Consider the following 144179-nt stretch of genomic DNA (forward strand, 5'->3'; position numbering starts at 1 on the left):
TAGACTATGGATGGTAAGGGGACTCTGTATTGAACAAAATAAGTATAACATGTCCAAATAACCTTAATAGCAAATACGATTATCTTCATAGATTGAAATTCCAGACGGAGAACAAATTGCAGAAGTACCCAAATGACACGCATAAACCCCATTCATGTCATTCTCTTTTTGTTGTAGGACTGACCCTTCATCTATTTAGCCATTCTTTTTTAATAAAACGGAGAAAAAAATACAAAACACACTTGTTCCGGATGAATAACAACAATGAAACACACTTGTACCGCATGAATAACAACAATGAAACACACTTGTACCGCATGAATAACAACAATGAAACACACTTGTACCGCATGAATAACAACAATGAAACACACTTGTACCGCATGAATAACATGATAAGATGGCTGCGTGTTTCTATGCTCGTCAAAAATTGGACAATTTATATTAATTTAAGTGCGAAAATAACAATGGGGATTAGCATTGACCAGTGGAGGGTCAAAATAGGATGTTTTTCACAATCGAAGAAGTCTGTTTTTAAGCATGACGTGTTGTGTGTGCACGTTGGGAGTAATTTTAAACTCGCCTTTCGGTTAACCACGTGCTTTATGGCGTTGCTGCCTTATTTGCGGAGATGTCGAGAGCAAACCCGGGACCTCCAAAATCTGACAGTTCACGTAAAACACATCATCGCAAAACGGGGTTTTCGATCGCGGAGAGGCCAACATGAGAATCCAACAACGACCCCTCAGCCCACCAGGCCGGGGACGGGCGCCGCCCAATGGAACCAGGGTGTCGTGACACGCCAGATGTCGATATCTACATATACCACGCCGCAAAACCAACATAGACAGCCAACCAGCATGCTTCTCCTGTCCATGGTCATCATCAGACCCAGAATTTGGACCCCCAAGGTCAACGTGACCCTCCAGCTCGAGCGGCATGGGCACATGATCATGTTACATCTAATGCAGCTACTACCACATTTGATCACAATCAGAGTACGGAAGGTATGTTTGACTTTTTAAGAATTATGAAGCACGACTTGACTCAACAAAATATTACAGTTTCGACGGAAATCGGCAATATTAACTCGAAACTAGACTCAGTTTTATCAACTGTGAATGAGTTGAAGTCTGACAATGAAAAACTAAAACAAGACAATATGTCTCTTCATCATGAATATCTCAAATGAAAAGCAAACTAGACCAGTATGAAAGTCAGTCGCGTAGAAACAATTTGAGATTTAATGGTATCAGTGGCAATATTAACGAGCAATGGAGTGTAACTGAAGAAAAACTTCGAAATTTTTAAAAACAACATTGAACTTTGGAGACGAAGCGGACCAAATTGATATTGACCGTGCTCACCGGATTAAATCGAATGACAGCAATGCATGTACAATTATAGCCCGTTTGTGCGCTTCAAAGACTGTCAATTAATTATGATTAAAGCCTCGAGTGTACTAAAATCGGGCACAAACCCTAAGAACTCTGTACAACAAGACTACACAGACCGTGTAAAACGACACAGAAGAATACTCGGGGAACGCATGGTACGTGAACGCAACAATGGGCATTACGCATCTATTCGATACGACAAGTTGTTTGTAAATGACACTATCTATAGATACGATGATAACACAGACCAAATTGTTTACGTTGGGAAGCGCTCTAGACCTCGTGCATTCCATCATCAAGGGGGTGAGAAAAACCGCACCGATGATGAGCAGCGATTGGTCGGATCTCAACGCGTGAACAGTGAACACGATGACGACCGGTCACATGGTAACGCTCAGTCAATCAATGGAGCTACGCCAAATCACGAAGCGAACAGGCATGACTCTCTCTCCGAATAGGGACTAGGTCAAGGTCCTAATACGAACATTGTTTATAAACATGCTAGCGTTAAGGTTATTTCATGGAACATATGTGGATTAAACAAATATTTTGAAAATGCCGAGGTCACTAAGTTTTTAAGTTCATTTGATATAATACATATTTGTGAAACTTGGGCTATATATGTTGGGGATTTTAATGACTTTATAAAATCGTATGTTCATTACGACTCTGTGAGAAAGATGAAAAATAATGCTATTAGAAATAGTGGGGGGAATTAGTGTCTATATAAGTAGTAAACTACATAAGCAAGTACCTATTCGACGAATTTATGAACAATTTGAAAACTGTGTTATTTTGTACTGTGAATACTCTACCTTGTATGATTGTGAGGACATTATAATGTACTTTACGTATGTATCTCCTGAAGGATCATGCTACTATAATGATCAAGATGAGAAGAATGGCATATCTCAAATGTATGATAATTTAGAAACTATAACTTATGATTATCCACAAGCATTGTTGTACATTGCAGGTGATTTGAATTCCAGATGTAAAGATTTTTTGGATTATGTTCCGTTCGATGATCTCTTTTACATTTTTGGTAATATAGACTATGATGGAAGCACATTTGATATCCCACGCAACAATAAGGATAATATACGTGGTAATAATTATGGTAAATCCCTGGTAAATCTATGTTACATATTTGACATACACATTCTCAATGGCCGCTTCCCTGGTGATAGATGTGGTGAATTTACATGTTTTTCAAATGATGGCGCAAGTGTCATTGACTATATGATTGCTTCATCGTTACTTTTTCAATACATTAAAGACTTCAAAGTTATAAACAGGGACGATTCGGATCATTTTCCGATTTCTTGTGTATTTGAGCTTCCAAATACTACAGGTCAAATACTATTGTAAATAATATTAATGATTATCCACTTAACACATGTAAGAAATTTCGATGGCGTAATTCGTTATGTGACGAGTTTGTACTAACGTTAAGGGAATTATTACAGAATCGGTATAACACTTTGCTTGATACCATAGATTCTAATGTTAATTCTGCGGTAGATCTGATTACAGCTATATATCAGGATGCCGGTAAATGTATGCTGGTTAATTTTTGGTATTTTTCATCACAACCACCTTGGTGGGATGACGAGTGCGACTATTTAAAGTCGGTAAAATATATCGCTCTTCGTAAATTTCGTAGCTCCAATTTAGAGTCAGATCTCAGATTGTTTAAAGATAAACGAAATAATTTTAAGAATCACTGTAGGTCAAAAGTATACGAATATCAAAGGTTAAACCGCCAAAAACTAGTTAATTGTAGTAATAATCATACAATGTTTTGGAAACTTTTAAAGAAAAGTAAACCAGCCAAACCAATTGACTCTAGTATCTCAAAAATAGAATGGTTACAATATTTCAGTGGCCTTTTATTCGATGAACTCTATTGTTATTGATTCCACTGTTGGAAATGACCATGCTTATTCTGATGATACGGCGAATTCACTTAATGATCCTTTCACTTTGCAAGAAATTGAATGGTCAATATCCAAATTAATAAATGGTAAAAGTTGTGGTCTGGACGGAATTCCATCTGAATTTTACAAGTGTTCAAAAACGGATATTTCTCCAATAATGTTGTTGTTGTTTAATAAAATATTAGACACTGGTAACTTTCCCGAGTCGTGGGGTCAAAGTATCATTTCACCGATTCATAAGTCAGGTCCAAGTAATAACCTTGGTAACTATCGTGGTATATCTATTACGAATATTCTATATAAAATATTCTCTGGAATAATTAATAAGAGATTGTATGACTGGGCAGAAGAAAATAATAAGATAGATGAATCTCAAGCAGGTTTCCGTATAGGATATTCGGCAGTTGATAATGTCTTTTGTTTACAGGCGATGGTCCAAAAATATCTTTCAAAACGGGGTGGTCGATTCTATTGTTTGTATGTTGACTTCCGTAAAGCCTTTGATAAAGTTAACCATGTCAAACTATTTTCATCGTTAGAGAAGAAAGGAGTTTTTGGAAAGTTCCTTAGAGTTCTTAAATCTATGTATTCATGCTTGACTTCTCGTGTAAAAGTCTCAAAAGATGTTACAGATGCGTTTCCCTGTAATATTGGAACCAGGCAGGGAAACAAATCGAGTTCGACTATTTTTGCGCTATTTATAGATGAGTTATCGTCACTTTTAAGGATTAAATGTGAAACTGGTATTTTCATAACTAATGATATCCCAGATATTTTATGTCTAATGTTTGCAGACGATGTCGCCAACTGTGCCGAGACCGCCATTAAGTTACAACAACAAATTAACATTGTTGATCAGTTTTGTACTGATATGGAAATTAATCTGGATAAGACCGAAATTACTGTATTTCGCAATGGTAGTCCCCTCCGGAGATATGAATCTTGGTTCTTCCGCGGACAACAACTTAACGTTACTCCTGTATACAAGTACATGGGGTTATTGTTGACTCCAAAGTTAAGCTGGAGCTCAGCCCATGATAAACTAGCTTCCCAAGCGCAAAAGGCACTATTTGCTAAACGAAATTATCAGAAACCATTTGGGTTTTTCCTGCAAGGGATTTATTTAAAATATTTGACACTATGGTAAAGCCAATATTATGTTACGGTTCCCAGATATGGGGTTACGAGTACAGCCCAGCTATTGAATTTGTCCATAATATGTTTTGTAAAAAAATATTACATGTTCGTAAAACTACCAATACTTGCATGGTTTTGGGGGAATGTGGAAGACTCCCATTATGTATTACTTATTTTACCAATTGTATCAGGTACTGGTGTAAAATATTGACTATGACATCTGATAGATACCCTAGGCAATGTTATATTATGCTTAAATCAATAGATGATGCTGGAAGAATTTGTTGGGCGACCAAAGTAAAATCTATACTTTTCACATACGGTTTTGGATATGTGTGGATATCACAAGAAATTGGTGATTGTGATATGTTTATCAATGTTTATAGAAATAGATTGATTGACTGTTTTACTCAAAACTGGCATGATACTGTGAGTAACTCAAGTCGTTGTCACCATTATAGTCATTTTAAAACCCTACTTAATATTGAGCGATATTTGATAATAGAAATGCCAGCCAAACACAAAATAGCCTATGTTAAATTTAGATGTTCAAACCATAAACTACAAGTTGAAACTGGCAGACATCTGAATATTACTTTCCAGAATCGCGTGTGTAATGTTTGTTCACAAATTAATATTAATATGACATTTGTGGATTGTGAATATCATGCATTTTTCCATTGTACTAAATATACAAGTATTAGAAATCAGTTTCTGTTCAACTGGTATAACTCTGGTACTGACTTGTATAACTTCTATGACTTATTGTCAACGAATGATTTTGAAACTATAAGAAAATTAGCAGTGTATATTTTCTATCTTATGAATTCTATAAAAGACTAGATACATGTATCAACATTTACTTCAGTACAATAATAGTGTGACACAATTTTGCAGTCTCTGTATATTACATGATATGTATGTAAAAAATACGCAGTGTATGTTTTCTATCTTATGAATTCTAGAAAAGACTAGATACATGTATTAACATGTACATCTGTACAATATTGCAATGACACAGCGTGATAATTTCTGTATATTACATGGTATGTTTGTGGAAAATTTGCAATGTATGTTCTCTATCTTGTAAATTCTAGAAAATACTAGATATACATACGTGTATTAACTTTTGCATCTGAACAATATTGCTGTGGCATAGCTTTGCAATTTCTTTATGTTACATGGTGTGTATGTAGAAACTCTGTGGTGTATTTTTCCTGTCTTACGAGTTCTGGAAAAGATTAGAGACTTATTGTCTGTATACTATCACTATGACGTAACTTTGTAATTTCTATATATTACAGGATATGTATGTAGAAAATCTGCAGTGTATGTTTTCGTTCCTATGAATTTTGGAAAAGGGACTAGATACATGTGCTAACATTTACATCTGAATAATACCACTAACACACAACTTCCTGTACATTGCATGATATGTATTTTGGGCCGGAGGCCTCTGTTTCTTTAATAAAATGTTGACTTGACTTGACTTGTCAGGCAACTAAAGTACAAAACACACATGAATGCGTCATCTTGAACATACACATATATGAAACCGAATTTTCTATCATACATGGTAAAATAATCAAGCGTTACAAAATCTTTAAATTTAATAATGTATTTCATGACTGTATCAATTCATAACTACATTTGAAAATAGCCGACGGATTTTATGCATAAATTAGGTGTAATTTTCCCGACAGTTCATACACCGATGAAATGCAGAAAAATGCTATTCAATTCTTATAATTACAACACAAACTGATTTTAAAGCTGAAATTCTATCGTGGTAAGGGTCATAAAAGCCCTTTTTAATTTAGGTATGAATCTATTTTCAGTTTCGGTTTCATCTCCATTAAATGGGAATATCGCTGAAGTTCGCGCAAAAAAAAATAACGTCATTTCGCTATTGACCAATAAAAAACAACGTCATTAAGTTTCTCGCAAAACATTACGTCATTTTGGCAACTTGTTTATGACCAGAAAGTGGTGTCATGAATATTAATGTTTGAATTTGCATACGAAGTGGGTTCATCGGAAAATGAAAAACAGGTCACGTGAACAAATTATCCAATCAGAATGCAGCATTCATATGAAAGTGACAGAAGTTGTAATTATTTTCAAATAACGTTGAATTCGGATTATCGGTGTTCGCAATAACGGTGTTGAAGTGTACATATTTATTTTTCACGTAATTACATGTATTTTCATGAATGTGTTCAACAACAAATTGCTACCAATAAATGACTTTAAGTGAACGTTAGTATATTCAAAACAAGTACGAAGTCTCCATGGTATAAGTTTCCCCATAATTCCGAATTTGAATTTAAATTAGTGCATAATCATCAATTTTGATATTACAAAAAGTGGTAGTGATAATGGGGGCGGTGGTTTTTGTTGATAGCGGTGGACGTTGTTGTGGTGGCTGTTGAGATGCGGTGGTGGTTGTGGGAGTGTGGTAGTTGTTGTGGGGATATCAGTAGCGGGGGAGGTAATTGAGTTTGTGGCGGTTCTAGCTGTGGGTAGGTGGTGATGGTGTAGATGATGGTTGCTGTGGTTATAGTGGTGATGCTATAGTGGTGGTGGCCGTGGTGGTTAAGTTGCGGTGTGTTGGTGGTGTTTGAGCCGGTGGACGTGAAGGGGCGGTTGTGGTTATGGTGGCAACTGGTGTTTGAGTCGGAGGTAGCGGTGCTGTTTTAGTGATGGTGATTGAGTCAAGGCCGCATAAATGTGTTCAATTCACGGTGTTTAAGGGCTTAAGACGAGTTAGGGTCGAGTTTTCAGTGTGTGTTATTGATGTTTTATCTGGTTGTTTATTTGTTTTTGTTCGAAACATTTTGGTAAAAAATAACATTTAACAATATACTAGTATATAATCTGAATAAGTTAAAACGATATTTTGCAAAAATTGACCTCTGTCAGGTTTTTCGTGAGAAATTAATGTTTGTAAAAAGCGAACATTTGATATAAGGGAGGCTATCGTGGTGCGCTTACGAAGTCATTATAGCGAAGTTCTTTCCCTTGTTAATATGTATATTGAAATCTGCATAATTGCGCGCAACACAGGAGAACGAGACATTTGTGTACAAGCATGCACTATATATTTTTATTTTTGCAAATTATTATTTTGATCAATTATATTACGCTTTAATAGAACTATGTACGCAAAAGTGAAAGTTTGTGTCGGAACCTCAAAACCAAATTACGAAGGCAATGGCGAACAAGCGTTGAGCGTCGAGTAAAAAAAACAGCAAAAAACTCCGTATACAATCACGCAGAGTACAAAAGAAAGTGTACTTCTGGTACGCCATGCTAATTATAACAGGCCATTAATTCAAACCACCGAACCAAACATAACGACTCAGTGATAATTTTATATGTCTTCTATTGTTTGTCAAAACAAAAAGACGATCTTTGATTTCACAAAAATTATAACAAATATAAGAGATAATATGTTTTCACTGAGCATGGGCTAACAAATGCAAAACCATTAATGTGTAACGTGAATTAATTTATATAATTCGTATCGGAAACTTCATTTCCCAATGTTGGACAGAATTGACCGGCAATGCGCCGGGAGAAACGGTCCAAAATTGGAAAATGTATTGCTTGTCAAATGACGCTCTGGGAAACGGCGTTTAACGCATGTGCGTAAATTGTTGCCCAAGATAACTCTTTGCAGTCTGCTCAGTTTGACCACAGACGGATTGTCTGAATTTTCGTTAATAAGATAGTTCCTTTAAAGGAAAACATCCATAAAGGCGGAGTTAACGGACATTTGAAAAAAAAGTCTGAATAATGAAATACCGGACAGACGGATGGTCCAACTGTCATATGCCACCCTACCAGGGGTTTAATAATTAGCTTAATATCTAAAAGAGTTGAGAAAATAACCCTCAGGAAAACGGTTATTATAATGAACATTTAGGTTTAAGGCCTATAACATCGCCAAATATCAATGGGCCGGAACGAATTACACAATTTATCTTTCAGTCATGTAGGTAGACTCGCATACCAAAAAAGCTCAACATCTGATATAGTTCCGTTAAAAACCTACGCAAAACAGAAACATAAAAATAATTAAAAGTTTCATGGTCCAATCTAATATAAAGTATAAAGAAGGGAAACTCCAGCTGCTGGAGCAGTATTGCATTCTCATTATATACAATTAGTTGGTCCTTTATTCAAGGCAGATGACCCATTGCCAAAGCAGCACAAAACAGCACAATACAAAACAACATAAACCCATATACGAATAAAGCTAGGGTCACCGCCTTGGAATGATCAATGCAAAGCATTGGGGGTTGAAACCGGTTTAGTGCACTCAATCTCACACTTGGCCCAGCAATATTCATGATATATATAGGTGTAAATAAAATTTAACTGCATAGCATTGCAACTCAAATTAAACAATAATAAAAAGGAATTAAAACGCATTCAATGTAATTACCATTAAATTACTCAATGGTAGGAAAGAGACCAGAGCAACACAGTTGTTGACAATTGCGATGGTTCATCTGTGTTGATGGTTGTGAAAGTAAAACTGTCTAGTAATAGATGTAAACATTTAATAAGGAGTTTTCTTTGAAACTTTAGAGAAGGCTTGAATTTAAAGAGAAAATAGTATTATGGTTATATGTCAGTCATACTTTATCATACATTTCTTTATAAAGGTTTTTGATTTTCAAAGTTTGATTTCCGTCTTCATACATTTCTGAAATACTGTTCACACCAACATTTCAAGCTTTAGACGTCAAAACGGTGCTGGTTTACTTGTTATATTCTATAATTTTATATAACAAAACAAGTTTAGTTAAGCATTAAAATTCACATGGAAAAGTGCAAAATTAAAAAAAATAGGGAGGGAAGACTCCTCCCGCACCCTCCCTGGTTGTCTCCCCCCCCCTGTCAAAAATTCCTGCGTACGGTCCTGGAGAACTTAAAGAGATATTTCCAAACCTCTATGTCTTGTATAAGGCAAGCAGAGTGTATAGAGTAACAGAGTCTACCCGTAGGGACAGAACTTGGCACAATATTCCCTCGACTGTAGGTCAGGACTTGTTCGTCTCCTCACTGATGATAAAGAGGCACTTTAAGCTGACCATATCATTCAGATGGCCAAAATTGGATGTGGCTACACAATGATTTACAGTTTTTTACACATTATGATTATGCACATTCCTTTTTTTGTAGTAGTTGGGAACAACCTAAAGTTGTAGCCCCACAGAAACTTGGAGCGGTCCGTACCGCATCCAAAGAAAACATAAACAATTACTTTACTGAACTGTAATTTTGTTCTGAATGATACAAGCTACCTTAATGCTCCGGAGCTTATCTTTCATGTGGACGAATCTGTTTTATCAACAGAGCATAGCCCTCCCGCGATTGTATTAGGAAAATATACTGTATTATAAGCTGTTACGTCACAAGTTGACAATGATTGGGGCAGCAAACGCCGTGACGTCGGAAACTATGTATCACCATTCTGTATTTTTAACGGCACAAGATGGTCAGATGATTCTTGGGTGGTTTTGAAGCGCTGTCTTCCGTTCGTATGTCAGAGGGTGGATGGATCAATAGAGGCTTTTTTGAGCGTTGTCTGAACACTTCACAGAACATCGAATCAGGACAAAACTCGCCCTCCGACTCTTTTATTTACCCAAATCACAGATATGTAACTAAAATAAAATATAAAGACGGAAAGTGTCGTCCCTAATAAATATGAGCAGATTTCACTGTCTAATCTTGGACGACACTTTGCGCACATGCATTAAGTCATGTTTTCCTGCCAAATTTTGACAAAAACACTCAAGGACCTATATTACCAACTTACATAAAAAATACTAACCCGCCCTAAAGAAGAGAAACATATTTATAAAACATTAATTAAAAACAATGACATTCCAGCTTGTAATACTAAATGGAATTCAGAATTATTAAATATTGAATGGAAAAAATTGCATGCACTTGTATTCAATATAACTAAAGAATCTTATATCAGATGGCTCCAGTTCAGAATAGTCCACAGAATATTGGGGACAAAATCCCTAATGTTCAAAATGAAAATTGTCGCTAATAATGTATGTACATTCTGTAATTTGAAAGTTGAAAATATAATGCACTTGTTCGTGTACTGTCCACATACCCAGGAAATTATTAAATTTGCTGTTGATATTGTTCGTAGAAGTAGACCAAGCATACATATTCACATTACATGTCAGGATCTTGTACTTGGAATTATTAATCCAAAATGAATGATTTAAATATAGTATGCCTAGAGCTTAAACGGTATATCTTTTATTGTCAAAGAAAAAAACAGAATTCCTTCAAAATATGGACTTGTAATCAGTATGAAACAAACTTTTGAAATTTACAGAAATACAATTAAATCAGAAGAACAATTTACAATATGGTCTCTGGTTAAAATATTTACTGACATCTCATATAATGACATAACCAATCATAACACATAATATAAATAATGCTTATAACATATTTATTTGTTGTCGTTGTTGTAAACTCTGCACTATCAGTATTTCGTATACAATGCAATTCAGCACTTTATATTTAATTCTCTTATGTGCAATATTTTATGTTAAATGATATACATCCTTATATTCAACATTAATTTAGTTTGTATTGTACAAACTTGTGTTGTTGTTTTTTCTGTTGTTGTAAAATACTTGAACTATAACACAATTATAATGTGATATGAATGTATGTTGAATGTACTACAGTTATATTTATTATATTATATTTATGAACCCATCTAAAAAGCTATACATGAAATACTTTGTTTTATGAAATTTATAATACTTTTTATGAATTTATACAATATTATACGTATGTATGCATGTAATATTATAATATTATAAGGAGTGAATAAAATTATGCACGAAAAAAATTAAAAAAAATCGTGTTTTCCGAGAACGAGGTATATATTAAAGCTCCAGTAAATCAAAACTTCAAATAATTTTTGCAGACATCAATAGCAAAGCACAACGGAATCGATTAAACATCAAGGAATCAATGTAATAGTTTTAATTGAAAAGTTCTATTTGAAATCCCTAAATACGCATTTTGCATCATGCTTATTGATAAATCATGTTTCTATTCGTGCGATATGTGACGATGCGATGGAGTTGATAGAGTAAGTACAAAACCTCCGTACCCAGCATTGAAGAGAATTGATTTGTTTCTTAACAAGCTTTCCTTTAGAAAGGAACATAATTCAACGTCTTTCTTTTAAACAAAATAATTTTCATTGAAATAAATGTCATCAGTCGTGAAACGTTGGCTATCTTCGGAATCCTCCGTAAGATGTACTGTAAATGGTCTGCTAATCCTGAATTAAGTGTCATTTCCTTATATTAGAAAGTATGGATTTTAAGCATGCGTTTATATTTTTCAGAAGGAATGGGTTTAAATATAACTTTGTCGCAAGAGTTATGGACAAATTTACTTCCGCTTTTGTCACAGGACTTCCAAAACTATACTTATGGAAGTCACTCTGATAAAGCAGAAGATTAATTTTATTAATCAATCTTATGGAGGATTCAGGAGATAGTCCATGTATCACAATTGAATAAGCGAACTAATGTTAAATACCAGGTTTCGTATTGTATATTGAAAACACTGCACAACGGTAAACCAGGTCCCTGTTTGTTTGTATAGGTCCCTGTGAAAACTAAAACGCAATTCATTCGGAAAATTCGTGGCAATCGGAAATAATTAATCATCTTTCGCTAAAACTCAACATAAAGCAACACAACTGTTTGGGTTGATCATTGTCGATGTTATTGTTTGTACCATATATGTTTAAATAGTACTTTGCATTTTGGCACGGTACTCAATCGTCCGGGTACTGCAGTAGACACAATTGACTATCGAGAACACGGTATTATTTCAATATGAGGAACAAAAACTACCGACAAATTTAGTGTCATGATTAGGCGTAAATAGTTTTTATTATTTAATCACAAATATGTGCAGTATTATTCAGTTGGTATGGAAGTCATTCGTGAAAGACTTAAATGCCACCGAACTGCTAGCTTGTTATAAATAACACAGTTTGACTTCGATTGCCTATTGAAAAGTATTGTGCTAAGAATCTAAGATGTTCCATTTATAAGAAACAAAGATATTTTTATTGATCCGCGTCAGTTAAAAATGGGTCTTATGCCATGTGCGACTAGCGCAGCTATGGTCCAGCCTGCGCATCTCGCAGTAGGTCAGGAGATACATAATAAGACCACGAAACCTTGAGAAACTGCGCAGACAGCGCTTTATCTACCCTAGCCAACGCGCCAAAAGACCTATTTTCGCATGACGCGACTAGAAAAGTATGATTTGAATGCGTGGAAAGAAAACTGCATGTCTAAAGAAAACTACATGCTTATCAACTATTTGAATACCATATACTTCGTTGGTGAAAAATAGACTAATAGTTAAAAAATGAGGACACAAAGGATGTGATCTCCCATATTATAATTTTTATTTACGTGTGGTTTGAATACACACACAAGTCACAAAAACCAACAGCAACAATCTAAATAGTTTTGTTCCATTAACTTATTTAAAGCGTATTTCTCCAACTGTTTTCCAAATCACGATATTATATGTTAGCTATTATATGTTAGCGTTTCCGATCGACAAAATCTGTCAGCTCGCGACTAAAGTTGATAATGTAAAAAAAAATGGCGACCATCAATTCTAAACTATAACTGCGAGTTTTGAGGATTTATGAAAGCGGAGAACATTGAGCGCGACCATCGCACATTTTGTAAACGAATATTTAATGTTAAGATGTCAACAAACTTATTATCGCTATATGCCAAAATTGGTCCATTCCCCTTTGTATATGTACAGATATGTCAAAATCGTTAAATTCTTTTTGAAATAATATACTGTAAAGCAGGGTAATTGTATTATAAAACAAATTGGTCCATCAAAGAGATAAGAAATTGAACACAAACATAACGCAAATAATAGGTCATCAAAAGTACGGGACATTCTTAACCAAACTGGTTTTAACGATGTATGGCAATTCCACATATATACGGAATTAAATCAGTATTCGAAAGATCGTCTTATCTTGATATTGTTGAAAATAAAATAAAAAACATTGGAATATTATTGCTAAATTAAGTTTGTCGTCTCACAAATTATTTATTGAAACGGGTAGACACCGAACATTGTTATAGATGAATGTAAATGTGTTAAACGTTAATGATATCGAGGGTGAATATCACTTTGTTCTTAAATGTCCTTACCATGTCGATGTAAGGAAAGCTTTTAAGGGGCCTTTTCACAGAGTTTTGCATGTTTTGAAGTTTGTCATTCAAATGCTTTATATTGATAGATGTAAATATTGGATATAAAATGATCCAGTAAAAAATCAAGAATAAAATATAAAAACAAGAAGGAAAAAAGGTAACCTTCAGCAGGGCTCGAACCACTGACCCCTGGACTCCTGGAGTAAAAGTTATACCACTTAGACTACTCGGCTATCCTTCCGGATACAATATATGATGTATTTTATACTATATTTAAGCAATCCTTGTAGTTTCACAAAAAATAACGACAACAACAGAACTCTCCAAATTATTATTTCGTTTCGCGTTGCAACGCTTTATAACTTTCGAGATTTTAAGCAGTCAAAAGATGCATATAATGGCTATTTTAGAGCACGGTACATGTCCAGTATTACTGTTTCCTCACAAATATCATAACTAAAACGAAAATTTGCGATTCTGTAACAACTTTGTTCAATTTTGTCAATTTACTCAAACGTGAAAAGGCCCCTTTAATTCGAAAGTATAATAAATCTCGCCTAAATATGATCAAGTTTATCGAACTAATTAATAGTTCAAAGAAAAAGGTGTTAAGAAAACTAGCCATGTTTTGTTTAAAGCCAATACGCTTAGAATAATGTAATACTTGTTGCCATCATTAAACAACGTTTTTTTACATTGTGTGGTCATCAAGTATTTACCTTTTCCATGTGACATTGTCACTTAAACATGTTGTATTTCGTTGCTTTTTAAATCGATCTTTCTCTGATATGATGTATGTTTTGTATTTAATTTAAAAGCATGCTGTTATTGTTTATGCATGTGTATGACGATGAGCTGTTATGTTCGGTTAACTTGCGACTATTATTTTTGATTGATGTAGGTCAATGAAGTAAGCGTTTACCGCAGATTGTTTAACACATAATTACAGGTTTACCAAAACTTAATAAAAACGGTAATTTATACAGTACATTAAAGACACTATCGGGCATCATCCTCACTCTAAACAATAGTTACTTATAGCAATTTGTTAATATTTGCTGATTCAAGTTCCTTCGTACGCATCTTGTGTTTTATAAGAGTTCGAAATAGTTGCTGTCGTTTGTAAAGTTCCATGCACGAAAAGCGTGAGCGTTGCAACAGACCAGGTGTTGTTACTACATATTGACGTGCAATTCAGTACATTAAGTATTTTCATTAGGATGAAATGTTAAAATCGGAATAAATGCACACGATGAGAAAGTATTGACCCATTGAAACTATAAAAAAATACGTTAATTCTCGAATTAAACATGACAGTAGATGGTACGTTCATATCAGTATTGGTGACGGGTGGAGTAGAGGAGTTACGATTTGATGTCAGTACATGAAAATGAATAAAAATGAAATTGGAAATACATTAAATGAAGCATTTTTTTCAGTCTAAAATATGTAATATGTTAAATGTCGTTTGATCGACATTAAATACAATTCTCGTTGATACCAATACATTTATTATTAGAATTATGGTGTGGTTCATTCTTTGTAAGACTCACATACTTTTCCTTAGCACCGACTTAAATGTACGTTGAATTTCTTTTTTCATTTGTGTACTCATAAGTGGATTTTGTGTGAATCCTTTTTAAAATTATTAGAGATTGTATTTAAATAAATGAAATTTTCCTATTTTTATCAAAATCTCACCACTGTAGACAATTAAAAGTTAATTACATTGGTGTTCATAAGTCACACTTCATGTCCTGTGACTGTAAGTAATATAAAATACGTTCAAGGAGTGAACAACTGCAGTGCATTCAGCGCTTTGATTGTATAATATTCAAACGCTAAGACGGAAACGCAAACCGCAACGGAAAGCGGGTTGTCTGTACACTCGTGAACCACATTTATAGAACGTAAAACCTATTAACAAATCGTTAATCAAATACTTTTATTTTTAAGCGACTGAAAATAAATAAGTTAAATGCATATTTAATACTGAAATAAAGTGTACCATGCGTCCAACTAGACCTACGAACTGTTATACATGCCGCAACAAATGTTACACTGATCTTTTTTTAAACACCTACTATTATAGCATTATATATTACATATGAAATATATACCACCGAAAATTGCTTGTAGGCCTAGTTATTTATACTTTCAATACTTTCATCAAATGTTATTAATGATAAACAGGAAGGCCAGAAAACTGCACTGCTACATCCACTGTACTACGGGCGGGACCATACATTAATATTCTTTGAAGTCCGTATGGAAAAACCAAGCCTGAGATTTTTTTTCGATAATAATGCCAATTCAAAAAGGATTTTATCAACTCTACAAATAACTTTCTGAACATAAATGATAAATGTACATGTTTTATCTTTATTTAAAGATTTCTGTAATCATATTAAAAACTGAAAACGAAAACAGTTTGGCCAACCCACCAGCACTATGCATTTGAAATCTAAGTGAAAACTAACAATACATATAAGCATATAAGGAATGGTGTATGTTCTAGTGTTATACAAGTTAGACCTCCGTAAACAAAAAACGATTCCTGCCCATAAGGCATAAGCACGCCACAGGCGGGACAGTTTATTACTGGACCCCAATGGACAGAATACAGTAAGATTGTCGCGGAGTCTCTAACGATCAAACAACAATTTCTTTGCCTTTCCGCGGAAACCCAGTGTCTGCGTCTCATCTGTGTATCGTTACGTTTTACCGAGATGCTGTTGCAAAGACAACACCAGTAAGATAAACTTCGGGTTTTACTTAGGAATATTTCACGCGACATGGGGCGCTATTGGTCTCCACCAAGAAAGATGCCCGTTTAACGCAGTGGTTCGTACACGAGCTTCTTACGTAGGCGACCCGGGTTCGATCTCCGCTAAATGCCAATGTCGTTTGTTTGTCACCATTGAATGTATTTCAGCAAACTCTTTAATACCAAGTGGCTGGAAATTGCAACTGTAGTTAAAAGTTAACTATAACTTTTGCGAGTCTAGTCAGTAAATTCACCATTAGTGCTGTGAAATACTCCGGGTACACACAGAATGCAGCCTTCGGCGCGGAAGAACCTCATCAACTTCGATATGCGCATACACGTTCGTTGTTCCCATGGCGTCTTAATGCTTTCTGGACACGTTTCAACGGCACTATATTACCATTAAAATCCTGTAGCGTTATATGCACAACTAACATATGTCTGTTAGCAATAAATATACACTGAGTATAAAGTAATAATCAAGTAGGTGTTTATACGTAAGGCTTTTTGCTTTGGTCAGGTCTGTATCCATTTCAAGAAGGCAACTCGTTCAGTTATGATACAACACAAATTAAAATCAGCACTATCTATTTTCGTACAGTCTATTTGTCTGGACGTCCTTTTTGTGCATATGCATATGCCGCGGGATAAAAATATGCTGTAAACGGGTATTTTAAGCAGTTTATGCCAACGTCCAATCAAGGTACGGTAAATATATGGTCTTCAAAAACCTTATTTTAAAAGTTTTGTTCAAATATTGTTTGAACATATTCCTTAATACATGTATACATGTATAAAACAGTATCAGATACCGGGCCATATGAAAAGTTTGGTATAGGGACGAGGGCATATGTTCATTAAAATAAAAACATATTTTCCATAAAATTACAGAAAATAATGGGATTTTCAAAATTTAAGTCAATTCAGTAAAACAAGTATAAAATGCCATTATCCACTTCTTCTCATGTTTTTAAAAACAGATTTCAAATTACAATAAAAAGATATTTCTTCATTATAAATTTACTAAAACTTATATTTTCTCCTTGGCATATTACTTTAAAATCCCTCAATGGAAGTGCATTGGTCCATTTTAACTGGAGTAAGAATATATCCTGTTATAGTTTAGCTGCGCTGTGGGATAACTGGGCTTAATACATGTAAATGTCTTCCCAGATTAGCCTGTGCAGTCTGGATGTTAATTCTTAAAGGAAAACTTTCATAAATTGGAAAGGTGTCGTCCTTGATAAGCCGGTGCGGACTGCACAGGCTTATATAGGATGACACTTTACGCATTCAATCCATTTTCCCCAGAACTCATCTCATCTCGTGTATGGTATTCAAATCATTTGACTTTTTTATATACCGGCATTTAAAATTATTATATTTAATTTATAATTTTTATTAATATTTTTAGTTTCTTTTTTTCAGGGCCACTCATTCCACAAATCAAATTTTGTAAACATATTTAAGATTAAGGTTCTGCTTTGGAAGATTGTTGACCGTATTGCTTAATTTGGCCAGCACACAACTCATGATTATGAAATTATAGGACTTAGGCAAAAATAAGGTGTCGTTTAAAGATTGCTCATAAGACGTTAAGTTGCGTAACATTTTCCCTTATTGTCTATGTTCTTTGGAAAGTGCGTTAGCCATATTTGGTATTATTCCTAGACCGAAACAAGTGTAATTAAGGGAAATTGAGGATGATTTATCGTTGATCATTATACACGCGATTATATTAATAGACTATATGCATGTATGCCATAGATAACTCCCACGTGCATGTTATTTATACGTTGTGTTCCGTGAAAAAAATACTGAATGGAGCCTCGTTCTGGGAAACCTGGGATTGATGCGTGTGGATAAATTGTCGTCCCAGATTACACTGTGAAATCCGCACCTTCTAGTCATGGACGACACTTTCCATCTACACAAGATTGTCTTTTAGAATCGACTTCCTGTAAACGCAGAATTCCATAAAAGCGGCGTCTCTGATAAGCCTGTGCAGACTACACAGACTACTTTACGCACATGCATTGAACCCAAGCTCAATTGTTCCACGTACTTTTTGTCACAACTGAATCTGACAAAGTGATGATAAACTATATACGCAGTTTTTGATGTTACATAGTGTTCCACCAAGGTTTTTCTCACAGACCATAGCTATCCCTTCTGATCGTATTCTCCCAAAATGTGTATCATGTAGTCGCTGTTGAAATAAAAGATAATCGTTCAGGAGAACTGTTATATCAATATGTTTTGAGAATTCTGCGTTATTAAACTCGTGATTTATTGACAGCAGATTGAAAATGATTAAATTGATATGCTTAGTACTACGTATTTATTTAAGCATCGTTCTGTGACAACTGAGCTAAATGCTTATTTGTGTGCACAGGCAAATATGACACGACATTGTCCGCCTAAACCGGATAAATTTAAGAAGAGACTTAATTTAAACAAACAAATACATTACGGCGGAAAGTTTCTTTCATGATTAGCCTGTGAACACTGCACAGGCTAATCCGTGACGACACTTTACGCGAATGCATTGAACATAGTTTTCCCAGATCTAGGCTAATGTCATGTTTTTTTTTAATTTAAATTTTAAATTATACAAAATTAACAGTGGCAACAGGAATATGAACTTATTAATCCACGGGTATGTGTTGATGCCTTTAATGTGATATATTATATCAGTCAGAAAACGTGTTCATTAATAATGTTGACACTAACCATACAGTTTATTTAATCTCGTTTGAAAAGCAAATATATACCCTGAATGTTAACCAAATTATATACCCACAGAGATGAATTCGTGTATACTTATTGTTGATCTCAGTTGTTGTTTATCTGACCCCGATCTATTTAAGTAGTACATGATCCGATAACGACCAATTGAGCTTAAAAGGGGACCTTTCACAAATTTTGGCATGTATTGAAGTTTGTCATTAAATGTTTAACATAAATAAATGTAAACATTTGATCTAAAAAGCTCCATTAAAAAAAAAACAAATATATTAAATAAAGAAAAAAAGTAACCCTCAACTTGGCTGGAACCATTGACCCCTGGAGTAAAACACTAACGCTTACACCACTAGCCAATCAGTGCTCATACAATTATTGATGTATTTTATATTTTATATAAGCAATCCTCGTAGTGTCACAAAATATAACGACAACAACAGCACTCTCCAAATTAAACAATCGTTTCGCATTGCAATGCTTAATAATTTTAAGGTTATTTAATCGTCAAAAATCCTATAATGGATATAATTGAGCATGGCAAGTGTTCAGTATTATTGTTTCAACACAAATATCATAACTACAACGAAAATGTGCGAATCTGAATATTTTTTTAATTGTGTCAATTAATCAAAACGTGAAAAGACCCCTTTAATATTTTGGATTAGTGAAATAAAATACGTTTGCTGTCCTGTATCACATCGTGCGGGGTTAGTAAGAAGCCGTGTAACGAAGTTCTTTTACCGAGCACCGTTCATTTTCCAGAAAGACCGTAATCATAGGACAGAATATACTGTATCTAATGACGTCATTTGGACGTTTTCATTACCTTCTGTCGTATAATATTTTATAAACAAAAGCTCTCAGAAAAGTTCTTAGTTCTTTATTTAGTTGTTAACACGAGGCTTCCTAGTCAATAAAATATGTAATCAATTCGCTCTGGCAGTCGGCACAGCCTAATAAAGGACGACACTTTCCGCCAAGACTGTATTTGCGTTCAGAAGAGAAATCCTTTAAACGAAATCTTCCGAAAAAGCGGAAGGTGTCGTCCCTGATAAGCCTGTGCGGACAGCACAAGCTAATCTGGTAAGACACTCTATGCACTTGCATTAAGCATAATATCACCAGAACGTCCTTTAAGGCAATAGGTTTAAATTCAACTGTAATATTTGAGAATATTGGGAAGAGTTCTAGATAAGGACAATTTGTGTTAAGGTTTTAATTCTACCCAAAGGGGAAATTGTTTTAAAACCGTTATAATGAATATGTTGCTCATCGTTAGAAATTACGATTTTATTGTGTTATTGAAACATAATAAATCACACTGGGGCATGAAGGGAAAATCGTCTAACTGAAACAACGCTGCAGTTAATAATGTATGTTAGTAAAATGAATACAAATACCCTACAATTATCGATTGCTAATTTTAAGGACCGACCGTCCGACCGACCGGCAGGCAGGCAGGGTGGCAGGAAGGCAGGGCAGTAAGGCAGGCAGGCATACAGTCAGGCAGGCATGAAGGCAGGCACGCAGTCAGGCACGCAGGCAGACAGACAGACAGACAGACAGACAGACAGACAGACAGACAGACAGACAGACAGACAGACATCGTGATCCCGTTTTCTCTCATTATGATTTTGTTGCTTCATATCAAGTTCTCGCGTTCTCGGCCTTGTAATCAATATAACATTTCATGTCATAACTTTGACATGTAAGTAATTGAAGTTATATCTGTCATAATACGAGTACTTATATCTTACTTTCGAGCCTGAACACCGATTATTTTTTCCAAAGATATTATCTCTTTATCGATAGTAAATGTTTAAAAACAACCATCTACTACATCTATATTTATAGCTCATATTTCAAGTAAAATGTTCAATGGTTTCCCCCAATAATCTCGACCAACCATACCAGGCCGCGAGATAAGACAAGTGGAATGCAGCCAACAAAGAATGCCAATTTAAATGATCTGTTGTCAAAAACAGTCTTTTTATCTGAAATCCTATTTGAAAAAAGACTTCGATACATTTTGCGCACTGGATATTTCAGCGAGCGACATCGCTTTCATTCAAGATAGTACCGTTCTATTTGAAATACTGTAACATCATTTGTATTGATCGGCTATAAAAATTTTTTATTTCAAAACATGTATTGTTCGTTGTCACGTAAAGTAATTTTCCTCGGTCATTTTCCGATATGTTTCTGTTAAATTTTTATTTCGGTCAACCCATGAAATCAACGAAAATGTCCCACAAATAAATTGCTTACGGTACTCAATCACTTACACAAGAGAACACAATTTTTCAGAAATGTTGGCTGAAGGGGACGAACAGTCTTTGATCACTTACACTGAATTAATATTTCCTTGTGATATCCTTCATCGAAATACAAAGCCCTACATGCAATAATAAAACGGACTTCTTGGTAAGCATTTTAATCAGACCGTTTCTTTAATCAGAAGCTGCTGATAATTCTGGAGTTCAATTAATGTGCATACATTATACTGTTTCTCTAATCAGAAGCTGTTGTTAATTCTGGAGTTGATATAGGATCATGGATAACGGCTCACCTGGTCAGGTGGATATAGACGGGATCTCACGAAGCGGTGATCCTTATGGCGACTAAGGGACGCTAAACATTGACGATCTCGAAGCTGACGACATCCGGGCATATGAGGAGTTTCTGAAACTTTCACAGTTTTTTCACGAGCTCCCTAGAGATATGTGTGTTTTGCAAATTGTAAGAGAATTTTCTTCTTATGAAATTGACCTTGAGCGGATACGCAATACATACTTTGAACACTTAAAGCAAACGTGTGAGGACTTCCCGTTTAACGATGATGTTGTGCTCAAGAAAAGAATGTTTACACGGAGCGGCGAGCCACTTCCGGTTCGGCTCGCATAGGACATTTACGCTATAATTGAGGTTGCTGAAGATGGAGACCCGTACATGCTGAAGTCGATGATCAGCCCTGCAAAGGCTAGGAAATCAACAGTAGCGCGGGCGATTCCGCATACAGATGTTGAAAATCAGGTTGGTAATGGTCGACAACCTGGGAAGTGTATGTGTTCTAGTGGTATCTGCATACTGAAAGACCAGATTTCTACCCTTCAGGCGGATCACCTGATCCTAAAACAGGCTGTGTATGCAAGTAACGAGATGCGCATGAAGGAAACGGAAGCTACAAAAAACTTCGGTCAATTAAGGTACAAATTTTGATGTGTAATGAGGCTATAAAAGACTGTTCTGACAGCACTTTATCGACCATTAGAAACTTAGTCAGTGCATCTGTGGCGAGGATCACTGAGCTAGAGGACAGACTTAGGGTTCTTGAGGTGCACCCTTTGTTAGATGATGCCAATAATCAGGATTTAAACACGGAATATACTGGAAACTGTGTGTTAGATAGCAGCGTTACATTCACCGCGGTTCCTATCTGCGTATCGGTCATAGGTTCGCCTGACATAAGGGGCGACGTTAGTTCTGTGCCGGAAGTGATTGACAATCAGTGCGATAAACCTCGAGTCTCCGATAAAACTCACAAGGTTGAAAAGCTGAGCAATCGTGCCTGCTCGCTTCGTGTTCCTACAACGACAAAACACTCGTCGCAGCAACTCCCGATACCGGTACGTGTCACAGAGCGGTCAGATGACATACCTGCAGGCGAATGGCAGGAGGGGGGGTGACTTTGAAGTGAAACGACGCATGCGGACGCGTCGTTTTTGTCTACTTGGCCTTAGTGAAAAGGTTAACACAGACATTCTTACACAAGTTATAGAACGAAAAGGCCCAACTGTGTCAATGCTGCGTGTTTTCACCTCTAAGTCAAGTCCAGGAAAGGTTGTGATTCGTCTAAACGTTTACGATAATGACATGGCCGACCGCTTGTTAGAATATGACTTTTGGCCGAGATATATTTTTTGCAGGCCATGGCGTACACGGGCGGCAAGACAGCAATCGCCGAGACTTCGAGAGCGACGTAAACGTTCGGACATTCGGGTGTACTCTCCTCACTTCGACTCCTACGATAACGACCCTTGGGCAAATCGATTTAGCAATCTGGATATGGTGGTGGACTAACCCGAGTGTGGGTGTGATAATGGCTTTATTTAATGTGTGGAAAATGGAAGACTATAAGTTAAAACTATTGACATGGAATGCAACTGGTATTATGTCCAGCGCATCATACTTGTGCAAAACATTGACTAACCTTCACATAAATATTTGTGGTATTTCAGAACATTGGTTGCTTAATAACAGTGTACATTTTCTCGACTCTGCTTTTAAAAACTATAGATATATTTTCAAGTGTCAAAAAGATCTATTATTGCCTAGCAAACGAAAATTGGTAAAGGGGGAGTAGCCCTACTTTGGCGACATGAACTTAATGACAGAGTTTCGCCCCTTGAAATTGATGATGATAGGATTATTGGTTTACAGTTACAAATATCACCAAGTAATTATGTATTTATTTTTCAAGTGTATCTGCCCTGTACGAATCATTCTTATGTGATATACAGGGATTACGTGCAAAAACTGTATGAACTTTGGTGTGCCTATTGTGAGTTAGGTATGGTAATTTTTATGGGTGATTTTAATTGTTCTGTACTTGATGACAAACCAAGAAGTTTTCTTCTTAGGCAGTTCTTTTCAGATTCGCAGAATATACCTGTAAATCGTTTGCCAGTTTGTAATGGTATGAAATCTACATTTGTATCATATGATAATGTATATGAATCAGTGATTGATTTTATCTGTTTACCCAGTGAGTGTATTGATCTCGTTATGCATTGTGAAATTTTAGATGATGATTGTCTTAAAGGGGCCTTTTCACAGATTTTGGCATTTTTTTAACTTATTCATTAAATGCTTTATATTGATAAATGTAAACATTGGATCGTAAAAGCTCCAGTAAAAAATCAAGAAAAAAATTAAAAAAAGGATAAGAACATTGCCCGGAGCAGGTTTCGAACCAGTGACCCCTGGAGTCCTACCAGAGTCCTGAAGTAAAAACGCTCTAGCCTACTGAGCTATTCCGCCGACTACACATACTTGACTTATTTTATACCTTATATAAGCAATCTTCGTAGTATCACAAAATTTAACGACAAAAACAGAACTCTCCAAATTATTCAATCGTTTCGCGTTGCAACGCTTTATAATTTTTAGGTTTTAAAATCGTCAAAAGATGCATATAATGGCTATATTAGAGCATGGTTAATGTTCAGTATTACTGTTTCCTCACAAATATCATAACTAAAACGAAAAATTACGAATCTGAGACAACTTTTTTCAATTTTGTCAATTTACAAAAGCGTGAAAAGATCCCTTTAATGTATCTAGACATAGGCCGGTCGCAGTTAGCATAAACTTTCCTGTGTTAGACGGGAAATTCAACGCCAGTGAAGAATCTTTTAAACGTATTAGCTGGAAAAGAGCCACGGATGCACAAATAAGTGACTATGTGGGAAATGTTACAAACTCTTTGAATCAATGTACATATACGTGCGATAGTAAAGAAAGTATTGACTCAACATATACTATGTTATGTGACGTGCTGACATGGGCGGCAGGAACTTGTATCGGTCATAGATCATTTCAGTCTCATTTAAAGCCGTACTGGGATAGTGGTTTACGTGAATACCATAAACAGATGCGTCAAAATAGTTCCCAGTTGTGTCGTGCTGGACGTCCGAGGAACAAAACTAACACAGAGTATATGTCCTATAAGGCGGCAAAGAGGGACTTCCGGCGAGCTCACAGAAAGGCTGCAAGTGAGCATATGAGGCAGCTGAACCGGGAAATTGACGAATCTGCAGAAATGAATACGAATGATTTCTGGAAACAGGTTAACACACGTCGTACGACCTATAACTGTAATAAGTCCACATCTGGTATCAAGTTCGGTGAAATGGTATATCGTGACCAGAAAGCAATTACGGAACAATGGGGATTTTATTTTGAAAGACTATATTCGCCATCTAACTCTGAACATTTTGATGGCAAATGGCGTGAGCATGTGTCACAAAACGTCGGACAATTGCGTGAGGCACTGATACCTGACAGCAACGCCACAGTAATGCCCGAAGACATTGAGAGGTGTATACGTTCTTGTCCAAATGGAAAGGCTCCTGGATATGATGGTATAACATACGAGCATCTCAAGCCAGTAGCGAGTGCTATTTCGCCATTATTAGCTAATCTCTTCACTGCAATTCTTCGTACAGTGTACATTCCTGACACTCTCAAGCGTGGTGTAATAATAACCCTAAATAAAGGAGGATCGAAACTGAAGGACAATCCGGATAGCTACAGAGCTATAACCCTTACCTCTATTGTGTTAAAGCTCTTTGAATCTGTACTGCTACAGCGATGTAGCACAAATATGATGACCGACCTTAACATTCACCAGTGTGGTTTCCAAGAGGGCCTTGGTTGTCTGATGACGTCATTCACGTTAGGCGAAAGTGTTTATTTTGCACGTGAACATGGATCAAAGCTATACGTGTGCTACCTGGATGGATGACAAGCGTTCGATAAAGTGTGGCATGACGGCCTCTTTTACAAGCTCCGAACAAAAATAGACAACACTTCACTGCTCGCATTCATTGAATTATACTCGAACATGAGTAGTTGTGTGAAAAATCGTGGCCATACATCGAAATGGTTCCCTATTCGTCAGGGAACCCGCCAAGGTGGGAACAGTTCACCGATCTGCTATCTTGTATATATTAATGGTTTAATCAATGCTCTTGAACATTCTGGCCTAGGTTTCTGTATGTACGGATTGAATGTGAACAGTCCTACAGTTGCAGACGACATGATTCTTATTGCATTTTCAAATCACGATGGCATGATGAAAATATGCTATGACTATTCGTGCAAATGGCGCTTTGAATACAATCCATCAAAATGTGCAGTTAAAGTATTCAACGAACAGCGATGCAGTCGACCGGAACGTATTTGGACACTCGGTCGCGAAACTATACAGGAAGCAGAATCGTACACACATCTTGGACTTAAATGTGACCGTAACATGTCGAGCGGTGCACTGATGTGTGAAGCGTCGTCGAAGATGAGAGGTACTCTCAATTCATCCTGCCGAACTTAATCCTATAACACTTCGAAAAATATATGTTAATGTGGTTTTGCCCAAAGCTTTATACGGCTCGCCGCTATGGTGCAATTATTCTAATAGTGACATAATGCAACTTGAAGTATCCCATAGACGATGTGTTAAACAAATTCTTAACGTCGGTAGGAACACAAACACCGATGTTGCTTTGTCATGTTTAAACATTGAATCCGCGGAAGAACTGATAGCCTTTGAGAAACTTGAGTTTTTTGGGCAACTGTGCCGGCTTCCAGTGAGATTTTTGGCCAAGAAAGTGTTCATCCATAGACTAGTACGATATTGTTTAGGGTGCGTGAATATGCAAGGGCTGATTCCTGACATCTACAGACTTTTACAAAAGTACAGTCTGATGCCTACCCTAGAAACGTACCTGGAACGTGGTGTATTCCCCGGAAAGATGTCATGGAAACGGACAATCAAAAAAAGTGTTAGAATGGCAAACAGACAAAGACGCTCACAAAATGCAAATGAAATTACATGTCTCGGGGACTCAAAGCTATTTAAAGCTGATAGACCGCTTACCGCCATCGTCATTTGTAAGACTTCACCTTCACTCTCTGTGATAATCCATAAGTCAACGAAGATTCTAAGTATGGCGATGTCGATGCAGTTTGCAAGTAAATGTGCAATTTGTAATAAGTTCACCGACAGTATTGTGAACCATACTCTCTGGTTTTGTGATAAAACGGAATCCAAAAGGAATAATCTTATTGTTGAATTGTACAAAGTGACTGGGCACTGCAAATTTATGCAAATTATGATTCTTCCAGTAATGGCAATGAGTAGACATCTAGTGTGTCTTGCACTAACAGTAAATGAAGATGACCTCTTTAGAAATGTCGTTTAACTCGAACTCATATGTGATTTGTTTTAACTTGATTATGATACATTCGCTTGAAATCGACTTTAATGTTTCTTTGTAATGGCATGAAATTGACAGGATAAAATTGTCAATATATTATTGATAACCTAATTTTAGCTTAAATTTTCGTTTTCGTTTAAGGTAAAGTATATTATGTTATCAAGAACAGTAAAATAGTGGGGTAATCGAATACTTGATGTTTATTTACCTACTATTTGGTATTAGATAAATAACTTCTTATGAGAAAATAGCTTTATAAGTTAACAAATAATACACCAACTTTCGCTTTCGACTTTGGTATGTGATATTGTAAACTTAACAACAGGTGAAATGATATCATTAAGTTTTTATTCTTTATATTTATTCATGATTACATGTTTTGTAGATCACGCCACCCTTGCTTTGTTAAACATGCCTAGTGATTATTTGTGATTATTGTATAACTATGTTGTTCGAATCTTCGATATCGGAGGAAATAAAGAATATATTTACATGTATATAATTAATGTGCATACATTATACTGTTTCTCTAATCAGAAGCTGTTGAAAATTCTGGAGTTCAATTTATGTGCATACATTATATATTGTAGCCTCGCTCTGGGACAATGCGGCTCAATGCATGTGCGCAGCCCGCACAGGCTAATCTGGGAAAACACTTGCCGCTTGTATGGTATATTTAATTTAAATGGCGTATTTCCTCGTGAAAGATCACAACAGGCGGAGCATGTTGTTACGGATTAGCCCGTACAAATTAAATGCATTAAGACTTCATTATCAACATGTTGTTCCGTTGTAGCTAAGGCTTCAGCGAAAGTTCACTTCAGGCGGATTATGTTGTTCCGGACAGTTCCGTACGTATTTAATGCATAAAGACTTCATGATCAGCATGTTATTCCGGACAGTTCCGTACGTATTTAATGCATAAAGACTTCATGATCAGCATGTTGTTCCGGACAGTTCCGTACGTATTTAATGCATTAAGAATTCATGATCAGCATGTTGTTCCGGACAGTTCCGTACGTATTTAATGCATTAAGACTTCATGATCAGCATGTTATTCCGGACAGTTCCGTACGTATTTAATGCATTAAGACTTCATGATCAACATGTTGTTCCGGATTAGCCCGTACGTATTTAATGCATTAAGACTTCATGATCAACATGTTGTTCCGGACAGTTCTGTACGTATTTAAGGCATTAAGACTTCATGATCAACATGTTGTACCGGACAGTTCTGTACGTATTTAATGCATTAAGACTTCATGATCAACATGTTGTACCGGACAGTTCTGTAAGTATTTAATGCATTAAGACTTCATGATCAACATGTTGTTCCGGATTAGCCCGTACGTATTTAATGCATTAAGACTTCATGATCAACATGTTGTACCGGACAGTTCTGTACGTATTTAATGCATTAAGACTTCATGATCAACATGTTGTACCGGACAGTTCTGTACGTATTTAATGCATTAAGCCCCGTTTTCCCAGAGCGAGACTCATATATTTTGTCCCTTATCGAAGTTTTAACGAAAAAAAATTCTTTAAAACAGGAACAAACTTTTGTTTAAAACTTAAACTGGTTTTAATTACATTGAATTAAAACACCGCCTTTGAAGCCCAAATACATTGTAAAATTGTACAAAATGTTACAGATTGTCTTATGATTGTAAATGAAGTCTTAAGTAATTACATTCGGCAATCATATGGAATCCAACGCAATTAGATAACGTACGATTACTATATTATAAAACTCTTTAAATTAAATTTATATATAATCAGGTTGATTTTTGTTTACGCGTTTGCGTTTAGTGATAATTCTGGGCCAAGTATGGCGTGAAGTCATCAATCGGTTTAAACCATAAATGTATGTAGTGATTGCTCAAAAGCAGTCACATCCACTGTATTAATTCGTTTATGTTAAATGTATTGTATGCATTTTTCCATTTGTAAATGAGTAACACTTTTGAAAAAAAAACGCGTCTGAATGCACGTGTGGAAAACGGGGCTTAATGAACGTGTGTAAATTGATGTCCAGAATAGCAGTCCGCACAGGCTAATGTATGACGGCACTTACCGCTGAGTCTTGAGTAGCAGTCCACACAGGCTAATAGAGGACGGCACTTACCACTGAGACTTGAGTAGCAGTCCGCACAGGCTAATGTAGGACGGCACATACCGCTGAGACTTGATTAGCAGTCCGCACAGGCTAATATAGGACGGCACTTACCGCTGAGTCTTGAGTAGCAGTCCACACAGGCTAATGTAGGACGGCACTTACCGCTGAGACTTGATTAGCAGTCCGTACAGGCTAATATAGGACGGCACTTACCGCTGAGACTTGATTAGCAGTCCGCACAGGCTAATGTAGGACGGCACTAACCGCTGAGTAGCAGTCCGCACATGCTTATGTAGGACGGCACTAACCGCTGAGTAGCAGTCCGCACAGGCTAATGTAGGACGGCACTTACCGCTGAGAAGCAGTCCGCACAGACTAATGTAAGACGGCACTTACCGCTGAGACGTGATTGCAGTCTGCGCAGGCTAATGTAGGACGGCACGTACCGCTGAGTAGCAGTCCGCACAGCTAATTTAGGACGGCACGTACCGCTGAGTAGTAGTCCGCACATGCTAATTTAGGACGGCACGTACCGCTGAGTAGCAGTACGCACATGCTAATTTAGGACGGCACTTACCGCTGAGAAGCAGTCCGCACAGGCTAATGTAGGACGGCACGTACCGCTGAGTAGCAGTCCGCACATGCTAATTTAGGACGGCACTTACCGCTGAGTAGCAGTCCCGCACATGCTAATTTAGGACGGTTCTTACCACTGAGTAGCAGTCCGCACATGCTAATGTAGGACGGCACGTACCGCTGAGTAGCAGTCCGCACAGGCTAATGTAGGAGAGCACGTACCGCTGAGTAGCAGTCCGCACATGCTAATTTAGGACGGCACTTACCGCTGAGTAGCAGTCCGCACATGCTAATTTAGGACGGCACGTACCGCTGAGTAGCAGTCCGCACAGGCTAATGTAGGACGGCACTTACCGCTGAGTAGCAGTCCGCACAGGCTAATGTAGGACGGCACTTACCGCTGAGTAGCAGTCCGCACAGGCTAATGTAGGACGGCACTTACCGCTGAGTAGCAGTCCGCACAGGCTAACGTAGGATGGCACTTACCGCTAAGACTTGATAAGCAGTCCGCACAGGCTAACGTAGGATGGCACTTACCGCTGAGACTTGATCAGTCCGCACAGGCTAATGTAGGACGGCACTTACCGCTGAGACTAGATTGCAGTCCGCACAGGCTAATGTAGGACGGCATCTACCGCTGAGACTTGATAGCAGTCCGCACAGGCTAACGTAGGATGGCACTTACCGCTGAGACTTGATCAGTCCGCACAGGCCAATGTAGGACGGCACTTTCCGCTGAGACTTGATTAGCAGTCCGCACAGGCTAACGTAGGATGGCACTTACCGCTGAGACTTGATCAGTCCGCACAGGCTAATGTAGGACGGCACTTACCGCTGAGACTAGATTGCAGTCCGCACAGGCTAATGTAGGACGGCACTTACCGCTGAGACTAGATTGCAGTCCGCGCAGGCTAATGTAGGACGGCACTTACCGCTGAGACTAGATTGCAGTCCGCACAGGCTAATGTAGGACGGCACTTACCGCTGAGACTAGATTGCAGTCCGCACAGGCTAATATAGGACGGCACTTACCGCTGAGACTTGATTAGCAGTCCGCGCAGGCTAATATAGGACGGCATTTACCGCTGAGTAGCAGTCCGCACAGGCTAATGTAAGACGGTTTTTTCCGCTGATACTTGATGTTTGTTTAGAAGAGACTTCCTTTAAATCGAACAATTCCATAGAAAAGGAAAGTGCCGTCCCTGATTAGCCTGTACATATGCATTAATCCCCTTTTTGCAATAGTTTGGATCATATTAATAGGTCATTTGCATTAAATAAATGAATTGCGCACAATTATATACTCATTATGATACTGGAGTTTCATTTCCCATATATATCTAATGGATGTTGCATTATATTGAGAACCTACGTCTCATAGATTTAAAGCCATACAACATATTATTACTTTGATATATTCCATTTATGGTTTCAAAATTAATTGGCAATCCGGCATTCTGCATTCAAAAGATATATGACCGATACAGGGAATCTAGATGAACAAATATTACTATCAAGAAACGTTTGAATAATAACATATAGTATGCAAGATTATATAGTGCAGGAGTGCGTTTTAAAATCCATTTCTACAACAGCTAGACGATTTACATTCTCACATCTACCAGAAATTTTGCACTGAGTTTTAAGCTTTAGAACGTGTGAACGGCATTATTAATATTACTTAAAGCAACATTAACAAATTAAATCGCAAAGTAACAGCTATGATTTGACATTTGGATTAACATTACCGTTTGAGTTTATGAGATTGACACATGGGAAAATGCTAATATTTAAAATCATCAGATTTAAAGTATTACAAACACTGACAAATAACAAATTCAGTTACAAGTCATGTACATGACTCTTCAAAGCGTTAAAATAACGGACACATAACATTTTAAATGAGCTTTAACTGTTTAGTAATGAATCAAACACGCCTTCTCATTACGTTAAACGATTGTTAACAAATCGTAAATATGTAATATATTATGACATTGTGAAGTATAATATTAGACGCAACTCAATTTTCAAAATAATGTTATATATCCGAGATGTTTTCGGATTTAAAATTAAAGCCTGAAACATTAGCCAAGAGTGCGACTGAGGTGTTTGACTATCAGGACGTAGCGGTTTTCGTCAGGGTCTAAACGAAACAGAGACTTCAGCGATATTCCCGGGGATCCGATTTCTAATGTCCAAATGGATTCCACAGGGATTCACTTGTCATTTCCAACTGATTGTATTTGCGCTGAATTTAGCTGCTGACCACTACGTTGTGATCGTTTTTTATTTGCAGAGTCGCTTCCCGTATCAATGGCGGTGTAGACGTTTAGGATCCGATTGAGCCTCGTTCTGGGAAAACTGGATTGTATACATGTACATAAAGTGGCGTCCCAGATTAGCGTTAGCAGTCCGAATTTGGTAAACAGAAGGTTTTATACATGTACGTTAAGTGTCGTCCCATATTAGCGTTGGAATTCCGCAAAGGGTAAACAGAAAGTTGTATACATGTACGTAAAGTGTCGTACCAGATTAGTGTTAGCAGTCCGCATTGGGTAAACAGACGGTGTTACACATGTACGTTAAGTGTCGTACCAGATTAGCGTTAGCAGTTCGCATAGGTCTAACAAAAGGTTTTATACATGTATGTAAAGAGCCCGCAAAGGGTAAACAGAAGATTTTATACATGTACGTAAAGTGTCGTACCAGATTAGCGTAAGCAGTTCGCTTATGGTAAAAATAAGGTTTTTATGCGTGACGTAAAGTGTCGTCCCAGATTAGCGTAAGCAGTCCGCGTAGGGTAAACAGAAACGCCACTTTCCGCCTAAGTTGGATTCTTCTTTAAAGGAGACTTCCCTCAAACTAAATATTTCATAAAAACGAAAAGTGTCGTCCCTAATTATTAGGCTATTCGGACATGCCTTAGCCCCGTTTCACCGAACGCGGCACAAGTGAATACAAATATGTGGTCCGTGCAAGCAGTCAATTGTACACGTTGAATCATTTCAACGATTTGTGTTCTACTCCAAAGTAATGGTAACATTGCTGCAATCATAAAGAAAAACAACTATAATCAATTCAGGGCCACTTCGCGTTCAATTTACCGTTGGTTTTCTATCAACAAATAACTCGTATCGCTTTATCTCAACATCATGCAAACTTCGATTGTGTTTTCATGTAAACTGTTTAACAGTTTATCAGTTTATTTAAGTCTCATCCACAATACATTATAACAATTATAACAATAAATGATTTCATAGCATGTATGAATGTAATGTAAATGATCTATGTGCATCAACCAAATAAATGCTCTTCCAAGTGGTGGGGGAACTATTGAGACGGCACTAATACACAGCCTGACTCCTACAAACATATACGTGTTCGTATAAATCGTAGGTAAATTTAAGGTAAATTTAACTAGTTCTATCAAAACATCTTTGGGACTAATAATCTTTGGGAATATCGAATACCTATCTCACTAAGAATATGATTTCATAATGAAAATTCCCTGCACACAACTTTTAATTTTTGACACAATATACACATTCAAAACATACAATAAGATAATTGATGAAAATAAATATGCGAGCAATACTTTTTACTCACGAATTAGGTAGTCATAAAGACAGCCCTTTTTGCCCGTACTTTGTTGTTTATGCATTACTCGTATCCTAGCAGTTCACACGGTGTCAACAACTCTGGCCTAAACATAGGTATAGAGCACTAATGCGCTTTTTCGGCACAGCTGTTTGCCCAGCTTTTCACATTAAATGACTTTTACATAACGCCAGCAGACACGCATATATATTTTCGAATATTTCATAGGCTGATTCGAGATAAAACCCCTGAACTTTTGCTACATTACTATGTCTGTGCTCAGCGCAAAGGATGTATCCCTGTTCAGTGTAAGGAATTCCGGACTTCTGTATGTTCAAACGACACAAATTGTGGCCCAGTTACGCGTTAACATCTATCTCCAAGAATTTCAGTGTCAGTACTCGTTCACTAAATCGTCCGGTGAATATATAATTGACTATCGTTAAACACAGTTTTGCTTTCAAGATGAGAAAGCATACATTACCGAAATAGTAAAGTGTCACGATAAGAGAAAAATCGTTTAATTATCCAACCACAACATTTGCCGTACTTGGTCAGCACGTGTGGAAATTGTTCCTGAACGCCTGGATAGGCCGCCATTATTTATTAAGTTTGCTATTTTGAATTCAATTTTGTATCGAAAAGCATTGTGCTAAAATGTGCCATTTCCAATTCGCAATGAGATTTTTAAGGACCCTCGTCATGCAAAAATGGATCTTTATTTCGTATGCGCCAATCCTATATATAGCCCATTGAGTGAATTTATAGCCAATAGCATCGCCTCTGACCAGACTGCGAAAAACGCACATGTTGGGTTTAACCCTTTGCATGCTGGGAAATTTGTCGTCTGCTAAAATGTCGTCTGCTGAATTTCTAAAATTAGCCTTTTCTTAGATTTTTTTCCAAAGAATACTATCAGAATAGCAAACAGTTTGGATCCAGATGAGACGCCACGTTCTGTGGCGTCTCATCTGGATCCAAACTGTTTGCAAAGGCCTTCAAAATTCGGTTCCAGCACGGAAAGAGTTAAGATACCCTGAACGAAACGCATAAGACCCATTTTTGCATGACGCGGCTATTCAAGTGTGGTTTAAATGTGTCAAAGAAAACTGCGTTTAAATAAAATATTAACATACGATTTATATTTTGATAGTGAAGAAATATACTCATAATAAGGCATGTGAGGACACATATGATGTGCGCTCCCGTAGTATAATTTTATCTACTGACACTAATGTGTGGTTTGACAATGATATCACACATTTCATGCGACAATTATGCGTCTTTCAAGTGAAAAAAAAAGTATGGTAATATACATATGCATGCATTTTAGTGTTCTTTAGTGTAATTTTGTAATAATATTTTGGTTGCTTGTTAGATAAGAAGTAGTGCAACAACAACAGTAATATTGTTCACATGTGAATACGCATTTAAGAGTACGTTTGTAGTCGTGCTCAGAAGGACTTCATGTCATCGATCACGCCTCACTAACTTTTTCTAGCAAATTATTTTAAAACAGATGCGACTACGTCTCTCATGTTCGCTCTAGCCTGTTACGAAACATTTATGCCGGTTTGTACTTTGTAGCCATATACTTACAGTTACTGGTCACGCGATTTTCCAATATTTTGCTATCAAAGGGTCAGCATTCTTTTCACAAAACATTGTTTTCGATTGTTTAGAGATTAAGAAATTCTTATGGCGTATAATGTACATCTCTTTTTGACCAACGTAAATACAGTGATTCGTATTGTTTAACCATTTAACGACCTTGGACTAAAATATAATTTAACTTATTAAAACAACATAATAAATACATGTTTGATATAAGTTTGTATTCTGTTGAATACATATGTGTGCCATTTCATCACTTCAGCAATTATACTTTACATTTGAACAGAATGACAGACAAGACCAAATCACTATAATCCCCTGACTTGGAAGATATGACATGTAAATATGTTTGATACGAAAAATAAAATTTCATATAAATGTGTATTAGATGTTAGCTTTAAGAACGAAAACAAATTTTCAGAACGAACACATGTTTCTCCCATTCATTTAGCCTGATGTCAGATAGTGGTCAACATTTGTCTTAAATAATTCTTAAGTGCCACATTGAATCAAGTACATAAAAAAATCGCATATTTTATAAAACGTTCTGCCTGACATACTTAACCTACTCTCAATAGGAGTGGGCTTTGTCTACTGAAAATAACAATCATGGCGTGAAATGTACGTGTACAGATTAATGTGTAAGTTTTTAAGTTTGTCATTCCCATGAATTAGTGACTTGTTCCTATGATTAAGTACGTCATTGAATTGACTTACTTTCTCATTCCCACAGGTAAGCTTTTTCATTCTCATTACAAAGTTATCTCGTTCCCACTACCTTATTACTCGTGAGAACAACATGACAAGTCTTTGGAACGACATACATAATATCTGCATGAAGAACAATCCCCAAGTGAAGATCTGTCAGAATAGTTATTAAGGTTCTGAAAGGTATCCGAGTCTGACCAATGTATGACGGACCAAATTACAATATGCCATCGTAAAAAGGGAAATTTATATAGAAGTGAGGAAACAATTAACATACATTTTTTTATTTGCTATAACAACATTTTTTCACAGTACAACAATATTCCTGCTCTATGCATGGCTATATACATTAAATGGAGTGAAACAACAAGAAATGGATCAGCAAATCACATACATTAACATGATTATATCACTAAAAATACCAAAACTATACTATATTATATGACAAGTGCTATGTCTAAAAAAACAACAACAACAATAAATATGCACCAAACTACAGAAATGATTCAATTCAATAACACAAACATTATAACCGTGCACAGGCAATTATTAATCCCTGATTAAGTCCTGATCATTAGTGATACACAAATCAATGGTTAACAGACCTGGTGGTACGTTGCATAAAGTTTTCTTTATTTAACAAGTTTATCTTTTGCAAAATTTTAATTTGGAATAATCGAAAAAATTAAGACATGATTTTGAACCTTAAATCTACTTTTACCAATATAGTTTATTGCTTATAAGTAGGTTTTTATATATTATAGAAACAATTTTATTATAGCTAAATATACATACAAATAAACAAAATATATTTTTGTTGGAAATAAAAAATTGAAAGCAAAAATTTGAAATATTACAAATTTTGTCTAATAAAAAGCTGTGTATAATTGTTCAACAACAAAGCAGAAATGTTTAATGCAAAGCAATTAACAGCTATAATTCAAAATTAGACACCTTAACAAGCAACAACAATTCAATAAATAAAAATTAATATATTAACACATATTGCTTTTGTGTTAAAATAAACAATGTGATATTGTATGAGAATATGCACTAACAAGAGACAAAATTGTCACAAAACCAGGTTTTCATTGTGAAAAAAAAATCTGATAAAGGGAGAAAACTCAAACTGAACTTTTGAAATGACCAAAAAAATTAACCCCCTTTGTAATTTTTTTTTTTAAATCTATTTTTAGTCGTGGCGACCTTGACATTGGAGATATTGACGTGATTCTTTCGTGGGACACACCGTCCCATGATGGTGAACAAATGTGCCAAATGATTTTAAAATCTCACAATGAATGACATAGTTATGGCCAGGACAAGCTCATTTATGGCCATTTTTGACCTTTGAACTCAAAGTGTGACCTTGACCTTGGAGATATCGACGTAATTATTTCGCGCGACACACCGTCCAATGATGGTGAACAAATGTGCCAAATGATTTTAAAATCTGACGATGAACGACATAGTTATGGCTCGGACAAGCTCATTTATGGCCATTTTTGACCTTTGAACTCAAAGTGTGACCTTGACCTCGGAGATATCGACGTAATTATTTCGCGCGACACACCGTCCAATGATGGTGAACAAATGTGCCAAATGATTTTAAAATCTGACAATGAACGACATAGTTATGGCCCGGACAAGCTTATTCCGCCAGCCCGCCAGCCAGCCAGCCAGCCCGCCAGCCCGCCCGCATTCGCCAATCGAATAACCAGTTTTTTTCCTTCGGAAAACCTGGTTAATAATAGTCAGAATACCAAACTTTTAGCACTGTAAGGCCAATTTTTGCAATTAAAATCTGATGACCTTAAATCGATGCCATACTGGTGAATTTGGTATAACGCATAGAAATAAACAATTATGCAAACCATATTTCTTTAGTGATTATTGAATTAATGTAATATATAGTTTATAGTGTGGAATAATTATCAAGAAATATCTTTAAAAAAGATATACGGCGTTGATTGTGGTTGCAGTTAATGAAAGGTAAAGACTTCAATGAATAAGATCAAAGATAGCGAATGTCTTTTTCTGTGCAGTTCTTAGCTGCAGCAACCGCAGTACGGGATGATACGCGGAGTTTTCGCGGCTTATTTTACATTATTACATATTTCTGGTCATAAACTTATAGATACAAAACAGAAAACCAAAAGAAGAATGGAAGTGAAATTAAAACATACGAGTCAATCGGCCACACGCGAAGTATCCGTACATATTTTAAATATTTATTCGCGCGTTCTTCGAACAAAACTGTTTTAGTGGTTTGTCTGGGGTTGCTATTTGATTCGATTATTAACAGTATTGAGAATCATTGCGCTCATGCTTAATGCATTAGTCAATATGATGGCATAATTCTTGTTAAATAAATTAAAAATAATATTTATCATGGTATTATTGTAAAACACATTAAGAATCTATTATTGACATACCATATGATATCGCTGGATATCTTCATTTAACATCTGTCTGGTCTAAAGAAAATTCCAGTTCACCTAGTTCACGCTATAGCGTCTTTATTATGTAACGATTATTTTCCTGGCCGCGAACTCTGATCAGCACATAGGGTAGAGACGCAGCGATGACCTGTATGTAAACTCTGACATTCACACACATTGGCCGCAAATTGACCCGATATACCTCGCGAGTTGAAATGCAATGCATTAAAGTGAGTCTTCCCTTCCACTGCTCTCTATACTTTAACATGTTAACATGTTGACAGGAATATGGAAGTTAGTACAAAATATGAGAACATAGCCTTTAAGTGCAAAAGTTCTCGCGCTGAAAATCTTCTGAAAATAAAAGGTGGACGCACAAACTGTATTGATGTCGAGATTGAGTGTAAAACTGTTCTATCTATTAAACCTTTTTCATTAGATATAAAATTGTTTCATGCTGAACACGCAGTAAAACAGTGTTACAAAGACGCGGACATGTTTCCAATGTTCTGGTCGTATTCTCAAATCAGCCAATGCAGTCAATGAAGTGTATTCATCTGTACTTGGCTGCGGGAAGTTTTATTTGAATTCTATTGGACGCTAACAAAGGTCAGGCTAAGGTGAAAAGCTGGCGTATGCAGCTAACACCGAAAAAAAAAAAGATTCAATGTTCTTGTTACGTTGAGAGGTAAAATTATACTCTAACAAGGGAGACGACTTTTATTTAGTATATCACAGTTGCTCTCCCTTGATTCATTCTTCACTGTTTTTCAAATTTCCAGATAGTAGTTGCTTAATTATATTAACTGAAAAGCTTGACATAAAACAAGGTGTTTCTAATGCTTAAAGTATATTATTATGTTAATAATCTGATATTCTGCATGTCTTAATTTACTATACAGGTTAATGTGCACATTCATCCAAAGTTATTCTTTTTCTCTATTGCCTGATATGTAAATGATGTTTAATATGAAACAATTGTGTACAAATGAATTCAAACAGTGAATGTATCTGTTTGAAATGGCAACATTTTATGAATAATGTACAAACAAAAACATTAGCTTTGCAGTTGATCTATTTACAAATGACAAAATAAACGTATATACAGTGACACATAAATCTGTGTTACGTTATTCACTTATTACATTAGAAAAGCTGGTCGCAAATGTGTACATACAAATATTTAAAGCATAATGAACTTTTAATGCTAGAATGCAAATGTCAACACAAATGATTAGCCTGTCAGTATATGATACAACAAGAACAATCTACAACCAATGTCCATATCTAGGATCATTATTCATGAAAATACTCACTTTGGAACAAAATTACTTGTGGAGGAATTACTATCATATTTTCAACAATGAAAGCATACTTTTTTAATGATTAAACAAACTCCATTACAATTAAGATGCACTTCTAAATTCCACTTTATTTAAATAGTTTTTCCATTAATGTGTGCATTAATTTTAGCAATATTATGCATGTACATTCACACAATTTTTATAACGCGCTTAACTATTGTTAATATTAAACAAAGTATCTGTTGTCAATAAATAAATTTATAATTAACAGAAGGTTAATATAGTTTGAATAAATCAAATTATTATTTGATATTTTACTATTACATCACTACATGAAATTCTTGACAAAATACTGCCTCAAAAGAGCAAACTGATGAGAAATGTACACAGACAGAATGACAGACATATCAAAATAGAAGCATCACAATTATGAACCGTTCTGATAAATTATTTCACCTAGCACATATTGCCATTTTATAGGTAAAAACTAAAAATAAGCATGTCTTGTTTATACAATAAATAAGTTAAATATTGTCAGGTGTTTTCCTGCCTTCCCAATATTTCAAGATGAGGAATTCCATCGTAAATGCTCAGGACTGCAAGTCTTTTAAGAAGCCAACTCAGGCACTTATTGACTATCATGCTTAAATTGTATGAATAAATGATCTTCAAAGGCACGCATGGCGTCAATTCAATGACAAGTGCTGTACCAGGTTATCTTTTTGATTGGCCGGTTTAATAACATCGATTGGGATCTGAAATAAAGACAGGTATGTTAATGTTAATTTCAGTTCATTTTTCTGATTGTGTTACTTAGGAAAGCAATGAAAAAGAACAAAACTGACATATGGTGCTAAAGCTTCTTTGATTTGAATATATAGATAAGTGGTCCGAGATATATTTCTTAATTATTAAATATTTACTGCAAAATAATATGAACATGTAATGAAAAAAGTTAGTTTTTTATCTCTAATTCCACTAATGCAAAAGGAAGCTGATATACAATACGCAACAGTACACGTCCACATGATGATTAACATGTTTGGAGAGTTGCATAACAAAATAAGAAATATGTTTTGAGGTTATATTTGCCACACAACCTGACATGCGGACAAACGTTTAGACGGACTAGTGTTCCCTTAAACTGTCTCTGAAGGTAGGTATTTACAAAAAGCCTACGCACGTCTCACAAACTCACAAAGGTTCTATGTGCAGGATGTTCACAGGCAGCAGGTCAGATAACATGGAGAGGAGAGAATCTCAATACATCGACAGCTGCTGGCTTGAAAGCTGTGACTGTAACTGCATCCAGAAGAAACTTAACGCCTTGATATTCGAGTTGTCTGGAAAAAGTAGATTGTGTGTCAAACTTGACAGATAATTGAGAAAATATGTCAAGCATTTTTTTGCATTATAGAAATTGTCTTTGTCAACCATAAGCTTCCATATTGCTTAGCCAACATAAACAGATTTGAACAGAACTAATTTTGTGGCAACAACGTTTCAGAGATGGAAAGCTTCTGAAAATAATATAGACATGCAATGCAATCATTTTAAACCAACAGAGAATATGTGTTGAGTCAATTTCAGAATATTATTAAACTTTATTTCACAGGTGATTATAGAGAAACAAATATGTTCACCAGGTGCATAGCAATGGGGGAAAGGGACTTTCTCTTAATCCCCAAGTGTAATAAATATTCTTATATTTCATCACTTTACATTGGCAATACTTAAAAATACATGAAAATAGCTCAGATATCATGTCTTTGCGTAATACTCTATTAATGTGGGACCTTAGTCAAGTGGTGGGATGCTGGTCTAGGAATCGAAAGGTTCCAAGGTAGAATTCTGCTCAGACCACAGAACTGTGCATATCAAACAATTAATCCCATTCTTGTTCTATTGGGTACCTGTGAGGGAAATAAGCAAATCTGCTGTGGTTGCATACTGTGCAGAATGTAAACAGACGACTTATATCCCAGTGATCTGCTGCCACAGTGTACGTTTTGCAATGGTTAGGGGACTTACCTATTGAGATGTAGTGGCTGAGTTGGAGTTGTTAGAATATTTCTCTGTGAACAGCTCATTGCGCATCACTGATATATGTCCCTGTAAACCAAATAATCAATGCATTCTGAAATAGCATCAGTTATATTGGAGGTCAATCAATGTTGTTTGATTACATAATATAAGAAATACATTATGTTTGAAGGCTCTTGATACAAATGAGGTATACAATTAACACTTCACACACACACAGCCTACTATATACTGTTCACTTGATACAATCATTTGTCATCCATATCTAACCAATCTGCATTAAGTTACGTGTAACTCCAAAAGAGTTGGACGGGCATAAGGAAGAATGGAAGGACAGAGAGAATTCTACAATTCTATACGACCTCCCCCCTGCACCCTTTCAAGGCAATACAAAATGGCAACTATTATGAATATTTACAATTACGTAATGAATTAAGTTTAAGTTAGCAGCAAGGATAGAGTATTACCCATGTATAACACGCACACACTATTGAAATAAAATTATGAGTAGTAACACACTGAACATTATACACAGTAAATTACAGGACCAATGTACCTTGTAGAAGAGGTAATATCAGCCCACTTGGCAGGCAAGTTTGGCGCCCCAGCTTTAGACTGGCTGCACCTATCCGGGCCCAGCTTACCAGACAGCCTGTTGTTCAGCTGGGTACCGATCTATGACTGCATGGGATCCTGTAGGAACCGGCTCTTAAAACAAAATTCAGGAACTTAAATAAATATTAAAGGGAATAATTGTATAATGTGCTGAAGTAATTTAAATAATTGTTTTGCTAAAATTAAATAACATTTAACAAGTCTATTACAGCGGATTTTATATGCAAGGATAAATGCTTCGTTCAAGGGCTGAATTTCAACCGAAACGTAGACAAAACTATGCCTTGACCTTCTATGATTAAAACTGATCGATTGCTATTTGCTATTTATTTATCAAGTTGATTAATTTTAAAAACACCTACTTACCATTTGATGCTTGGACCTTTTTCTTAATCAGGCACATAAAAGGACTGATGTTAAGTGAACTATATGAGCTTCATTCTGGAAAATAGGGCTTAATGTATGTGCAGTCTGCACAGGCTAATCTGGGATGACACTTTGATAGGACTTAATGTATGTGAAATCTGCACATGCTAATCTGGGATGACACTTTGATAGGACTTAATGTATGTGCAGTCTTCACAGGCTAATCTGAGATGACACTTTGATAGGACTTAATGTATGTGCAGTCTGCACAGGCTAGGAATTAATGTATGTGCAGTCTGCACAGGCTAATATGGGATGACACTTTAATAGGACTTAATGTATGTGCAGTCTGCACAGGCTAATCTGGGATGACAATTTAATAGGACTTAATGTAGGTGCAGTCTGCACAGGCTAATCTGGGATGACAATTTAAGCACATACATGAAGCCCCATATCCCAGAACACAGCTAAGATACTACTTATTGTTATTGTTGCTGCTGCTGCTGCTGCTGCGACTTGGCCATAGACAGAGATGGAGCGAGTCCCGACGCCGAAGTTGCCACCCCAAACCGAAGAACTGCCGACAATAACTGTTGTTGAATGGCATCAAACACATACTGCTCTCCAGGCCTAAGGTTCACATTATTCGAGAACAACATATCGAGGTCAGTCACATTAACGGACGTGTCACGCAACGCCTGCTCTACCTGTTGGATCAGATCGTTTCAGTTAGAGCGACTTATCCGGCCTAATTTGTCGACGCCCACCATCCAATTGTTGCTAAGCAACATCGATGCTGAGACGGAAGTCAAACTCACCAAGGCTCTGCTGTTGGAAGTATTGATGTACTCAATATGGGAGGAGATATTGATAGGAACCAAGTCTTTACTGCCTTTCTGTGTCAGCATGGATGTATTGTGCTCTGGGTGTTTACATCCAAGTCATTACTGCCTTTCTGTGTCAGCATGGATGTATTGTGCTCTGGGTGTTTACATCCAAGTCATTACTGCCTTTCTGTGTCAGCATGGATGTATCGTGCTCTGAGTTCACAGCAAAGCCATTACTGCCTTTCTGTGTCAGCATGGATGTATTGTGCTCTGTGTTCACTGCCAAGTCTTTACTGCCTTTCTGTGTCAGCATTAATGTATTGTGCTCCGGGTGTTCACAACCAAGTCATTACTGTCTTTCTGTGTCAGCATGGATGTATTGTTCTCTGTGTTCACAGCCAAGTCATTACTGCCTTTCTGTGTCAGCATGGGTGCATCGTGTTCTGTGTTCACAGCCAAGTCATTACTGCCTGTCTGTGTCAGCATGGATTTATTGTGCTCTGGGTGTTCCAAACCAAGTCATTACTGCCTCACTGTGTCAGCATGGATGTATTGTGCTCTGGGTGTTCACAGAATAGTCATTACTGCCTTTCTGTGTCAGCATGGATGTATCATGCTCTGGGTGTTCACAGCATAGTAATTCAACCTTTTCTGTGTCAGCAAGGATATATCGTGCTCTGGGTGTTCACTGCATAGTCATGACTGCCTTTCTGTTTCAGCATGGATTCATTGTGCTCTGGGTGTTCACAGCATAGTCATTTCTGCCTTTCTGTGTCAGCATTGATGTATTGTGCTCTGGGTGTTTACAGCCAAGTCATTACTGCCTTTCTGTGTCAGCATGGATGTATCGTGCTCTGGATGTTCACAACCAAGTCATTACTGCCTTTATGTGTCAGCATGGATGTATCGTGCTTGAGGTGTTTACAACCAAGTCATTACTGCCTTTATGTGTCAGCATGGATGTATTGTGCTCTGGGTGTTTACAGCCAAGTCATTACTGCCTTTCTGTGTCAGCATGGGTGTATCGTGCTCTGGGTGTTCACTGCATAGTCATTACTTCCTTTCTGTGTCAGCATGGATGTATTGTGCTCTGGGTGTTTACAGCCAAGTCATTACTTCCTTTCTGTGTCAGCATGGATGTATCGTGCTCTGGATGTTCACAACCAAGTCATTACTGCCTTTCTGTGTCAGCATGGATGTATCGTGCTCTGGATGTTCACAACCAAGTCATTACTGCCTTTATGTGTCAGCATGGATGTATCGTGCTTGAGGTGTTCACAACCAAGTCATTACTGCCTTTATGTGTCAGCATGGATGTATTGTGCTCTGGGTGTTTACAGCCAAGTCATTACTGCCTTTCTGTGTCAGCATGGGTGTATCGTGCTCTGGATGTTCACAACCAAGTCATTACTGCCTTTATGTGTCAGCATGGATGTATCGTGCTTGAGGTGTTCACAACCAAGTCATTACTGCCTTTATGTGTCAGCATGGATGTATTGTGCTCTGGGTGTTTACAGCCAAGTCATTACTGCCTTTCTGTGTCAGCATGGATGTATCGTGCTCTGGATGTTCACAACCAAGTCATTACTGCCTTTATGTGTCAGCATGGATGTATTTTGCTCTGGGTGTTCACAACCAAGTCATTACTGCCTTTATGTGTCAGCATGGATGTATTTTGCTCTGGGTGTTCACAACCAAGTCATTACTGCCTTTCTGTGTCAGCATGGATGTATTTTGCTCTGGGTGTTCACAACCAAGTCATTACTGCCTTTATGTGTCAGCATGGATGTATTGTGCTCTGGGTGTTCACAACCAAGTCATTATTGCCTTTTGTTTGTCAGTAACATTGCCAAAGTCCGTTCTATTATGATATTGTGGCCGCTGAGAGGACAATATGGGGCAGTCCGTAACCCTACTGTTGTCCAATCTATCAACAGCAGAAGTATTCCACTAGGAAAGCTTACGCTTTTATTATTCCTTGATTTTCTCCTGATCAATTTCTGTTTGTCCCATAGAGATTGGAACAAGTTATTGAACTTTTTATTCTTCATGATTTTTGTTGTGATGTCCAACAGCAACAACTGACTGTTAGCGTTACCATAACTACTGCTTTAACTTTTCGTGTCTGTAACACTCGTCCCTTTCAGGCCCACGCGGAACTCTAGCTTAACAAAACTACCCAGGCTTATGTTTGGAAAACATGACGTGGACATTGCGTTTGTCAGAACAGAATCATGCTCAGAATTTCCTGCAGAACAGAGTTGTTCAACGATGCTGACTTTTTGAGGCAGAAGGTCAAGGGGGAGGAGCTAGAAGTCAAGGGAGGGGAAGTGTCATTCTGGACTGGGGCTCCTGCAGGCGGGACTGGTGCGGTTGCTGGGCCAACTCGATATCAATGCTGGGGCTCTGCTGAAAACAACAACAACACAGTGGGTTATAGGAACTTGTAACAAATTATATTACAATCTATAACAAACTATGCCCCTTTACTGGCTGTGAAGGTTTTCAACAACATGAATTTCTAATCTGGCATTTCATTGGTCCTTGTCCTTAATAGCATTAAAATAAATACAATAGCTAATAAGGGAGGGTACTTTCTGACTAGACTGGATTTTCATAAAGAGGATTATTTGTTCAATGAAAAATACCTTTAAGAGGAAAGTGTTGTCCATGATTAGCCTGTGTGGGCTGCACAGGCTAATCTGTGACAACAATTTAAGCACATGCATTAGGCCCCATTTTTCCACATCACAGCTTATTTATCTATTAGCCAATTTTTTGCTGCATAACAAAAAGAAGGAAAACCATCTGGTTAAACATTTAATATTTTTTTATTGTACTTATTCTATTAATCAGGTCTACGCTGCTGACCAAGGCCTTTTTTCCAGACGCTAGGCATAAATGGGTTAATAGTCCTTCTAAATTTAACTTAAATGGGAAATTTGTTAGCTTTTGGGGTAATACCTTGAATTCTTTTTCTCAGCAAAGTAAAAAAATAGATATGTTTACGAGCACCTGCGGAAACATGTAAACTTCCTCACTCCACTGAAAACAATAATTGACTGTCTTACCCCAAAAGCAAACAAATGTTCCTTTTTGAATATTCGCAATACTGGCATCAGTTATATCAGAAGTCAATCAATGTTGTTTGATTAAAAATATATTTAAGAAATAAAGTATGTTTGATGGATCTTCATACAAATGAGATATAAACTAAACACTTGATACAAACATTATATGTCCCTTTGGGACTTAAATAAGGATGAAAGGAAGGACAGGGAAAATTACAGACAAGGACAAATTTGTATGCTTCCACTCCCATCCAGCCCTTTCAAGGCAATACAAATGGCAGCTATTATAAATAGTTTACAATTACATAAATGATTTGTTTTAGTTAGCAGTACGAATAGAGTTTTATTAATATTAAACACACACAAACTATTTTTATTGACATTTGGAGTAAAACACTACAAATTATACATGGTAAATTAAATTACCAACGCACCTTATTGACGAGGTAGTCTTGGCCCCTGGCCAAGAAAGTATGGAGCCCCGGATTCAGAGTGGCTTCATCCTGTGGGTAGTACTATTTGAACATTTGTCCAAAGGTCCTGGACCAGGAGGAACAGGCTCTTAAAACAAAATGCAGGAATTAAATTAAATATTGAAAATAAATGAAGAAAACAATTTTTAAATGTGCTGAATGCATTTAAATATTTTTTTACTCAAATTAAAGAGAATTCAACAATTCGATTTAAGCAGATATTTTAATTATGCAAGGAGAAACTTTTGGTTCAGGGTTTGAATTTTGGCCCAAAAATAGACAAAACTATGTTCTGACCTTCTATGACTAAAATTGATATCAGATCAACTTTTATTTATTATTTATTTTCCAAGTTTGATCAATTTAAAAACGAATAATTCACATTTGATGTTAGGAGCTTATCTTCAATCAGGCAGAAAAAGGACTGATGTTAAGTGAACTATATGAGCCTCATTCTTGGAAAATAGGACATGATGTATGTGCAGCCTGCACAGGCTAACCTGGGATGACACTTTAATAGGACTTGATGTATGTGCAATCTGCACAGGATATTCTGGGATGACACTTTAATAGGACTTGATGTATGTGCAGTCTGCACAGGATATTCTGGGATGACACTTTAATAGGACTTAATGTATGTGCAGTTTGCACAGGATATTCTAAGATGACACTTTAATAGGACTTGATGTATGTGCAATCTGCACAGGCTAATCTGGGATGACACTTTAATAGGACTTGATGTATGTGCAATCTGCACAGGATATTCTGGGATGACACCTTAATAGGACTTAATATATGAGCAATCTGCACAGGATATTCTGGGATGACACTTTAAGCACATACATGAAGCCCCGTATCCCAGAGCACCGCTCAGATACTACTTGTTGTTCTTATTGCTGCTGCTGCTGCTTTGACTGGGCCATAGACAGAGATGGAGCGAGTCCCGACGCCAAAGTTGCCACCTCAAACCCGGGAATTCTCAACAACAACTGTTGTTAAATGGCGTCAATCCCATACTGGCATAAGGTTAACATTATTCGAGAGCAACTTATCGAGGTCAGTCGCAATAAGGGACAAGTCACGCAACACCTGCTCTATCTGTTGGATCAGATTGTTTCTGTGTAAGCGACTCGTCTAGAACAATTTGTCAATACCCAGCATTGAATTGTTGCTAAGCAACATCGATGCTGGGATGGAAGTCAAACTCCCAAGGCTCCGCTGTAAGAAGTGTTGATGAAGCCAACATGGGAGAAGATGTTTGGGGACTTGCTACTCTGACGCAAGACGTTTTTGTGCTGAATTACTTAAGCGAAGGGGTCAGGATTGTCATCGACTTTCACTTCAACGATGTTTTTATCTTGGCGGCTTATAGTGTTTGCTGAAAAGAAAATAGAAAGTAAACTAAAACCCGATTGGTTTAGACTTAGTGACAAATAAATTTGCCCTGCAACAAAATACTTAACACACCTGCTCTTCAATGCCAAACGTTGCGTCTATAATTGATATTTAGAATATTGCAATTATTGTTTTACCAATAAGAACTCAGAATAGCGTTGTATCAATATGTTATGCCCAAAAAACTTAATATTAAAATTTTTGGGTTTAAAACCACGAAAAATACATAGTAAAGTACAGTTCATAGCAATGTGTAATTCTTTTTTTAACAAGAGATGTGTTTGTCAGAAACACAATGCCACTACTGCGCTGCTTTGATTATATATTTTTGTTTTTGATTATAACCCTTTACAAATACTACTTCCCTTGTAAAAATGATCTGTACCTGCCAAATGCTAAATATAAATTATCTCCCTTTTAAGCGTGTTACTTCAATTGGATTTGTTTTTACCTTTAATCTTGAAGGATGACTTTGACCTTTCACCACTTAAATTTTGCAACTCCATAAGATACACTTGCATGCCAAATATCAAATTGTGATTTTTAATATTGCAAAAGTTATGGCCTATGTTAAAGTTTTCAGACGGACGGACTGCCATACAGTTTAACTGCTATTTTGCCACCCTACTGGGGGCATAAAAATAAATAAAAAAAACAGGCGTGACTTCAGTAATTTTAAGTGCGAGACTGTCCCCCTTAATAGTTTTGACTAAAACAATGTGAGAATTAACAACTTAAAATGTATGACTATATAATTTTAAATATGATTCTCTGCAACTTTAACTGTAAAACAATACAACTTTTAACATGACACTAAACAACTTAAAATATGAGACTGTACACATTTAAATGTGCATAACTTATTACGCAAGACTAAACAACTTTAAAGGATAGACAATACAACAAATCATAAGACACGATACTGTAAGTATATGAGTACTTGATCACACATGTTTTACCTATGGATTAGACAGAAATGCAAAAACAGATGAAAGTCTATGGTGAATTAAGTATATGATACTCTGTCTTGCTACCAGGGGCCATTATACTAGTAATTATAGCCTATTCTGGTTAAATCTATTATATGTACGTGATATTGAATCGATACTAGTTAGTGCTGCAACAATACGCCAAAAACCGTATTGCAATATATTGTCAGTTCAAAAACCCGTATTGCAATATATCGCAATATATTGCTAACTTGTACCAAAATTATAACTTGCAAATTACCCGATAATCCCATAAATTCCAATTTTAAAGCAAATTCTGGTAAATATTTACTATAAATGTGCTCAAGAATAATAAGAAACTCAAACATTCGCAAATTTTCTTAAGTATCAAATACATTTTTGAAATTGTTACTATTTAAAGATGTGATGAAATAACGTCCAACCGGGGCGTTTTTCCCACTGAACACGCGTAATTCAGCTGACGTGATGTTCCCGTTTTTATACAACACAAAATACACCCATACTTTCCATGCGACGTTCTACATGTCTGTATAATTTTCGCGCGCTTTTTATTGAGACAAAGGATAAAGCACTTTTTATTTGACGCTATAATTTTTTATTGTCGCGTTAGCATTCAAATTTGGAAGCGTGTTTCCGAAATTCGGATTACAAATAATGCTCAAATCAGAATCGAACGAAACATTTACAGCTGTGCGCAATTAATTCAACGATAATCTGTTCAAAAGCATCGAATGAATGCTCCCATGGATGTAACAACGCTTCTCCGTATAATACACTTTTTAGAATGCTATTTTTACGTAAAAAATAATTTACACTGCTTTGTTTTGTTTACCTTTTTATCACTATTTCGGATGGCTTTTCTGGACGAAATGTGAGTGAATTTTTGTAAAATTTTCGTACCGGTATGATGAAAATCATATCGCAATACAATATGCGGATTGCGTATTGCGATATATACCGATATACCGGTATATTGTTGCAGCCCTAATATCTTGTTATATTTGTACACATGCTGGTTCAAATTATAAGAAATAACGCTATACACAATTCGCTTTACCCAGTTGTGATCGATCAGACCGTATTTATGAATGAAATCTTCAGTTGTAAAGTCACACGCATTGGACCAATGAAATCATTACAAAGGTTTCAAAATGCGCTGGACAGTTAGTTTTGATGCATAATGCAACGGCAAGCACGGTAAAAATGTTTTTCATACGTTTTATTGAATTATGGTATCGAGGTGAACTTTGCAGGGAAAATGCCCTTTACTCCGTGAAGATTTCAGTCATGAATACTGTCTGATCGATCAAAACTGGGTCACGCGAGTTGTGTATCGTGTTATTTCTTAAAAGTTGACCCAGTATTTTAAAAATATTGCAAGACATATAGAAAGGAAATTTATTTCTGCGTTAAATAAGACCAAGATCGTAAAAATCGCTGCAAAATTGATGAAGTAATGGCTGTTTAAAACGATGCACTCCGTTTTCGGATGTTTCGAGTTGGATACCTTGTTATATATATATATTTGATAGTGGAATCTATTTTTTTTTAGAAAAGTTGATGTTTCGTTATAATATGATTATTTATCATTCCAAAAGTGTTTTCACTAATTATTATCATAGTCACACGCTAACCACCTATGGCTGGACATACACCTTTACAAAACGCTATACAAATTCAAGTACTTATGCACTTAATTGATTGTAAACAATGATGGTTGAAATCCGTGCGTGGAAATTTTTCTGGTAACCAAGAGCAACGTCAACGTTCATGACAGACCTGTTTATATGACATTTTTTTTAATTTATTTTTTCCAGCTTGATTGAAAATTATGTTTTATGATATTTTAATACATGTAGTAGAAGTAGTTGTTTTCTCAACGAGGAGTACAATAGTTGTAATCAATGCCCCGGCTAATTATTTGGGAAATAGGGTTTTCACCCATCGATTCTGAAAAATAGGGTGATTTCATTCTTGAAATAGGGTGAAATGATTTATAAAAATGCATACCTTAAAATAATTGCTGCTTTACTTTTTATGAAGCTGCACACTTGTATTGATTTACTAAAACTGTTAACTATTATAATTAACTGAAGTTTCATAACATCTTAATCCTTGAAACTGTGCTTAATATAAACTTTAAACTTGAAAAAAATCGATATCACGAATTATTCTGCACTTATTGGCTCTTGCTTTCTTGGTTCGAAAAAGTTTGTAATCGACTGATATTTGGCGCAACAATCGCAGACGTCTTTCAACCTCTCTTTAACATTTTGATTTCGCATCCTAATAGAAACTGAAAGTGCAGACGCTTTACAAATACATGCACAATGAGCGACGAATTATGTCAGATTGAAAATGCATGAATGTCTTCGTCAATTATATGGTCAGACTCTTTATTTAACTGTGTAATCTAGTCCGCAGAGCGTTTTAATAATTTTGACTACTCCGTTATCCGTGCGCTTGCTGAATGAAAGCGTCGCCGTCTTACGATAATAATTCCAAAGTTAAGAGAAAAATTCCGACTAGGGATGGTCCACACTTCCAACACATCAGCCCCGTTATGTCCTGAATAAATTACATGAATAATTTCTTGATTGCAATTGCATCTTACACATATAAAAAACATTCACGGCAGTAAATTCATTTGTGTAGGCCTACTGGTCTTCATGGCAATAATAAACGTATTTAGTTTAATGGAGATTATATAACAAACGGAACTAATTCGGCTTATTCAGTTTACTAGTCAAAATGATTCGGATGTTTTCGCTTTTTTCCAAAAAGTAATTTATTCAACATACAGAAAATAAACGCGCGCCATCTGTTGTCATAATTTAGTAACTTGCATTCTGCTTAGTTGCATTCTGCTAACTGCCTGTTGCTAATTGCCGTTGTTAATGACGCTTAGTTGCAAAACCGATTATGACTGGTTTCAGGAACAGTGAATACACAAACATTGGATAGTCACCAAGCATGTTACAACAATCATCAAGTATAACCGATAGAGAACAAGCATGTTGGAACTGTCATGAAACATGTTAGAATAAACATCACGCATAATGTAAATATTCATCATGAATGATGTAATGTTGCAGCAATCACCAAGTATAAACGAACAGACAACAAGCATGCTGGAATTGTCATAAAACATATTAAAATAAGCATCAGTCATAATGTAAATATTCACCACGAATGATGTAATTTTTACCTAAATACCCTTCCATATATTCATGACAACATATAAACAAAACGCTTCCCAATAAACAGACGCTTTTATTGCATCTAGTATGCTATTTTCAATAAAAGCGCCTGTTTGAATCGATTATTGTACATTTGGATACTTTTTTCTGGATAACGGCTTTTATCGTTATAAAACAATTGCATATTGCACTACTTCTCAACTGCCCAATATGGAACAAATACAGACTTACTGGATCCAATACCGGAATATATTGGACGGTCACGTGGTACATCTGAAGAATGCCCATTGGATGAATTTATTTGATATTGAATAATATAAAAATTATCAATTAATGGTACAAAACATTTATTGTGATCATCTGACTTGCGATATTGGTGTTTCATGTGAGCAATATGCGCTAAGTGTCGCAATCCGCACGGGCTAATCAGGGATGACACTTGTCACATAGACTGGATTTTAGTTTAGAAGAGAATTTCTTTAGACGATAATCCCATAAGAGCCGAGTCGCCCTTGAACAGCCTGTGCGGACTGCGCAGTCATTAAACCCCGTTTTTCCAGAGCGCGGCTCAATTATGTACTTTGTCTTATAACGTCATCAATGCAAACTTTATTGCAATATGAAATTAAGATAATCTTGGTAATTCAGATGGTAGAACTTCAGAGGAATTAGTGGTGTCTAAATTGAGTTGAAGCTTTTTTTTATTTATTCTGCGCCCATATATCTGCGTCACTATAGTCTCCATTATCCTGTATATCCGACTCCTCCTTCTCCACCGACTCCGACTCTTCCTCCCCCTCCTCCTCCTCCTCCTCTGTCTAATAATGAAGCAGTATTGCGATTTTGCTTTCCTTTTTATTATTTGGTTTCTTTTTTTAATTCGTATACTTTGTGAATGTACATTTCTGTATACTTATTTAAGAACGCGACCGAAATAAATTTATTGCACTCGATTTTTTGTCAACCTTTTAATTGAAGCTCTATTTGTTGTAGCTAAGGAATTGTCACTTAATGTTTATAAAATTATATCTTCTTAAAGAATTAATAATCTAGGTGACAATTTCAAAAGCCTTATTATGTTCCGTTGACTCAACGTCTGTGCGTGTTTTTACAGCCGGATAAGTGTCATAAAACCGGGTATACCGTGAAGGCAGTTGACCGTAAACAAGCGATAATAGCACAAGTCTTTAACAATGGTTTCCCTATGACCTTATTGCGATGAAGCAGATGATAAGCCCATAAGTGTCATTTAACAACAAAAAAAAAACATTTACGATTCACAAACCGGTCAGTGCGACAAACAGCTGGCGATCTCTATACAACTCTTAACAAGTTGAAAAATCTCGGTTTGTTACGGAAAAAATGATTGGTTGAAAACTGACCCAAACAAATAAATGTTTAGCGGGCATAAAAATATACCAACATTACAACTTGTCACCGCTGTTACAAACTTTTTACCGCAGTGAAAAAAAAGATATCTCGTGTGAAAAAATTGTTCCCGCAGTGACAAATTCACAATTTTGTCACAGCTGTGATATCTATATTTAGCTGTTGGCGTATTTGTGCTTTTGTCCCAAGCGGTACGGCATTCGGACATGCTCAATTTGAATATTTATTTCGCATGTAAGTGGGAATCGTAGTCCCATGCATAACGTAGATTTTTTCATTAGGTTTTTATTTTTTAAGTACACATCGTTTGATGATTCGTCTTATAAAACACAGTGGCCAACATATTTCATAATACAATCAACATTTTAACTTGCTAAAACGTTTAAAAGTTACAAATACACGCTGTTTACCATTCTTTTAGATTGCCTGTCCAATGTAGTATTTAATAACTTACTCATTCATGTAAATGCATGTGCTTCATATTGTTTCATGTAACCTACAGGCACATATCATGGTTGTAAAATGTATTATTTAAGTCAATTTTTCCTTCAGCGTTCTTTTTTTTAACTTAAGCAGATGTCATCTGTCAAAACAATTATTGTGAGTCAACTTACCCAAATAGTTAACACGGTTAAATCAAGTACAGTCGAAACCCGATGGCTCGAAATCGTCGGGACCGGAAACAAATGTTAGAACTTCGGCATTATAGCAATCCGATTTCTAATAAACTTGTTTACGAACAAGTCTTCATAACATTTTCACCTCCGGTTGAAGAGTACACATATCCACTATATTGCTTAAACTCCGTACTACTTCGTACTACTTTTGTGCTTTTAAATAGATAAGAACTAAATGTATACTTAATACTTGTATTTACCAATATTTTAAAACAGTAACAAATACAATACAACAAATATCATATTGTAAATTATATCAGCACGTTTAAACGAAGCAATTTTTCTGGTAACACAGAGCGCTAAGGAACAAAACATGCATCAGCACTATATACTCATCATTTACATATACGACAGTGCTACATGTATTTATTTATATTTTTTGAAGAATACCATAATGTCAGTCTGTATTGCGTTCCTTATCTGTCATGAAATAAAGCTTTCTATTGTATCCAGTTGAGATTGAACATGCAGTGAGTTTTCGCACTCCTCGAAATAATTTCTGATTACATTAATACAAGATGCCATTTTTTTACTTAAATCAATTAACAATAAAATCAATGACATGTTTTCAACTGGTGTTATTTCAATTTCATGTATTGAGTGCCTTTAATCAAGCGGCCCTCATCATTTTACAGTTTAAAAAACGTGTTACCGGGACTGTGCAAACAGTTCGAGCCATACGATAATTCGAGCCTCGCGAATTCGAGCCATCCAACACAATTTTATTTGAATATATAGCAACGTTTATGTTCATTAGTATAATAAAACATATCTTTGGCAATCATTATAAAGCATTCTTAACTAGATTGTACTGTATTTGTAAATTTGTTGTTTCAAATCCGTTGTAAATGCGGCATTCAGTTCTCTTGTTTTTCAATACTTTAGTATGAACCTTAGTCTGTCACAATTTAAATTAAATAGCAGACGTTGTGGCCTATTTGTAAATTATTTAAACCTAGAAAAACAAACAAACAATTGCTTTAAACTAAATATTTGATAATAACTATTGTTGTGTTTACTGTTTGGAGATATATGATACAATTTTAACAAGTGACGGCATTCAGACATTTCCAGCACGAATACAAAAAGCATGTATTACGATTTAAGAAGTTCCCCTAGTGAATGGCGTGTTAGTGTGATACAATCAACATTAGTATTACGATTCATGAAGTATCCATAGTGTATTGCGTATAACTATGATACAATCAAAATTGGAAATTAAGATAGTAGTAAACATTCAATAAAAGGCCAATTAATGCTAATAAAATTAAAAAGTACCATACTGAAATGATTGAATTTATGATGGCAAATACTGTCACACAATTAAAAGTTTATATATCCATTGCTGAATCTAAATGTGGTACTTAAACATGGTTCATTCTAAAAATTATATATTGAGCATGAGGAATGAGTACTATCATGCTCCTTATTTCCATCAGTCGTTATCTCAAATACCTGATGTACAATTATACTCACTGGCGAGCATTCACACTGTCCGTCAATATCAGTTTACTTCAGCTTAAATATCATACCATTATTAACACAACATTTATTTTGGAAACTACTTGACATGTAAAAATCATGAAAAACAGTGACTAGAATTAAGTAGAACAAAAAGAGGAAGATTTAAACACACTTTTTAAAATGTTTAAAAGGTTATTGTCATCCCATTAAACGCTTACGATATGGATAAAACACGTTAGTTATTCCTGTTTTGCCTACGTTATATCATCAATTGCATATGATCAATTAAAAGCAAAACATTGATATAAATGGTACAAATCTTCAACATTTCTATACTAGTACTTAACATGCTCCTTCGTAAAAAAGTACTGCGTCTGCTTTCTGGCAAGAGGTTTTCTCATCTCATCGTTATAGTCATGTAATGAAGTGATTTTTGAAAAGATCCTTTTTCAATGTTTACAGTTGTGAAAAAGTATGTTTTAAATGAAACTACAAACGGCTACATAGTACAATTAAAATTTATCTGAATCTTAAAATATAAATGTTCGTCTTTGCTGAGAAACTGCGCGGTATTTGGTCTGTAAGATACGTTTTCCTGCTTAGATTCATTCAACCTCTCGCATGTGCTTAGACAGTTTTTACCAGAGCTTCAAACACATGCATTTTAATTAAAATAAAAACTATGTTTGAAATATTTCGCTTTTATATTAAGGCCATTGTTTTAAATCGAATTAGTTGTACTTAAAACATAGGTTATTTTAATTCAAAGCGTCGATACAAAACCACAGTTACAAGGCATATTTATTTCGCGCGCGTAGCTTTTTTGTTTACTTAATTTTAAGTATTTTCTTTTGTATAAGTATAAAAATAAGATGGTAACTACAGATCATGATCTGAGTTTCTCAATATATCTTCGTCAACTAATTGGTAAAAATGGTAAGTATTGCTTGAATCAAATCAACTATATTCAGCAGCTGGTGCAAATTACAGTCAATAGTCGAAATAACATCAACGATAGGGCTCAAACGACTAGTAAATATAACGTTTTACCATTTTGTTTTAATTTTGACTATGAACAAACTTTCAAATAACAACGAGCATAAGTGTGTTCTTCAGATTATTTTACTCGCGATCACAGGTTTCGCCAAAAAAATGAAAGCGTTGAACAATCCGTGAATATTGTTTGCTTTTTTCAGCTCAATCGATGAGTGTTTTCTTAAAATAGCATCATATAATTTGAACGAAAAATCAGGGTTGGAAAAAATTATCCAGATGTTTTCATTATTTTAGAAGCACCTAACGGATAAGGTAAATCTGTATTTTCCCTCCAGTCTATTATCAATATATCATTTCTATCTGGAAACATAAAACAACTCATTCTTTGAACATATGAACTTTTGACATTTACATGTTGTTTTATCTTGAATTATTTAATTCAATTTTATAAATTTATAATAGCGCCGCGATGAAGCGTAATTTATTTGTTGACGCTTGTTATGATAAAGATCACCCTATTGAATTGCCTGTGTGATTTGAGAAATGGTTAAGAGATAGACAAAATATGTATAACTTTCGGTTCGTTATATACTACATGCATCATCTAAGGATTTCAGAAGTTTATAACAATTCTTTGGATATCGATTATTAAACATTGAAAATTTACCCCAGTATCAGATTCACTCACAGTTATTGTTCACTTTCCCCAAAACATTCCAATTGTTAAAATAATTATTGACCGTAGTGTGCTTGCGACAATAAATTATTTGTAATCGTACAGTATGATTAAGAAAAAATATTTATTAAGCTTAAGCATTTCAAATATAAAAAAATACATTTGACAAATGTAAAATACAACGATTCATGGCATGATATATGTTGGACTTTAACAAGTATACATTTCTGCTGTGAATATATTGATATAGATACAAAATAAGTTTAAATGAGAGCATTTACTGTTTTAAAAATCACGCCTTTAAAAAACATGTTTGCAGTCATGTAAATAATATTTACTTAACGTAAGATACTATTTTCCTCATTATGATCAAATTATGATTTGGTAATTACAAATCAAATTCTCGAAAATTAAATAGCTTTACATAAAATTATATAAATTGTTTTGTTCCTTACAGATAAGGAACAAAACAACTTATATAATTTTATTATTATGATAAACACGGAATAAATCTAGAAAAGAGCAATGTTTAGATGAATAATATTTTCCTCGCTTCTCTGTAAACTTTAATGAAATCGAGCAGAGATCGTGTGAAATATCTTAAGTCAGAAAATCAGCTTTTTATACAATAAAATTTTTATGTTTTAGAAAGGAAATTTTTAAAAATCATAATAAATGTACTCATTACAATTACTGAAATATACATACTTAAAAAGAACAACACTGATGTTTAAAGCAAGAATGAATCAGATATAGTTATCATTGATTAGCGAATTCGAATAAAATCAATAGTAACAGCAATATACAACGCCAAGAAATGGTAGCGGAACTAACACATGTAAGCAAAAAAAACATCATTTAAATAGACAAATTGTATAAGGAATATATGGCGACTAGTATGCAACTAGGGCATTGTTAGTTGAACATTCGATGTATTCCTTTCCAAGGGTAAAAGGTGCATGTAGCATGTGAGCTGTCAAAGTTGTCTCTAAATTTCCTGATACGTTACGAAATTTACGCCAATTTTCACATAAAATATAATGTTATTTTAATTAAAGTACGAAAGAAAACTATTAGAAAATATGTCATTTAAACTAGTTTTTATGACATTAACTAATTCGTATTGAAATCGTGTTTTCATTAAACGAGTTTCACATGCTAATTGCAATTTTAACTGACACAATTTTATCACAATTTTAGTAATATATATGCGCAAGAACACATTCAGCAAATGTACGAAGTAAACATTCATGCTTCATGCTTTTACATGATATTTAGAAAAAAAATTAAAACGTTAAAACGTTTTTGAGACCAACAACAATTCACACAAATAGTAAGCTTGAGATTGAAAATGGCGGTTTCAACGATGTAATATAGCGAAAAAATATTCATATGCGCACAAATATGTTCGAGACACGATTGCTTCGCTCGTTTAACAAAATAAGACAAGAAATATATCAGAATTAAACGAAAGTCCCCGCTCTATACCATTACATCCTCCCGCTACATACATTACACGACGTGACTTTTTATCCGGATCAATTTTAAGTAAAAATTATTATAAGGCAATAACTTTACACTCAAGGGAGAAAGAGTAAACAACGGACAATAACTGTAACAAATAGGAAAGCAGCATGCACTGTTCACTTCACATCCCCTAAATGAAATCTGCCTTTGTAATTTGTTTCAAAATAATATCTCTTTCAAAATATGCTCTGTAGAAAAGATAAGTATAAAAGGAGCTTTAATTTCATAATTAAATATTCTTAATGTCTTAGTCCATAGTATGATCAGATAAAACTTGTTGAGTTAGAGAGTGGACACCGAAACTTACTGACGGACTGTATTACATTGCATATGTGCACAGCATAAATTGTACAGTGCTACTGTGCTAGGTTAAATACAGTTTTAATTATTTTGTATTATCTTTGGTAAAAACCGATAGTGTATATATATATACATTCATAGAAATGATTTCGTGTAGTTTAACACAATTTATAAATCACACAACGTTAATAAGCGGTCATTTTAAGTAACAGGTTACTGTTGTATACGCCAAAGTCAAAACATTTAAACATTGCATTTGAAATTGTTGTGTTCAAAATACATTAATATTTTCAACAAATTATTAACTTTGATACTTGTGAAATATGAACATCACAGTTCAGATGCGTTGTTCTTCTTGAATATTTTAAAGATTACATTTTGGGTTTTCATAGCGTTCTTATTCTTTTTGTTATCGGAAAATAGCATGATGCTTGTTGTCAAAATATCCAACTGCATTATCAAATGAATTAACTTTTTTTTATTTACTGTTGAGGTTATTCAACTTGTTTTGAAAGAGTAGTGTGTGTGCATTTGTTGAAGAGCATGCCATTCACAAGTTTAACCGGTGATCGTCGACCCCTTCATAGTGTATTAAACAAGTCCTGGTGATTCGAAAAAGAGGTGCGTTTACTGCTCGTAATAATGTTCCTCAACTCGTTTAAGGAAATCAGTTCTCATAAGTTTGTTTAGCGATGCTTACAAAAATACCCGGAGCAATACGCCTGGAATATTGAAAGATGCATACGTGCTGAGCATATAAACGAATCTGTATTCGACATTTATACCTAGTATTCTGTTATCGTACACTATTCTCAGAATAGTATACAGCAATATCCACAAAAAAAGAAAATAAAACACCAATGAATCAAAGAACGAACATCATACATGACAATTGACGTTATGTTTATAAACAACAATACGTCGTTATTGTGTGCATGACAATTATATCCAAGAATTTCTGAAATCATGAGGTTTATTTATATGCCGTTTATTTCGACAAAGCTCGTTAATGGGGGTAAATATTTATATTTGCAACAGAAACATATACATTTGCTTTGAGGAACTTAACAATTGACTGCATAGGTTAAATCCATATGAAAACATTCCTATTTGGAAAAAATGTTTTTGTGTACTCTTTTTATACGAAAACGTACTCCTTGGTTCCGGATTCTTTGTTTGTCACCCCTTGAGCGTCATTCTCCAAAAATCAAAGTCTTTGCAATTTGTTTCCCCACGTTCATCATTTTTATCCTATTTGGTGCCGGTGTTATTTGTCTCCGCTTCAAATTTGCCCTAACTTTTACCGTAATCAAACAGCTTTTTTCGGCGCTTGCGTTAGTTGTTATTTCCTTAGTAACATTTATCAGTTCTTCGGACTTCTTGTACTTTATCTCCAATGTGGCGGCATTGTCTAGTTAATCGGCCACTGCAGAATGTGTCTGAACTGAAGTTTCGCTCTCACATATTCGGCCCAATACATACGATGATGCTGGGATCATGTAGCTGGATTCTCCCAAACCAGTGTGCAGATAATCATCTGTTATCTGTGACTTTATTTAAAGAAAACAGAGGAATAATGAAACCCTTAAGACATCACAAGAAAAGAGAGCCTTTCGATCATACGCCAGTCTACGGCCAGCTAGCAATTTCCATTTCAACACAAAGCAGTAAGAAAACAAAACAAAAAGCCTAAAAGGATAACAATTTATTGCATTGCTTCGGACTGCCTTCGACCGGAAAATGGAAACCATTTGGGTAGAGATGTTTTCAAGGCATGCCGATCGCACAATTAGCAGTGAAAAGTAAATTACCTTTACAGTTGTATGTTTGCATGTTCATTAGCGTTGTCTGTTGAACTGTTGTCAATTTAGCGACTGTTGTGATTATGTATTTATATACCTAATTAGGCTTGCAATTAATTGCCATGATATTGTTATAGTTAACATATACGTTTGGCAATCCAAACAAGATCAGGAATACATTTGCTTGTATCTTAAGTTATTGTTGACAATAAGTAGATCAAAAAATGTATGATACAATAATACAATTAAATGTAAGAGGAACATTAAATATATCTGCGTCAACTTTAAGCATCCATTTAAATCTTACAACAAACCTGGAGAGATCTGAACATTGGTGTCGCCTCACGCTCTGTATTGTCCAAATGGACGACTGCATACGGAACGACACAGTCGTCATGGACGTCGTCGGGCAATACATCATAATGATCGGTGTTGTCGTCATTGTTGTCATCGGGCAATACATCATAATGATCGGTGTTGTCGTCATTATTGTCGTTGGGAAAGACTTCAAAATTACCACTGTTGCTGTTGATCAATTCTGCAAATAAAATATGTCACAGTTGTCAATTAATGATTGTTAAGGGTAAAACATATCATTGGAGTTAACAAACATGTGTTTCAATAATAGTGTGAAAACAATTATGTGAACGGTTTATTAAGAGAACCAATGGCGTAAACGTCCATTTGCACAAAATAAATTGAAGCATATATACTGTTATAAATGACGTATGGCTTAATGTGTAACTAATATGACTTGGTATTGAAATGATATGAATAACTCACCTGGTGGAATATCCGATGGTTTTAGTTCATTCCTAAACATTAAATAACACTGTTATCAATATATATTGCAACTACAAGATAATATCAATAACGGAAATCTCAATACAAAGTTTACCATTTTATATTCACACTTCTGTTATATTATATTTTTAGATCTCGAAATTGGTTCATCAAGTAATGTGTTTGAAACGTATGTACTTACAGTTGAACGGCTATTTGGGCCCTCTTCTCTGTATTTGAAATAAAAATATGTTTACGAAGTTAGAGTTATTTATTTATATGAATTTTGAGTGTCCTTTTTTAATAAAAATTCTGGTATCAAAATATTATAGAATCGCGATTCGAATTGGAAACAATAAAATGGCGTATTAAGTTCATGTAATGTTAAGTTATTACCGCAATGGCTATAATACACAAGAGCAACATAATTAAGAATTGTCCATGCATGATTCAATTAAATAAAACAAGTTCAACCCCTTATCGTTGACAAATATCAGAACATAGCATACAGTACATTTATTTATATTCTTACCTTTCTTCCTTCGGATACACAAACAAGCAGTGGTGGTGACGCCAACTATTAGCAGACATAATGCCAACGTCGTTGCAATCCATATATTTGTCGACGGTTGCTCTTTATCTTCACCGGCTGTTGAATTCATTATAAAACGTAATTGATGTGTCAATATTGGATTTAACATATTTATTCCATTATGTGTTTTACAACATAAGTTGCAAGCATCTACAGTTTGAAGGATGTGTCAATATTCAACGACAGTCTAAAGCATGTCATTTTGAATAATAGAATCGAATTATGAATTGGTACGAGTAGTAGTATTAGCACTATGAAAAGTAGTAGTTCAAATAATAATTTTAGTTCTTTAACAGGAGGCCTTTGCGTATTAGATACGATGTCCGCTTTGCGACCGTGAGGTCACGGACTCGATATCCACTGCGCAGCGTTCTTTAGATCTATCCCAGGAAATTGAGTCGATAAGTTTTGAAATATAAGGCTTTATATGCAATCGAGCTTAAATAAATAGGTGTAAACTAACAAACAAATGTTGTAGTTTTTGTTGCTGTTTTTATTGTTGTTCGAGTTGTTATAATAGTAGAAAGTATTGTCGCTGCTGTTTCTTTTGTTGCGTCTGTTGCTGTTCTTGTCTTATATAAGACTTTATGTAAGCATAAGTAGAAATAAGAAACATTTTCAGTAGAAAATATAAACGTAGAAATATTAGTATTTGCCATTTCCGATACCAAAAAAATATACAATTGAACATAAACGTGATTAAAGAAGGGATCATCGCATTGGAACGGTCATTTTAAAGTATTGTGGATTTAAACCGGTTTGATATCCAAACTGACCTTACATTTAGCGTAGAATAAATCAGCAACTAGGTAGTGAGATACTCATGTCTCAATCTGCATCTTTAAGCGTCAAAAAACGTTAAGGTGTACACATCGAACCTTCGCAACATTTCGAATACGTTAATTTGGGTCATAGACATAAAGCATAGCGAAGCTTTTTATTAGTTTTATTGGCTATGTTCAATATTTTATATTTTTATTTCTACAACAGTTTTTAAAATTTTTATCTAACCTTTATCTCTGGCCAAGACAATGTGATAGCTTAATACTAGATATTCTTTGTGAAGCTTATTCTATTTGCATGAGTTAACAGTTACGATGAGATATGATTAAATACACAGCGGTTTCAACACGTAACCATTAAGGAGAGACCGCATCGGAAGCAGCGGTCCATGTGCCTCTAATATAATACAGTTGCATAATAGCTTTAATGGCGTGTCTTCTTCATTGATTATGAAAGTGCGAGTGTGCATTTTCTTGTTCATGCAGGCCGACGGTAAATACGGCGACCTTCAACGCAGGCACACAGGTACCTTGATGATTTACAAAACGGCAATGACCTCGATGGTGAAGCGTCCTAAACCGATTTAAGTGTACCTATTTCGCTCCGTTTTCGTTCCGAATGCCTACATTTCGGACAGTGTTAACGTCATCGCGACGTCGCTGAGGTAATCATACATTCGAGACTGCGCCTGCAGCAGCGGCAAAGATGTATCTAGTGTACTAGGAAGTTCCTTTGATAAGCTCGAATATTTTAGATAAAAGATTATGATCATACTCGCTGTAAAGCGTGTTTTCGTCATAGAATTTTTAGGTGAGGCGTTTTTTTTCGAGAGAACCAACACTAAATTCGGCGATCTACATTCTTGGTACATGATAAAGGGGCATGAGGACCTAAACAACAGCCGTAGTATTCTCGATGGTGAGTTTTCTTACTCGTGCCGACCAAAGATATATCCGTGGACTTGTAATCAAACACGATTTGGGACCGAGGGGACCCATACAACAACTCTTGTCTCTATGCTGGCAAATATAACGCCAAAAGTGACGCAACTGGTATCTTTTTGCAGCCGTTGAAGAGAAACTTTGTTTTACTAAATAAAATACACACATGTATTGCAATATTTGTTTTAAATGTTTAATGTTCCTTTTTAATTTAAGTTTTAATGAAGAAAATGTCAGGTCCTTTCACGGTTTACATAACCAGTAACAAGTAACACGGTGACGTTTACGTAACACTTGCGCATTATATGCGTACAGAATGCACATATTTTTCTCGCGCGTGCAGACCAACGGTATAATGTGAGACCTTGAAATATAGTTCGGACAACGTTGGGACCCGAATAAAGGGCCATGGTCTGGGTGATGACCAGTCCTACGCCAAAGTAAGCACACCTGATTCTTTGTCCTTATTTAGCATCGAAGAAAGTGTGTTATCTTTTAAATGTATTACAATAATTTTGTTTGATATATACTATATTTTTGTTCTTTTTAATTTATGTTTCAGTAATACAAGGCTTTCGATTTTCATGTAAATGTAGTACTTGTTTGTTAAATATAATGTATAATTAGTCAGAAAATGCCAGTTCGTTATCATCGTCTATAAAATACTTGTTTTTTAGTGTTGTTCGTCAAATCAATTATACTGAATGCAGAAATTTGACGGACCACATAATTAAATCAAGCTGAAATATCACACACACCATATACAATAGTAAAATATCCGGAAAGGTTTCTGAATAGGGATCAAACTTAATATCAATTCCAGATTCGGAGGCCATAATTTCGTATGCTTAACTTCGGATCATAGACTTCTAGCATTGCGAAGTATTATATTCGTTATTATTGGCTATGTTCAACTCTCTGGCACAGTTTTTGAAGTTTTTTCGGACCCTAACCTTCGGACATAACAAATAAATAGCTGAATACTAGTCATTTTTAGATATCTCTCTATGTTTACAGCACGTTACCATTAAGGCTAGACTGCATCGGACCCAGCGGTCTAGGTGCCTCTGATAGAATGGAAAGCTTATGTATATATAACTACATGAATGACCTGACACGTTATATCGTAATCGCGATACTTTGATACTGCGAACCGCAATGTAACGGTTGTGGTACAGTTTACGATGTAACTTCTAATTGGGAAGTCTGACAACAACAACAACGTGTTATGTATACATGATCTGAAAGTGCATTCATGTAGATCTTTCATGCTTGTGTAGTGCGACAAACAATTACCATGCTTCCCCGATATCAAACATTAACATTGTTCCATATTTGCGCTGGCCACACTTGATAAAATCCTATCTTTGTGAATAACATGATGCAAGCTGTAAACCTAGTCCGCTCCATAATCTTATCAGCTAATCAGCGCTCATGCAGCCAAATACACGCCTTTTGCATGGACGTGAATACAATCCTTGAACTTTTCGAAGATCAATACTGACCAATATCAAACATTGTATCAATATAGATTGCATACAAGGTTTGTTTAAATTAAGAGAAAATGTTTGTAATATTGTATCAAAAGTTATAAACCAAAAGTAAATACTTTAAAACGTTCTCTGCTCCAATATTGTTTAATTCAGTAATCAAGCATAAAAGCCAACGATTTTTGCAATGATGATGCGACGTTGTACATTGAGAATAACTTTCGCCTATTTTTAATCAGAGCAAATTAGTTAAATGAAATAATCTAGAACTGTTTTTTTATAGAAGAATGTGTTAACATCACATTTACGAAATTCGGCAATATATATGAGCCGTTCCACGACAAGACCGGTATTAGTGACATTAGTGATGACGTTGGGAAAGTCCGACTTATTATGACGTCGTTACATGCGAGTTTACGCAGTGCATTAACGCGGTGTTTAAATTATATTTGTGATTTACGAAGTGGTTTTAAGTGTTATTTCTGTTGTATTGGATACCAATGGAGTTAAAGATAAAGGTAAATTTATGCACGTATTAATTTTTTTTTTTCATAGATATATTTATATCAGCACCGATATTGATGCAAAACTCGGTGTGACAAGGTAACAATCATAACAATGGCGCCCGTTTGCAGGGAATAATCTATTATGTTCTATCTATGAGTCCCTGAACTCGCAGATTTTAGACCGATGAGTCCCAGGCCAAAATTAATAAGTCCACCTTGAAAAAGAAAAGGTCCCAAATTTTGAAAGATACCAAGTAGTGAAGAAAATATGTCTAAATCACACTAGCTCAATAACTATACGTGCATTAAACTTTTAATAATCTCAAAAATTTGTTGAAACCCAAAAAAACTAATTCAGAGTTATCACTATCTTGTTGCCTTCACATAGGCTATAACATTCTATGTTATATGAATGTAACCTGTTACAAAATTTCAACTTGATTCAAATCGATGATAATATTCTTGTTAAGATCCGAATGGCGAGCCGTTGACCTACCATTGTTAAAGTTTAGATTTGTTTGTTTTGGAAAAGCTTCAGCACCTTATTTCGGAGGCATTTTTTCTGTATTATTTATGACTAAGTTACACAAAGTTAAAGCAGGTTTTCATCCGGGGACTCTAGAAAATGTGATAACATATTCTATTTAAAAGGTCGATTCTAATTGGTTCGTATTATACAGCAACGACTTGACTTGAACCAATCAAAAGACTTGTTGGAGTCTTCAAGCCTCATTCTGTTAAACTCAGCGTTTATTGCTACACTTTTGACTCGTACACAAGATGGTTCGTACTTCGCGTATGCGTTAACGGATACAGTTAAGCAAGGCGTTCGAGTGGACGCACATATTTCAAAACGATGCGTTTTTTTCGATATTTGTGCGTCATAGACGCGGTATGCACATGTAGATTAGTATCTGATTTCTATGCAATACATGGGTTTACATCCGATTGCAATTTATGTTACGAATTCTTTACAAAACAAGGTCTCAACAATAATATACAGCAATGACATGTTTAATATGCAACAATTTAACCACCAGTCAATTGTTATTGAACTTATTTATATTGAAGTAAGCACATTAATCTTCGTCTCACGTTGAACTGCTTGAAACTATTGCAAATTTGACTGTTGTATATTGAAGTTGCCCTTTTGATACGTTTGCGGTATTCAATGTGTTTTTTTCCCCCAAAATTAAACATTAATTACACATTTTGTTTAGTGTACAGTCAACGAAAGAGGTTTGAAATATGTTATTTGTAGTAAAATGATTCTTCTTCATTTCTTTATCTTATTGTGTGAGGCGTCAATACGACAGCATCAATAGCTCAGATGGTAAGCCAGACTCGCACCACGCTGAAGAACAGAGTTCGCTTCCAGTCTGTTTATAATTGTGTTAGCTACTAGTAATTATTTTAGGTCCCAATATTAAATGAAACAAGTATTTTAAAGAAATGTAAATTGATGCGATTTTTTTAGTTTATGTTTGATGCACAGTATTGGATCAATATGTCGTAATTTTATTGTTTTCAAAAGCTCGAAAGTATATTTTCTGAGCATTTTGGTAGACCACCATTATGTACGCCTGCACATTCTCAACAACTCTCCTCCGAAGACGACAATGACCAGGCAGAAGGTGCATGTACCGCTGTAATGGAAAACCGCATTGGGTCCTTCTTTTCTTGGCAGCCTGTGGAATCAAGCAGTTACTCCACTGACGATGATAGAAGTGATGATTGACGGTGATGCGTTTTCACAGGATGATAGCATTTGAATTTTCCACGAATCTTGCTGTAAATGAGCTTAGAAACGATAAATTTTATGCCTCCAACACATCCTTGATACGCGGGAAATGACGAGGGAAGAAAAGGAAATGTACATTAAAGGCTGTTTGTCCGAAAGTCCAACAAATGACTCTACAAAGCGTGGGAAAAAGAGAATGTTAATTCGTGGCAAATACACATTCCGCGGTCCGGAAATATGTACATACATGTTCAGATTGTTATTTGACATAGGACGCTGTGCATTCAAATGAATAAGTCAGTCATTGAACAAGACCGGTCCGGGACGACGCCGGCATGGACATACTGGAAGGAAACCAAAACATGCTCTGGTCTTTACCGATGTTGAGCTCGTTGTCCAATTCGTCTACAACTATTCGGAAAAAAATCAGAATTCCACAACCTGCAGCTCCGCGTGGGAGAGACAATAAGGCACCGATATACATACACAGCGGTACAACGAAAATGAACATTCATAAGCTGTACATAGCAAGCTGTCCAGAGGCTGGTGTGCTTTTTTTTTTAAAGCTCCTTTCAGTCATTATGGAGTGCCTGCATCCCGCATATAAAGGTTGCATCCTCTAGAGACGATGTGTGCGAGACCTGTGAGAAGCTGCAAAATAAAATTATAGATTCAGTATCGGAAGAGGACAAACTAGCTTCCACTGAAGAAATGCATAGTCTTATTGATTTGGCACAAAATGAGAGAGACCTTTACATCAGTCTTATTAAAAAAGCAAAAGAAATGTCACATCTATTTCGAGCTGAACGATAAAACCACTTCACATTTCATTTCGCGCAAAGTGTAGGTTTACCGCACCATGCACGACAGATGGGGCCATTATATTTCGCATCGTTAAGAAAAGTCCACATTTTTGGAATGAAAATTGATGGACAATCAAGTCAATTGAATTGTCTTATCGACGAAAATGAGAGCATCGGTGCAGATGGAACTAAAGCCCAGGAACCAAACGCTGTCATTTCGATGATAGACTTGGTGCTCAACACCCATGGATGCAAAGACCTCTAGTGCACAATACACGCTGATAATTGTCCGGGTGAGTTAAATTTTCATTGTTATCATTATAATTTCATATTGGGATTAAATCATAATATAACGATAATATTGGAATAATTGTATTGGTTATATTTATCATGATAATAATAACGCGAATCATAAATGATCATAACACATTACAGGGATTTTAAAATGAATGATGATGGAAGTGTGCTGAAAATGGCGACGACAAGACAGCGATGGTGGTAAAGAAGATGATGGTGGTAATACTGGTGATGTTGATGCTGATGACGATGAAGATGATGACCATGAAGTGAACGATGACTGATGAATATGATCTTGACCACTTGATCAAAGTTGTTGTTGTTTCTTTCATGTCAAAACAAATATCAGCTTGTGCATGGATATTCGCATGGCGAAGATCCGTGATCCGTTGTTCCAGCGAATCGAGATGTAACGGATCTTTGCGTACATATTGAAAATAAGAGCAACAACAATCTGATTTGCGAACATGATAGTGTCGACAGTGATGCAAATGTACGATGTTGTCCGGTATTCGTATGCACTTAATAGGCTTATATAAATAGGATCAAAATCACATTGAAATGAGGTTTGTAAAAACAAACACACACACACAAATACATATATATATATATATATATATATATATATATATATATATATATATATATATATATATATATATAATATTGACAAGTAACATTTAAGCTTTCTTCTGTTTTATGAAGATGATAACTGCTGCAGTGACAACTAACACAACGGCACCGAGCCCAATGCCGATGTACACATGCACTTGGGATGGTTACGCCTCTGCATTGTTATTGAAAAAAAGCAATATATGAAAAATAAAAAAGGCGCCTTTTAACAGTTCATATTGCTGCAAAAATAACCAATTTATATTAGTCATGAATAGTGCCTGTCTACGGCACCCTTGTCGTGTTTCTCATTTTTCAAAAAACTTAAATAATTAAATGTGTAACAAGCGGACAGAGGGTCAAATGTGATGAAGCCAGTTGAAGTTGAAGTAACCGATCCCGTACTGGACGGTTTAATGGCATACCGTCGATTTTATAAAGGAATCTCAACCCCGCATGGTTGTGTGTTTTTGTAATTAACAATATGTTGGTCACATTGACTGGTTACATTTTGAGATCGTGGGGGATATAACATATATGTAAGCATATTAGTTTTAAACCTGTTGACGTGGCTGAAGTGTTTAGTGAGTAAATAGAAATATTGATTTTGACAATATTTATCTGCTGCTGGAAAAGCACGTATGTAACAACATAGCAAAACGATTAAAATCCAATCCATGTTTTGGGCTTTCAACTTTGGAAATATGTTTACATACGTCTTAAGGGGAAACCCGCTTTATGTACGATCGTATTGAACATTACCGGGTTTTGTATGAATACGGCAGCGAAATATAATTAAATCTGGTCAAAAATTAATCGACCAGCCATATGGTCGTACTTGTGAACGGATTTTTATCATTCTTCTTTGGCTATAATAGCCGATTATTTTAAAGAATTATTAAATTACCGAATTATGCTAAAATTGTTTTAAAATAATGACGTTATGTTGCATACTGTGATTACTACACGACGATCAACCAAAGTATGTCGCTATTAAGATGTGAATCAATTTTTATTTCAACCAAATAATATCGAATTCGCATAGGCACGAACACACAACCTTTCATATCCATACGAATTCGTTATCTTAAAGCGTTTTGTACAATTTGATACAAAGTCAATAAACAACGATAATTGAGTCTAAAAAAGTCGACAGTACAGATCTTGTTTGACGGCCATGTTTCAATTAACTACTCGTTCACTCGTTCATTTTAATGCAAACGCTAGGATCATACATTTATATCTTACTTATTTACGACACAATATGGTAGACGTTTTATTTTTTAGATGGAACTAGCCTGAGCGTAATGACCTAATCCGGGACTTTTATATATTCACCAGTCCATAGATTGCCGGCATCCGTTTCCAAATCGAACACTTCGACAAAATATAGTTTAATCTTATGTAAAGCGGATTGTCACAATATGACCTTGAACGGGTTACACTGATGGTTGTTGCCAATAATTGCACTATTACATGGATACTACAATTAAATTGCTAGATAAGCGATCGTTTTTTTAAAGGCAGTACAAGTCGTAAATAAATATTACGTTATTAACCCATGTAGCCATGATCATCGGAACAGATTGTCTTTAGTCCACTTCAAAATAAATAGGTAAGGTATGTTAATGTAAAGACATTTTTAAACGAAAACAATGGGTAAACACATTTACTTTATACATAATAATTCTAAAACTCAACATTATCATTCTTATTTACATCCACTATTTTTTATTCTAAACAGGTGCTCAATATTCCATACAATGCATAATTAAACCGCAGTTCATATAAGTATCGAGCATTTATTGACGTTTTTTCTCTTTGTTGAAGTACGTATACATACAAAAGGTATATTGTTGCTTTACAAATATTATTGGAATGTTAACATCAAGCGATGATGAGGTCAACAGCGGTAACCTTTTGTTAGTACCATGCATTTGAAAACGTTCAATCGGTGTCTATAAGTAAAGTATTTCGAAGTATAACTGATCGTCGTTCAAACCTTCTTGAATAATTTCATGAAATGGTCTGTAATCTTAAGTATAAGAACATTATATTCAACTTTTTGCATTAAATGTACCAATACAATACCACGTTTATTATCGTTAAAGAATCAGACAACGGACACGAGAGCGTTTCAATAAGTCTGAGGCTTTCGATGAAATCGAGCTAAAATAAATAAAAGCTCTTTTTTTACAATTGCTCATGAAATACAACACACCAAAAATAACAACCACATTGACTTAAAACCAATTCAAGCGAAACAATTGAGTTATACATAGGTGTGACACAAGTTAAAATTGTGTATATATTATTTTATTAAACGATTTCTGGACGGTCTGGACAGACGAGCTTTTTCAAAAATCTGTTGTGACCCAAATAGTTGTACAAATCTTTTAAGGTATGTATTGTTGTGAAGTACTTGTATGTTATAGACGACATTTGATTATCAAAACGTCTCGCGATTGGTCACATAATATGTAGTCAATGAATACGCTTAATTCACAGGGATCTCAGGAAAAGTATATAGCTGTGAGTGCTATACATAAAAGCATGGTGAAACGTGTAGCCATTAACGTATCGCCCTACGGAAACCTGCACTGACATGGATGTGAAATCGCATTGGCCTGTCACCGCATAGACGTGACGTGTTTGTCTATGCGGCAATTGTCAAATTGAAATACACGAACCCGTCTATGCCATCGAACACTCGCTCCGCATAGATCATTGTAAATAAATGCATTCCAGCCAGCCTGTTTAAATCCGATAAAGTTCTGAATGAAATAAAAATGGATTTATACAGTTATACATGCATACTCAATTTCTTTGTGAACATATATCAATAAAGGTTACCCTTGTTCAACACATGTTATTTCAACGTCAAATATTCGTATGCGTAACTTGAAATAACACTCATTTTTATTAAAACAGCAAAGTGTGGAATATCAATTAAGATTATATTCATAGTCGCGTCAATTTTCACAAGTTTAATGATGCAAAAATGAAAAGCTGGAATCAGATATAAGGAGGAGGAAACACAACCTTGCAATATTCGAAAAAAATGATGTCCTACTTGTTTTTTTCAGCTCCTTTCCTTTCACAGTGAAGTTCACCACTCGATAGTCAAACTTGTGGCTGATATTGATTGAGAAGAGCCTGTCATCCGTGAGGTCCTGGTAGAGATCATACTCGGCCGTATTGTCCGCCATTACAGGTGTTTTCACGTCGGGTATGGTGAAGGTCAGCTCCTTGCCCAACAGTGACAGCTTGAAGTACTTGCCATAGCTGGAGGTGGGTGGGAGTGGCTGCTTCTCTGTAAGGTCATTATATCAGTGAGTAACATTCAATGAACATAACGATTTATCAAAAACAATTAACATAGATGTATACATGAAGAAATCATATTTAAGCCACATTGGTCGGGGGATTGATAGCGTGGTATAGTGTGAGGGTATAGTCAATTATTAGATGATCTTTCCAAAATTAGAAAAACATGGAACAAACATATTATTTTTGGGGTGAAGAATTCTGTGGTGAAGCGTGGGGGATGGTTTGGGTAGAGTGTATTGTGGTATGTCAGATAAGTGTTGTTTTGTCAAAATATGAAACAAATCTGATCATAAATAAAAAAGTTATGGCAATTTTAGCACAAATTAATATTTTGACCTTGAGAGTCAAGGTCATTCAAAGGTCAAGGTAAAATTCAACTTGCCAGGTACAGTACCCTCATTGTAGAATGAAAGAAGTTAATGTTTGAAAGCAATAGCCTTGATACTTTAGAAGTAAAGAGGATCTACACATAATAACAATTTATTCAAAGTAACTAAGTCAAAAAAGGGTAAAAATTCCGTTTAAATGACAACCGGAGTTATGCAACTTATCTTGTACAGTCCTCAAATGATAGTTAGCGGGCGTTCCAAGTTTGAAAGCAATAGCTATTATACTTTAGGTGTAAAGTGGACCAAAACACAAAACTCAACGAAATTTGCAATTTTGAAAATAAAAAGGGGCCACAATTCTGTCGAAATGCCAGTAAGAGTTACATAACTTTTTATGCACAGTCCCCTTATAATAGTTAGTAAGTGTTGCAAGTATGAAAGCAATATTTTTGATACTTTAGGAATAGAGTTGACCTAAACACAACACGTTTGTTTTCAATATTCTATGTATAAAAGGGCACATAATCTGTCATAATGCCAGCCAGATTTATCTTACTTTGCCTGCCCAGTCCCCTCATGACAGTAAGTAAGAATACTAAGTTTGAAAGCAGTAGCTTGGATACTTCATGAGAAAACTGCAACTTAACACAATACTTAAACGGAAGCAGACGCAGACTCAGACGTAGACGTCGAGCCGACGCAGGCGCCGACGCTCAGGTGATGACAATAGCTCATTTTTTTCCAAACAATAGTTGAGCTTAAATTGCCATACCTGCAAATAAAAGTTCTTTAAAATCGGCGAGGGTTTGACTTGTTAAAGACAGTTTTCGAAACTCGGTCAATCTCTTAGTAATAACAATCTATACCGTTACGGCCTTATGTCTTACGAATATTCTGATATTAACAAAAGATGTCGGATCATTTAAGTTTGAATAACAATATGTAAAGTCGTTAATTTAGGTAAATATAATTTGTACCCTATGTAGGTGAGCGAAAAAAACACACAGTCATACGCAAGGATTGAATTACAATTATTGCTGATTTATTTCAGATATATAGTCTGTGCCAAACGTTTGGGTCGTCGAAGTTTGTCATTTAGAAACGTGAGTGACTATCATTAATTCGCCCAAACAAAACACACGCCGTTTTCTTAAGAACAAACTCCTTTTACTGATTGGTTTCCATTCATAATGCCGCTTAGCCAATCAAAATGACGTATGCATCACAAAAATGCCGTAAGCAGAGTTAACATATCGTATTTCGAGCTTATACCAAATCGCGCAATTAAATGTTACGGGATGATTATTGATTTTAACAGCACTTTTCGGGTCATAGGCTCTCTTTTATTGCTTCATACGCAGTCATGCAATTATATGCAGGTGTTAGGGACACCGAGATAACTAACGATTGTAAAATCAGATAAGACTTGAAACATATGGATCTAGATAAAATCTAGATCACATAAAAGGACACATCGCGCTAATGGGCTTTGAAAGGGGTAGAGTGGCGCTCCGAAAAATTAGGCATGGCGGGGCGCCAGCTGATTAGGCCTGGATAAAACACTACAACATATCATAACAAACAGTGAAAATGTGTTGGAAATCAAATAATAATTTCCCAAAAAATGATGAAGCCCATACATGTTTTGTATAATCATCTTTTATTTAACCTTTGACCTCTAAGCATGACCTTTTCCTTTGAGCAATATACATGTTTTTATGTGATAGGCACTCTCAACAGGGTGAAGTATGTGGCAAGTTATTCAAAATTGTAGATGACAGAAATAACAGTGTAGACAAGCTCTGGAATTCCGCGTTTGATGATCTTTTACCACTTGAATACATATTTTGACGCATGTGTAGTCCCTTAGAAAGTTAAATTTACTGGATTCAAGTTTTAAAGGTTTCGTTTCCAACCATTTATAACTGATGAGCAGCAAACAGCAGAAAATCCGTAACCGACTTCAAGTAACTCTCAGGCAAGTTTTATGCTGTTTGCACACTGCCAATTTTCACTGTCCTTCTGAGTGGGAGAGGGTTAATTAAATATTTGCCCCCACCCACCCAAATCCTAAGCATGGACACACAAATCATCTAATGTGAGTAAAAACTTGCATAAACCCTACTTTCCAGAAGTCCGATTTATGTACACTTTTCAAATGGTTTTATATACCATCTACCCTAAAAGATCAGTTAAAAAACCGAGTGTAGCAATTTTTAAGGGGTCAAAATGAACGTGTTGTTGACCTGACTACACCGACCTATAATCTGGTCACCAGTCGACGTGGTTACTGGCAAGTACCAGAACCATGTGTAGCTAATCTGGTTTTGCCAGTCTGGGTCCGTGATGGCATCTATGGCAATGACGATCTTCATATTGGGCTCAACGTTGTATGTGGCATTGGGCGCCTTTACTATCTCAATATTGTCTGCAAGAAGAAGCAAATAAAAAATTAGTTTTCAACAAAAAACTATTCATTGCGAAAGTTAGATTTTTTTTTAATCAGATGAATAAAGTTGCTTTGTCAAAATCAGGACAAACTCATTGTTACCTGTTTAAAATAACTACACTGTTCAATTATATAAGCCTACATTTAGGAAAACCGGATTAAATACATCTGAGTAGTTTTATCCCAGATTAGTATGTGCAGTCCGTACATGCTTATCAGAGACAACACTTTCTGCTTTCAGGGAAGTTTTCATTAAAATGTCTCTTGTTCAATAAACATTAAGTCATTGGCAAGTGTCATCCGTAATAAGCCTGTGCTGACTGCATAGGCTAATCTGAAACGACACTTTGCACACATGCATTTAGTCTAGTTTTCCAAAAGTGAGACTCATATTTTCTAATATGTTGTCCACTTTTAAAATTCTCAGTAGCCAATCGCTATACTTGTCATATGAAGCCCTTTACATATAATTGTACAATGTATTTGTGTTACATTGTTCACATTGTTTTCCTGAACCAAACATATATTCATTGTATCGAAGAGCATACCTTTTAGAAACATTACCGGTATTCTGGTATTATGATTTTGGAAAGATCGTTATAATGCTCTCCAACTAGGGATCACAGCCAGGGTAGGACATAGTTATACCTATCTATTCAAGCTCGATTGAATCAAAAGCGTAAGGCTTATTTCAAAATCTTGAGTCCGCTTCCTGGGTAGAACCATTACTTTGCGTCATTCGGGGGAGCTCAAATAACGCTACCACAGCGGTAATCAAATTCGATCTCCGGGTCCCTAGGCATACACCATTTACACTTTTGGGAGAGCCGACACATAACATCACACAAGACTGACACTTCTTTGACTGTAAGTCCAACACATTAACAACTGCATCATTCAATACTGACTCACCTATGGCTGTAAGTCTGACACATTACCCACTACATAATTCAATACTGACTCACCTATGACTGTAAGTCTGAAACATTACTCACAACATCATACAAACTGACTTACAAATGACTGTAAGTCCGACACTTTACTCACTACATCATTCAATACTGACTCACCTATGACTGTAAGCCTGACACATTACTCACAACATCATTCAATACTGACTCACCTATGACTGTAAGTCTGACACATTACTCACTACATCATTCAATACTGACTCACCTATGACTGTAAGTCTGACACCTTACCTACAACATCATTCAATACTGACTCACCAATGACTGTAAGTCTGACACATTACCAACAACATCATTCAATACTGTCTCACTTATGACTGTTAGTCTAACACATTACCCACTACATCGTACAAGACTGAAACTATTTGTACAAATTTATTATTCTAGAGCCAAATTTGGATTGGACCATGGTTTACGCAACAAGTTTTGATGGGGTATCTTGATTTCAGCAGCCATTTTGGACGCCATCTTCCTCATTTTTCAAAATATAATTTGCACTCCGTAATTCATATATAATCTGTATAATATTATCAAAACTTCATGTTTCAATGAACTTCTCGTTCATATTGTGCATGGAATTTAATTTGACATTGGCTAACCAAATATATATCAAATAACTGTAAAGAACAATATTCATTTTACAAATTTACATTACTCAATTATCAAGATTTTAATGCAAACGCAACGATTATATATTGATATATTACTTATTACGGCACAAGGTAGAAGACGTTTTGTGTTTTAGATGGTGAACTAGCCTGAGTGTAATGACATAATTCGGTAACTTTATATATTCACCAGTCCATAGATTGCCGGAATCCGTTCTCAAATTGAACACTTCGACAAAATAAAGTAACATTTAATCTGCAAGGGATTTTCATAATATGACCTTGAACGGGTTACACTAATGGTTGTTGTCAAAAACTGCACTAATACATGGATACTACTATTGAATTGCTAGATAAGCGGTCGTTTTTTTAAAAGGCAGTACAAATCATAAATTAATATTACGTTATTAACCTAAGTGAGCCTCGGAACAGTTTGTCTTCAGTCCACTTCAAAAGAAATAAGTAACGAATTTTAATGCACAGACAACATTTTGAAGAAAAAAAATGGGTAACACATTTCACTTAATGCGTAGGATTTCTGAAACTCAACATAACAATTCTGATTAACATTCACTATTTTTTTAGACAGGTGCTCAATATTTCATACAATACATAATTAAACCGCAATTCATATCCGTATTGAGCATTAATTGACGATTTTTACTTGGTGGAAGTACGAACAGATGCAAAGGTATAAAGTTGCTATACTCATATTATTGGAATGATCACAGCAAGCGATGATGAGGTCAACAGCGGTGACCTTTTGTGATTCCATGCATTTGAAAACGTTAAATCCATGTATGTAAGTAAAGTATTTCGAAGTATAACTGATCGTCGTTCAAACCTTCTTGAATAATTTCATGAAAAAGTCTGTAATCTTAAGTATAAGTAAATTATATTCATCTTTCAGCACTAAATGTACCAATTCAATACCACGTTTATTATTGTTAAAGAATCAAGAAACGGACACGAGAGCGTTTCAATAAGCCTGAGAATTTCGATGAAATCGAGCTATAATAAATAGAAGCTCTTTTGTTTTTACAATTGCACATGAAATACAACAACCCAAAAATGACAACAAAATTGACTTAAAACCAATTCAAGCAAACAATTGAGTTATACATAGGTTAGGCAAAATATAAAATTGTGTATATATTATTGAATTAAACGATTTCTGGACGGTCTGGACAGACGAGCTTTTCCAAAAATCTGTTGTGACCCAAATAATTGTGTAAAATCATTTAAGGTATGCATTGTTGTGAAGTATTTGTATGTTATGGACGACATTTGATTATCACAACGTCTTTCGATTGGTCACATAATATGCAGTCGATGAATACGCTTATTTGACAGGGATCTCAGGAAAAGTATTTAGCTATGAGTGTTATACATTAAAGCATGGTGAAACATGTAGCCATTAACGTATCGCCCTACGGAAACCTGCACTGACATGGATGTGAAACCGCATTGGCGTGTCACCGCATAGAAGTGACGTGTTTGTCTATGCGGCAATCGTCAATTTATATAGAAGACCCCGTCAATGCTCCGCATTGACCATTCTAAATAAATGCATTCCAGCCAGCCTGTTTAAATCCGATAAAGTAATGAATGAAATAAACATGGATTTATACAATTATAAATGCATACTCAATTTCTTTGGGAAAATATTTAAAAAAAGGTTATCATTGTTCAACACATGTTAGTTCAACGTATTGGTATGCGGGACTTGAAATAACACTCATTTTTATTAACACTGCCAAGTGTGGAATATCAATTAAGATTATATTCATAGTCGCGTCAATGTACACAAGTTTAATGATGCAACAGTGAAAAGCTTGAATTCAGATATAAGGAGGAGGCTACACAACCCAGCAATATTCGAAAAAAATGAAGTCCTACTTTTTATGTCCAGCTCCTTTCCTTTCACAGTGAAGTTAACCACTCGATGGTCAAACTTGTGGCTGATATTGATGGAGAAGAGCCTGTCATCCGTGAGGTCCTGGTAGAGATTATACTCGGCCGTATTGTCCGCCATTACAGGTGTTTTCACGTCGGGTATGGTGAAGCTCAGCTCCTTGCCCGACAGTGAAAGCTTGAAGTACTTGTCATAGCTGGAGGTGGGTGGGAGTGGCTGCTTCTCTGTAAGGTAGTTATATCCGTGAGTAACATTCACTGAACATAGCGATTTATCAAAAACAATTAACATAGATGTATACATGAAGAAATCATCTTTAAGCCACTATATGTAAACAACCAGAAATTATTCCACTTGATGGTCAGTGACCGCTGGAAATACTGATCATAGATGGAAGTGCTGCTTCTCTGAAGGGTAGAAATATTGGTGATTTACATAGATGAAAATTCAGAATAACATGCTTTTCTAAAGAGTAACATTATTGGTTAAGCTACAAGGAACGAAATTTGGAATTATGAAATTATTTTCTCAAGTGAGATATATCATTTAAGTAACAATGAAATTCAGAATCCTACAGTGCTAGCAACAAAACATGTAGTGTTTAATCTAGAAGGGCAGAGGGGCATAGCGAATGACTTAAACAAGGCATTGCACACGGCGATTCTCTTACAAAAGGCACATACGATATGTTCAACTTTTTTAAACGTTTAATCACAGCTTTAACTGATCATGGCAGAACTTATTTGAAAGTAAACTTTCCGGATGTTTATGTTTAGCGTACGTCAAATTTTTGCAATGACATCACATTCATATCGAACGCTCTTGTCGTTTTCAAATGAAAAGGTTACATGAACCAGGGACGTACACGTATTGGTATACGTCCCTGAATGAACTAAATACCACATGCTTCGTAATGCCTTTACTAAATGCCATTTTTAACTATTAATCATGTCAGTATTCATAAATTAATGAAGTATTGAACAAATAAAGTTTCAATCAGCGTTAGATATCCGCGTGTCCCTCGTTACAATGAGAGTAAAACAAACGGCGATACATGTATATGCCGGTTTGCCAGTCATGAAATACGTAGTCATTACATAATAAAACAAAAGCACCGCCTAGCGGGTGCAGACTGCTCAATTTTTTGTTTTTAAATTTAAAGGACCTATCTCAAATCTTCAATAAAAAAGGAATGAGGAGTGGGGATGGAGAGGGATGTATAGTGTGGGTTATGGTCATTTATTACATTATCTTCCACAAATAAGAAACACAATGAAACAATATTTAATGTGGGGGGATTCTTGGGTGAAATGGTAAGAATGTCTTTCAAAATTCAATAATGAAAATAGTTGTGTTTTTTTAAAACCATGTTTAAAAATAAAATATTATTTTTGTTGGTGGGTCGAAGTGGTCGGGTGGTTGAGAGGGTGGTATAGTGTGAGGGTATAGTCATTTATTAGATGATCTTTCCAAAATTAGAAAAACATGGGGGAAAAATCATTTTTGGTGTAAGGGATTCTTGCATGGAGCATGGGGGATGGTTTGGGTGGAGTCTATTGTGGTATGTCAGGTAAGTGTTGTTTTGTCAAAGTATGAATCAAATCTGATCATAGGTCGCTGTGGTGTAATGGATATGGTGTCCGCCTAGCGACCGGGAGGTCACGGGTTCGATCCCCACCGTGGGAGCGTTCTTTAGATCTTCCCCAAAGACACCAAGTACTGGTTATAGGCCCAGGAAACGGACTCGAGAGCGTTTATATAAGCCTTAGGCTTTCGATGCAATCGAGCTAAAATAAATAGGTTTAAACTAAATCTGATCATAAATAAAGAAGGTATGGCAATTTTAGCAAAATAATAAATTGACCTTGAGAGTCAAGGTCATTAAAAGGTCAAGGTAAAATTCAACTTGTCAGGTACAGTTCCCCCATGGTAGTATGAAAGGAGTAAAAGTTAGAAAGCAAAAGCCTTGATACTTTAGAAGTAAAGAGGATCAAAACAAAAATATATTTAAAGTTACTTAGTAAAAAAGGGTCATAATTCCGTTTAAATGAGAACTTTACTTTGCCTGCCCAGTCCCCTAATAACAGTTAGTAAGAGTACTAAGTTTGAATGCAGTAGCTTGGATACTTCATGAGAAAAATGCACCTAAACACAAAACTTAACCTGACGCCGAGCTGACGCAGACGTAGAAGCCTTCGCCGACGCAGACGCCGACGCTCATGTGATGACAATAGCTCTTTTTTTTTCAAAAAAATAGATGAACTAAAATTGCTTTACATGTAAATAAGAGTTCTTTGAAATTTGCGAGGGTTTGAGTTGTTAAATACAGTATTCGAAACTCGGCTTATCTCTAAGTAAATACAATCTATACCGTTACGGCCTTGTATCTTACGAATATTCTGATATTAACAAAAGATGTCGGATCATTTTAGTTTATATAACACTACGTAAAGTCGTTAATTTAGGTAAATATTATGTGTACCCCATGTAGGTGGGCGAAATAAAAACAGTCATACGGGAGGACTTTATATTTATTGCTGATTTTCAGATAAATAGTCTGTGCCAAAAGTTTGGATCGTCGAAGTTTGTCATTAAGAAACGTAAGTGACTATCATTAATTCGTTGACACAAAACCCATGCCGTTTTATTAAGAACAAACTGCTTTTTTTCTGATTGGTTTCCATTGATAATGCCGCTTAGCCAATAAAAATGACAGATGCATAACAAAAATGCCGTAGGCAAAGTTAACATATCATATTTGGAGCTTATACCAACTCGCGAAATTAAATGCTACGGGGTGATTATTGATTTTTACAGCACTTTTCGGGTCATAGGCCCTCTTTTATTGCGTCATACGCAGTCATGCATTACTATGCATGTTTTCGGGACACCGAGATAACAAACGATTGTAAACTCAGATAAGACTTTAAACATATGGATCTAGATAAAATGGCACATCGCGCTAATGGGCTTTGCAAGTGGTAGAGTGGCGCTCCGATAACTTAGGCATGGCGGAGTGCCAGCTAATGAGGCCTGGATAAATCACTACAACATGTCATAACCAACAGTGAAAATGTGTGGGAATTAAATTATAATTTACAAATAAATGATGAAGCCCATGTATGTTTCGTATAATCATCTTCTATTTCACCTTTAACCTCTAAGCATAACCTTTACCTTTAAGCATTAGATATGTTTTTATGTGATCGGCACTCTCCACAGGTTGAAGTCAGTGGCAAGTTTTTAAAAATTGTAGGTGACAGAAAAAACAGTCTAGAAAAGTTCTGGGATACCGAGTTTGATGATCCTTTACCACTTGGATACATATTTTGACGCATGTGTAGTCCATTAGAAAGTTAAATTTATTGGATTCAAATTTTAAAGGCTTTGTTTCCAACCAATTAAAACTCATGTGCAGCAAACAGCGTAAAGCCGTAAGCAACTTCAAGTCACTCTCAGGCCGTTATAGCTTTATGCTGCTTGCAAACAGCCATTTTCACTGTCCTTCTGAGTGGGAGAGGGTTAATTAATTATTTGCCCCCAAAACCTAAGCATAGACACACATATCATTAAATGTGAGTCAATACTTGCATAAACACAACTTTCCCGTAGTCCGATTTGTGTACACTTTTCAAATGATATTAGTTACCTCTGACCACAAAAGATTAGTTAAAAAAACGTTTGTAACAATTGTCTAGGGGTCAAAATGAACGTGTTGTTGACCTGACTACACTGACCTATAATCTGGTCACCGGTCGCCGTGGTAACTGACAAGTACCAGAACCATTTGTAGCTAATCTGGTTCTGCCAGTCTGGGTCCGTGATGACATCTATGGCAATGACAATCTTCATATTGGGCTCAACATCGTATGTAGAATTAGGGGCCTTTAATATCTCAATCGTATCTGCAAGAAGCAGCAAATCAAAAATTAGTTTCCAACAAAAACAATTCACTGCTAAAGTTCAGGAAATAATTTTTAAAAATCAGATAAAAGAGTTGCTTTGTCAAAACAGGACAAGCTCATTGTAACCTGTTTAAATTAAGTACACTTTTCAATTATATAAGCCTTCATTTAGGAAAACCGGATTTAATACATCTGAGTAGTTTTATGCCAGATAAGCATGTGCAGTCCACTTTCTGCTTTCATTGATGTTTTCATTAAAATGATGTCTCGTTTTCAATAAATGTTAAGTCATTGCCAAGTGTCATCCGTAATAAACATGTGCTGACTGCAGAGTCTTACATAAAACGACACTTTGCACACATGCATTTAGCCTAGTTTTCCAAAATGGAGACTCATATTTTCTACTATGTTGTCCAATCGCTATAATTGTCATAGGAAGCCATTAACATATCATTGTTCAATGTATTTGTGTTAAATTGTTCACATTGTTTTTCTTAACAAAACATATATTCATTGTATCGAACAGCATAACTTTCAGAAACAATACCGGTACTCTGGTATTATGATTTTGGAAAGAACGTTATAATACTCTCCAACTAGGGGCCAAAGCAAGGATAGGAACTAGTTATACCTATCTATTCAAGCTCGATTGAATCAAAAGCCTCAGGCTTATTTGAAACTCTTGAGTCCGCTTCCTGGGTAGAACCATTACTTTGAGTCATTCGAAGGAGCTCAAAGAATGCTACCACAAAGGTAATCAAACTTGTTCTCCCGGTTCCTAGGCACACACCATTTACACTACCCCACGCAAATCTGTTGGGTAAGCCAACACATTACATCATACAAGACTGATTCTTATTTGACTGTAAGTCTGACACATTACCCACTACATCATTCAATACTGACTCACCAATGACTGTAAGTCTGACACATTACCCACATCATTCAATACTGACTCACCTATGACTGTTACTCTAACAAATTACCCAATACATCATACAATACTGTAATTATTTGCACACATTTATTATTCTTAAGCAAAATTTGGATTGGATCCTGGTTTACGCAGCAAGTTTTGAGGAGGTATCTTGATAACGGCAGCCATTTTGACGTCATCTTCCTCATTTTTCAAAATATAATTTGCCCTCCATAATTCATATGTAATCTCTATAATATTATCAAAATGACATGTTCAAATGAACAACTCGTTTACATTATGCATGGAATTGAATTTGACATTGGACTAAATAAATATGTATCTACTTACTCTGAATAACAATATTCATTTTACAATTTACATAACTTAATTCTCAAGATGTGTATGCACACGCAACGATTATACATTGATATATTATTTATAACGACACAAGTTGATAGACGTTTCCTTTTTTTGATGGTAAACTAGCCTGAGTGTAATGACATAATTCGCTAACTTTATATATTCACCAGTCCATAGATTACCGGAATCCGTTAAAAAATCGAACAATTCGACAAAATATAGTTAAATTTAATTTAAGCGGATTTTCATAATAGGACCTTGGACGGGTTACACTAATTGTCGTTTCCAATAATTGCACAAGTACATGGATAATACTATTAAATTGCTAGATAAGCGATCTTTTTTTAAAGGCAGTACCAATCATATTACGTTATTTACCTAAGTAGCCATGCGCGTCGGAATAGATTTTATCCAATTACCAGATGAAAATCGATAGTATAACAACGATCGTATAAACTTCAGCTTTATACTACCGCTATTTTCAGGATATTTTCCGATTGCTATTTATAGACGGAACTACTTTTTACCTCATTCATAAAGTTCATGTGAAACTAATATTTTCAGCGACCTCATAGGCATAAAAATAAATTTATAATTATTATCAACTCAGAATAATATTATATTATATAAAATAAACAAATAAATAATAAAACACAACGTTAGCTTTATTGTTATATATTTTATTTCATTTAATTATGATTTAAATATTCTTCACTAAAATTGCTGTCTGCAACAGTACAAAATTCAACAAATATGTCTGATCATATTGAATATCCAAATTTGAATTTAATACTAGAGGATAGTGACTTTGAAACTGAACTCAATGAACAAACTGCAAATACACAAGATGTTGTTGAAATTTCATATGAAGACTTTCAGGCAAAGTTTGGGTTTGATGCCAGAATGATGTTTGATTTTGACCATGAACTGGGAAAACCTGCTACTGACAATCTAGCTTCTGAGAACAATCCCATAAATGGCCAAAATAAGGATTAAATCAGGCAAGAAACTTCAAAAAGCAATGAGTTTAAGGGTGATAACATTGAACATATCAATAAATTTATCACTGACCAAGAAAATAAAAGCACAGCAAAAAAACAACATTTGCTGATATCAACAAATTTCGCAGATATCTTCCAAAAAAAGGCGAAACAAAGCAAATACATGAAATTCCCGTTCATCAGTTAGATCACTATGTGGCATGATTCATCCCCTCTCTAACTAAACGGATGGGTCGGACTATGAACCGAGTTCATTGAGAGGCTTTTTAAGCTCGTTGGATCGGTATTTCCGTCGTCATCGTTTTCCACACAGCATTATGTCCGGTTCCGGAACAGACTTTGCGCTGACTCGTGAAATCTTCAATGCAAAAAAAGAAAAGCCTAAAGAACGAGATTTACATCTGTTCTTAATATATAATGATATTAAAAATGAAAGCAAATGTATCCAATAAATGCAAAGCCTATCCAAATAAATGCATAAACTATTAGAATTATTCATAGCATTTCTAACAAGACTATTGCCAGCAATATATGTCCCCTACCGGCTCCACCATTCTCAGATTTCTTTTATATATTTGTTGCCATAACAACCAGAATTTTCGACGTAGGCACAAAATGAAATTACGTGCATTATAGTCATATCGCCATCTATCAATGTTTCAAGTTTCATGAAAAATTATGAAGAACTTTGGAAGCTATCGCAGGATCCAGAAAAGTGTGACAGACTCACAGACTGACGGACTGACGGACACACAGAGCGCAAACCATTAGGCCCCTCCGGAGAAACCAGTTGGGGGCAATAACTAGCATATTTTCTGTATTTCTATATGTGTTTTTAATATGTAAATGACACAAATAAGTATATTTGACTGGATTATTTAATGAAAGGTTAATACAAACAATTTAAGCTATTTTAGTAGTCCGATGGATGTTTGCAATGTAAGGCAGAAAATGCATACCTTCACATAATCGAACAGTTGAACATTGCTGTATACAGAGCTAAGGCAAATGGGGGAAGCTGACCCTCTCACGGTGAGGACATAGACCAGATCTGGGAAACTGCTTGGCTTGGTCCACACACTCCATGTTCCCTGCTAAACACAATGTGGCTTAATAACAGTTTCCACTTTGGCTTACGAGGGACAACTGAATAACACAATTTGAGGTGGGTAACTCTATGTTATCAAAATGAATTGTTTCAATCTTTAGTGATAGCTCAAATTAGATGTTTTTTATTATTGAAAACCTACTCATTTTTTAACAAATAAAATTTTCGATAAAAAACCCAATGCAAAAAAAATTGTTTCAAATAGAATTATTAATTAATGATACTCATAGTGTGACAAATTATTTACAGGGGTTTCGCTGTCCATTTTCAGTGTCCATTGTCAGTAAAATTGATTTTTTTTAATTGTTGAGGTTTTAACAGTTTGTAAATGCAAATTTGTAGACTACGTCATCTAAATTAATTTACACATATTATCAATATATTATATAAATGCTAGCGAAAATAACTCTAGCGAGCAGCTGATATTGTACTGACAGACCTGTTTAAAGGCGCGCATTTCAAATTAATAAAAAGCAACAATTTAATTTATGGAAGCCATACATATTAATATTGCACTGTTAAGGGCTTTTTTCCTTCTGTGAGAATGACCGTTTTTCACAAATTTATCACAATCGCTACTCAAATGTTCACAGTTTCAAGAAGTTCGCAAATCAAATATTCAACATTATAGAAAGTTCTCGACTTAAATTTTCACAATTTTAACGATTTCGCGACTATTTTTTTAATTTCGATCAGTTCGCGACTCATTATTTCACAGAATCGGGTGACAAAGGCCGCTTCACAAAACTGGTAAAACAACTGTTGTTTTTCTATTTGTGTGTGTATTTTAATGTAATTTTTTATTTTTAAGTTTAATAAAAGCAATAATAGAAAAAAAGTTTTGTACCATAAACAAAACAAAACACATAGTATACCTTATATTTAGATGGGGAGTTGTGAGGCTGCGAACCACTGCAGAGGGTGATGAATGCAAAGAGTTTCATGAGAGGCAGACAAAAACTCGCACTGGTGAGAATCTGGTCGACTAAAGGAAGGTCAACCCCAAGATGTTTGGGGTAAATTCTCCTCGTGACCCAATTGCCATGTACAAGGCTTATTCGGCAAAGCGACCAGATGGATTCTCTAAAGACGATGGTCCATTTAACCTAGCGCCGCGCACCAAAGATGGCTGTTCTAGTCAGTGTTTTTTGAGACAGCGCCTTGGAGTGGTCAATCTAGGAAAGATTCCTAAAAACATGTCGGTGACAGCAAATGTTCCTGAGGGCCAACGTTATACAAACCAGTCTGCGCGAAAACATCTTGTCCAGAAGCTGCAAGGCCATGAAGTTCCTCCCACACAAAGTATGGCTATTTCAGATCATAAGAATGTTCAGTCCATCTTGAACTATTCTTCATTAACTGCAAAACAACTTCAACGATGTTCAGCCATATTGTCGACGTCCTCAAAAGCACAGTCGATGTCTGAACACGGCATCGGACAAACAAACACAACATGTACAGCAACACTAATCTCACTAACAAATCCAGTGTCTCTTACAATTCCTGAATATACTGTGAATTCAGATTATATATTCCCCACCCACCACACAACTTCCACTGTAAACACGAAATTCAATATTTCAACAGCAAGGCTTTTAGCATCACAGTTTTATTGAGCAAGTTTTGACATCAAAAACTTTAATGTCATTAACTATTCGAGTACAAGATCACTCAAAGATCTGAATAAATAAGTCTTTTATTTCAAATTCCCACACGAGCACATGTGAAATGTTCGCTTTCTAACCGATTTTAAACGATATATGGACGGTCTTGAAACACGAGCTTTTTGAAAAATCGTGTGTTACCCAAATAAGCGTATACATCATTTAAGGTTTGTATTGTTGTGAAGAACTTATATGTTATGGACGACATTTGATTATCACAACGTCTTGCGACTGACGGAAGACGGACAACACGAAATCATAAAGCCCCCCATGAGCAATATGTGATCAGGTGAGCTTAAATACATGCCATTTCAGTTCGCGCTGAAGACAAGCTTACAAGAATGCCAGAAAAATGGAATGCCTTAATGAGACAAACCAAAATATACTTTTATAAAAAATATCCCATATAGTTGTGGCTGTTACATATTAAGATGTAGAGGTGGCACATTCAAACAGTCAATTTCATTTTGTTGTTTAAATGATTGCGCTTCTCAATTATTCGTATGATATTTTTAATACGAAGGATACTCTTGTATTTGAAATTTTTGACAAATGGTAAAATTAGAACTTAGCAAAAAGTGTGTTTGTTTGAAGAGGAAAGTCGATTAAATCTCTATCGATTTCATTTCAAGCATAGTCGCGACATCGTTCAAAATTACCTACATGCGAGAGTGTGTTGACTCCGTCAAAATAACATCGCAACATTCGCATTACCGCATTTCTTTTATACTGTGCCAGTTATGTCAGCCTAGGAAATGTGAAACTGAGGTTTTATTCTGAAAATGTTCTTACAAATTAATGAAGCCATAAGAACGTAAACTTTTTTACTTTAGTCATATAAAGCATACTAACCCGCCACATGGCGGAAATATTTTGCAAGGAACTGGAACTATTCAAGATATTCGGCCAATAAATTCATTAGAACAACTGATCTAACAAATGTTTCGTGAATATTGGACTGTAATTTTTACTTCAATAGTTTTAATAATGTTTTAATAAAACCATAAACAAAACTGACGCGACCCCGTGTGGCCATGTTTTTCAGAGCGGCAGAACCATGTTTAAACCCTGCCCAGATACCAATTTAACACATGTTCTGATCAAGTGTAATGAGAAGTGGACCAACAAATGGACGTTTGCAGTGTAAACAATGTTTCACTATAGCCATTAAAGGGATACTGCCTCGCTCCCTTGAGGCCATGTTTTTCAACGGACCGGAACCTTTTCCTAAATATGTCTAGATATCGTTAACAAAAAACGTTCAGGCCAGGTTAAATACAGGTTGGACTCAAATGTGAATTATACCATGTTAACGAGGCATAGCTCTAGCTACAATATACATATAATAAACATGCATGTGAACCTGGCGGTCATGTTTGTCAACGGACCATAATCACTTTTTAAAACACGGCCAAGATCTCTAGAATACATACACCTACCATGTTTCATTCAGATTAAAAACAGTGAGTGTTTCAATGTTAATTAGATTTACTAAAGTCATATAAGGGAGACTTCCCTGCCATCTGGTGGCCACGTTTGTCAACAGACCACAACCGTTTGCGAAGATAGCCTTAGAAAAAATGTTCCTACAAAGTGGAATGACACTAAAAAGTTAACCCTACAGTGTAACAGGTTTTTCTAAAGTACGTTATTAAAAACTAACCAGCTCTCTGGTTGCCATGTTTTTCAACGGACTGGAACCATGCATAAGATCAGCAAAGATAACTTTTGGAAACAAAATATGAATAAGTTTCATAAAGATTTGAAATGATGTGGTCTCTAGTGTTACCAAGGACTACTCACGATATACGAAGGCAAAGCATGACAGACGAATTGTGACAAAACAATTCATCATGTACACAATATGCTCAGAAGAGCGTATGGCTTTAATGGTAAAACGATTAACAACCGTGCGTGCTGCAGTTGATATCCGCTTGGGTGACTTTGCTTATACCACGCCCCTTCAGGTGCACGGGTTCACTACACACTGCTTCCTTTACTGTGAGATTGGAGACGCCGGCCTGAACTGTCACAATGAGCCATCGCAGCTGGCAGTCGCAGACGAGCGGATTTCTATTGAGATAACTGGCAAGACAATATATTTTTATATGAAACTGTTATCTACAAATTTACTACCTTTAAACAATAGCACTTGACTTTGTAAGAAAACAATTGTTTGTGACTGTTTAGCTTCATTGTTGGAACTTCACAATCACTTGACAGAAATTCAATAATTGTTTAACTAATGAAATCAATGTTGGTGTAGTATCGGTATAATTACTATTAAGTGTGTATCCTCTTTTTACTAAACAATAAATGGGAATTGTGTACCATTGTAAATGTGACAACAAATGACGCCCTGTGATCGAACATTTAACCCAAACAAGAGAACACATTTCAAAGGTTTCCCGGGTAGATTAAAAGAACATCAAGCGAGCCCTAAATAAAAATAAAATATAGACATGTGTGCTGCATATGCAAAAAGCACTGCATTATAATAATTATATTTAAAGATGAGATTTGTGAATGAATACAAAACATGTTATAAAACAAAGATTGTTAATGGTAGCGTTCTTCATTTATTTATTTACCATTAAACTGTTTTTTGCTTGAGTCAGTTAAATTTAAAAACGTTCCATTCTAAATATGATAATATAGGAAAACAGTAGGAAATATATACTCGATGCATTCGTGTATATCGCATTATTGTTTCTGTTTCTGTTTCAAACTATCACTTTATTCATTAATATAATTGGAAAATGAACTTTCTGACTAATTTACTAACTTAAGGTAGAATTTATTGATTTAATGATATAATCCAGAAAAGTTGGTGGACTATTTTGGGTGGATTTTGTAATTTGTATTGCGAATACAAACATGTCTTCAAATATCAATGTACTGATCTTATTTTATTCCAGAGTATTGATGTTTGTATTAAATATTGTTTCCATTCTATAAATAACAATTTTCTTAAAATATAATTAAACAAAAGTTCGCCCTAGCAAATGAGTTTTTTTTTATTTTCTGTCGCAAATAACAAAAATATGAGGTATCACACACGTTTTTAAGTTATAGTATACTAGTATTGTTTTGATTTGCTTGTAACATTATTTGTATCTGAAGATTTCTAGTAGTGCTTGAAATCACAATTGTACCGGCTACATAAAATAGTATAATCATAAAGTTTGTAGGCCTGACGTCAATTTACAAATGTTCTCTTGATATGTAGTACACGCGCTGATAAATAACACACACACCATAAACAACTGGGACTTTATTTTTTTTTAAATCCTTAATTGGATATTATATATTTCATAAATAAAATAGTTATATGTCAAAGATTGTCGCGTCAAGATTGTTAGTACATCAATTTGCTAATATGAAAATGCAATTATATGAGTTACACTGAAGCACATCCACGTACACGTTCTGTAAACAGAACTACAGTCCTCAAAATACGTTTAAGGTTTTAACCCTGGGAATACGGCACTCTGATTTTCTATTATTTTGTCGCGTATTGCCTAGGTGTACGGTATTATGCATAAAAATGAACGTTACAGAAAACATTACCGTACATATAAGTTTTCTTAAACATTCCAAATTTACAACCATCAATCTTTTTGTTTCCTTTTATCGGAACATTAATAAAAACATACACTCTGATGAATATAACTTTTGAACAAGCAAGACTTTTGTGGTTAATATGTATCCACAAATTCATTAGTAATGCATTTAAATAGTAAATACGATGTGACAAGCCGAATAAAGACGTTTATGCATACAAGTTGTGTTATTTCTCTGAAAACCAGACGAAATATCAATCTCAACTAACAAGTCATTGAGTTTTTTATTCGGGAAAAGGAACCATGTTTGAGCATGTACATTGAATATAATTTGTCCGAGGTTGAACAGAGAATAACAGTATATTTTCACAAACTTGTGTTGCATAACCTTATAAAATATCGTAGTTCACATTGAAATGTCCAAAGCTGCTCACAATTTTGAAATATGCAGTCCATCAATTGTAAAGGAAACTAATCGGGCCCGAATAACCGAATATCACACCTTTCATCTTGCTCTCTTAAGCTATGCTATTCAAAAGCACATAGTGTTCACATCGAAATAGTCAAGCATACAAACATTTGTTTGAATAATGATAGGTAATTGATATAATATAAGCATCTCACAGTTAAAGAAACAATATGTTTACCTACGCAAATCTGGATGGAATAAGTCAACTAAAACTTGTTATTTAAAATAGGTTTGTCATAACTTAAAACAGAATAACAAAGCGACTTGCTAATACTTTGTGTAAGTAAAAAAATCACGAATTGTATTTGTAAACGACACTTTAAATTTGGAATAGCCCAAAGTCATTTTACTAGAGATCTTTAAAAGAAAATTTGATTTCGGGATTCGAACCCAAAAAACGTCTAAAGAGAAAAACATATTTCTACACAACAGAGGCTTTTCAGTGTACTTTAGTAGAGTTCTACACCGATTCATGGAACGTGTTCGGACAACGATCATTTACGAAATAATGCGAAATATTACACAGTTATTTACAGTTTGAACATTTACTGAACATATGTTTGAAGGACTGACGGACCGAAAGAATATTCAATAATGTTATTCATTGTAATAAACACTATGTCTGTTACTTCATTTTAAGCAAAATTATGGAATTCTTGCATGTACATGTTTGAACAGTGCGATTAAATGACCATTCATTTTCAAAATATTGGTGAATCGTGAAACAACTTTTTTAAAGAACTTCAAAAAAAGATTGCATGGTACTAAACTTACTATGATAATCGTGAAACATAAGAAATTCATATCAAATATATTTATCTATTATATAACTACTCATTTATATTTATATAAGCAGCAGTTTCTTTATCGCGGCTTAAAATGAATAACGAATTATTCCTTTTTCTAACCGAATAAAGAACTGGCTTTCAACACGGCCGTTAATCACGCGCGCCACCTCTTTTTTGCGGTGCATTAATAAATGAGCCAATGCAACTTCCGAGGTGGCGCTCAGGCCCGGATGTTGTGAAATTTCATGGACAACTTTACAGGGTGATTAGGTGTAATATGTTTGTACAACATATTTCGCAGTATTTTTAAAATCGGGAAATGTAGTGCGATTCAGCGAAGATTGAGTCGTCTAAAAATGTTCAAACACGTGCATTCTCAACCCATTTATAAACGTGAGGACCTTTATAAGCTGTGGCATGGTGGAGTTTTAAAAGCATTCCGATGAATTTTTCATGTGTGACGAGAAAATATCCACCCAATTAAATCGCCAACGGCATCAAACGATTGCGTACAACATACATTAGTAGCTGGATGCACAAAAATATTGGCTTCTTGCCGACGTAGTAGATAATTTTGCAGTTTTCCAAAAGAGATGGAGCCAATGCTTAGGAGGTGGCGCTAATGATATGAGGTGGCGCCAATGCAGGATGTTATCAATTAACAGTCGTATCGCAATGACATTATCACATGACGTAGATTTGATGGATAATGATATTTGTTATATTAAATTTATTTTTCAACGTACATACGAAGGCCCAAATCTTTACAGAACATAAACACAATATGTAATAAATATAATGTAGTTTTTTAAATATATAAGTGATCAACTCAATTAAGAAGTCAGCAACATGAATGAAACATATTGTACGGTGTATACCAACAATTTGTAATACTCAATCAAACCAATAACTTAATGTTCAATATTATCAAAATAATTCATCGACATCAATATTTGTTTACAGTATGAAAGTTCACGAAATAAGTATAAGATAACACTTCTTCTTGAAACTAGGATTTGTGGCCGTTAATCCAAATGCTTAATTTACTAAAAGACCAAGGTCAACAAATCACAATTAGGCTCAGTTATGTTGTTTTTCCCAACTATTAACTCCAAAAAATGAAGATAGCTCGGTCTTTTTCCGTTAACATATTTGTATAAATCATGTTAAATGAGTTTATCTTACAAAGACGATCGTTTAAATCCATCAATACATCATTAGAACACTACTTTTTTCTAAATAAATTAAAACGCACGCGACTCAAATGTGCTGAAATAGTCAACTTACAAAAATAATGTAAGTTCTGTAAGCGTAATAAAAACCCAAACACCTATAGATTACACAGATTAGAAATTCTCGTCTTCGCGATAGCGATATGCGATAAAATCTAACGGCGGACGTGAGTCACGTGATATTGATTTTGGAGATGCCGGTGTACCTGTAAATTTTTCCCTGTTACTGTCGGCCATTTTTTTATAAAGCAATCAATTATTCTTCGTAATTAATCGTTAATATTTGACATATTGAATATTTTTTGTGTAAATAAAAATAGGTTTTTGTTTTCTTTGTTTATAATGCTTCAGGTTTTGGTAGTTATTATTCTAATTTATTATTAATTTATCGGAATTTGAAAGAGAACACTGGATTCGTTCATTTTCGATAATTTCTGAAAAATTGAATGGCCCAAAGTTTTTTTTAAATACTTCTTCATTTCTCATCAAAGATTAATAAAGTAAGACTGTTAAGTTAGGTGAGATGTTAATCTAGGTATGATTGATAAAAAGTAGACGAAAATAAGGCATTTTAAAGGATTTTGCCTTTGTACAATTTGTAAAATTTTATACTGTTATTTCATTCAATCATTTTTCACACCTGTCGCCAAAGTGGTTTGTTTCTTTTTGAAAAACTGTTCTATTTCTCATCCCATATCGTTGATGTAAGACTTTTATGCTAGGCGAGATGTAAATCTAAGTAAAGATTTAAAAAACCTAGAAGAAAATATTCAATTTAAAGGATTTGACCTTATACAATGTCGGTACAATTTTAAGCTCTTTTCTTCTGTTGTACACAATTGCTGCCAAACGAGTTTTGGTTCTTTTGGATTAACTTTTTCATTTTTCATCCCAAATAGATTAAGTCAGATTTTTATGCTTGGTGATATGTTAATCTAGGTAAGAATTAACTAAACTTGAGGAAAATGTTCATTTTAAAGGATTTTGGCCTTGTACAAAGTTGGTACATTTTTAAGCTATTTTACCCTATTGTACACACCTGTCGTCAAACGTTCTTTGGCTCATTGTGAAAAACTTTGTCATTTTTCACTTCAAATTGAAGAGATAAGATTTTTATTCTGGGTAATATGTTTATCTTGGTATGAATAAAAAAATAGATAAAAGTATGGATTTTAATTCGCATTACATATCTATTAGTATTACCAGTTTTCCTGTCGATGTTACACATGCAAGTTAATATACAAACATATTATAACAGATAGCTGTGAGATAACTATAACAAGCACAAACAATAATCTTTAATTTAATCAGTTCAGTTTTATACAGCGTTTCGCCGTGTTTAAAACGAACTATTACAAACAAGTATATTAAAATCATAAACATTCACAACAAAAACTTATCTTAATTGGGCATCACAATGACATATAAAGAATGAATTCGCCGGCCGCGGCCGATGATCACAAAATTAAAATCAATCAACAACGCTTACTGATATTTAGAGTAAGGATCCCTTCTTTTAAAATTCTCAAGATTAAAGAAAAAACAAACAAAACATCTTCAGTTCGCTAATTGATCCGACAATTAACACGCGCGTGAAATGTTTGTTTTTTTCTTTTTCTTTTCGCGAAATCTAGTCCATGACACTTAAAGCTTTTAATAATTACCAAAAGAAAAAAAAAGGATTACACACACAACTTTAATAACCTATAACTCATGAATAAGATCTAAATAAAAAATAGAAAATTAAAAAAATGAAAAAATCTACAGAATCAATGTTGAAATAAGTCTAACCGAAACCGTTTTTGGATCGAACGATCATAGCATTTATTATACTTTAATGTTGTTTTTATCAGAGACCTAGATCTATGCGTTCACATTAATCTATCCGTTTTGAAATAATAGTATTAATAAGGTTTTAAATGTTTGAAAAAAAAAGTATACAAGAATATTTTATCAGAAAAAGCCTTTCAAATAAAATATTCAACGGCATTCTCGCCGCGATTTGAAAATTCTTATAGCGCTATTCCTTCAACGATCGCGGCATTATAAATTCTTATTGTAATAAAATTAAATCGAAATTTTATATAAGCATAATTACTCATGTTTCTAAGAAACTTTATGTTCTAAAAATCGGATCATTATTGAGCAAGTTACAGCCGCCTTTCTATAGCGCCGTAACATTTTCGCATAACTTTGCTCGATTCTCGTAGCCGTTGCTACTTACGAGTCGCTATCTTATCGCAATCGTGATACACCGGTAATCTCCAGACCCCTCCGACTGATTTATGGAATAAATCGTCTGCTGATTCTTAGTGTTCTTATCAGTTTCTCGACCACGTGACCCCGCCGCGAGATAGCCCGATAAGACGCGAAGTATCCAATCCGTGTAATCTATAGGTCTTTGAGAAACCATAGCATAAAATATTTCACTTCAAATTAGCTTCAAATGTGCATTGGCGCCACCTCCTAATCTGAGCGCCACCTCCTTGGCATTGGCTCCATCTCTTTTTGAAAAATATAAATTTATCTATTAGATCGGCTAGAAGCCGACGTTTTTGTGCACGCACTAACTTGTACAGGTTCAAAGCAATCGTTTTATGCAATGAGCGATTTAATTGGCAGGGAATTTGCTCGTCACACAGGCAAAAGACATCTATTTGCATTTACGAATTCTACCATGCCACAACTTATAATGGTCATCACGTTTCCAAATGGGTTGTGATTGAATGTTTCTGTACATTTTTAGATGAATTTATAATCGCTGAATCGCACTACATTGGCCGATTTGTTAAAATACTGCGAAACGTCTTGAAAATTATATTAAACCTAATCACCCTGTTAACTTATCCGTTAAATTTCAAAACATCCGGGCCTGAGCGCCACCTCGGAAGTTGCATTGGCTCATTTATTAATGCATCTCAAAAAAGAGGTGGCGCGCGTGATTAACGGCCGTGTTTCAAACTTTACGATTTTTTAACATATACAGACAGTGCCAAACAGTATATTTCAATGTTTACTGCATTTGTATATCAAAATAGTTGTATGTCACATGTCCATTAAATTGTACCTATTCATTCTATTGTTTATTATACCTGTTTTCAAACCAAATAAGCAAATGCATTTTCTCCCTAAAGTAATGACTTCTTGTGTGCAGCACTGCTCGACATCACTACAACAATCATTATGCATCTAGTAATACGTTAACACTTATTCAAATACGGTTCTACTTTATTTTATATATTAATAAACTAATACAGGCATTTCGTTTTTGTGAGAGGATAAGGAACACAAACCTTGCCATATGCACTATTCGAACCATAATAACGAACTGATAATTGTTAATTCAAACAATAACATAACATATACCAATCATACTCCATTTATTTCACATGTAATTCACTGTGATATATACATATAAATACCATTCACTATCAAACTAAGTGTAATAAGACATTTCTTTATTTGTAAGAAACTGGAATTTTCTACTAAGACAATATTTTCATTGACGTAACAGTTGCCCGTGTAAATCATTTAACATGTTAGTGTGCTAACGAATACACAGTCCAAATACTTATAATCATTGGTTTATCCAGTTCTTTATTGCAGCACTAATGGGATTTTTTTTTAATATACCGTATTTTTTATTATAGCAAAATGAAAAGTGCTTTTGTTTTGAACTTAAATAATAATTGAACGTGTATAAAATGTTACTTCAGAATTTGAACAATTTGTGTTGTTAATATAATAAAATATGTATTCCAACAAATTCATTTATGTATGGATTTATTGACGTATTATTTAATTAATTTAGTGATTTATCGATTTTTAAATTTATTGATTTATTGATTTATTGATGTATTGATTGTTAATAAATTGTCCAGTTTCATTTTTCGCCGCTGTATGAGACACGAGGAACCAGATCCCCATTTGCATGCAAACCGATTACTATTACGTACTATAAAAAATATTGTAAACAGATTACGACGAAGGTGGTGATGATGATGTTGATGATGATGATGATGATGATGATGATGATGATGATGATGATGATGATGATGATGGTGATGATGATGATGATGATGATGATGATGATGATGATGATGATGATGATGATGATGATGATGATGATGATGATGATGATGATGATTATGATGATGATGATGATGATGATGATGATGATGATGATGATGATGATGATGATGATGATGATGATGATGATGATGATGATAAAAATCCAGTATCAGCAGATAAAATACCAGTAGCAACAGAAGAAAATTCAGTTTCAACATATAATAGCCAAATCGATGGCTACCAAACAATGATCAATGTCATTTCAGTAACCACGCATGAATTGCAAAGAGCCACAGATATCCCAGTAGTATTGAAAGACGCAATACTTAAATGCACAGAGGGGTAAGAAGAACCAATTGACAGTGAGAGCGATGACAGTTTTACAGATCCTAACTTAAAAAGCACAAGTGCAAGCAATGAATCATCCAACGACTCTGATACGTATTGTAGAGTAACTAAGATTAAACGTTTAAGTTACGACTTGGCTATGACATTATGTTGCATGAGATGTTGGGAGATGTCGCTAAGCAGTGAAGGATGTTTCGGCAGTAGCCACTTTATTTGTGAAAATAGTATGGTACACTGACTTGAAGGAGTCATCGGACTTGCCACCAAATAAATCCACCATCAAGATTTGATATTTCTTCGTGAGGCTTGTTTGGAAGGAGGAACTAACTAGCACATGAATTTATTTAAAACAGGTTTTATTAATTTCCGATTGACTGACTTTTTAACAAAAATGTGAAGTTGAATCACAACCTGTGTAAGCATGAACAAAGATATACTCATTGCACACTTCGTTGCCTAAACTTGTTGTAAAATACTTAATATTTTACACGTTGTGTTTCTTTAACCGTGTGTTTATAACCGAGCAGAATTAAATGACTTACTGTCCCTTAAGGAGTAATAAAGGAGCATGATCAGCAAATCTGTATCGTCACCGATTAACGTTTGTGGTGCTATGATGGGATCGATCCAGTGATGTACTTATAATATGAACGACTTCATCCCTTGGTAACACAAAAAACATTATATCCCGTTTAGTCAGAGCTGTGATGATCAAAATAATCATGTCTCCCTTTTTTGTAAAGAGGCTAAAATTTATCATTTTAACGAGCATTCGTTTTCTCTGATGAAACTAAAAATAGTGTACTCGGTTTTCCTCGTATCTAGCGTGTGTTTTTTAATAAAAGGACCGTCTTCCTAAACATTGAACATCACTGTCGCTTGTTCTCAATGTATTACAGTGAAATCTGCATACGATTCGTCTATTGCGTTATACGTGTCACCCTTGTTAAATGACAAACACAAAATTAAAGAGCCACCATCAATCACGACACAATCTGTTTCAAGAATACAGTTCATGAAAGCTTCACTTGATACGTTTTCAGCATGATATCTAAGTGTATGAATGAACTGACGCCTGTTTGCTTAACGATTTAATTTTTTGGCGTCATAGAGAGCAGAATGAATGGGCGACAATACGTCGTCAAAGGAAACATCTCCAGATTTTGACAGGTTCCTTCCATGAGGGATCTTATGGCCCACATGATTGTATGAAACACACCATCATCAGAACGATGTGGTACAGGCAACGTCCGTGATAGTTTCGGCTTACTTCCAAGGGTTTGCAAAGTTTACAATGTGGGGAACGTTCATTCATAACGAAATTGCAAACAGAGTCTTATGTTGACCAAATGCACGATTTGTCCCCTGAGGACATTGTGATAATAGGCAAGAATTTGACTGACAACTTCCCGGAGTTCCGGCTTCCCTGAAGAAAAAAAACATGCATCATCCGCTGCTTGTGCCTAGTTAACTACTTGAAGCAGAAGGAGACATCCCACAAAATGATGACTCGCTTGTCATAAGTCACAACCCGTGGTAGATCCTCGAATATTCCTTATGGCAAGCATGCCTTTCCAACCAGTACTCCAAGATAGGAATATTTGCCGTTTTACAAGTGTTCAGCTCTTATGTCTGTTTTCGCGAAATCGGAAAGATCGCCCGTGTTTCGGGGTGATAGATGCAATTACAGCCATCCCATGAAAATAAAGAGAACATACATCTTCATAAAGCCTTCATCAGGTAATCAGGTTCACAAATTCCGCTGCATTTTTCACAAATCTCTTAATTTCTGTATATTAACAACATGATCCCATTTCGAGAGGAATGTCGACACTAAACTTTAAACGATATAGATGCATTTTACAGCAATTCCAACTTGAAGTGGTGCAATGACAGCTGGTTGACAAACTTCTTAAATAACAACATGATCAATTGCCTCAACCTCGTTTCTTGCGTTTTTTACCATAGGATAATGTCTGCAGTAGTGTCCAAATACTAGTCACAATGAATGATTAAGCTGACCCAAGCTAAAAAAATTCATTTCTCAGATACGTGTTCGTCAAGGTAATTACATCTGACTTAATATATCTTTTGATTAATCTTGATGCAGTTTCAATGATGGCGCGTTAAGGTGACTCTTCATCTTATTTCCTTCACTTTTGCTTGTAACGTGATCTCAATATGTGCGATGTTTGCTCCCTCATCGTAACAATATCGTCCAAACCTTATCCGTCGTGAAAATTAACGTGTCATTGAAGCGTGTTTAAAGATGTTTTTTGAACTGTAAATGTCATATTTTCCGAATGAGGATTGCAAAAGTACTTTTTCATTATTTATCTCAAAGACGTTATAGTTAGTTGTTTCTCACTGTGTAAGTATAGGTTATACGACGTCTTCTGAAATGCTTGGTACTTATCTTTATATTTACGGCTATCAGATTTTCAGCGTTTTATAAAGGCAGTATTAGAACATTAGAAAATTAAAAGGATCGAACATGTCCACTACATAAATGACGATTTAACTCCGTCTGCTGCATATAAATATCGTAAATAGTATTAAATCTGGCCCTTTTCAGTAAGTCTTCAGATCTTCTGAACGTAATAGCAGAACTCTTAAATAGTCTTCAAAAATTGGTCAGTACGTGCCCAGCTAAATTTCCATTTGTCCAATTCAACCTGACAACCAAATAGAACGCAATCTTTATGATTTTCAATACCTCCACTTGATTGCCCTGAGGTTTTTTTTTGTTAAGAACTAAAATTATGTTTTGAAACATAATTTGTTAATCATGCTTAATCGTTATATATTAATATTGTATGCAATGTTTTACTGGAGATAAATATTCAACACAAAACATAAACAACTACTTAATATACAATTAGGGAAACATAAATAACACATTTGAGTCGATTGTTATGCACATGAGGTCAATGTGTGAGCGGTCATTTTGGCGATGTTGGATTTTTCTCTGTTAGGTCATACACTAACACATTTTTTACTATCTTAATGTGGTATTTGCCCCTACAAAACGTAGTATAGACACCAACATAACGAAGTGGATAGTCACATAGTTTTAATCATAAATATGTTTTGGCTGCCATCTTGGACGCAATCTTTAAAGAAAAACTTTTCCGCTAATGCGATTTTGGTAAGTTGTTATAAAAGATATTTTTTACAATTATCAGTCAAGGTACAAGTACCTTTTGAAGCATTGTTTTAGGGGGTGGGTGGGTGTATGGTGTTTCATATAATAACTCGAGTAATAGCTAATACACGTACAGTGATATTGTCTTTGTTACAATTATCCCAAACAAGAGTTTTTCTCAGGATAATACATGCTGTATAGTAAAAAGCCAGCTATCACGCTGGTGCAGTCACATGCCGTCATTTCATGGAATATTAACATAAGTAAAAAAGGATTAGACAGCTATGCCGAAAAATGTAGACAGCTATGAGATACGCACCATTTTAAGTAAAGATATTTAAGAACCGACATATTATATATATATATATATATATATTAACGAAAGAGATCATAACGCAAAAATGGCACTACGGTACAAAATGTTGCTAAATTATCCCTTGCTTGTTTTTTTAATGATCTAAAATAACAGCGGAATAGTATACTGAATGCATACGATACATGACCTGCATTTAATAAGAGGTGACATTTTATAATAATAAATCACATATCTTGTTGGACAGTAAATCTTAAAAACTACCTCAAAACGGTGTACCAACAAATAACTAACATAATTAAAAAAAAAATACCTTATACGCCAAATCAAACAGGTAAATATGCGTGTATTGAACGATTTATAGAAGAAAAAATTTTGTATGATAAAAGTTTAATTATACAATTAACCTGGCGAGTCTGCCCATATAGGTACTTAAAGAGCGGTATAACAGGTCATTTTATGAAATGGTATATAGAGGATATTTGTTGGATTAATTGGTTATCGATTTAAGTTCATGAGTGATCATAGACAATAGTATTTTCACGAGTGGCGCACCAAATCCAACAACCTTTATTTTACTTTATGTTGTTAACCGTTTATTTACATTGTAAACAAATTAACCGGATAATTTCGCTTGAATAATGACGTCATTTTGTAACAAACTGACGTTATTTCACAATATAACAGTGAACAATATCGAAACTTTTCACTGTTATTTTTTATTATTTGAAACAGTGAAATATCAGTGTTATTTTACTGATATTTCTTTATAAACCACCTGAAAGCATACCGTACATATATATATTCCATGCTCGTTGTGTAATTTGAATGTTTAAACGTTTAAACAAAACCCTATTTACACATTAACATATATGTATATATATATATATATATATATATATATATATATATATATATATATATATATATATATATATATATATATATATATACAAATTGAGCTTGTTTTTTTATTCTTTTATTTTACGTAAACTATGAATGTCTTGAAAAAACTTTGGTGTGACAAAGAAATAGATGATGATCAAATACTTTTAGGTGACCTTTATTTAAAGTGCTGGGCAAATTTATGTCACAGAAATATGTGTACACAGATTTCCAACTTTTTTTATTTACTGCATATAAATCAGCTTTATCCCTGGATCTTGATCAAACACCATCCCAAGTTGCCATACATTTCAAATCACCTAGATTAAAGAGTTGCGTGCATTTAAAGACGTTAACATTGTTGATTAATGAGAATATGTCTTTATAAATATGTCTTTGTCAGTCGTACAATTCAAACCTTACTTAAACTATAAATTCGTTTGGTAGTAAATTAATGATTGTGTATTCCAAATTAAGGTAAAAATGATTTATTTGTGCTCGATTGCATCGAAAGCCTCAGGCTATTGAAACGCTTCCGAGTCAATTTTTTGGTACAACCAGTACTCAATGTATTTTGGGGATCTTAAGATCTAATGAACGTTCTTACAATGGCAACCGAACCAGTGGCCTGTCTGTAGCTTCACGGAAAATATATCGACTACCTATTCCAATGTTTTGACTTCAGTATTCGTCGTTATGAAATATGGATCTTTAACACTCATAATTGCTGCTTTTCCCTGTATTTGCGCGATGATGACAAGAATTATTAACTTGATGATCCTATAATCTTAAATCATTTTCTAAAAAGAAAGGATGTAGCTGACACTTGTTCGTAAGTTCATTTCCTCGTTCCTTAAAACGTTGTAAGTCTGTTGCTCTGGTGTCTTTCCTACCATTGAGCAATTAAATGGTAATTAAATTGAAGGCATTGTTATTCCCTTTTATTATTGTTTAATTTGCTTTGCAATGCTATAAGGTTAAAATTTATTTACACTTATATGTATCATGAACATTGCTGTGCCAAGTGTGAGGTTGAGCGTTCTTAACCCGTTTTAAACCCCCAATGTTTTGCATTGACCGTTCCAAGGCAGTGATCCCAGCTTTATTATTATATGTGTTTATGTTGTTTTGTATTGTGCCGTTTTGTACTGTTTAGGCAATTGTACACTTGCCTTAAATAAATGACATACTAATTGTATATAATGAGAATGCACTATTGCTCCAGTAGCTGGAGTTTCACTTCTTTATTATGAATTTCTGATTATAAAAACAAGAATACGTTTGCACTTAATATTATTTATTAATAAACTGGAAATCAATGTCTTTTTCGTGACTGACTGAAAAAGGAGCAAGAAAACAATTAATTATTCAATATTCAATCCTTAAAAAGAAATGGCATTTGCAATTTACTTTCAGTGTTATTGGTCTTACATAGTTATTTAATAAATAAAATATGGCCTGTCTAACTAACAAAAATATTGACATAGATAACACTGTAAAGTATTGTACATGTAAGTGCGCTAAACAAATCTTTCAAATTAATTATAGTCATGCGTTTATCCAGTTTTTTAATATTCAAAATATTAGCCAGTTACTATCGCAAGTGCTGCAAAATTAAGAAATAAAGAGGTACATTCAGAAATTGCAAAAATTACCGAGTATTCATATCTTATACCACTAGGACTCACTATCAACTATTGTAATTAAGCTTATGGTTGTTTAGACTTCATGTTCTTATGTCTTTATAGGGAAATGGCCATTTGCAGCAACAGCGATAATAGTTCACAATATTATTGGTTAACACTATTCTTACTAGAAAGCGCAGTAAACCGAGACCGGTCTATTGAAGAATCACAATATATCAACAACCAACGTTCTATTACAATCAAGCAGACCACACACTGACAATTGTATACATAGAGAGGTGGACGGTAATTGTTTCGGTACACATCATATGTCTAGTTTAACTCAGAAGAAAAGTTTTTAACTTCAACCATGACACACTACTTAAAAAGGTGCTAAGTACAAATAAAGCATGCAAATATTTATATAACCTTCAACAAACCTTTGATGAAAATGAAAATTAACAACAGCAAACAATGGAAAGTATAATGACTTCGTATAACTATAGTATTGATTGAAAGTACACATATCAAATACCATTTAAAGTCACAATTGACAAAAACTTACGCAACGTTCAATACAAAATTATCCAACGTTCATTACCTACTAATGCATACCTGTACAAATGTAAATAAACACATGCTAATCTATGCTCATTCTGTTCTAGTTATAAAGAAAGTTTAATACATATTTTGTATGAATGTAATATTGTACAACCAATATGGAGAGATATTGACTACTATTTAGCAAGTAAAGATATATACATTGACCTTTAGGTGATTGTCAAAGTGATTGGGACAAAACAGGTGGTGCAAATAATATGGTAATGAACTAAATACTCATTCTTATGAAATCATATATAGTCAGTGTTAAACATAGACACGAATCTCTAAATATTGAGATTTTCAAAAACAGCTCTCACAATGAAAATACAATTGGAGTAAATTAATAGCGTTTGAAAGATATAGAATAGACTTACACAAAAACAAATCGCACAAATATGTCACACTCTAACATGATATTGCCTATGTAGTATTCCTTTCCGTCTTCCGTTTTCCATATTTTTACTACCGAAACTCCTCAAGACATTTGTGTATCGTCCTTCTCTTTTTCATTTGTTTATATACTATTTTAGCATCATCTCTTAATATTGACTTCAACTTTTATGCAGAAATTGTATATAATATGAACATACTTTAATAAAAATAATTGATATGTATAACCTTGTATACGAGATGTATTTTTAAATTGAATGAAACATAAAGTGTTACTCACAGTGCGGTAAGATGCGTCAAGTCCTTGAACGCAGCCCGAGAAATATTGCGTATCCGGTTGTATCCTAAGACCCTGAAGTAACAACAAACAACGTCATATGATTAAACATTCAAGTTATACAAGTTAATATAAATCAAAGATTTCCGATGTGGATTAAAGAACACCGATGTTAGCAAGTTTCCTGATAATACACGCCAAATATGAATTGCCGTGAAACGATTAAATTGGCGAGTCAAATGGTAAGCCAGAAGAGGTAGCTCCAGAGAGCCCTTGCCAAATAAGGATAGCTGTCTGCTGCTGACTATGTCGAAAACAATGCAATCGTATATGTATCTATATGGTTATCGTATATTTATTACGTATGGGACATTAGTAAATAAATACAGAAAATACATTATGTAAAACGCAATATTTATCTTTGACGATAGTTCTCTATTTATTTAACATTTGTTTTAAGTGTGTGTTTTTCCGTTGCGTTAACACCATCAAACTAATTAACCTTGAAGTCTGAATAGTCAATATATATTTATAACTAATGGTTTGATTTAAGCTTGTAATGAGGGGATCTAAAAGCATTTCTACAGTAGCTTGATGTATTGATGTTTAAGAAACAGTGTGTATTATCTGAAGCCACCCCAACATTCAAAAAGAAGCAAAACTTGTAAATATTTTTTCTTTTTTTTTGCTTGCTTAAAATCAGAAAATAAAATCATTAACAGTATATACATTAATATACCATGCAAGACATCGACATTTCAATTGCTCTAACAAATGCTTTCTAAATTAAAGTTTGCACATGCCTAGAATATGTTGTGACTAATAAAAGGTTAAACTTGTGTCTAGTTATAATATGTTTCAACTGTTTCTATTAGCAAAAAAACTAATTCAGATTTTCAAATTTAATTTATTTTCTTAAACCATTCAGTCCCTGTGGAATGGCATACGGACCGAAAAGTAATATCAAGTATGTTGTCATTGTTATAAACACACTGGTATGAAAGCATTTTTGTTTCTTGATTCTTTGTAAAATTATGGAATGCCTGCATCTACATAATTGTCTATGTAATTGCAATTTAATGACCATTAATTGTTCAATATGCTGGTGAATCATAATACATTTTTACTAATCTTTTTATAAGAACTTCAAACTTAACTTTCAAGGTACCAAACTGTTCCACATAAATATGATAATCATGAAACATGTGGACATTATATCAAACATAGTAATTGTATACAACAACTACCATATTAATTAAAACTCCAGTCTCTGTATTTCGGCTGGAATAATAATAACACATGTGTAAAGTATTCCTTCTTCAAACCGAATGGTGAACTTGCGTTTTCAAATTATAGACATTGTTGAACATGTGAAGACATTAATTTTTTTATATATTAATGCTAATGTATTTGTATATCAAAATATTTTTATATCACATTTCCACTAAACTTAGCTATTCATACCATTGGTCCTTATTACTTATTCAAACCAAATAAGCATCTCGCATGTTCTCCTTAAGGAATGCCTTCTTATGTACCATACTCTTTGACACAACTATAACAATCATTATGCGTCTAGTTATGATGTTAAAATATGAACATTCTTACACGTTTTATATATTAATAAACTAATACAGAAATGTCTTTTTTGTGCCTGAATAATAAACACAACAATATCCTTATTTATTACTTACACCATATAACGAACTGGCATTAGTTAACTATACGAATATCATAACATATACCAAACATAAACCATTTCTTTTTTATGTAATACTTTGTACTATATAACTTTAGATATCATTTATTTTTAAATCAAAATAATTGTTTTAAAATGTATACGAAACAGGAATTTTCAACTGAACAAATATTTCCATAAACGAAACTGTAATCCTTGTTAAATCATTTTACAGGTAAGTGTGTTAAAGAATATACATTCCACATACTTCCAATTATGTGTTTATCCAGTTCCTTCTTGCAGCATTAATGAACACACAACTTAAATATGCCGTATTTCTTATTGGAGCAAAATGAGAAATGCTTTCTTTCTGAATTTTAATAATAATTGAGCAGGTATACAACTTAACTTCATAAGTATAACAATGTATGCTGTTAATATAATAATAAAATATGCATTCCGATATTTTTTTTATTTATTGATGTATTGATGTATTGATTTATGGATTTATTAATTTATTGATTTGTGGCTGGGAACGCAACGTTGACTATTCCGGCGCTGACGTCGTTTCAGAGAAAAAAACGACTTTAAGTTGTGACTTCTGTTTCGCGTACTTTGTCACCAATTATTTTAGCCATTAACAATAGTTTTATTCTCAAGCAGAACGTACAGCAAGGTTGTTGAGTGCGGAGAATTAAATTTTACCTTTTGTCTTTTGATATGTTTTGGTTTAAATTTACCTCAGCTTATATAAACAATTAATACTATAGGGCAGATTTTGCGGGTGATGGACGTTGGCAATTGCTAATTTTCGATAAAATTTCTGCGTTGTGTAAAGGTAGGTTTTGTCATTGCTTTTTTCAACCAATATAAAAAGTTGTTCTGTGTGGAGTGAATTTAATGTATAATAAATCTATTGAACAAATTACGGTGTATGTATGAGTCGTTTTGGCTGTCAAAATGAATAATTAAGACAATATTGCTGTGTCTGTTTTACCCAAAACTGGGCGAAAGTTGTCAAAAAGTAACACACTTCTCATTTGATGTTTTGTTGTTGAATTTTCCTGTAATGACAGTAATTACATTTCGTTTGGAATTGTTTGTGCATTTATTTTTATTTCCATTCGATGTTCAATTTATGTAATTTATGATGCTTGTTTAACAGTTGATCAGTTGACAGCAGACACACTGTTAATTGAATAGGGTTGTATCATAAAAATTGTTTTGCAAATTTCTAAGCAATCACCCGATGGCAAGTAAGCAATAACATTGCCTTTCGTTGTGACAACACAACGAAAGTGTCAGCAATCCGATTAATTATATTTGATAATGATGGTGAGTATACATTTTAATGTTTCTATTGTTGTCAGAATTTTAAGTTGTTGATGTCCATATTAATGGTTGTGCTCAAGATAAAATAAAAATATATGAATTGTTTTCTTAAGCTGCATCATATCCGTCACGTGTGTCAGCTAAAGATACAGATCGAGCCAAACCGAAAAGAGCGAATACAAAAAAACAAGTGCTCATTAAATCAGGTATCATATGACTTACACCCTGCATTTTTACCTTATATGTGTTTAGCATCCTGTAATAAAAAAAGATATTATCCTATGCAAAGTTATGAGGATGTTTTGTTTAAAACACAGAATTATGTATTTTAAGAAAAGTGTATAATGCTACAGGATGGATAAAAGTTTGCACGCTTGATGAAGCAGTATTGCCAAGGAAGAGATAAGCATGTTACCAGCTTAGTAAAGCATTGTTTTTAATAATATGCTTAAGACAAATAATAATATGATTAAAAGATACAAACATAATTGTATTTAAATTACATAATAAATTAAATAAATGTATTAAATGCATATATGATGAAGTACTAAAACAGAATTATACTTTATATTAATGTTTTAATGAAAAACATTCACTATGCTCTGTTATTTGTGCATATCTGAAGGGTTCATAGTGAATTCTGAACGAAACAAGTATATTTAAATTGAAAATATAAATTAATTAATATTTTTCTGTGTTATTTTCACCCATATAAAGTTTGAAAAGAAAAAATATCAATGGAGAAAATGATTGCATATCATATTTATTGTAATTGCAATAAATTGTAGACACGTAGGTGGTCTCCATTGTGTGATGTTTTTTTACGTGTTTGTAGAAGGTTGCTTATAAGAAATCAGACATTTATATAAAAAAAATTATTGCAGATCTTCAATAATGAATTGTGCCAATTCTGGTGCAACCTCAACTTACCAAGTTTACATCTTACTGTCAGTTTGGAAATTGTGTGAATGATAATACGGACAATATATTGTGTTCATAGAGTGCTGTGATATACTGTGATATACTGTGATGTACACGTAAAATCACGCCGTATTTGCATGCTCTATTAAATAAAATATTTACGTTTGGGTATTTTTCAACGCCATGTTCTGATGGTCTCGTGATTGCTTCACACAGGAAAGGCAGTGCTAACACAGTCAATAATTCGCGAGGTATTACATTGTTAAGCACTCTCTTAAAATATTTACCAAAATATTAAATAATATAATATATTGTCTGTTTGAACAAACAATTAGTGTGTATATATAGAGGAACCTGCGGGATTCAGGCCTCACCGGAGAACAGCAGATGCTAATTTTGAATTACATTGCCTATGCTTTCCGGGATAATTTATGGTATAAATTGATACAATTAGGTATTCGATGTCACATAGTGGATACAATAAGGTCGACGCGTACCGCAATAAAGTCCAATTCAAATCCTGTAAGTTAAGTGAAAGCATGCTTGCTTGGAGTGAGGCAGGGTGAATGTTTGTCTTCATTTTATGTTCCATGTATTTATATGAGTCAGCGTTTTATCCTAAAGAAATATAAGGTATTGACGTAATTGATTTTAAAATGTTTTTTTTTGCTAATGATATGATTGTTTTCGGCAGCACGGCAGAAGAATTATAAAGAGGATTAAATTTGCTTCAAAACTTATTTTTAATATTGATATTACTAAAATTATGATTTTCAGAAAAGGTTGGCGAACAATATCTAAACATTTTATTAAAGCGGTAAACTGATTGATATCGGACTCGTTTTTAGTTCTGGACGTTTCTTTTCGGAACCACATACTACGCTTTCAGGACAGTCATTAAAAGCCATTTTAAAAATGAAAACATATTACTGTAAATTTACTGATATTTACGTGAGCCACAAATTAAATCTCTTTTATAGACTTATAACTCCAATTTTGAATTATGGCTGTGAAGTTTGGTATGTGTTAATGGTATTTCCGCTGGGCGTGCTCATATACTATTTTGTAAATAAATCCTCTGCGGATGACTTTGCATGAGGCAAACTTTGTCGTCTTAATTATCAATCTGTCAGATATATTAGCGTTATTAAATAGTGGATTACATTGATAAGAACATCAGACAACAAATGTACTTAAACATTTCATTTAATGCTGGTTAATGATTGCAATAACCATACTTGCTTTGTAACTAAGGGTTTTACGCGTAATGGCTCTTTCAAGGTCTCGGAAATGATAAGGAGTTTATCAGAAATCTTAGACATAGATCAAATGCCAATTCTCCGAATATTAATTGAAAAAAAAAGGTGGTTGTGTCTTAAATTGTCGATGAAATATCTACTCAATAAAGCAATCTTTATTTGTTAAATATGTTGCATCAAAGTAAATCCACAAGTTTTAAAGTGATACCATTCAACCAATTAGCTCTATGTTTTCGGTAACTGTAAGTTTTCGAACACCCCTTCTTTTAGCAAAAATAATTATTTTTCGTGACTCTTAATTTTCGGAAACAGGAGTTTTCGTCCATAATTAATGTCTTTAAGTTTTCGGACAGTATATTTTACAGCGCTATTTTACCAAATTTCGGTTCTGTTTTTGATGTCTAATGACACTTCGATCATGGGGTTGTACAACCATATTAACATCATAAAACATGGCAGGTGCAAGCCTGAGGGCAACGGACCATTATATTTGCGTTTTTGGGTTAATGACCTTGTAAACCGGTATTAAACAATGGTTTGTCCCGATAGCATAAGCGTTATGCCAATTATCAGGGGTAGTGCCAATTAACAGTTGAATTATCTACCGCAATTGTACTACCCCTTCTCAGTTAAATAACTGTGACAAATACTAAACGCTTCAAAGTGTGATGCAGCCTTTTGCAAGTTTTACGAACAATGGAAGGTGTTACACAACAACTATCGGAAATGAACAAACAAATAATGCATAGTTTATTTTATTGCGTTCATACTAGCGAGTATCGGTACATCACATGCTCATCTTTGAACTCGTTGGTCAAAGTACAACATTGTAGTTACTTTCTGTCAAATAAAATAAGCATTTAAAATAAATTAAAATGCAGTGCAAACATATATTACTGTAATGTATGCTATACGGCATGGTATTTTACAAGCGCGTACTATTACCGGTAGTCTTTGATACAATTGACGCTATTTTCCTACACTTCAATTTTCGACTCTAAGTTTTCGGACACCTGTGTTTTGTGAATATTTTTTGTTTCTAAGTTTTCGGACACGAAACAAAATTATTATTTTTAAGTGTCCGAAAACATAGAGTAATTACGGTATGTCATACGTTCTTGTTGTTTAATTTTTTTTACCAGTGTAGATACAAAGAACAGCAAAATGCACAAGCTTTCTGCAAATACTACCAACGGATGCAATCACGTAAAGCCATTGAATGAGGGAGTCTTGTCTATGACAACCACTACCGCAACCAATCAAACCATCGTCACAACCGCCATCACCGCCACCATAAAAACCATCGAAACCATAGTAAATACCACCAGGACCACCGCCAACACTGAAAACATTGACACAACTGCCACCACCAAAACCACTGACACCGCCGCCATCATAGAAACCACCGGAAACACGAAAACCTATAACAACAGCGCCATCACTGAAAACAATGACAAAACCTCCTCATTGGTGCCATCGCCGTCACCGACAACACGAAATAAGCGCCACCACAGCTATAACCGCCATCACCGAAACCACCACAACTAATTCCACCATTGAAATTACAGTCACCAATGCCATCAAAGCCACCATCACCAGCACCCTCACCACCAAAAACAATGACTTCAACGCCATCACAGCTACCAAAGCTCAGCCGAACCGAAGAAACAACCCAAACCAACGAAGCTTTTGATACCAACGCAATCTCAGCCAACACCGAAACCACCGAAACAAATGGTGTCAACGTCATTACCTATACCACCGACAACATCTCCACCAACGAAATCACTGACACCAACGCCACAAACAAATCCACTGACAATTACTCAACCTACGAAACACTGAAACCCACGCCATCACTGTAGCCACCGAAACCATTGACTTCTTTGCCATGGCCGACATCACCGAAACAACCTGCATCAATAAAACCACCGCCAGCACCGTCACCACCGCAATCATCGGTTCAAACGCCACCACCGCCAACGCAGCTACTACTGCCATCACAGCCACCACCCCCACCGCCAACACCACCACCACCCACTACAACCACCGAAACCACCTTCAACAATGTCACCATCGAAACTACTGACAACAACACTATCATTCCTACCTCCGGAATCAATGACACCACTACCACCGCTTAAACCGCCACTACCGAAACCACTGCGCCGCTCGAAACCACTGTCACTATTGCCAGTAAAGCCAACTTCGCAATCACTGACATCACAAACGACACCGTCACCAATTAGAGTACCAAAAACATCGCCAACACCGCCAACACAGCTATCATCGCTTCCACAACATCACCGCCTCCACCGCCATCACAGCCATCAACGCCACAACTACTACAACCGCAATCACAGCCATCATCGCTACCACCGCAACCATCTAAACCACCGTTATCACCGAAAGGCACCACCATCACCCAAACGCCTGACAGAACCACAACTCACTGAAACAACCATCGCCATCAACGCAACCACCACCATCACCGCCACCATCGCATAAACCGCTACCAACAGTAATGAACGAAACCAATGACAACCACGCCACCACCCAAACCACTTTTATTCACGCCAACACCGTCACCACTGATACCACTGACTCTACCGACATCACCGTAAATACCGTAACCACAGAAACCAAACATCTAGCCAAAAACGCAAACATAATCATCATCGAAACCAAAGACAAAACCAACACCGTTCCCAGCGCCAACAACAGCCACCATCTACTCCAACACCAAAACCGCCATCATTGCCATTACCAAAAGCAATGACAACCACGCATCCCACGACACCATCGAAACCACTGACACCAACGCCGTCAACGCTACCAACTCATCTGCCGCCAACACCGACACCAATGACACCGACGCCACCACCACTGATTCCACCGCTAAAACAGAAACCACTGTTATAAGCAAAACTGCTGCACCAATATTGAACGCCACTATCACTAAAACCACTAACGCCACTGCCACCACCGCAGCCACCATATACCACTGACACCTCCGCCAAACCGCAATCACCTCAACCATTTCCTCCACCGCCGACATCACGACCACAGCCATCAACGCCACATCCTCCACCACCGCAACCACAACCACCACCGAAACCACTTTCAACCACACTACTAACTCTACAAACGAAACTACCGCCACCACCGTCATCACTGACATTCACGCCATCACCGAAGCCACTGACTCCACCGTTATCAATGCAACTACTACAATCATCGAAACCTCTTACTTCTTATTGAACACCGCCATCAATGAAATCACTGACGTCATCGCCATCACCGCAATCACTTCAAATATCGCCTCCAGCGCCACAATCACCATCATCATCGCACCTAAAGCCACCACCGCCATCCTCCTGATACAATCATCATCGAAATCTTCATATATATATCCTCATCATCAGCTTTGTATTTTTATCATTATGGTTATTATGATATCGAATATGATATTTATCAATTTGATGATAATAGTCACTCTGCGGGGGATGATGATGCGGATAGTGATGATGGGTGTGCTGATGGCGAGGGCAATTAAGAGAACGAAGGTATAGATGAAAACCCTGAGAATATGATTAAGTTACAGAACCAATTACCTTGATAAGTCCACAAAGTTTACTTAACACACTGATCGGATTGTTGGAAACATAAAAAACAATGTGATCTCACGAACACTTATTGAAAACAAAAAAGTGAAGTGTCTCAGTATTGTGATGACAGATGTACTCAAGTCAACCGATGTCATACCCTTTCATGAAGAACGTGAAACTTGCTCAGTTTCAGTGCTCATTAAACATGCAAAGTATTTAAGTTTATAAGTGCTGACTGATGTCTTCATACATGATTGTAGTTGAAAATTTCAAATATTATTCTTTCACGAAACATATGTCTCTGTAAATTTATCATACTTTCCAATAAAGACAAACATGTGACGTTACATATTACTTGTTTGGCTATGTGGGAATTAATACGTACACTAATTATTATTATATTTTTGGATATAAAGCGTATGTATTTTCTACGCTCTAAGCATCCACGTGAATTTTAACATACCTACGCTCTATTTGTAACTCCGGATATATCGTTATCGTAGATGTTAGAAGAGCATCGATGAAATATATTTATCTTAGTATGTCAGGGAATATGTCACGACATTGTATCCGCACAACCGTAAACATATTGCCTAGATATAATGTCTGGTTATATAAAATCCAACAGAGAAACCAGGCATCATTCGAGACACACGGTAATGCCTTGTGGAAGAATGCTTTTCTTTAAACGCACTCAGAGTATTCAGAGTCTGACATTCCGCGACACAGTGTTTGTGCTGGCTTCATATTGTTATTGAATGTAAATACCATACAGTGGGGTTAGGGATTTTGTTCCGGGAGAAATATCTTTATAATCCCTAAAAATAATCCACATTCAGCCGATTTAAAGGGATTTATCCGTTTTCACCTCGTTTCATCCGAATTCATCTGTACTAAAACTTTTTCAGCGGTGTTTAGGGATAAATTACTATGAATTAAACCTTTTAAGAGATGAATTCATCGCAAGGGATGACTTCATCCCTTCAAGAGATGAATTCATCGCAATTCAGCGCAAATGATGAATTAATCTATTCAATGGATTAATTAATCTCTGCGCATGCGCAGTCGATGTCAGCGGGGATTACGGATGAAAAGGCCGAGTTCATCACTACCGTAAACGAGCAGGCGGGGCGTAGACAGCTACATTTATATGAGGATTAAATTCGGTCGGTTTTATGTCTAATACAATTTATTAATTGTATACCAGTGCACATTAAGGTCTCGTTGGCCATCGCGCACGGGTCTATTTTGATTAAAATTATTTCTTTAGCCAATACCCGGGCAGCCGAGGTAAATTTGACTTGTTTTGGCTCAAAATGTAATATTTCACCTGAAAGGGCACATCATGAGTCGTGAAGACTCAGCGACGACATGTTAATAAACTCTGAATAACAAATACAGACGTATAATACAATGTGTTTCATAGCCTAAATACACGTCATTTGTAAACTCAACAATTAAATTCTTTGTATTAACACGGAAGAATCGAAAACGAAACGGTGTGTGCTTTTAACAAGGTACAAGTTTGACTTTACGTTATATTTGCCGTTACAAAGATTCGTGTCATTGCGGCAACCGATATTTCGGTCAAGTGATAAAGATGACGCATCTAATCGTTATAATCGTATCTACACATGTGCCGGCATGTGTTGTCATAGGCATACCAGTAAACGCTAAATCAAACATGGTGACATCCCCCTTGAAGACAATGCGTTTGCGCCTCTATCGCAGATTTGAATTCAAAATGTATATTGTCGTTCTAATAATAATAATAAGTATATGTTTTTTATGTTAACAGTTCAATCAAAAAATTATATATTTTATTTGGATAATGTAATTAAGAAATAAATCAGTTTAGGAATATAGTTAATATCTACGGGACAGTTAAATATCAATAAATAATTTTGCGCTCAACCTTTAGTTTTTTATATTCATTTCAAATTGATTAATTACCATAATTACAATATCAGTAAATGACAAAGGCAGATATGAACTGTTCAATAAAAAGTGTACTACGGCCTGAAATTTTTCGAAGTTTATCTTAATTTAAAGGCAGAATGTCACCAGATATTCAGTAGAGAAACCTGCACCAGTTTCTTTGTGTTTGTGACTAACACAGAATGTACAACATAATTATTCTCATAATTACATTGGTATCAACGAGCATTGTATACAATTATCAAGTAAACCACATTACATTAAAAATTGATTATTTTTAAACTACAATTACATTTTATTAATTTTCAGTTTATATGTAATTCCTTTCAATGTATTTACCGTATCGGGTAATTAATATACGCCCCGCCCCCCCCCCCCCCCTGCCCAGCCTCACCAATATGTGTCCAAAGTAATTGTCAAACAACGCAGTCTCGCACTTTAAAAATACATCTACTGCAATGCATGAATCGTAATGTGATGTATTTTTCGATAAACATCGACCTCATATCGTTTAACGTCATTTTGCAAAAGCATCATTCCGATATAAAATCATGTCGGAAGCTTTAATGACTGCAAATTCATATAAAGCGCAGACTAAGCATTCAACAAATCATTGAACATAAAATATAAACATTATTTTATTAATTGCATTAGAAGAATGTTGATAAAAATTTACAAGTAATGATATTCCAGCCCTGAAAACCCTACCACTGTTCAAATTCCATAGTTTGCTATAAAGCTCTTTAAATTGGAGGTTGCATAATGTTACCTCATTGGTCGGTTATAAATACCTTGTTTCTCTTAACCTAGTATTCGATTAAGACGAATATAATAGTTTACGTGGAACGTAAAATTAGTGTTCCATTAAACCGTTTATCTTACCATGTGTGTTTATTGACGTTATTAATTATAGTATACTTATTATTGTATTTCATTACGAAATATACCGCGTTTCCCTTTTTGCTAACTGTTTTTGCAAAAGATCCGCGATTTAAGACACGGACAATCGTTAAAGCGTCACATTCATTATGATCAGGTCCATAGCCAGGGTTTTGAAAAGGGTGTGTGAATTGTCCAATTAACGATAGTTAATTGAGCAACAAAGTGGTTAATGGGGTAGGTGCAGGAGGGGCTGCCACATCTTACGATCAGGGGGGGGGGTCGAGGTCCACCCCCTAAACGATTTTTAAAATGATACATACAATCCTGTATTCTAGTTACGTTTTTATTGTCTTTAGAGACTGAAATTTTAGAGCATTTTTATATGAGTGACTGATAAAAAATGTTTGGGTGTGATTGCACCCAATGCACCCCCCGCTATGGGTATGATGATCAGCACACAATCAAACAATACAGCAGTTAAAATAATAAATATTAATTATAATTATTATGCGAACAAATTTCCACCGTACATTTTCATTTACAAGTAACTGATCGCCTGATAATAAAGGTCAATTCGGTGCAGTCACACCAGCAACCAGTATTCGATTCCCATTCTGGGACGATTTCCAGACGTTTATTCCAAGGCGTTTCCTCCCCCCCCCCCATTTCAGTTTTAGTGCAGACGCACCCCCCCCCAAAAAAAAATAAAATATACTTGTTTGTTTGAAGTCTAATCTTGATTTGTTATCAAATGGTTATTTTGTTTAGGAAGTCTTTAACTAGCATAATCTATGAAGCAGTCTGATTTGGGAGCACAAATGCAAACGAGATTAGAATACTGTGTAAACCAGACCCATTTTGAATACACAATTAACACCTTATTTCTGTTTGATTAAACCTGTGCAGGGTTGTGGAACCTGTTTGTTGTTTTTAATCCAATTAAATAGGGTAAATTTGTGAATTGAACAAGAGCTGTCAGAGGACAGTGCGCTCGACTATTCGAGTGCTTGACTGTATTACGCAAGCCAGCATGGGAAAAGTGTTCATAATCAATAATTTATTAGACGATCTTTCAAAAATAAAAAAAGAAAACAAAATTATTTATTTTATTTATTTATTTTTTTTTTGGGGGGGGGGGGGTGAGAGGGGGTATAATGTGGACTGTGGTCATTTATTAGACGATCTTTCAAAAACAAGAAACCGTTGGGGACGGGTAATGCTCCCCAAAGGTTTTTTGTCACAATATTGCACTATATATTCAGATAAAAGGACACATCTTGAGGGACATAACTTTGGACAAAATATTACAATTGATGGTTTAGCAACATAAAAATTTCAAAGGGTCTTAACTCTCTGAATAAATCATCTAACCAGAACCCAAAATAACATGCGTATCTCCTCAAGATAGTTAAGACTCCCAAAAAGCTTCATTGTATTCCAGTCAGTAGTTGCTGAGAACTAGCCCGGACAAGAATTGCACTATATGTACAGTTTATCGAAAATTTCAAAGGGCCATAACTCTGTGAAAAATCATCTGACCAGAACCAGCTCATAATATGCACATCTCCTCTCGGTAGTGAATCTTCCCAAAAAGCTTCATTTTGTTCCAGTCAGTAGTAGCTGAGAAATAGCCCGGACAAGAATTGCACTATATGTACAGTAAATGGAAAATTTCAAAGGGCCATAACTCTGTGAAAAAGCATCCGACCAGAACCCGCTGATAATATGCCCATCTCCTCTTTTTAGTGAAGCTGTTCATAAAATTTCAATGCATTCTGGTTATCAGTTGCTGAGAAATAGCCCGGACAAGAATTGCACTATATGTACAGTTAATGGAAATCTTCAAAGGGCCATAACTCTGTAAAAAAAATCATCAGACCAGAACCCGCTGATAATATGCACATCTCCTTTTGGTAGTAAAGCATCCCATAAAAATTCATTGAAATCGGGTCATAAGTTGCTGAGAAATAGCCCGAACAAAAATTATGCACAGACGGACACACGGACGGACAGACGAAGCGGCGAAAATATGCTCCCCTCAATTTTTTTTTTTTTGGGGGGGGCATAATAAGAAAAGGAAAAAAAAATGGGGGGGTGGGTGGGGGGTAGTGGGGAGAGAGGGGGGAAAATGTGGGGTGTGATAATGTATTAGATGATGTTTACAAAAAATGTTGGAGGGGAGGTTGGGGGGGGGGTAGGGGTGAAAGGGAAGGGAAGTATAATGTAGGGTGTGGTAATTTATTAGATGTTTAAAAAAAATTGGGGGGTGAGGAGGTTGGGTGGAGGGATTCTGGGTAGAGGCGTCGGGCATTGTTTGGGTGGAATTCATTGTGGTATTCAGGTAAGTGTTGTATTGTCAAAGTAATAATAAAGTGTGATCATAAATGAAGAAGTTATGGCAATTCATGCAAAATGTTAAATTATCTAAGTGTAAAAGGGGCCATAACTATGTCAAAATGCTTGATTAAAACAGAATTGCACTTTCCTTGCTCACTATTTCATTTATGAAATCATTTTTTATCATATTTTACTAATTTTACTAAATGATATTAATTATATTTAAATCAAAACAAAAATTGTTTCAAATGCAAAAATATGAACTTTATTTTAAGCAAAATGACAAACTTGTATACATTGTATGATATGAGAGTGAAACAAGAGGACTTTGACTTTTGACTTGACAACATCTTTCATTCTTGTCATGAATACATATGAAAGATTCATTTGTATTAACACATGAAAAGATGTCGAAAGTGTAACACATCTTTTGAAACCACCCCTTGTAAATACAGCAGATGCATATATGGCTACCATATATAATACAAGTCAATTCAAATCAATTCATTGATAATAATTAATACAGTGAGTGATAAACTATTTAAAAATGTTTTTGTGTGATAAGATGCTAATATCATCTTATGAATGACTATCCCTCTTTAAAGATGTCACCTAATCTCATCACTAGTGATTAATTAAAGGGCCTGTACATTGCATCATAAGTACCCGTTATACGATAGCTGTTATCTTGTATAATACACTGTCTAATCTAATCAATCTTGTATATTGCACCATAAGAGCCTGATATATTGTATAAAGGTAGGTGTGTGTTGTTACTTTAATATTAGCAAAAACATTTAAATGATGTCACATGTTGATGGCAACAGATTAAATCAATTTTGATTTGTTTTAAAATGGGATGGTAAATAGTAATAGTATATAGTAAATATTCTGCATAACTAAACATATAAGTGTCCAACTTTTTATTATACTGTATGATAATATTGATGACAGACTGAATCAATATGTAAACAAATTGATGAAAAACAATAATGTATGAAGGCATATATAGACATCAAAATGGAATATGAATATTATATCCAATTCACAAACTCCAAAAACGTCTATCACTATGATATGTATGTATAATATTATATTATTGCAGTAAATTCTAATAACATAATGAATCAGTGTAAAACGTTTTAAGTATATATAGGTATAATTGAATAAGTTTGTACCAAAATTAATTCATGAATTCAATAATAATAATTGTTTACAGTGTAACATATTATTCCACTTAAAATGATCATCAAAGAACATCAAAAGAGTGCTTTTACTCAATGTATTAATACAATAGCTATAATAGTTTAATTTGTAACATACTACTGCACTTAAAATGACCATCAAATAACATCAAAGCTGTGCTTTTACTCAATTTTTCAATGATGTCAATAAATAAAAGAAAAATTGCAAGCACTAATAACAACAATTAAAATTATATCTATTTAAATGGAAAATGGAAAATGGTCATGGGGGTGAAACGTCCAGGAAGAAAACGTCTGGGGAGGAAACCTCTTAATTTTTGACACGTCAAATATAGTGACGATCAAGATTGAAAATAGTGAAACATACTAACAGGAACTGTTTTTGACATAAAACTTGTTTCTACATGGCTGTCAACTTTAATTGCTATGCTAATCCTCTTTTGATTACAGATTTTTTTGCAAGCTTCCAGCCCCACAATATCATTTAAGACTGTCAATGCCACCCAAACAACGAGTACCTGCTTTCGAACCCTTCAGTGTCCATCCTTAACAATTAATTCGCCCCATGATTTGACCATGGTCACGTGACTTTTAACAGCAGCCGATTTGTTTAAATTGTCAAGCAAAGTTGAGAACGAGAATAAGACCATGTTTTTATGAGTTGTTATAATGATAATCATTACATATGTAAAAAAACATTAAGGTGCACTTCGATTTTTTCGTGTTTTATGATCAATCTGTTAATTCGACATATCTTTGATGCATTTGCATTGATGTGCCGCTACGTGCAAGTCGGCATAAACAAATTACATATACAGTCAAGTTACCAATATCGGATCAGTAGTGTAATACTGTTGTTCTGGTAAAGAGCAATAAATGTTTTGAGACTTCTTTTACACCAGTTAGATTAAATATTACCTGTGCTTACTGTTTTAGCGGATAGTCTTATTTTTAAGCGCAGGCAAAATGTATTTGTGATACATTTTTCGCGTCAGAATTCATGTATTAACGGATCAGTTGTAGCCATAACAGATCACGTGACCGAAACCATTCAGGAGGGCACCTCACATGCTATTTGAACTGTTGAAACATGAACTGTGTTGTTTACAATGATCAAGTAACATTGCCAGTTATACATTATATTCATTGTTTTTGTTATTAATTGTTTTCTATATGTTATCTTTATCTACACTTTAGGCATGACGTTCTTGTGTGAATTATCTGTTGAAAATCCTTAATAGATTGAAAAGATATGGGCACCTTATAAATTGCTATTGTATTTTATTGATTACACTGATGTTTTCTGTATTTTGAATTTAACATACATATATGATTACTCAAAAAGGTATTTTATTTGTTTTTAAGTTACATGGGCCCCATCAAACTCCCACGGAATTTCTTTGTGAATGGGCGGAGTGCACCCGTCAAATCCCATTGGAGTTCATTGAAAATGGGGGATCGACGGGGTGTTTCGTCAAACCTCCCACGGGAGACCCGTCAAACCTCCCACGGGATTTTAATGGAAATTGGTGTTTCGCGGGGGGGACCCGTAAAAATCCCACGGCTGTAGAAAATCTACAAACACTTTATTTTCTTATTTAAGTACATATTTCTTACAATTATGACTTAAGCATGTGTATTTGTAAACATTGAAACAGTAAACAAAGCATACTTTTAAATTACATTTTTTGTAAAATATAGGAAAAATTCTCTCGTCTGGAAAAAATTCCCGTGGAAGAATTGCAATTCTTAATGGGGTAGCTAAAACTCCGTTGGGATCCCACGGGAGATGGCAACTTTATCATCAAACAACTCTACTTTTCGAAAACAGTTAAACTCTTTTTTTCAATTATATGCATGTACTCAATGCCCCCTACTAATATGCAAAAATTCATTGTTCAATACAAAAAATATGTTTGCAAATAATCTGGATATGCAAACTTAAGCTGGATATTGTTATATGTCAACGTAAGCCAAATTTGCCCGGTGAGGAATTAAGACACCGTTAATAGGTGTGATTCAGGTACCTTACGTTATAACAAACAACGTCTTGTGATAAGACATTCAAGTTAAACAGGTAACATGTTTTGAAAGTTCTCGTAGTGGATTAAAAGAACACCAAAAGTAAACAAATGTCATGATAATACAGGCAGCAGATGAAATCACACACAAACATTGAATGGACAAGTCTAGTTGTAAGCCAGTACAGTGATCCCCAGCGTGCCCATTCTAAATAAGAGGTATACCTGTTTGTTGCTTGCTTTGTTAAATGCACTACGATCGTATATGTTCTCTCATGATAGGATTTGTGTATAAATAAGACTAAAGCATTGTATCAAACTAAATATGTAAATTGTTCCATAAATCGTTTATTCATATAACATATGATAGAGTATATACCGTAAACAATGACATGTTCTGAACGTAAGCATTATACTATAACACTAAAAATACATTATAACGCATTCCAATTTAAAAAAAAGCTATTTACGTTTTTGGGCGGTAAATTCTAATTTGCAATGAAAAAATAATGAAAGGTATTCAAATGTCACATTTTTTTGAAATTATCTTAAAATATTACGTTTTCTTGTCAAAATTAAATGGACTAAATCATGCTTTATGTGATACAGTGATAGTATTATGCCTGTAATGGAACATGTAATTTATTTTCTGACATTCTATGTATTTCGAAAGTATATCATTTTTAATAATAGTATGCAATAGGTTGTCTAGAAGCCGCCCATTTTTAAAATAACAACAAACCTTTGCGATATTGATTGTTTTACACGGTTTTGTTATTTACGTTTCAGAATAGATAATGCACATTCCATAAATACAAAATTCGTTTTTTATCATGCATTATAGCATGTCTAAATAATCGTTGCTCTTAATTTTAGATCCAACATGTCTAGATTAGTTGTATTAAATAATAGTTTTTATTTTTATTTCGTTATGATATGCTATAACTATTTTGCAGTGCATAAAACATAATAATGATAATAGGAATCATTGTAATTTCTAAAACCATACAGTCCCGATAACATCAATTAGTGTTCACATTGAGATTACTGGCATTTATAATAGTATACGTTTTCTTAATATATACTACGCATGCTTTGATTGATCAACAAGTCATAAATATATGCACATCGTCATCAACGAAGACTTTGTTTTTACAAAATTTACTTAAATGATAAAAATTGTACATAAATACAATATTTATAACGCAACGTTTGCTTCGTAACCATTTTTTGTTCAATATCTGGCAAAAATAAAATCACTCATACTATTTAAATTGGTTTAAACATATTCATTTTAAACATTGTTTACATTGAATTACATATAAAATGTACACAGTTTACATGTTTGAATGGGATGGGAACGAAAGGCAATGCCTTATATAGTTCTTCTCGCTACACAAATTCAATAAAATGTTGTTAGACGAGCATACTTGTTTTTTATGATTACACAATAATATCAGCATGCAAAAAAAATAAAGAGAATCTCCGAGTATAGTTTCGTTTGTTAACAAGAAAACAAACATGTTATAGGTAAACAATTGAAAGGTGAAGGAAAGATACTGGCACAATTATCGGGAGAGAATATCAGACGTTTTGAAATACCAGATTATGGTAAAAGAGGAAAATACGGTTGATAGTAGTTCCGTAGCATATTTACTTATCAAATCGATTGCTTTAAACAATATATATGTGAATTGCATCAGCTGTTTTAGTATTTGTTAACAAGTCACGAGCGTTGTCTCCATATAGAATAGTTTCAATGCAGGGTACAGACTATACAGATATTGAGTTAAGAAGTTCGTCTCGAATATGTGCATACTGAGTGCATTCGAGGATGTAATGTGACGTCGTTTCATGACGTTCGCATTAACATAACGGGAATATAATACTATTGCGTATAAAAAGATGTTCATTTAATGCACTACACTTTGTTCTTAGGCGCGTGTGTAACATTTGAGATCGTCTTTCTCCTTATGAAAATAGGGGATTTGCAATCGGTCGATCTGTGTTAATGAGCCTTTTGAAGGAATTGATCGATTCAGCGTTTTTGAAGGAATTGGAAAGATTATTCCATTCAGATATAGTCGTCGAAAGAAACTAATTTGAATAAAGTTAAGTTCGCTCTAGAATTGTTTGGAGATGTTACGAATTTCTTAATGAGTAACTGTTATTGGACCCAACTGTTGTGGGAAAAAGAGACTATAAGTAGTTTGGAACAGTGTTCGAGTTGATTTTGTACATAAATATAAGTTCATGTTTGTGTCTTTGTTCACTGAGAGTTTCCCATCCTAATTCATTTTAATGTTTTTCTAATGAGGCTAGACGTGTACATCAGAATGTTATTCGCGCGGCTTCGAATTGGATTTTTTCCTAGTTCATCTTTTTCATATTGCGTACAATTATCAAATACATAAGTTGAGTACTCAAGGATTGGTCTTAAAAACAATACATATAATTTCTCGAGAGTTTTTATATCAAGCATTATTTTTAATCGACGCATTATATGAGCTCGTGTCCGTGCCTTTTCCTTTACGAATGATATATGTGCAGGTCATGTACAGTCATTGAACATAAAAACACCTAAATGCCTATGGACATCAACACTAGGACTACCGATGTTTTGCATAGTCAATGGTGGGTGAGTTGGTTTATTTATTTTGCGGCTGCAGTAACGTTAGTTGAATTAACGACCATGAAGCGACAGGTATCAACAGCGACCAAATGCATGTGTGCATCAATATCAGCAATGATGTCATTTATATACACTAATAGCATAAGTTGTCCTAGAATAGAACCTTGAGGGACTCCGAAAATAATTTAAATAGGGGTTGAATGCTATCCCGGTAATATTACTGTCTGTTTACGATTAGCAAAATAATTTAACAAAACGATAACATATTTCTGTGAATGCCTGCCTGTTGTAATTTGAATAATAGACATTTGTGCCATGTTTTATCAAAAGCTTTACTTATATCGAATAATACAACTTTGACCTCAAGCCCATTGTCTACGGCTCTGCAAAATGTTTAATATATATGTGTAAGCTGATTGACAGTGGAGTCACCAGGCAAGAAACCAGATGAAGCGGTGCAAAGAATGCATTCGCACGAAACAAAAAAATAAACATGTGTTTATGTACTTTCCTCTCGAAAACCTTCTCAGTAGTATTTAAGAGTGATATTGGACGATAATTAAACGCTAGGGATGGATCGCCTCTTTTGCAACTTTGGCACACATTTGCAATTTTTCAACAAGAAAGCATTTTGCAATTTTTAGACAAAAGTTGAACAAATCACACAAGGGGTAGCTTAATTGATGCATTTCCTCTTTGAGGATTCGGTTATCTATTATATCGGGACCGGACGCTTTTCCTACATTTAGACATTTAATTGAGTCAATAACCACCTGCTCTTTTATATGTATAAACTGAAGACTGTTAGCGTTTGCATGGTGCATAGCGTGCACTTGACTTAATCAGTATAGTTACCATATGATGAATGGAGCCGTTAATACCACCCATCAATTGCTTGAATATGTTGTTAATTGTGTTCGCCTGGTGTATGCTCTTACTGTCAGATGAGTTATGTCTTAAAAAAAAAATACATAGCACTATTTTGTATTGCTTCAAACGGTTTATATTTTGTTACTTTTTCAAGTTAATCCTGTTTATTTTCACTACTTCATGTTGTAACATGTACGCATCTAATGTTCTTTGTCCGCTGATCAGATGTTAAATTGACACGCCTATTAATCAATAAGTTGAACGATGAAGAAGACAATGATGATTAGGCTGATGATAAGGTTGATGATGAACTAATTGAAATCAATTTATAGCAAATATTATATTATAGAGGCATTCCATTAGTTGTACCTACCTTCTAATTGTTCAGTCTCAAAATAACTTTTGACTATTAGAAGATGTTTGTTAGGGTAAGAGAAACGCTTAAATTGATGTGTGAACCACTGAACCAATAACATAGGCAATGTAAGGTGTCAGGATGCCAAGCACTTGACATGTCTTAGGCACCTTATGCAGTGTGAAAAATAAACAAAATATTAAAAAACATTGTTGGAGAATGTTACGTATTTTGAGCAAATCAATTATTTACTGGATAAGTTGAAAATGATAACTGAGTGTTGCAAAGCTCGCCAAACGGAAAAAAACACTAACAATTTATTGTGACATTCTTAAATAGTTTATAAAAAGTTTAAAGTACTTGATTAATGCCATAAAACACTATAATAATCATCATAAATAGCAACAACAATAGCAGCAGCACCACCTTCTACATTTTAATCAGCATTATTATAACCATATCGGTATTTCATCATGATTATCAATATAATCATCATTATGATCCCCACCATCGTCGTCAGTACCTTCAGCATCACCATTTCCTCTGCTAGAATTGTATCATCATCATTATTGATATTAAGAATCACCAGTATCTTTATCTCCACGACAACATGAATCACCTTCATAATTAAGTGCATTGATATTTTTCAATCAAGAAGTTTAACACCAGAAACACGAAACTTTGCCCAGAAACAGCAGAGCCAATCATTTTAAGCCATAACCACCAACATATACATAGCAATTGCTGCCACTACCACCACCCCCATTGTAACTACCGCATCAACCGCCAACACCGCGACTATTACCGCCACAATCACTATCAACGCTACCACTTTCACCATCGCAACACAGCAACCACCGCCACGTTCGCAACCACCGCCACCATGCCAACACCACAACATCTGCCACCATTATTGTCGGTATATATATTCTCACCACAACCAACGACTCTGCCGCAATCTCAACTGCCAAAGCCAACACTAACACGATGCTATTGTCATCATTTATTTCTTTTTTTGTAAGAAAATAAATACATGTATACACATTCGGATGGTCGGGGCACTTCATATTATTAATTGAGTAAGGTATTCGATCCTTATTTTAAATTCCGCCGGGAATAGTAACAGTAAAATTGAATAATAATACTTTTGTAGATATTGTGTAGAACTAAAAATTTACAAATTCCTCACTACAAAAAATTGAAATTTTGTACATCGATATTCATTTTCTAATTCAGCGTGTACCATTTCATTTTCGGTTTTAATTAGAAATAATATATTTCTTTTGAATACATATCTAAACAAGAAAACGGCATCCAATCAATAATAATTAAATATTAGTTTTAATATATTTAAAAGAATAAGAAATGGGTACATTGATTTTTATTCACCCGCGAGCTGGAACTGGATTTATTCTGATTAAACTTAGTGGAATGTGTTAACATACAAACTCTGATTTTAAAGCGCTTAAGACGGTTTTCATATACATCTGACACAGTTAGGAAAATGTAAAGTTATTATTTAAGTTAGACTTTGCCTTGTTTTATATTGTTTTATATTGCATTTGATCAAGGAATACGATTCCGGTTGTTGTTCCATATGCCGCCCCGAAATAAGAATTTATATTCTAAATAAAGCAACGTGTGTAGAAATTGTGTTCGAATACATAAATATATCTAGAAATAATAACTACTGGTCAATGTATATGACACACATGTAAAACCAAATGCAGATCCCATGTTCTGCGTTGAAAAAGAAACTAAATGACTAGTAAACAGAACGAATTGAAAATATGTAGGATATTAATTTTGACACCCTAGCTTAATGTTCAATTATTTTCACAGATTGGTAAATGTGTATGTATAATACCAGTCCCTTATTCGAATTTGAATACATGATTTTTTTTAGTTATGTAATACAGTTTGAATAATCATTATTGTGAATGATTATTATTAAAAGAACATGTCATATCTGTAAACGGGTTGAATAAGGAAAGCGGATATATTTTGCTATAAAGTAGCTGTTTATTGCCTAAATTCAGTCGTAAAAAAGAACCTTTGGCATGAATAAACCATATTAAGTTGTCACGTGTTAGAACAATATTTATATATTATAGCTGCACATAAAATATTGTTCATAGATGTGTTATAAGCTTTGTATAATGCAGTTGCTGTAGTATAATAAATATGTTGACAAAATAACCACATGTTAACTATTTTTATGTTTTTGGTGTATGGTATATATTAAGTTGTTCGTGAGGAAAGTTAATCTCCTTGAGAAATTCGGTAGAAATATTGATTAAGAAACCGGTTTCATTTCTTTGAAAACTTTGCAACAAACTACTGGACACCTAATGAGTTTGCCGCCAAATATGGCGTGTACATAATGGGGCCTATAATACTGAATGAAACGTAAAACACAAAACAAAGTAGATTCCAACGTCCGCTCCTCTCTTTAGTACCGATGGCTGTGAACAAACTATGTGAATATGGCAAACGTTCAAATGCATTCAAACAGCGGTAGAGATTCAGGGACTGAGCACTCCGGAAACCCAAAAGCTCAATGGGCATATTTTCATAATCATTTAATTATAAACATTGTACATTTGTACTTAAGTATGAGAAATGAATTGATCTGAATATGACATATATGTTTAAAAACATGTCGCAAAATTTGTTGCTCATGCCATAAGGATTCATCTCGCATGTTAATGGTATGTAACATGAAATAACGAAGCAGTTGTTGTCTCGTTGATAGACGGTCACACTCTGCACTTTTTTGTGAAATAATAATGTTTACCAAAAAAGTATTTTTAATATATCAATGTGTAAGGCTTCGTTTTAAAACAAGAATGACTTTTTAGATTCGTTAGTATGCTTGTGTTAAAATGTTTGTGTACATATTTCGGAACTTGTTTGAACAACATGACGTCACATGAGTTTGTTGGTGTGTGTTCGTTACTTGTTAAACACCATGAAAATTGTTTATATGCATTTGCTTATGTGTTTTTTTTGTTTACAAACCTGGTATGCAATTTATGTATTCTGGTTTATACGTATTAGTAATCCACGTGTATGTTTGAATCATTATATTAATTTTGGCTGCACAGCATAACCTTTGAACAGTGATTTATTTTAAAATATTTGTATTATAAAAAGTCAATGTGTGTAATCATATTTATTAAATTAAGGTGATTGCAAAAGGAAAACTAATGCTATAATTACACGTGCTTATTTTGGTAAACGAAGTACAGTTGGGCAATTTACGCGCTAAAGAAATATATATTTCTAAAGAAGTTTGTTTAATGAGTATTGACTATAGAGATTAATATAAGAAAAAATAAAAAAAGTAAATACCATATTGAAAGGACGAATACACCGAATACTTAAAAGTAGAGATGCGAATAAATGTTGGGACTACTTTTTTACATAGTGTAAGCTTAGGCTAGCCTTTTAACCGGTTCAACCAACAATCCTATGCATTAATCATAACCGTGCGCTTACCCCAGCTTTCATCATTATTAAGGAACTTTTGAAATGAATGCTGTTACTCTTATAATACTAAAAATACTCTGCATATGCTATTTCTGGCTATTTGTTATCATAATATTCACATTATTGTAACGAATACTGATCTTCATAAAATCACCATTTAGAACGTCATAGAGCAGCTTCCTTTATTCTTAACGTGGAATTATGAAACGTGCGATAAGGCGTGCCGTTTGGTGTAATATGTCACCCTGATAAATCCGTTTAAAAAGCAACAGTTAAACACCAATATCACAGACCATGCTTATCTGTTCATGATATCGCGGCGGTTGGCATAAGTCATGTACCATTGCAAACGACGATCTGGTTATAATACAAATCAGAAGATTAAAGGGAAGGCCAGAAGGGTCTACATGTCTACCACACATGGATGCTTACAGCGGACGAAGCGAGGATTTAGCAACAGTTTTGGGTAACTAGGTCGCTTATGTGAAACCAAAATATTTCAACGTGTTTGCTAGATACAAATTTTAATGCAAAGTGCAGTCAGAAATCTGCAGAAGAATTTACCACTGATCTGAAAATGTTGGTAAAATACTGTGGCAGTATGAACGCAAAAAGAATATCCACGTGTAAACACAATAAGCAGAAACAAAACATTTAAGTATCCTCATGCAGATTGATGTCCTAAACAAAAGCATTATGAGAAGAATTCCAAGCATACTGTTTTTGAAAGGTGTGGGCATGAACAGGGAAGACAGAAATGTCCAGCGTTTGGGAAAACGTGTATGAAGTGTCGCGAAAATGTGTAAAAGCACAGGTGAAGCCAAATATAAGAAAGCACATCAACAAGAGAATGATGATTATGAATGTAATACTGTGTGTGTTGGAGCAGTTGAAAGTCAAAATAATCAAAAGCCATATTTAATTTCCGAATAACTTTCAATACAAAGAAAGAACATTCAGTTTTTATTTGACATGGATGCTTAGTGTAATATACTGTCATAACGAGACCTTGAAAAGCTGTCAATAACAAACATAAAAGAAAACTATCTCTGCTTTGCGTTCATTTTACGGACTCACAATTAGACCGTTGGTTATAACACTTCCATTAAAGCTTAAGGGTAATAGATAATTCTTTCAATTTTATATGTTCGAAACCAGATCACAGTCGGTGTTTTGTGTTGAGACGTTGGAAAAGATAGGATTGATGAAGTGGATAAACACTATGGAACAAGACTATATGGATGTTTTTAATGGTTTATGTTGTTTACCAGGTTCATGTCACATAAAAAACATACAAAACAGTAAATCCTGTTGTTCAGCCTGTGCGTAAAGTAAAGAAACGATTTCCATGAAACGAAAAGTCAAAAATGAGCTTCAAAGAATAGAGTCACTAGCCATTACAACACGACACATTGAACAAACTGAATGCTTGAAAGCGTTCGTAAGAGTGACATCATAGTACTTTGGTGATGCAAGAATATGCATCGAACCGCAACTTCTGAATGAAGCAACATTAAGAGAACATTATCCAATGTAAACAGTGTAGGATGTAGTTTAAGAGATGCCTAACGCAAAGTTATTTAACACTCTAGATGCAACACGTGGATTCTGGACTTAAGAAAACTAGATAAAGAAAGTTAAAAACTTACAACAATTCAAACACCATTTGGTTGATACACATTTTTAAAAGGTCCGTTTTGAATTAAGTCCATTCAGAAAATGTATCAGTGTGTCATGACGCTGATGATATATGATCTAGAAGGAACGAAGGTGATAGTACTTGACATCATAGTCTGTGGAAAAACATCCAAGAACAAGAAAACAAGACTGAAGCAAGCATTATACAGAGTGTAGCAAAACAACTTAAAACTGCTTTTAAGTAAATGCCAGTTCAGGAATGAAGACGTTCATAGTGTGGGTCATACAATCAGCTAAAATGGACTTGAGGCCGACTCTGAAAAGGTCAGAAATGTTCAAGACATGGATATACCTCAGTATAGGAAATACGTATCTAATTGTCGAAGAATCATCACATACCTGCAGAAATGTTTGCGAAATATATCAGAAATAAGTGCGCCATTTCAAAAATTGTTTGAAAAGGCAATAAACTGGCAGTGGGAAAACCCAATAAGACAGTTTTAAACAAATTAAGGAAATGAGATCGACAACACAGTGTTTTATAATCCAAGTTAAGTTCCTACGTTGAATGTAGATGGTACATTATTCGGACTTGGAACAGTCCTTTTGCAAAACGAAAAACAAATTGCATATGCATCCCGTTCATTGGTTCCAACACAGCGGAGATGCTCCTAAATAGAAAAAGGGACTCATGCAATTGTGTTTGGTTGTCAATAATGTTACCATTATTTGTATGGACAGGAGTTTACAGTAGAGACGGACAACAAACCTCTTGAGAATATTTCGTGCATCGATAGTGGAGTCTCCATTGCGTATTTCAAGATTTCTCTTGCAATTACCCAAGTATGACTTCAAGGTGAACTATAAAGCTGGTAAAACTATGAATATTGCAAGAAAGAACGTAATACCAGATATTGATATCAATCAAATACAGTTAAATGCTCATTTACCAATGTCTGAGGAGAAATGTAGGTCATTAAAAAAAGCTTCTTAAGAAGATGAGGACATGCAATGTATCAAACCCTTGATTAAGAAAATATTGCCAGAAAATGAGTTCCAAACTCAATTTAACACTAGAGAGAATTGGTCTTTCAGACACAATTTCACATGACTGTGTTGATGGAGTTTTATAAAAAGGGTTAAAGGTTATAATCCTAAAACGGCTACAACGAGAAATGTTGCATATTGTGCATCGATCACATCAAGGTATAGTAGCACGAAACAAGAGAGCACGCGCATTTATGTTCTGGTTCGGAATGATTCAAGACGTACATATTGTAGTAAAGGAATGTACAATTTGTGCAAAGAATAATATACAAATGAATCATGAAGAGCCAGTGCTTAAAGGGAAATTCCTGTTAGGCCGTTATCAAAAATCGATGCAGATCTGTTTAAATATCAAATCAGACATTATGTGTAGAGTGGACTATAGTTAAAAATTACCAGAAGTTGAAAAGCTGGTTTGTTTAAGTTCAGGAAATGTTATCTCGTATCTGAAAAAAAACGAATTTCTTGATTTGGCTACATTGATGAAATTGTTACTGATAATTGACCGCGTTCACGTGTTATCAATTTAAGAAAATAGCCCAAAGCATAATTTCAGACACACATCATTGAGACCGAGTAAAAGGTCAAAGTATGGGACAACCTGAAATATATTTTCAAACAATCAATCAAATGCTTAAGACAAGTGAAGATCCTATCAAGGCGTTACGAGAATACACGAATACCCCATTGGATGGAAGAAATAAGTCACCAGCTCAGCTGCATATATGTTTAAATCTATTATACCGGTTTGAGCAGAACTGTTAAAAGTCCAATAACAATCCTTTGCATTAATCAGACAAAAATAAGACGAAAATATTATTTCAAGGCCAAACCAAATTGTACTACAATGAGCACATCGGAAGGCCTTACAAAGAGCTGAATGGAAAAAAACCTGGTGATCGATCATGGAAATGACTTTATTTTTGGAAAAGTGGTGAAAAAACATCAACAACCGAAATCATATGTTGTCGAAAGTGAGAAGTTGCAGAGAAACCGTCGCCGATTAAAAGCAACTTAGGCTATTGTTTAGCCAAATATATCAACAGATTGCAGAATCAGATCCAATCAGACTAAACATGACTCATCTAAGTCTGAACCAGAGATATATAATCCCGACATCCGGCCAGGAAGATCGTATATCAGATATGTAGACAACTACGTTAACGTCACAGTTTTAAACTCGTTCTGGTAGACATGTGAAGATGCCTGCAAAGTTCAACCTTTATATATGTAATTCAATCACATAATTGTATGTGCAAATACAATCAAAAGTCAATACAAATCAGTGCATTCAGTGAGTTAAAATAGTTAAATCAAAGTCAGTTACATAAGTGTATTTAAATTCAGTTAATCAATGTTATTGAAAATCAGTGTTATGTCAGTAAATTGTTTAAAGTACATGATAATGTTCACTGAAGAGTTATGAAGAAGAGTTTTATTCAGGAATGAGAAGAAGAAAGGAAAGAAGACAGTGCAATAAACAGACAAAAACGTTGAAACATGTTTCAAGAGTTTTGTCATCTTATGTTTAAATTGGCACACACTTAGTGTTAGATTTTATTTAGTTACTTATTCAATTTATAAGATTAAAATGAGCAAATGTATACATAACTTGTGAGATTGACTTTAAAATATTTAGTCAAAAGTAAAAGTGAACATATAAAAGGTTGTATGTTTTAGTAAGAAAAGTCTCATGGCTATGTACTAGACTATCCAAACATTTGGAAACATTGTATCATTTCTTGAATCTCTGAAAAAAGAGAATGTTATATATGTTAATTGAGATTTATCTGGTTACCAGTCTATATAGTGTTGTTCAAGATTTATTTCCCTTTGATACTCTTCTGAATTAAGATATTATTAGCTTAACATGTCATTGTTCAATACGTTACAGACCATTATCAAAGTCGTTTCATTTTGAGTTTGTTTGTTTCGTTTAACAGTGTAGTTCAGCAGAAAGTTCGTATTTTATTAAAATGTAACGTCATCATAATACAACACAATAACACAAACTAAATAATCATCACCACCATCATCATCTATGATTGTTCCGCAGCTTGTGTACTCACTAAAGACAAATGTCAAAAAATGCGATCAAATACCCAGGTGCATAACTTAACTTGATTATTCATTTGAGTAAATAGTTTGCATGACTCTAGCGGACATACGTAAAAGTTAATTGCGTAGCAAGTTCAAAATTATGTTTTTACTTAAAAGGCTCCAAATCTCCGAGTATTTGAGAACATTATTAACACTATCCAGGTACACAGTTTCACTTGCTAAAAATTAGTTTCACCACGCTTAAGTAGTATGATTGTTTACCGTTTAAAAATTATAATATCAGTTAATATGAACTGTAAATTGTTATACATTGTTTTATTAAAAATGAACTATTGAGCAATAATACGTATACAACTTAATTAAGTTAACTTCGGGATACAATAACACTTTATCCATTTAGGAAATTTATCCCTATTTAAAAATGAATATCCGTCTATAACGTTCAAAGGATACAACACGTACATCAATACTTCTTAAAATTGGCAACACTAAACACAAACAAGTACTAAAATCAAATAAACATACTTTGATATTATTTCAACGCATTAAATGGCTAAATATACAATAGGTAATTCATACAATCACATTGGAAAATGAAAATCCCATTAGAAAAGGTAACAATCTAATGGAAAGGCTATTTTGCACACAACTTCCATTATTAAGAAAAACATTTAAAGCGACGATAATCAGTTATTGATTACAAAAGCATATATCCACTAATTGTTCCGTATAAAGCATTATAAACAGATAAAGGATACTTAATTTGGCAAAATTATGGTTTCGCAAAGTTTTCCTGGAGACCGTTTTTATAAAATGAAATTTTATTAAATGTAAAAAACGTGTTACTTTTGTAATCAAGTTTTATCAAATATGTTAAATTTGAGAACGATATACAGTGATGTATATGTCTGAAGCAACTAGAAACATATACCAAGTTACAATTTCACATGCATTATATGTACTGCGTTTAAAGTCTAAAAACAACTAACAGTCTCTGTAAGTTTGGCAGTCCGTTAAAGGCATGTTCGGAAAAGGGATGCGAGCCTGTTTTCGGATAAAATACTGGAATCAAAACAAAATCAACTGAAGTAATTAAATTACACTATTCCGCAACGAAACAAATACACATATATTTTGAATAAGCTAAGAACTGGTTAATGTGCATCTTATTATGCCTATAAGCTGGGAAGACTATATTCAAAATGCACGTACCAACAACAATAACATTGCATAGTTTCATTATTAATCATCACACCTTCAAGAAATGACACACATAAGACAATAAAACACATCAGAGACCAATCAACCCCAAAGTAGCATCATAATCATCATCATCATCATCATCATCAAAACATTTCGCGAGATTTTGATTATTTCACAATCTACTCACAGTTTTCTAAGAAACAATGTATAAATACTAACACTCCTTCAACAACCAATTTAGCATCCGTCCTACTGTTATTTACCATTTTAACAGATCAACCTTCAGTCTTTTACAAATTACATTTGTTGAAAAGAATCACCATTTAGTTTGGATATCGTTTGGTGCTTTGTACTAAATTATCAATGGCATCCACACAAATAAAAATAATGTTTTTAATCAAACAAAAATATTTGAATGACGGTATGTGAATATTCAAATTAAATGATTTCGATTCAAGCATATCACATGAACTGAATGAAATTTCATCACGATAATACAGTTTTAACGAATTACACGGATAAAATAATCTTATTATATTATATAAAGTATTATAGGAAAGTAATTTCATTTATAAAAATTATTGATCTGTATACCACTCGTTTATTTCAACACAAAATGTAACACAGGCTGTTTTTAGATATAAGCCCACTGTTTTTCAGAAAAATATTGAATACATTGTTTCTATTATAAAGACTGATTTTATACGATGACTTGTGTCCCACACATTCTCTTATTCTACTTTTTTTATTAATGATCACTAATTGGTACCGTTAAACTACTTTCTTAACCACAATTAGAACATTTCGTCCTTTAAAGATGGCTTTGCAGCGCGTCGTAATGACAAGTAAGCGTTTATGTACTGTGTTTTTAACACAATGCTCAAACATATATATTTACCTACCGACCTTCTTAATTTTTTATTAATAGTTTAAAACAATATTTTTATTATTTTTTATTATGTTGATAATTGTATTACTCAACAGCAAACGATATTGAACCTATTCGCTTTTTTTCGAAAAAAAGAAATAAAACAAGACTTAAGGTTAAATCCGAATTAACAGTAACGAGTTTTTTATATTTAGTATTAGGTGAATAGTAGTAGCAGGACAGCTGATTTTGCTGTTGTAGTATTGTAAAACTTAATTGTGTAGTTGTTGATTCAGTACTGGTATGCATAGTTACTTGTATAAATTGTTCCTTCGTAAAATGTGAGTAATATGCGGAATACTCTTGTTTTTGCAAAATTGCATTGCGTAAAAAGCTTAGATGGTAATGATATGGACCAAATTAAATTAACATTAAATTTGTCTTTCAAAATATTTGTAACGCTAAATATAACGGTTAACTATCGAAACGGTATCGATTTTATTTCGTAAATCGATACGAATGGTATCTGCTTGACACTTTCAATCCATTTGTCATAACTTCCGATGACAGTCCTTTCACTATTGAAACGTTTAAATCATTGCTCAACTCACTGTCTTATCTAATTGTTGTTAGTGGCATGAATGTAATCGTGACAAAAACTAAATTAAATCATATCGACAAACATTAACTGTCAGTTAATTGTTTTTGCGTCATTCTTTTCTTTATCTTTGGCAGAGGATCTAGTTGTTTTCTAGAAAAAAAGGTTATTATTAAAGACCTTTTGAATACTATTATTTCCAATGCAGGAGATTTTCATTAAACACTGTGGTCCTTCGTTATTTTTACTTCGAAATAAAGACAAACATGTGACGTTACATAGTACTTTTTTGATACTAGGGAATTAATGCGTACACTTATTATTATTATAGTTTTTGGAAAAAGTGTATGCATTATATACGCTCAATAAATACAACCACGTAAAAAGACACATGTTCACATCACTAGGCCCTATATGTAGCTCCGGATTTTTTTTGTATCGTCGAACTAAGAAGAGCGTCAATTAAACATATGTTAAGACACCGTATCCGCAATACCGTTAACATATTGCCAAAAGATTATTTCTGGTTAAATAAAAAAGAGTAACCAGACGTCATTTTTTGTGTTTTTTTCAGTTTAATCGAAAAAGAAACAGAAGTAATGACTTCTAACTTAGTAACTCGGAATATATATTGCTTGTTATGTTTGTTATTTATATTGATTTACTTATAATTCTCTTAATATCTAATAGCTTTATACATGTTTCGGAAAAGCTGTTTTACCAATTGTTTTACTTCTGTTAATATAAAATAAAATGTTGAAAAAATTCCGAACACATTTTCAAGAATGGATAAGTGGAGTTCGGCTTTGTTTACGCACGTTCAATACTTGAAAACATGTTCACTTCCGTACGTTTTATCAAAGACCCACTTTTCCAGGAATAAAGTCTTTTCCATGATCGGTCATCACGTTTTTCATTCAGCTCTTTGTTAGGCGTTCCACTGTGCTTATTGTAGTACTTTGACACTTTGAATCCATTCGTCAAAGCTTCCGATGCCAGTCCTTTCACTATAGAAACGTTTAAATCTTTGCTCAACTCATTGTCTAATCCAATTTTTGTTAGCGGCATGAATGTCATCGTGACAAAAACTAAATTAAATCATATCGACAAACATTAACTGCCAGTTAATTGTTTTTGCGTCATTCTTTTCTTTATCTTTTGCAGAGGATCTAGTTTTTTTTCTAGAAAAAAAACTAAAAGGGTTATTACTAATGACCTATTGAATACTATTATTTTCAATGCAGGAGATTTTCATTAAACACTGTGGGCCTTCGTTATTTTTACTTAGAAATAAAGACAAACATGTGACGTTACATAGTACTTTTTTTATACTATGGGATTAATGCGTACACTTATTATAATTATAGTTTTTGGATAAAGTGTATGCATTATCTACGCTCAATATATACAACCACGTAAAAAGACACATGTTCACATCACTAGGCCCTATATGTAACTCCGGATATATTTTATATCGTCGAACTAAGAAGAGCGTCAATTAAACATATGTTAAGACACCGTACCCGCAATACCGTTAACATATTGCCAAAAGATTGTTTCTGGTTGAATAAAAAAGAGTTACTAGACGTCATTTGAGAAAAACACGATACTTACTTTTGGAATAATGTTTTTCTTTAAACGCATTCCTCATATTTTACTATCTGACATTTCGCGACACAGTGTGTGTGATGGTTTCCAAGTGTAAAACCGTGAATATATCTAGTTAATAAAAAGCATATAGTTGAATTTCATTTTCAATCCCTTGTTTAACAAAGAAAAGAGTGTCATGGTATCTTGAAATAGTGTCATAGTATTAAGAGAAATTCACATTAAGAAGTGAGAAATATATTCAAAACACAAATAACAAGCAGCCATCATATTCAAGGCATACATGCTATAAATCATGATTAATACACGCTAACGTTGAATGTTTTATGAACAAAAAGCTTATACCTTTGTATAAACTTTTTTATGTAAACAAAACATGAGTTATAATGGTTTAGATATAAATATCGATAACACTCCCATTATAGTGTATTACAATAGAAATTGACGTTTCGCCTTAAACTCTCCCATTCCGAACAAAATCCTAAATTATCATAAATACAAGTTTATGAACCTGTATACAGACGTGATACTCCAGCAGCTGAAGCAGTATTGCATTCTTATTATATCTAATGTCGTGGTCCTTTATTTAAGGCAAGTGACCAATTGCCAAAATAGTACGATTCAGCACAACATGAAACAACATACAACGCCTTGTAACGGTCAATGCAAGGCAATGTGGGTTAAGACCGGTTTAAGAGCGTTCAACCTCACACTTGGCCCAGCAAAATTCATGATACATATACGTGTAAATATAAGTTAACCTCTTAGCATTGCAATTCAAATTGAACAATAATAAAATGGAATTAAAACGAATTCCATTTCATTACGATTTAATTACTCAATGGTAGGCACAAAACCAGAGCAACAGAGTTACAACTTTGAGGAACGAAATTAGGAACAAATTGTCAACTACATCCTTTTTTTACAAAAAAGATTTAAGAGCATAGCATCATATAGATAATATATCAGATCATCATCGTGCAAATACAGGTAGAAACATCAATATTGGTTGTACAAGATCCTTTTTACATCGTTGTTTTGTTTATGTGACTTCTTAAAAATAAATCAATTGAGAAATACCTGTCAGAGAGAAAATATAAATAAAGTTGAACGATATAAACCCGATAACCTATGTATATAGCTGTGACAGCGACGGTAGATCGGATGATACAATTCTTAATAGTTAATAGTTCTGTTCAATCAGTAGTATCCAAGTTAATCAACACTAACATTTAAAGTCCTGCAGTTCAAATAATATACTGATAATTCCTCATAATTCCAAAATCAAGATAATCGACATTTAAAATATGAACAGTAGAGTTAGCGATTAATTGCTAAACAAACGCTAAAAAATAAGCGTTTTTAATCGATTTACAGATTTTCAGCGGTTATTAAGCGTTTTTAAACATATTTCATCGGTTTTTAAGCGTTTTCATCCGTTGAATTGCGCAACCACTTTTGTTAAGCGATTTTACGCGATTATTCGCTACGCATGCGCATTTGTTCATACCGCTGAAAATGGCTGAATAGGCGGAGCCTAACAAAGGTAGGTGTGTCATAAATATTTATTTATAGATCCTTGCTTATACGTGTCTTATCCATTTTCAGTTTGAACGTTATAATTATTTAATTTTTATTTTTAACTTGTATTGTGGATCAAACTTAAGTATATGTTATTTAAGAAATATCATCTCTTATTGCCAATCCTAACACAAATACTGACAAAATATTTGTAGTAAACTGTTTGTGGGATAAACATAATTCAATATTAGATGAAGGGATTGACATAAAACACGATCACCATTTTATTGTCCGTCTTAATTCTCGTGTTTTATAACGAAGAAATGTGTCGTAATTAATTGTCGATGGAAACAGTATTTTTCAAATAAAATATTTTAGAATACCATTACAGTGAGCGTGCAAATTGACAGAAAAAGCAGAAGTGTTATGTTTTTTGTTTTGTTGTTTTGTATTCTATGAAAGCCGTAATGTTCGTTTATATAGTATGTAAGTACATTATAATGACATGAGAATTCATTAAAATTTGAGTCAGTGCTAATTCGTCGTTTAATTAAATCGCGTTAGATATAAGTGTTACTATTACTGTTTACTTCTGTGTCTATTTGAATCATTTAAAATTATTGATTATTAATTAATTGGTTATGACGGATAAATATTTAAGTTGAAGAGTTTACTTTTTTAAACAAAACATCTTCATGACTGCATTTCTGACTCAGTAAGCTGTCTGTGAGTTGTTTTCGTTTATTAAATTTCTGACAGGATTGGTTGTACTGTATGTTTTTGTATATACATTTCGCACAAAAACATATCCCGACACAATTGTGCTTCACTGAGGATGTGATTTTAAGACAAGATGATTGTTATTGTTTACAATCGGTATTTTTCGCGCATGTGCAGTCACTGGTTGGCAAAAGCGCTGGTTACTGAACAATGGACAATATTTGCAATAAGTCATATAAGTCATGTTTTATTTTAAAAAATAAGCCAGAACTTCTAAAATGGAAATTAAAACACGATTAATGAATTAAGAATTATATCAAACAACACCAACATCGGCATTGGAGTAGTTTGTATTGTTATTTATTTTTTTGATAATAATTAGCGTAAATGATCGAATTATATTAAATGTTACCGATCTGATCGTCACATAATAGTTCGTGTTTATTGTTTTATCATATTTTTATCAGTTATAAGTTATTAATAGAAGCAAAGTTAATCTGCATTATTTTAAGAGTAATACAAACTCAGCACGACTGAGGTCTTGATTTCCACTATACCTGTTTTTAGAATTTGACGAGTGATATATTATCTTAATTACGGTATCTACACATGTGCAGACATTATTATATTATATCTTAGCGCTTAAATTTAATTCACACTTGGAGATCAAAAGATTAGTTGGCGGAATTGAATGTATACCATTTCCAAAGCGGAAACGTGGTCTTGACAAGTGCGAGTTTAAGCTTCAATGTTTAGAATTACGGAAATCCCCCTTAAAGAACATCAATTTATTTCAGAACTTTTAATAACATATAAGCATTATGAAGTGTGACTTATTTAACGAGTATATGAACAACAATATGGAATGGTACCCACTTTGTGTAACTTAACGAAATCCACTTTTATACGTTAGAACATGGGGATTTCGGTACCCACTCGACGTCGAGAGAGTGTAAAATCTAACCGAAATGTCAGGTATACAGCGCTTTTTCGTGTACAAAATATGTGGAGAAAATGTGTCGTTAATGATTTAGTACATAGCATGTGTACATATCAGTGAAGACTTGTTAATTTACGCGTAGTTGCATGCTAGATTTCGGTAAACACGCACGCGTTTGAGAGCGTGTTTAACGTACCTAAATACCCGTTATAGATAGCTAATCTTTTTTTAATAGCTAATAATTTTTTAACTAATAATTCCTGCATTTTCTTTATAACTTAATGACACAATCCCCTTTAACCAGTGTTATAAGGGATTAAAAAGTCCATAAAAATACAACCGCATTATCACGTAATCTGTAGGGAAAGAAGCCACTTTGATATTCTCTAACCGCTTATGCCTCACAGATAATCCGGTCGCCGACCGATGTGTCCGATCTACAGGCATCGGGAAGACTGGACACGTCGGAGCCGTTCGCCGTCCGATGATTGACAAAGTTTAAAACCTCAGTCACAAATAGACACCGATAACCGTTCGATCAGCGGCCGACTTTTTTTTTCCCGCTCAACTTGCTGGCGCCGGCCGATGATCGCACGCACATCAGGTCATTTTGTAGCACCGGGCGGCGTCCGGAATAATTTTGTATATCATAGTTTGTCTGGGAAGAAATCGAGGTGAGATCGAAAAAAGATCGGACGATCAACGAACGGTTATCGCCCGGCGTGCGCCTAACATCGGATTCATTGTACGTGCATCATCATGAGCATCGTCCGGCGTCTGTCTGGCATCGTGCGGAGGCCCTCCGGCAATCAAGCGGTCGCCGCCCGATGTATATGCCTCTGGGAAATACCTTTTCTTTTGCCGATACACGTTCAATGAATCCGATGTCGGGCGATCGCCGGGCGATACTCGTGCGTTGATCGTCCGATCTTGTTTCAATCTCAACTCGATTCCTTGCTGGGCCCGACGTCGGGTAAAAGTTTAAGTGAGACTTAAAATTTATCCGGACGCCGGCCAATGCTTCAAATTAGGCCGGTTTCCGTGAGATCGTCGGCCGGTAGCCAGCCCGATTAGCGGAAAAAACGTCGGCCGCTGATCGGACGGTGATCGTTGTCTATCTGTGACTTAGGCATTAGCCACGTGATAAAGTGTCCAGGCGAGATGTCAATTGGATTTACATTCATGAATGATGCCATTGATTGCTAAATTGTTGAGTACAT

The 144179-nt window shown here is 34.8% G+C and overlaps 3 protein-coding genes and 2 long non-coding RNA genes across 5 annotated transcripts; 1 reads left to right on the top strand and 4 right to left on the bottom strand.

The window, feature by feature from the left end:
- Positions 1-24803: 24803 nt before the first annotated feature.
- On the top strand, positions 24804-25787 carry LOC127863777 (uncharacterized). The gene has a single exon (XM_052403422.1). It carries the CDS (start codon positions 24804-24806, stop codon positions 25785-25787), a length of 984 nt encoding a protein of 327 aa, XP_052259382.1.
- Positions 25788-39594: 13807 nt separating this feature from the next.
- Positions 39595-43829, bottom strand: LOC127863781 (uncharacterized). Its single transcript, XR_008041179.1, has 4 exons — positions 42217-43829; positions 41649-41729; positions 40816-40960; positions 39595-40372 (listed from the first exon to the last, which is right to left on the bottom strand). It is a non-coding gene; the product is annotated as an uncharacterized LOC127863781 (long non-coding RNA).
- A 646-nt stretch (positions 43830-44475) lies between these two features.
- On the bottom strand, positions 44476-48910 carry LOC127863780 (uncharacterized). The gene is made up of 3 exons (XR_008041178.1): positions 47856-48910; positions 46974-47100; positions 44476-45877 (listed from the first exon to the last, which is right to left on the bottom strand). It is a non-coding gene; the product is annotated as an uncharacterized LOC127863780 (long non-coding RNA).
- Positions 48911-57976: 9066 nt separating this feature from the next.
- On the bottom strand, positions 57977-95651 carry LOC127863778 (uncharacterized). Its single transcript, XM_052403423.1, has 11 exons — positions 95608-95651; positions 90426-90601; positions 83297-83464; positions 79544-79783; positions 75877-76044; positions 73031-73270; positions 62725-62841; positions 62395-62422; positions 62193-62224; positions 61724-61947; positions 57977-61157 (listed from the first exon to the last, which is right to left on the bottom strand). Exons 1-11 carry the CDS (start codon positions 95649-95651, stop codon positions 61023-61025), a joined length of 1572 nt encoding a protein of 523 aa, XP_052259383.1. The 3' UTR covers positions 57977-61022.
- Positions 95652-113378: 17727 nt separating this feature from the next.
- On the bottom strand, positions 113379-114065 carry LOC127863779 (loricrin-like). Its single transcript, XM_052403424.1, has 3 exons — positions 113978-114065; positions 113670-113848; positions 113379-113474 (listed from the first exon to the last, which is right to left on the bottom strand). The coding sequence occupies exons 1-3, from the start codon at positions 114063-114065 to the stop codon at positions 113379-113381; spliced, it is 363 nt and encodes a 120-aa protein (XP_052259384.1).
- Positions 114066-144179: the final 30114 nt, after the last annotated feature.

Source organism: Dreissena polymorpha, unplaced genomic scaffold (genome assembly GCF_020536995.1).
Source record: "Dreissena polymorpha isolate Duluth1 unplaced genomic scaffold, UMN_Dpol_1.0 chrUn036, whole genome shotgun sequence".
NCBI classification, from domain to species: Eukaryota; Metazoa; Mollusca; class Bivalvia; order Myida; family Dreissenidae; genus Dreissena; species Dreissena polymorpha.

Coding starts and splice junctions, on each gene's coding strand:
- LOC127863779 (XM_052403424.1), bottom strand. CDS start 114,065: ATGTTTGGTTTCTGTGGTTACGGTATTTACGGTGATGTCGGTAGAGTC. Junction 113,849..113,977: donor TGTTGGCGTGAATAAAAGTG/GTTTGGGTGGTG, acceptor TGGTTCTGTCAG/GCGTTTGGGTGATGGTGGTG. Junction 113,475..113,669: donor CGGTGTTGGCGATGTTTTTG/GTACTCTAATTG, acceptor ACATTGTTGAAG/GTGGTTTCGGTGGTTGTAGT.
- LOC127863778 (XM_052403423.1), bottom strand. CDS start 95,651: ATGACAAAGTTTTTCACAATGAGCCAAAGAACGTTTGACGACAG. Junction 76,045..79,543: donor AAAGGAGCTGGACATAAAAA/GTAGGACTTCAT, acceptor TTCTTCTTGCAG/ACAATATTGAGATAGTAAAG. Junction 61,158..61,723: donor CAATGTTCAGATCTCTCCAG/GTTTGTTGTAAG, acceptor CTTTAAATAAAG/TCACAGATAACAGATGATTA.
- LOC127863777 (XM_052403422.1), top strand. CDS start 24,804: ATGTTATGTGACGTGCTGACATGGGCGGCAGGAACTTGTATCGGTCAT.